The sequence below is a fragment of the Acinonyx jubatus genome, chromosome B1, assembly GCF_027475565.1.
Source record: "Acinonyx jubatus isolate Ajub_Pintada_27869175 chromosome B1, VMU_Ajub_asm_v1.0, whole genome shotgun sequence".
Lineage (NCBI taxonomy): Eukaryota > Metazoa > Chordata > Mammalia > Carnivora > Felidae > Acinonyx > Acinonyx jubatus.
The window spans coordinates 100,876,485-101,016,408 of record NC_069382.1 but is presented as its reverse complement, the minus strand read 5'-3'; the positions used below and the strand labels follow the sequence as shown (position 1 = coordinate 101,016,408).

The following is a 139,924-nucleotide window of genomic DNA, read 5'->3' as shown; positions in this document are numbered from 1 at the left end:
ACCTCCTACTCGCTCTTCCTCTATATTTTGAGGCAAGTCCAGTAAGACACATGTAGGAGAAGAAACACAATAAGACGAAGAATAAAGACAATGGGAAATAGGGAGATAGAGGACAGGAGAGGGAAAAGAAGAAGAGATAGTGGTTAAGAGTTTAAAATAGCCAGGAGAAAGTAAAGACTGGTAGTAAACTGGTTAAGGGGAACGACAGTGGTAAAGACATGGAGGCAGAAGATTTAAGAAGTGAAGAAGGCAGGAAAATAAAGAGCAAATGCATCAGAGAGGTGGAGAAATCCAAGAAAAAAAAGGGGGGATATATGACTTAGCACCAAATCTAGAGGTACATCATAAAGCCGATGATTATACAATGGAAAACAAAATGGAGTAGGGACAATGCCATTTACAGGTGGGGGGGAGGAGAAGGGCAGCATGTTTTAAGAATTTCCATCTCACTATCAGTTGGGAAAGCTTCAAAGAAGAGCTTGATTTTCATCTGAGTGAAAGGAAAAATGATAGAAAGCTGGAGCAGGGAGGATCTTGAAGATAGAGGAGTCCTCTTGGTAAAAGGAGAGAAAGTAAATTGGATTGTATATTTGCACCAAGTGGGATTTGAGCCAATATGCCTTAAAGCAGAACTTCCCAAAAGTTTTCCATATTTAAACATAGCTTCTACTATTACTTGATTTGTTTAAAAATTTTTTACATTTTTATTTATTTTTGAGATAGAGAGAGACAGAGCATGAGCGGGGGAGGGGCAGAGAGAGAGGGAGACACAGAATCCAAAGCAGGCTCTGGGCTCTAAGCTGTCAGCACAGAGCCTGACACAGGGCTCAAACTCGTGGAGTGTGAGATCATGACCTGAGCTGAAGTCGGATGCTTAACTGACTGAGCCACCCAGGCACCCCTTACTTGATTTGTTTAAACTGGAGACCTTCTGTTTTACTAAATAGCTTATTTAAAAGGGAAATTAACAACCTAACAAGTAATATCTGTTTCATATACTGGTTATGTTCTTCTTTTCTCATACACATTAAATAAATAAAATATTTGCTATGGAACCAATCTAAAGTGATATCTCATGCCATTTCTGCTTTGCATGCAAGGGAAGTGAGATAGCCCGAGGTTGAGAAGAAGCCAGAAGGGATCTCCTCTAATCCACAGTATTGGGAAGCTCCTGAAAGATCTAAGAAGACAGGAAATACAAGAGAGCAATGGGTAGTTCACCCCAAGGCTTGGAAGAAAGAGTACAGAGATGAGAAAATGACCCCTTGACATCTGGTATTAAGGTCATTTCTGTCTCATTTTACTGATCAAAGCAATTCAGATTCAAGAGGTGAGGAAGTAGACTCCACTCCTTGATGGGATGAACTGTAAAGAATTTGTGGCACCACAACTCATATAATCACAAGTTCAAAAACTCAACAGAGTCATCAATAATTCAAAAGAGGTGATATTAGTTTGGAAAGTCATTTTCATGTTCTTTTGACAATATAATATGTTTGGGGCTGACTTTTACAGAATTAGGTCAGGTAGAAGAGGACTATATTGACCGTTTTATTCTAACTCTTACTTTGGGGTGCCAATTCTCGTAGATCCTATTTGACATAAGTACACATGTTTTACGGACACACACACCCCTCTAGTCTATTGTAGGTTTTTTGAACTATCTTTGTTCCAGTGAACCAGAAAATCTTTTTTATTATATGAGAGGGAAGAACCAAATTAAAGGCCAACTTCATTTATGTTAACCTAAACGCAAAATATCTTCTTTCTACATGACATCTTTCTGTGGGTGAAACACCTAATTCAAGCATCTAAAGAAACAAATGTTCATTTAAGAAGGAAAAGTAGTTCTACTTTAGAATGGAGATGGAGAAAGGATTTATATTCCACTAATTCTTAACTAAGAGTAATACCGTAGTGTTTTATTGAACACTTCCAGAATATTATTGTTACCTCAAAAGTATAGAAGAGATTCATTTATACACTCTATTGACCAATGTTTAAGAGGCAGTGGAAAGTTCACAAGTCTTCCTAAAACAATGAAAGGAGTTTCATTTATTACCTCATTGCTAGGGCTTGGAAATGATGCTTTTCCTGAAGTCTAAACATATATGAGGCTCCCTTTTGAATACAAAAATGTGCATGTTGCATATCTATATATCTATATATCTATATCTATATATCTATATCTATATCTATATCTATATCTATATCATCATCTATCTATATAATTTTGTGCCTGGTGTTTAGTTCTTTTCACTCCATTTTGTACCCACCTTCCTCTGCCTCCCCTGCTTTGTGGTGTTGAGGCTGGGACCCTGAATAACCCACTTCTGCTTCCCCAGCTGCTCCTGGTCAGGTTCTGCTGTTGGGGGGTTGGGGGGAGAAAGGGAGGAGAGTGCAAGGCTGAAGTGAAGGGGGGGCGGAGCACATTCCTTCTGTGCTTCCTGTCTCAGCTATTTTCCTTCCTGTGCCTCCCTGCCTCACCCAGCGCCACTTCTAGCCTTGGCAGTGGAGGTATTTTGCAGTAGCAACAGTTGGTCCCAGTTCACTGTGTTCCTGGCCTGTAGAGCAGTCTGGTACACTCCCTCAGGGACACCAGGCCACCAGTCCTCAAGTGGTTTGGGTTGTGGGCGAGGGGGGCTCTCTCCCACATCTCAGAGACAGTGGTCTGAGCCTGACTGTAACTCCTCCTTGGAGCGGGCATCTCAGCTGCATCAAACCCCTCCATGCTTCTTCTACTCCAGGTTCTTGGCTTCAATTCCCCCTCTTCTCTTTGTGCCCAAGGGAACCCACTGATTTCTCACTTGCTACCTCTGTGAGACCTCAGTGTCCCTTTTACATCCTTTTGCCCAGTGTGCCCTTTCTGGTTCTTTAATACCTGTTTATATTAAATTCTGTCTTTTAAAAACATATCTGATTTGTGTTTTCTGATGGACCCTGACCGGTACACGTTATTTCTTGTATGGAAAGAAATTTGAATTTTTACATTGGCTCCATTCTTTTTAAAGTTTATTTATTTTTGAGAGAGAGAGAGAGTGTGAGAGAGTGTGAGCTGAGGAGGGGCAGAGAGAGAGGGAGACACAGAATCCGAACCAGGCTCCAGGCTCTAAGCTGTCAGCACAGAGCCTAATGCAGGGCTCAAACTCATGAACTGCGACATCATGACCTGAGCCACCCAGGCGCTCTCATCGGCTTCATTCTTATTGAAGAAACTTTGTTAGTAAAGTGACTGAAGGGAAGCATAAATAAAATAATGACATAACGTGAATCTTGATCATTTCAGGCATGATTTCTGAAATTCAGGATGTCCCTCCTAGAGGGGTTTAAAGAAAGAACACAGTCTTCAAGAAGTTTCAAGGTTTACCACATTCACTTGGAGTGTAAGATTAGGGAGACTCCCTGATACGAAAACTACATACTTGACATAATGCAGACCTCTCGTCTAAAGATTTGGAAGAGCTTTGTAATGTGGATACTTAAATTAATCTGCACAATAATCTCGTGCATATGGCAGGATGTAAATATCACATATGTGTCAGCCAAAGATTAAGATTGTTTCAGGGACTCCTGGGTGGCTCAGTCTGTTAAGAGGCTGATCACTCAGGTCATGATCTTGAGGTTCAGGAATTGGAGCCCCGCGAATTCCAGCCCCACATCGGGCTCTGTGCTGACATCTCAGAGCCTGGAGCCTGATTCAGATTCTGTGTCTCCCTTTCCTTCTGCTTCTCCCCTGCTCAAGCTCTGTCTCTCTCTCTCTCAAAAATAAATAAACATTAAAAATTAAAAAAAAAAAACAGGAAAAAGAAGATTAAGATTGTTCCAAGTATACTTGTTTCAAGCAAATGTAAGGGAAAATCCAGATACATCCAAGTTAAGCAAGGGCATGCAGAAGAAAAAAAATAAAACAATTGATTTCCAATGGATTGCAGCTGCAGTTAGAATGTGTGAGGATAGGGACCATTTAGTTGTTATGGTTCTGAGCAGAAGATGTAGCAACTTTGGGCTTCACTGGGCCCTGTGCTCCCTGTGGGGATCGTGTGCCAGGAATGATGGCCTTTTCAGACTTGTGACAGAATTGTTCTCAGTGACTAAGAGACTCTTAGTAGTAAATAGAGTTAACAGTGTGAGTAGGCCAACTGTGGGTGTCAGCCCTGGGTGTTGCTGGTGTCAGCGGTGGTAAGTGGAACCTTGGGCTGGAGGAAGGTGTGGGGGGAAGTTGAAGAGTTTATTAATAGGTACATAATCAATTTCATATAAATATAATATCTATGGAAGTATGAATTTAAAACATGATGACGTCTGTTGTCCTAAATGAGAGATCTGAGTGGCTGCAAACAAGACTGGGAGAGGACTTACCTTTTACTGGGCATTTGTAGTTTTTGAATTTTATGCATAGTTTATTTATTAATTTATTTTATTTTTTTTAATGTTTATTTTTGAGAGACAGAGAGAGACAGAGTGCAAGTGGGGGAGGGGCAGAGAGAGAGAGGAAGACACAGAATCTGAGGCAGGCTCCAGGCTCTGAGCTGTCAGCACAGAGCCAGACGCGGGGCTCGAACTCACGAACTGCGAGATCATGCATGACCTGAGCCGAAGTCAGGTGCTTAACTGACTGAGCCACCCAGGCGCCCGTATGCAAAGTTTATATATTGCCTAGTCAATATAAAAAAAACCACCACCAAATGTTTAATTCATACTTGTATTGCTCTCTTCAGTTTCCAAATGGCTCCAACTTACATAATTCTCTCTGCTCCTTTTAAAAAGTCTGTGAGGAAAACATCACAGGATTTCTCATTTTCAGCATGTAGTAACTGACAGTGCAAATGTCTGACTTCTTTCAGTATCATGCAGTCAGTTAAAGTGTAGGCTAAAAAAAGGTTTTCTTGCTCCAAATTGTTCTTTCCATTATCTTGCACTCCCTTAGGTGTGCTGAGGATTATAAAACAGATTGGGTAGAAAAAAAAAATCTGTCTTTACAAAACAGAGTTTACAGGCCAGTGTCTGGGCCACGTATCCCTGGATGCCTGGTGGAAACACAGTTACTGAAGCCAGAGTGACCTTCAGATCAGAAAACCATGCTATGTGAATTAAACTAATAATGTATTAAGTAATTATATCCCTCCTTTACTGGTCCAAGGCTGAGGACCTTATATACATTATTTGCAGTCTTAACCAACGTATTACAGATAGCTCTTCTCCCCATTTTGCAGTTGGGGAAATTGAGATACAGAGAAGTTAGATCACCAACACATTAAGTTAAAAAAAAATTGTAAGGCTAGGATTTGTCTTCAGTTTGTCTTTCCCAAAGCCCATTCTTATTTTTCAAAGTGCTGGGCTGGTTGCTCTGGTGGATTCACAGGTAAGTAACAGAACAACTGCCTTAAAGATAGAAGTGTACATTATAGAGAGGAGTGGATGACAGAGCAGAGAGAAGACAAGTACTGCGAAAACTGTATGATGAACCCGAATATAATAAAAAGAGTTTGAGCAAATGCCATAAGGGTTTAAGGGAAGAAACAATCTCAGCCTCCTTTAGATGAGCTGGATCTGGCTTCAAGAGAGAGCTAGGAGGGGCACCTGGGTGGCTGAGTCGGTTAACCTTCTGACTTCTGCTCAGGTCATGATCTCATGGTTCATGAGTTTGAGCCCTGTGTCGGGCTCTGTGCTGACAGCTCATAGCCTGGAGCCTGCTTCAGATTCTGTGTCTCCCTCTCTCTCTGCCCCTCCCCTGCTCACTCTCTCTCTCTCAATAATAAATAAATATAAAAAAAAAATTAAAAGAAAGAGAGAGCTAGGATGTGAAATAAACATTGAAGAACTACTGAGAAATTGAAATATGGAGTAGACCTGGAGTCATGAATAGGAGGAAAGTGACACATTGCAGATGAAATGTGTGGATGCTTTTATGGCTGGCCAGTGCCTGAAACATAAAGTATGCTAATAAAAATAAAATTTTGCCTGTTGGCCCCCACGGTCAGGCCTCTAAGCTGTGGGAGTAAGAGCTGAGATGCTGGTGAACAAAGACCCAAATAGTACAAAAATCAATCAATAAATAATAAAAAAGATGTTGAATGAATGCATGTAAGGTGACAAAGAAGGAAGAAAACATGAAAGCCCCTCTCCCCCAATTTTTTATCATTTTGTCTTAGATGAACTCTGAGTTACATTAGGATCTTATTGTGGTAATTATTTAGTGCTTGATTATGATAAAAACAAAAGAAAACAAACCTTAACACGATGAAGGCACATGAGCGTGCCAAAGTCATGCTTTGTTATGTTGGCCAGCTCTCTTCAAGCTCAAGGAGAATGGCAGAATCCAGAACTCCTGTTGCCAAAGTTCCACTTCCCTCAGGCTAGAGTAGTATTCCAGCTCTGCTCTCTAGATATATGGGACCTTTGAAAAGACTTTGGGGATTCCACAATGAAGAGTTAAATTGCCTGGAAAACTCATCCATTGATTGTTATCTGTTTTTTGTTTGCATGTTTGTTTGGTTTTGTTTTGCTTACCGTGGTTCCCGATAAGATTTTATTCCTTTTTTTTTTTTTTATTTGAGACAGAGAGACAGACAGACAGAATGAGGGTGGGGGAGGGGCAGAGAGAGAGGCAGACAAAGAATCCGAAGCAGGCTCCAGGTTCTGAGCTGTCAGCACAGAGCCCTTTGCGGGGCTTGAACTCACGAACCGTGAGATCATGACAGGAGCTGAAGTCAGATGCTCAATCGACTGAGCCACCCAGGAACCCCAAGGTCTTATTCTTAGTAGTAGTGATATTTCTTTACAAACCTAGCTAGACAAAATATGTCTGTCATTGAAATATATTCTCAATGTTGCAAGACTTAGAAATTCTGAGCCAGGTGGAGGGCATTCACACAAGGTGCAAATGATGGGAAATGAGGGTGGTAAACCACAACACGATGTAATGAAAAGCGTCCTGGGTAGGAAGGTATGGCAGTGGTTTCCACTATGATCCCACTAACGAGATGGGAGATTTGCTTCTATGTGGTAGGGTGACCTGAACAATGAAATCTGACCTCTTGGGACTCCTTTTTCCTCATCTGTACAATGAAAACTCGAGAAAGTTGACCCTCTTTTGTCCAGCTATTGGCAATTAGGTACTGAACACTTTCTAGGATTAAAGCACACTGCTACTAATTTATTTCTTTTATGCAGTTAGCTATTTTAGGCACTTAAAAATGTTACATTTGATGTGAAGCTATAAACTGAGTTGAAGAACTCACTTTAATTTGTGAATGACTAGAATTGTATACAACAAAGTAAAGTGATTTCTCTAGTAATTCAGTATAACTTATGATAAATTGCTTCTTCAATATAAATGTTACAATGTGTAAACACATACACAGTCTGGGTTTAAATTTATTGCACATACAGACTGTCCCCCAGCCAGTTCATTTATTCTGATCCTCTTAAAGGTGTGTTGACTACAGTAGGCTGACCCAAATGTTATGATGTGGCAACCTGTGCAGACTTGCCCATCTGTGTATTTGTGAAAATATAGTTTGATAGAATTGCCCTACTATTCCATGATATGGCTTATGTGTATGACCATGTAATTGACTCCTTAGATGAAATCACTTCTATTGTCTTCTAGTCACATTGCAAAACAAAACAAAACAAAAAACCATGAACCAACCACAGATGGCCTTTTTCTCCAGTGTGGTAGGTTTTATTACTTTTCAAAATTCACCATATATTACATGTATATATATATGTATACACACACACACACACACACACACACACACATATATGTTTATAATCTCTGCAATACATATTGTTCACTGCTATGTGCCAGGCACTGAATTTGGTACTGTGGTTATGGCTGTGCAAAAAATAGACACAGTCCCTGTATACCAATTCCTGGGCCTACTGGTGTTTGTAAATAGGCAAGAACAATTCAGTATAATCTATAAAGTGTAAGATGTCATTGGAGATACGTGGGGGGATAATCGGATCTGTATTTGTCAAGTTTACTCAACCTTCAGTGTGGAAAATGCATTGCCAGAAACCAAGACTAGAGGTGGAGTATCTGGAAGTGGAGTTAGAAGACATGGTAGAAATATAGGTGAGAAATTATGGTGGTCCTACCCAAGATAATGGGAAAGAGATTAGAAAAAAAGGGGCATATTCAAAAGCTTTGTAGTTGGTAGAATTGAATTTTGGAATTAAAGAGAAGAACAATCCAGGGAAAATACTCTGGTTTCTGGCTTGGGAAGCTTGATGACTGCTACTGCCTTTCAGTGTGATGAGGAACTAAAAAATAAGCAACAGGAGGGTGAAAATGAGTTTGTCTTGGAACATGTTGCACTTTGGGTTCTGGTGGGCCATTCAAGCAGAAAAGTCTAGTAAGCTTTATGTGGGTATAAAGCACAGAAGAAAAGTCTAGGATGGAGATCAGACAAAGATATTCAAGTCCCCAATCTAGTAACATCTGCAGTTGTAGATAAGACGACCATTCAGGGAAAGTGTGTAGGCTTAGAACAGAAGGCCAATACCAGAACACTGATTGAAGTCCACATTTTAACAGACAGGTTAAGACACAAGAGGAAATCCAGAAACATAAAAATGTCACAGAATTTCAAGGTAAGAGGGCACTTGAAAGAGGAAAAAATGGCCAAGTGTCACTTGGTATAGAGAGGCCAAATAAGGAAAGGTTTAAGAAGTACCCACTGGATTCAGCAACCAGAAAGTCATTGGTGTCTTCTGTGGGAACAGTTGCACTTGAGTGATGAGGATAGAAGCCAGATCACATAGGCTTCAGAAGTATGTGAAGGCTGTAGACATAGTGACAACATGTGTAAAAAACCCTCTCGAGAAGTTCAATTGCTAAAGAAAGAAAAGAGATAGAGTGCTAAAGTGTGTATCAGATTGAAAAGAAGGCCTTAGGAGAGACTTAAGCATCATTATATGCCCATTTGAAGGAGCCAATAAGGAAGGAGAAGAAAACAGCCAGTGGCAGGGGATCCCTAAGTGGATCGAGGGTATGAGATATTGGTAGAAGCATTAGCCTTTACCAGGAAGCAACAATTCCTCCAAGTAACAGGAGGAATGAGTGATGAAGGTTCAGATGGTTGGGTAACAGGAGTTAGTGTGATAAGAGCTTTCAAGACACAAAGATGAATATGCCAGGATTCTAGTCCTCTCTTGGTTTGGAGGAGGGAGATAAAATATATGCATATAAATCTGTTATTAAGTAGAAAGTGAGACATCACACAAATGACTTAGAAATAAAAGGCAATGCATGTCAGCCTAGAGAATGAAAAGGTTGTTTCTGAATTGGGATGGAGTGGAATCTCATAGAGGAGGTAAAATCTAAGACGTCTTGAAGTACGCCAGAAACTCAGAGGTGTAGACAATTATATAGCAAGAGAACAGTTTAAGCAAAGGGCAAATATCAATAAAATGAAGGTGGTGTTTAGAGAATAGTGAGTATATAATATACATGTATATACAGTATAAGATACATGGAATAGGTGATAAGTCTCAAAATGTAAGTGGGAGTTATGTTGAAGAAAGCCACTCACGTCAGACCAAAGAGTTTGGAGTTGGACTTGTTTTCAGTGACAGGTGGGAAGCTGTAGAAGAATTTTTTTTAATGTTTAGAAAGTTAAATATTTGGGAATCATATTAGACAGGTATGACAGCATATTAAAAACAAAGACATGGAAAACATGGAATACAAAAATAGGTATATTAGGAATTTGATAAATATTGATTGATGAGTGAAGGGGTAATTGGATGGGTAAAAAAATAAAGAAACACAATTATTTTAACACTGGAATCAAGGGCTTGTGCTGTTTTGCATTTACTACTAGAATCATGTGAGGGGGCTGACTTCTGTTCTACATCTACCATATACACCAAACACCAACAGTGTGCGGTCATTTCTGTAACCAACTGTAACAACTGGCCCACAATCCCCTCGTAGGCTAATTTAGTTGTCTACCCTTAGGAAAATAAGCTTCTAGATGTTTCAAAGTAAAGTTTACAAAGTATGAACTGCTTTTGTATTTGTACATATAATATAGTAAGTCAAAAACTAATATTTCAAACTTCATTTTGACAAATGATTTAAATGAAAAGTATAAAAATACTATGTTAGTTTTTGAAGACCTTAATATATTTGCTAAATTTTACTGTTAGGTAAATTATGCAAGGAAGAATATTTACTCTTAAAATTTTTTAAATATTTTTCAGTGGTGAAGGTTTTGAAAAACACTTTAAGAAAGCATTGTAACTATTTCAACTTAATTAAAAAAAATTTCGCTCAGCTTCTATAAAGAAAAAAAAACACAGTATTTTTCATGACATCATGGTGACTCAGATTGCTTTATGAAATACCTACTCTTTGATATTTCCTATTATAAGGAGTTTGCCAAAGGGCTGATTGATTTCTCTTTATCAATGATCAAAACTATTACACTTGTGGGATGACATGTAGAGGAAGCTTGTCATTAAGTTGGAGGTTTGAGGGCGCCTGGGTAGCTCAGTCGGTTAAGTGTCCGACTCTTGGTTTCGGCTCAGGTCATGATCTTGCGGTTTTGTGAGTTCCAGCCCTGCATCAGACTCTGCATTGACAGTGTGGAACCTGCATAGTATTCTCTCTCTTTCCCTCTCTCTGCCCCTCCCCTATTGACGCTTTCTGTGTATAAAATAAACTTAAAAAAAAAAAAAGTTGGAGTTTTGAAGCCTTCAAGTAAAATGCTTTTATACTGCATCATAACTTGGTTTCCTCAGAATTGTACTTCTTAAAGATAAGTTAGTAATTAATTCTAAAGCTATGTTTAATTATAAAACATAAGATATTAAGTATATGCTTGAAAAATATTAGTCATAAGTATTATAGTATGAAAACAAAAAAAAATGCTTTAGAAGCTGCCTTAAGTTTACTAAACTAAGGGCAAACCATGACAAATATCAGTTAATAAGGAGAATTTTTATATTCATGTCAGCCACTGCAAACAGGAGCAGAATGTGACTTGCAACTCCACTGTGCCATTTGCATTAGCCAGTAGTCAAATAAGCCCTTTAAATACAGTTGTGTTGGGGCACCTGGGTGGCTCAGGGTCTGACTTCGGCTCAGGTCAGGATCTCATGGTTTGTGGGTTTGAGCCCCACATTGGGCTCTGTGCTGACAGCCTGGAGCCTGCTTCAGATTCTGTGTCTCCCTCTCTCTTTACCCCCCACCCCCACCCCAGCTCACATTCTGTCTCTCTCTCTCAAAAGAAAATAAACATTAAAAACATTTTTTAAATAAAAAAACAAAAATAAATAAATACACTTGAGTTCACTGGATAAGAATATGTGAGTGGACAACAATACTGTGTTTTTGAGGATTTAACAGATATACCTAATAGACACTCATATTTAGTCTCTATGTGTGTGTTTCCACACTTGAGAGTTTTTTATTTTTTATTTTATTTTGTTTTTGTTTTTGTTTTTGCTAAGCCTTTCAGCTTTAAGATTTTTATTTAAGCTCTATGAGTTATTTTTGACTCATTAAACAAGTTCCTAGGATTCTCATTTTAAAGCAGGTTTTATAGGTAAGATATTTTCCTTTGTTTTCATTAAGCCTGTGAAGTATACAGGAAAAAAAAAATTAAAATAGAACTCAGCATGGAGGCATCTTTGCTAAAAAAGTCAGAGATGCAAAAGTTTTCAGAAGATAAGCTGTCAAATGGCATTCGTTTTTAAGTGTTAATGTCATTTTTATAAAAAAGTTAGTTAAAAAAAAAGTAAAGAAAAGATATTATCTGTCAGTTTTTATGGTGTAACTTACAGTGGGAAAGTTTTAGAAATGAGCTCTTGCCAAGGCATCACTCTCATTCTTTTGAGACAATAGTTCCATCTAGTGGACATTTTACTTAGAAACAAACCTTTGATTTCAAATTTTTCTTTTTCTTTTAACTAAGTCAACATTAGAAGAAACTAACTGAAATAATAGCAGAGATAATTTGTTGAACGAGAAACTAAATGATTAAGTTGGAAAACAAACAAAAATACCTACTTTTACATAAAACCCTTTCCTAAAAAAATTGGCTAATTTAATCAATCTAGATAGTGCTGGGGTGACTGAGGTGAGAAATAATTACAACTTGGTTAAAAAAAAAAGTCTGGTACAAGTGTTAACAAAAATACAAAGCAATAGAGATATTTTATTTATTTATTCATTCAGCAATAGCATTTTATTGGATGCCCACTTCAACTACACGCTCCTCACTTTCTAGCAAGTGGGATACTGACAGACAGTTGCTTTAGTCATATGGCAGGGGAGGGGCCACCTACTAATATCCCTGGCGGTCCAAAGTGAACCACTGGGCATATCAAAACTTGACCTCTCATTAATGGCTTAATTTGCAACACAATAGCAAAATAGCCAACCTATTTAGATGGTTCATTCAAATATTAATCATCTGGACATATTCCAAAATATTAACATGGTTGGATTTTTAAAATTGATTTGGCAAAGTGTTACTTCTAATTACATTATCTTTAAAAGCAGATTGAAGGCCTACAAAGTAAATGTCTGAACACTCGGAAAAAAAAGTAAGCCTGAAGTCATAGCTCTTGTTATGGTTATCCTCATGAACTTAAATGATTCTTTCTATGAATGGCTCTCTGTTAAGCAGATCTATCACTAATTTCACTTCAAAAGACCCAAATGGTTGATTGAATCTTTATTTACTTTTAATTTGGTTTAAAATTAAAATGATTAAAGTTTGAATAAATCTTTCAAAATACACAGATAGTGTTTTGGGTGCAAGGGTGTTTGGATCTTAAGGCAGAGCATTTCTGGCTTTCTTTTATCCCTTTTATAACTTGACTATGACTGGCTCAACCCAGAGCAGACAAACTGACTACCAGGGGTAGTCTTAGGTTAAGTAGCATTTCTGTACCTCTTTTGCATACATTGGGACCAATTCTAGAGCCTCCCCATGCTGATCTTCCATTTAGATATATCCGATATCCGTCCTGGGATTCTCATATATTTGTATGGTGACAAAATGCCACTTTGCAATTGCAAGACAGTGGCTCAGTGATAACGGGCCTTAGAAGTCTTCTATCTAGGTGTCAGAAGTTAACTATCCTCACCCTTTCACCAGGACAGGAGGAGTCTTACCAACTGTCTTTGATGCCATTTAAGTACTGGAAAGTACATTACGATGTCAAAGTAATTCAGACAGATGTGGATAGGAGAGTCTTGAATCTCTAAAAATGTCTTCTCTAGTGATCTTTCTCTGTAGTAGAAGTGATAGCCTAGACCTGAAGGTAAACTTGCTGAATAGAGCTTTTAATAAAGTGTCAAACCGGTTAGAAACTTAAGCAGTGTTATTGTGATCTATGCAAGCGATTAAAATCAAACTCTCATGAGCCACCAGAGGAAACAGTGAGAACAAAGCCCAGACCTGTGACAAGGGGTGTGAAGGAGGCAGCGTGGTTGAATTAAAAGTGTAGGGGCTGGAGTATGTGGCCATTTGAAGATAATACTAATGGCTGTCAGTCACTAGCATCTTACTTGGCACCAAAGATTTGACTAGGTGCTTTCAGATGTTGTCTTATTCGTTCTCACAAAATTTTGTGCAACGGATATTATTACATTGATCCATTTAACAGATAAAAAACTTGAGGGCTATAGAAATTAAATTACTTGCACAAGTTCACACAGAAAATAAGAGGCAAAAATGACATTTTCTGTCTGACTCCAAATCCTTAGTTTGCTCTGCTCTACCAGTGAAACTATTATTTTCAACCTCAAATGAATATATATATATATATATATATATATATTTATATATATATAACTAATGGAACTTTATGGAAAGTAGTTGAAACCGCTACAGTATTCTATACAGAAAAAGCTTTACTACTCACAACAGCATTATTCACAACAGCCAAAAGATGAAAACAATCCAAGTGTCCATCAATAGGTGAATGGATACACAAATGTGGTACGTACATACAATGGAATCTGATTCAGCCTTTAAAAGGAATGAGGCTTTTTTTGTTGTTGTTAAGGTGTGAAGTTCTGGCACATGCTACAACAGGGATGAACCTTGGAAACATGATGTGAAATAAGCCAGACACAATAGGATAAATACTTTGTGATTCTACTTACGTGAGAATAGGCAAATTCACAAATACTGAAAGTAGAATAGAGGTCAGCAGAGGTTGGGAGATGGGGAGAGATAGGAAGCTATTGTTAATGAGTACAGCATGGGATGATAAAAAAAAATTCTGGAAATGGATAGTGATGATGATTATGTAACATTGTGAATGTACTTAATGATACTGAACACTGAAAAATGGTTAAAACGGTACGTTTTATGTTGTATGTATTTTACCACAATTAAAAACAAAAAGAAAAAAGAACGCTTTGTTGAGGATGAAAGAGATTTGAGGAATGTTGAAAGATAAAATCAGGAGCAGTGGAGGGGAGTAAACTGCACTTGTACATCCAGAAAAGTCAGAGGTTAGAACTTGGAAGTTTCTGGTACGGAGTTGGGATCCACAAATTCAGCCAAGTCTGAGTACAGATAATCAAAGGGAAAAGGATAGACAAACAGGCATCAACCTACCTAAGAAAGTGCATTGATTGGCCTGTTAAGATGCAAATTAATTGCTGAACCTGCTCCCAACTCAGTCCAGGAAGAGGAAACACGTTACTTTGTTTTGCACACATTATGGCCTCAGTTATGTCTCCCCTCCCATTCACATGGGGGACCCTGACCTCCAGTACCTCAGAATATGACTGTATTTGGAGATCCTTTTTTAAAATTTAAAAAGAATGTTTACTTATTTGTTTTGAGAGAGGGAGAGAAAGGGAGTGCATGAGCGGGGAGGAGCAGAGAGAGAGGGAGGGAAAGAGAGAAAGAGAGAGAATCCCAAGCAGGCTCTGCACTTTCAGCACAGAGCCTGACACAGGGCTCAAACTCAATCTGTGAGATCATGACCTGAGCTGAAATCAAGAGTCAGATGCTTTACTAACTAAACCACCCAGGCACCCCTGGAGATAAGATCTTTAAAGACGTGGTTAATTTAAAATGAGGCCCTTATAATGGGCCCTAATCCAATCTGGTATCGTTATAAGAAGAGAAAATTTGGAACAAAAGAGACACCAGGGATGCTCACATGCCACAGGAAAGACCATGTGAGGCCACAGAGAGAAGGTGGATTTCTGCAAGTCAAGAAGAAACCAAACCTACTGACACATTGATCTTGGACTTCCAGCCTCCAGAACTATGAGAAAATAGAATTTCTAATGTTTAAGTCAACCAGTCTGTGGTGTTTTGCTGTGATAGCCCCAGCATACTAAAACACTAAAGCAAGTATAAAACCTGTTTCTTGAGGTATTCTTGGTCTATGGTAGAGTAGTTTTATTGATGTAGGAGCTAATCCTTCATAATGCTATGCTGAAGAGAGACATCAGAAGGCAAAGGAAAGGTATAACTCTAATAAAAATGACCTTTGGGTAACTTAAAAAGCAGTTGTCTAGACAGGGAGGTGCTGGGACCATTTTCTACAGTTGACACACATTCCCTCCTCTGGAGTTTGACCCATATAAGGTGAACTTCCCGGCATCCTTAGACTCTTGCGGCTGACTGGATCAGTATCTCAAGGATCCAGGCATGTTCATTCCCTTACCCCGTTCCTATGTAGACCTAGAAGTGGAAGCAAATGCCACCCTTGACAAATCACAAGTGGCTTGAATATTTTAATAAACAAATATTTAAACAAATTTGTTTAATAAACAGTTATTATTTAAGTAGGAGTAAGCAAAACAATTGAATGAGAGGAAATGGCACTTTACTTCAGGCACAATAAGAAAATATCTTTTTGAACATGAGTTTTTGAACTGATTAGAATTTTATACAAAGAAAACTGCTAGCCCAGGACCCTTTGGGGAGGGACCAATTCCTGCCTGGTGACTACCTTATTCTTTGCCTGGTTACTTGCTTGTGTCTTCCTTTGCTTCCTTCCATAAGAACTGAGTTCCTATTGTGCACTAAACACTGTGCTGAGGAGTACAGAAATGAAGTCTAGAAGCACAGTTCCTACCCTCAAGGAGTGCCAGTTGAAGTCATGGGAAGAGCCAAGTAAGCCAGTGATTTCTTGCAGGCCATTGCATCCCATCACACAGTGATACAGAGTCTTGTGAGAACACAGAGGGGGCACAGCCAGATAAGATGGAGGCTGGGGGAGGCTATTCTTAAGGCAGGGAGGGGGGATGCTTGAGCTTAATTTTCATGGAGAAATTCATTTAGTCATCCAACCCACAAACATTTACCAAATACCTATCATATACCAGGCATCTTCTAGTGTTTCCGAACTTGGGAGAGCATCAGAATCATCTGGAAGGGTTGTGTAAACACAGATTGCTGCTTGCTGAGGCAGAAGGTCTGCAGCCAGGTTTGAGAATTTGCATTTCTAACCCATTTCTAGGTGATAGTGCCACTGGTCCAAATATTAGACTTTGGGAACCACTGCTTTAGACAGAGCAGTAAGTAATGGGGGAAAAGACAAGCAGCACCATGGGTAGGGTTGTGCAGTTTCAAGCATGAAACAAAGCTTCAGGATGGGCTTTGGTGGCAATGAGCCTTGAAAGCCCCTAATGCACTTGTTAAGTCCTGAAAGCTACCTCAACCTGAGGAAAGAAACACTTGTTCATTTAGTCCATTCAGCAGGGGCCCTTTGCAAAATATCTATCCTGTGTGTGAGTTTTAATCATTGGTCTGCTAAAGGGACCACTTCTTTTGTAACTGGCACAAAGGCTTGGGGTATGCCAAGGCTGGAAACGATGTGCAAAGCAGGGCATGGGAGATGGAATTAGAGATCCGAGATCCTTCAGAATGTTCAGAGCACATAAACGATGGTGTAGCTAGGGCTCCACACTGGCCAATCTGACTTCCATCTGTTGTCTATTACACTTAGCAACCTGGATCCCCTTCCACACACAGATGTTGTGTTAAAATGTTTCACACACACACGGAACTGCCTCATCTCATCCTGCTTGGATCCATCCTGTCACTGTGGACAGTTCTTCAGCTTACCTGTTTACAGGCCACGTGATGCTGCTAGATATTAAATAGATGTCAGAAAAAGGCAAAGGTATGGGACGCAAAGGACCAATTGAAGGACACTAATAAAATAATGGCTTAGGTGGAAGATAGTCAATAAACAACGAAGACCACACAGGACCAAAATGCCTGAAGAGGACCGCAAGGACATGTGGGCCCAAGGTCTGAACTTGGGAATTTGTGTGAAAAGATTAAGGGGAATGACTGGCATGTCAAATCAATAAACAACAACAGAACAGGTGATTAGAGTGGCTGTATTTAGAGTTGACCTGAGAAGATTAAAGAAACTTTGCTTGAGAAGAAAGCCTATTAGGAGAAGACTAGAGTCCTTGGGCAAAAACCATTCTGAATAAGAGATTTAGCTTCAGTAACGAAGAGAGAAAAAATCCTGCACATGGAGATTTGTACGTTTAAAATATTTAAAAGAGGCACACAGCCTGCGGGTCATTTTGTGGGAACCATACTTGCTGTTCATCTCTCTGGTGTTTCCACTGCCTACAATTGTTCACCCCCATATTTTCAACAGGACTTGCAATGTCAAAGAATATGATTGTTAAAATGGATTTGGGTGAGAACAAGAAAATATTGAAATTTCAACATTTCTGTAGTGAAGGCAAAAGGCTTGAAAAAGATCATTTAATGTCTTCTCTGCATTCCTTTATTAAGACTTCCAGCAACACAAGACTGTTTGTGTTAATGTGCAGGTAAAATCTGCTGTCTGCTAAGTATATCACACATGAGAGCTCAGCCTGCATCAGCTCCCTGGGGGATTGTTCAAACAGATCAGTAGACTCCCACTCCTGGAATTTCTGATTCAACTTCTGGGGTGTGACCTGAGAATTTGTGTTTCTAACAAACAAGCTCCCAGCAGATGCTGATGCAGCTGGCTTGGGGACGACACTTTGAGAACCATTGTTTGTAAACATTAATAATGTCATTTCTTCCAATGAGAAAATCAGTGTTTAAATGGCAAAAGTCACAGCTTGTGGACAGTTTGTGAAGCATTGAGGTAAAGGCACTGAGTTCAGACAACGCTGGAGCAAATGTGAGCACCTCTCACCCTGCAGGGAAGAGATCTTGCCAATTTTGCCCAGCCTGCTTACCAAAGATTTCATGCACAAGACGACAGGTGCAATATGGAAGCGTTTCATAAATTGTACCTCAATGGAAGAGAGTTGATTACAATCTTAGGCAAGGCTGATTGGGTCATGCCAAGTAAATGGAAGACGTGAAAAATATAAGCATTTGTTGTGAATTTTCCATTAAATGGTAAAAAAAGATTCCTTACAGGTAAATTTGAGAGCATATATTTGCTCCAATCACCAATCAGAGCAAACTTTGTACTACATATATCTTTGAACATGCAACTCTTTGAAGAACGCTGTCAGTTGGAAACAAGCACAAAGAGACTAGCACAGAATAGACTTCCTGGTGATGTCCACAAGCAGGTCTGGGAACCCATACAGATCTTAAATCAAAAGAGCCACCACTGAGATTCAGCAAGCTAGGCCTCACACGTGCATTACTTAAGCATTCCTAGATTAAGTGGCTTATTTGGCCCCAAAGAAATCACTGAAATAATTGGAAACTGAAATAGCTGTTACACACTGTCCTTCTTTCTCTGACTGCTGAACGCATCTCCTCAGTATCAGGTTTAACCCGATGAAATGATAAGTAGATCAGAACTACTATGGAATAAGCTCAAACCGGTGAAGGGGTTTCCAATATTCATCTGTGAGTGAGTGACCAACCTTTCCTTAGTATATATCAGTTAGATAAACTGGTCTATTAATAGGTCACTTTCAATCTACAAGCTCATTTGGGAAAGCAGTAGGTAATGGAGGCCTCATTCAAATGGGAGAAGCATAACATAACACTTACTCTGAAAAATAGCACTGTTGGTTCTGAAAAAGAAAATGTGTAGGCACTGAATAAGTATCATAGGAAACATGACACAGTCTTATTAGGAATGCCGTTGGAAGTAGCTGTGGTGGAGGGTGGGGCTCAGTCCCTTTAAGAGGAAGGTTGGGACTATTGAGTTCCAGCGGCTCCTCTCATTAAAAGGGACTTAAGTGAGGACTCCTGACTGCGAAGGGGAGGACAGCCAGGCTGGGTGAAGGAGGAGGCTTCTGCTAACAAGCCTGGTATGGGGCCTTACACAGAAAAACCACACAATTGACTTCCTTTGTTGTTTCTACATGGACTGATGTATGGGAGAGAAGGCCCTGATGGGTTAGTTAGGGATATCCCTTTTGAGGAGCCCTAGAAAAGGAGCCAGATGGTAAAATAAAGCCTAGCCAAGATCAATGTGACACAGCCTCCCCAGCACCCTTTAGTTGTGGCTCTGTCGTTCTGGAAAAAAACGTGTTTGTTCCCCTTCGAGCCACATACTCTGCGTGTGTGGTGTGAGTGTCTTGAATGTGCCCATATAAATGCAAAATGCTAAGGCCAATGTAGAGCGCTATTTAACTGTACACACAAAGGCACCTCGATTAGCCCTCTTCCCATGACGTATTTTCAAGGTTGCCATTCCTCACTCTGCATATGGGCTAGAGCCAGGTAGCCACAAATCTCAGATGGACTGATCAGGAAAGACTCACTCCGAGCCCACTTCAGTCAAGCAGCTTGTGTTCTGTTAAGCACTTACGGTGTGCTCAGCACCCGTATGTTGTCAGCTCGTGTGAGTATTTGGGCTTCTCCACCATGGAGGATGATCTGGTCCTTACAGTTTAGTCCCTTCTGCTTTGCTTTCAGAAGATGTGCTCATCCTAAGTGAGTCCAAGGAAAAGAACAGATTCAAAGCTGGATAGTCATTATTGCAGTATTATTTTCATCAGGAAAGTCTGAAGATGTCATGCATAAATTTGTTTGTCTCTTTTAAACCGAATAATGTTTTGGAAGGTGTGTGAAATCAATGGGTATAACCTGAAGAAAAAGTGGCCAGATGAGGGTCCTGGAGGCTGGAAATAACACGATGATGGTGATTGTCATTTTTATGGCTTCATTTTCATTGCTTTGAAGGGATTCCCTAGAGAAGTTTGCTTATTTTATCCAAGCAAGACAGCTGACTTTGTTTCAGAGTATCTATTGCCGACACTAACACTAGCTCTCCAATTTGCCAAATAAGAATTCTTGCCATATGTTTGGCATCTTTAAAGTAGCTTTTCTCCTTATCTTCAATCAGTGCCAGAAGTTCAGGGATCTGATACAATTTGCTACAAGGCTCTAGCTGTGGTGGTCTTGATCTTGCTGGATAGTATTGTGTCGGGCCATTCAACATGTTTCCCCTCTGCTTTCACTTCAACTATATTGCAATTTAAAAAAAACTTGTTGATGTTGCTTTTTTAAATTGTTAAAAAAAATCCTTAACTTTGGGGGTCAGTCAGAAATTTTATGTATGATTCCATTTTGTGAAGAATCACATGTAATCAAGGTAGTTATGACATTGTTTATTGCCAGGTAGACTGCTTCTCAAGACTTAGGCATCATTATTAATTTTGTTCATGACAAACCTAACGTGAGCATCCACAAAGGAAAACCACCATTGTTACCACTACCAACAGCAAAATACTAGCTAGGGGATGGGGAGGTTACCACATAATAAGCTAAAAATAAACAAGGTATTCCAATAAGAAGATTCTGGAATGACTGAAAACAAAATATTGGGGGGGGGGGGAGGCAAACTTGTTCTACGAGACCTTCTGTGACCAAAAGCCCTGCACAGGCATGTATATGACTTTGTTTTCATACTTGAAAATCTCACTTTAAGCGTGGAGATCTTAACTATTTGTTAAAGCATTTCTAAGGACATCTGAAAAGACTTTTGGAATGAGCTTTAGAAATGGAGCTCACAAAATTCAATATGTCAGGATTGCGTTGTCTTGCCAGCTAGTCCTCAAAATATTTTTTTCAACGTGGTTTTGGTCAACTGTCCAATAAGGGTTGGACTAGCCAGTGCCTGAGCTATCACCCTAAGAGTACACTCTGCCCCCAACCTTTGTTCATCACTATCTGATTGACCTTTTCCACTGGCAGGACTTTTGCCGAGGGAAAGTCAATCCCAGGTGGAGGCCTGCTTCAAAACTCTGTTTTCTGTGGAGTTCACTAGGTGTCTCAGTAACATTCCACAGATCGGGTGCCTCATAAACAAGAGAAATTTATTTTTCACAGTTGGAGTCTGAAATCCAAGATCAGGGTGCCAGCATGGTTGTATTCTGGCAAGACCCTTATTCTGGATTATGGAACTTCTGCCTGCTTCTCTCTGTGTCCTCAAATGGTGGAAGGGTGAGCTACCTCTCCAGAGCCTCTGTTGTGAGGGCACTAATCCCATTTATGAGGACTCTTCTCTCATCACCTAATTACCTCCCAAAGGCCCTAATACCATCACCTTGGGTATTAGGTTTTCAACATAGGAATTTCGTGGTGGGCAAGGGGCACAAACATTCAGACCATAGCACCAGGGTATTTTTAAGATGGAAAGGGACACTGTTATGGGTTGAATTGTATCTCTTCAAATTTTGTATATAAAAATCCTAACCCTAGCACCTCACAATATACTTTTATTCAAAAATAGGGTCATTACAGATATGCTTAGTTAAAGTTGGAATGAACACATACTGGAGTTGGATGAGCCACTGATCTAATGTGACTAATGTCCTTAAAAAAAGAGGAATTTGTGGGGCACCTGGGTGGCTCAGTGGGTTAAGTGTCCAAGTCTTGATTTGGGCTCAGGTCATGATCTCACAATTCGTGTGCTGACAGTGTGAAGCCTGCTTGGGATTTCCTCTCTCTCTCTCTCTCTCTCAAAATAAATAAACTTGAAAAACAAAAAATAGAAATTTGAGCACAGACATGCCCACAGGGAGCACCATGTGCAGATGAAGAAAGAGACGGAGTGATGTTTCTAAAAGCCAAAGAATACCAAGAAAATGGCCAATTAGCCACCCTAAACTAGGGAAGAGGCACAGAACAGATCCTTGCTCATATCCCTCAGAACTAACAACCCTGCTGGCACCTTGATTTCAGATTCCTGGCCTTCAGAACTGTGAGACAATACATTTCTGTTGTTAAAGCCACCCATTCTGTGGCACTTTCTTATGGCACCCCTGGCAACGTAACACAGATGCCATTGTCTTCATTCCTGCTGATGCTACACACTTCGGATGATCAGCCACTTGTCAGGATTTCTCTGCAGATGGTACTGGTGCCATATAGCATATTGGGAAAGATCCTTCGTAGCAGTGGGCCGAGTTCTTCCTATTCGTCTTGCTCAGGTCTAAGCCCGCTGAGAGTTTCTGAGATAGTTTTACCTCAGAACTCACCTCAGATGTCACCTCAGATGTCACCTCTGAAGGCCTTTTTGCTTTCTGGTTTCTCTACGCCTGAACAAAATTCTGTGAGGAACTCTAGGCTGAAGTTGTTTACCGAATCGGGGGGTGGGGGTAGAGAAGGGGATATTCTTTTTGTTCCTCTGAGCTCTGACCCCCAGTGATACCAAAAGGCCTATCTTGGAGGATCCTGGAAGCAGCAGCAGAAGTACATGCAGAGGGCTGTGGGAACCCATTGCTTTAAATAGTTTTGCTTCAGACATTTGGAATTAGTCTTTTTTCTTACCTCAAGGTTTGTCACCAGATTAGTTAATCTAAGTACATTTTCAGTTTCCAATGAAAGAACAGTTAAATGGAATTTGATTTGATATGGAAATATATTTACCACTTAAATGTTAGATACATAGTGCACTGGAACATATTAAAATTAATATTACAGGTGTTAATAATACTGTTCAACCCCACCATATTTATGCCATGGTGATAATGTAGTTTCTGAGGCTTTGCTGAAACATGACTACTGCTAATAACTACTGCCTTTTGAATGACTACTATGTGTCAGGTGATTTATATGCATTATTAATCTTCCAAAAACTCTGTCAGAGGTGGAAGCCTTGCAATTAAGATATACAAATTCTATGATTTAAAAAAAAAAAAAGTCAAGTAAATTGTTTAAGATTGTTGAAGTAGTCAGTGGAAGAGCTGGGATCAAATGTAAGTCTGTCTGACTCCAAATCCCATGTGTTTTCCACCACGACACTTTGCTGTTATTATTTCTTTACTTCTTTAAGAAGAGAGAATGATTTTCATATATTTGGAAACAATCAGATCTTTTCGTTAAAAAAAAAGTTCAAGGTTGAATACGGTATAATCTATCATAATAGAAAGTTTGGTATCCCAAACTAGGAAAATAATGGATGCTTTCCAAAAATGCATTCATTATCCTTCATTGATTTCATTAAATTTCACAAAGCCTTTTTTACAGCATTTATCCAGACAACTTAACTTCTAGATTCCTTATGGAAAATGCCCTTATTTTAAATAAAGCTACATTATGCATCTTCACATTTATGATGCTTTTTTAAAAATGTACTAATTAACTTATGGACATTGAACTAAAGAATTGTCACATTCTAGTAAATTCTATTAAGTGGTGGCACCTATTGACGATCTATGATATTGCAGTCTAACATCATTAGACACAAATTCTTAAGATTTTATAAGAGAAAGAAACTATTTTGTCAAGTTTTAAAACTACAGAATGTATATTCCTTGAGAAATATGGTATATCTGGAGTAGAAGTAGAGTGTGGTCACAGAATATGTATGGCACATCTTTCTGACATCTCAATTTTATTCAATATTTATATATGAAAACAACTTATATAATGATTTAGATGGCAACATTGGCCTGAATGTTCTATCTATGATGGAAATCTTTCACAAAGTGTCTATATTGCAAAGGTATTCATTGTTGCTTTGTCATTAGAGGTTCTTCAGTGGGAAACTTTTAGAAACATTGGGTCAAGTTCATTTTACTTGCGTGAAAGGTGAGAAAATGATGTTCAGTGCTGGGTGTAGGCTCAGACACAAGTGCGAGGAAGACAGAGTTCCAAAATCTTATTCAACATTCTTTCCTATTGAATTCACCACAGGATCCTCATTTATATAGTATAAACCCAATTAAAAGTAGAAGAAGTGTTAAATTTAGAGAATCACAAACGTGTGGTCAAAAAAATTTGGGAAAATGTGAGAAGTTCCATAACTTTGGAGTTACTGAAATTGGTAGCAATGCTAGAATAAAATATCCCATCTGAGAAATCTTTACAAGTTCTCAAATGACTGTGAAGGATATTAACAAGCACGTTTTTGAACCTGACAGTTTCTTTTTCCTGGAAATTTTAAAATTCAGTTCTCCTTGGAGGAGTTTTTGGTTGGGAATATGCCTTTAATTTTATCATGCCAAACAACAAATAAATCACCAGCATTAGTTTCATAACACAGTCATCATTCTGAAACACATCTATTCCATATGATGAAGAATATTCAGGGGCACCTGGGTGGCCCAGTCGGTTAAGCGCCCAACTTTGGCTCAGGTCATGATCTTGCGGTTCATGAGTTTGAGCCCCGGGTCCAGCTCTGTGCTGACAGCTCAGAGCCTGGAGCCTGAATCAGATTCTGTGTTTCCTTCTCTCTCTGCCCCTCCCTTATTCACGCTCTCTCTGTCTCTCTCTCAAAAAATAAATAAACATTAAAAAGTTAAAAAAGAGAATACTCAAATTTAGGCCAAATTTTAAGTTCAAAGAATAGCTTTGAAATAAGACTGTGGGTGAGTCTATTATTTGATTTGTAGCTAGTTAGATCTTCAGGTTTTTTTTCTCATATATGCCTTTTGTAGTCTACTTTTTTTTTTTTTTCAAAAAGCAAAGGGACTTAGGTAATAGACCACTTCAAAAATTCCAAGTGATTGCTCAAAATGAAATCAGACCGAGGTTGGCAAAGATAAGAACTGAAAACTTACAAGGATGCATTATTATTGCAAATAGCCAACCTGTCTCAAAAAAATTGCAAATTAGCTTGCTACCATATTGCTGAAGAGGCATGCCTTTAGCTTTTACTCAAAGTGGCTGGGTTAACACGGAAACTTTATTGTTGCACTTTACTAGTGTTTCAGATGTAGAGAGACTCCAGGGTTTGGTAATTCAGCAATTTAAGAACGCCATTAAATAAATACTCAGAGTCTTTCCTTTTGTTCTACCAACCTTGGTATCTCTGATAGGCCTCTAATGTTTGCAAAATGATTCTATCTGCAAACGATACATCCTCACAGATCAATGTCCAGGTGCAAAACAAGCACAAGAGCTCTCTCTCTCTCAGGTCCCCTTTTTAAGAGCATAGAATCTTTCCCTACAAGGTACTCCAGCAGATTTCCATTCTTGTCTTATTACTTAGAATTGGGTTAGGTACCTCCTTCTGACTCAGTTTCAAAATGGCAAGGGAAATAGAACTACTGTATTATGGTTGGTTGAAGGTAATCAAGATTTGCCCTCTGGGGCTGAGACTGGACAGGACTAATATTCCCTGAGACTGAATACCGGTGCCAAATATGGGTTTTACAATAAGTAAAAGGGCTCAGTAAAAAAAGCAAGTGTCTGCTACACAGCACAGCATAGAGCAACAGAACTTTTAGCATGGCAGGTACCATGCTAAAATAGAATGTATAAGTGAAAGATATACTTAGAGGAACAAAAGAAAAGGAAAAAAAAATCAATGTTTTCCTCTATCTCTTCTGCTATTTGGGAATTTAATCTCTGACTTTATTTTTTTTTAATGTATTTATTTTTGAGAAAGAGAGAGAGAGACAGAGAGAGAGAAAGGGAACAAGCGGGTGAGGGGCAGAGAGAGAGGAGACAGAGAATCCCAAGCAGAGCCTGATGCGGGGCTCAAAACCCACAAGCCACGACCTGAGCCAAAGTTCAAAGATCCTGAGATCACGACCTGAGCCAAAGTCAAGAGTCGGATGCTTAATCGACTGAGTGACCCAGGTGCCCCTTAATCTCTGACTTCAGGTTGTCAAAAGCAAAAGCAGCCTAAGATCTTATGTCCACTTTCACAGCTAGTGCATACAAAAGTATCAGAAGGATTATGGATTGCCCTGAAGAATGCTGGGAGAGCAATCGTGTTTGGCTCAGCTGCCTCTTTCCCCTGCACAACTCCATGTGTTCTTTGTGTTTACACATACACAAATTCATGAAGGCTACATTTAGCGTTACTGTGTGCCTGATCCTAGGATTGAGGTACCCTGTGGGAGAAAAGGCACAGGTAGATGAGAAGGAAGCCATTTTTTCTCAGGAAGAATCATAAGCTCTTTAGGTTCTATGAATTCAATTTAAAAGTACTGTCAAATGAAGTAGATTATGAAGGTAACACAGTGGAAACTAATGTAGATAATTTTGTTCATATTGCATATTCTTATTATGCTCTACATTACCCTTGAAAACTAGATGATAGGATTTTTTTTTCTCAGACAAGATTAAAAGGGTCAAAGGGATATATTTTAATAAATCACCAAGCCAGAATTACATGATAGTATCACTAGAAGAGTTCTTAATCTTCTCTTTGGAAACTTGAAAAACATTAAAGAAAAGGAAACCTCAAGAAAATTTTCTACTAGAAACTGGTTATAAACATTTCTTAGCATAAAATAAATAATGTACTTGGATAGCCTATCTAATAGTGAGTAATGTCCTAAAACCATGTTCAGCTAAGCCATATTTATACTAAAGAGAGCTCAGGCTTCCTTCAGATAATATGATTCTGATAATTATGCGATTCTATGAATTACTGAATGTGTGTTGTTCTCTTTGTTATTGAGTATATCAGAATTATATATATTTGTTAATTCAGCAAATATGCACTGAGTGCCTAATATGTTCCAGGCACTGTTCTGGGTACTTGAGATACGTTTGTGAACAAAATCAACAAAAGATCTAAACCCTGATGAGTTAACATTCTAGCAGGGATGATAAACATAATAAATTAATAAATGTACTATGATAGAAGGCGGTAAGTGCAATGGGGGAGAGAAAAGACGTGATAGAAAATGTAAATTTGTGATAACTCATACACTAAATTGGTTAAATATTTTATCTCTGTGTTTTCCATGAAGAGCTTCTAATGTAAAATAACTCCAAAATAATATTTTTGTAATGTTTTTGCTTTTTCTTGGTTCTAATATCTTGCTTATTTCAGAACATTCAAAACATTAAAGAGAAAGAAAATAAAACCATCCATAATCCTACTGCTTATAGATAACTACTAATATTTTAGAAAAATTCCTTGCTTTCCTATGCCTGTACTCTTTCCTTTTCCCTTCCTCCCTCCCTCCTTTCCTTCCATCTATCCATCTAGATAGAATTAAAAATAAATATACAGATGAATAAATTTTTTTCAATGTTTATTTATTTTTGAGAGACAGAGTGTGAGTAGGGAAGGGGCAGAAAGAGAGAGAGACACAGAACTCAAAGCAGGCTCCAGGCTCTGAGCTGTCAGCACAGAGCCTGACGTGGGGCTCGAACCCACAAACCGTGATATCATGACCTGGGCTGAAGTCGGACGCCCAACCAACTGAGTCACCCAGGCACCCCGGATATGTGTGTGTGTGTGTATGTATATGTGTGTGTATATATATATATATATATATATATACACACATTTATATATATAAATATTTATATATTATAAATAAAATATAATATATATTATAATAATATTATATATAATATATATACATATTTATATATATATATATATATATAAAGGCTGTAGCATAGGTCTTCTATCCCTTACCTGAATTTTTGGAGCCAAAGTATGCTTGGGAATTGAGAATTGATTGGCTATAAAAAGATAATGAGGTATAAACTGTGTATTACATAATAGCCCTAGTGTGGTCTGGGGAAGGACCCTGCAATCAAATACGTTAATACTGAAATTTTGATTTTTACAATAAATAAGATGAATAAAGACTATAAATAGCCTCATATAAATTCAGGTTATATTTTGCTATTAAATGCCTTACAAAATAGTTTTTGCTATTTGGAAATTCTTAGATTTCAGAATTGAAGATGAATTGTGAACCTAAGTAGTTTTTTTTTAAGTGGTGATTTTTCTTTACTTACATAGTTAAGTTAAATTAACATTCTACTATGTTAAATTTTTGTAGATGATTTTAATAATGACAAAATGGCTCGTGATGTGTTTCTTAACTTTTTAACAATTCTCATATAGATCTTTGATCATATCACTAACTCTTTAGATTCTTAGAAGAGGACTTTACTGGATCAAAGAGTAAGAGCATTATTAAAACACATGGTACATGGCAGCAACTGCTTTCCAGAAAAGGTAAACTAATTTACATTCTCACTAGTAGTATATGAAGGCTCCAGGCTTATTTTAGATGGAATAGAATATAAGTGCTTAATCAATATTTGTTAAATAAATGTGCTTTTAAAAATTTATTTATTTTTTATTTATTAAAAAAAAATTTATGTTTTTATTTATTTTTGAGACAGAGAGGGACAGAGCATGAGCAGCGGAGGGGCAGAGAGAGAAGGAGACACAGAATCTGAAGCAGGCTCCAGGCTCTGAGGTGTCAGCACAGAGCCCGACGCGGGGCTTGAACTCACAAGCCGTGAGATCACGACGTCACTGAGCCGAGGTTGGACACCCAACTGACTGAGCCACCCAGGCGCCCCTAAAAATTTATTAAAACTATTTATACATTAGGATGTTAGCCAACTGTCCATCATATGAGATGTACATATATATTTCTGGTTTATGTTTACACATTTATGTTGTTTATAAGATATTCACCTATATGTTACATGTAAATACCACATATGCTATTTATGGTGTTTGCCTACACGTTTTCCTAGTTTATAGTTACATATTTATGCTAGCATTTTATAAATCAAATATATTGGTTTCAGTTGTTGTTTCTTCCATTATGCTAAATATTGCTTGTAGGGTTTTATGTATATATATATATACATTTTTTTACTGTTTAATCCTTCTAGAATGTGTTCTTTAGCTACAATGTATGTTTAAAATATTTTTATTTAGACATTCACATGGGTGATGTGTTTTCTGAGCTCCTGTATATGGGAGCTCGTGGTACAAGATTTTGTCAAGTAATCGGGTCACAGTATTTTCTTTTCGCTATTTTATGAGGATCATCTCTGACTTTTGAGGGCTGGTGTCAGCCATGTAGAAGGCGAGGGAATATAGTCCTGACCCTCTGAGGGAAGGACCACATGGTTTAGCATTGCTGGTGTTGGGTCAATATGAGGAGGTCCTCAATCAAGTACCATCTTCAAAAAACCAAAGACAGTAATTGTGAGTAGATGAAAAAGTGAAGGGGGGGGGGGGGAGAAAAGCAGCTTTTTTCTTAAGAAAGTTTGTGGAGAATAAAAGAAGAAAATCCAGTGATTTTGGTAAATGCCAGTATAGCAGAGCAAAGACAGCCACTTTCTGTTGTGGGCTCTCAGAGCTGACCTGATGTTAGCAAAGAACAGAGAAACTTCTTAGGCTGTGAACAGTGTGCTCAGGTTCAAAAACTCCAGAAAAGAACATGATGACTTTTGTTTCATAAAGAGCCATACAGATGGCATTTCACAGAAAAGTTTCCTGGTGGCTGGCCTGGTTGATGGTCACAATGTAGCTTGTAGTGGATGCTAATTTACCAGAGGACCTCAGTGCTTCAAAGACATTGACACTTAAGTTGACTTCAGGCTGTAACGTTCCCAGGGTTTGCAATTAAGTGAAGCTGTTTTGTTTTGCTCATAGATGCATCAGATGATGGGTGTTCTTTGATGTTACCTTTCTTCCACCTCATCAATCAACCCTTCATCTCTTTGTCTGCCAACTCCTTACCCCTTACTTTACAAGCCTAGTAAAATCAGAAGGTTGTAAAGGGGGCAGATTAGATGAAAATGGGAGAATTTCCTTTAAGCTTACTACACTCTGAGTTCTGCTTCTGATTCTAACAATCTTGTGTCCATGAACATGCAAATGCCCCACCAGCATGACTGTTTCTAACTTTTACGAGCTGCATACAACATCCTTAGCAATCAGTTTGGATATCTCTTATAAAGATTCTTAAAGGGGCGCTTGGGTGGCTCAGTCGGTTGAGCATCCGACTCTTGGCTCAGGTCATGATCTCACGGTTCATGAGATTGAGCCCTGCGTGGGGCTCTGTGCTGACAGCATAAAGTCTGCTTGGGATTCTTTCTCTCCCTCTCTCTGTTCATCCCCCTCACAAAACAAATAAATAAACTTTTTGAAAATAAGTTCCTTCTCTCAAAATAAATAAATAAACTTTTTTCAAAAATCTGAAATGAAATGCACCAGGTGGCATGTTTATTGGTACAAAAGAACTTTTGGAAAGCTATCAAAAGAAAGAAAAATATTTTTATCAGAAGCTTAGTTCTTCTTTCATTATTACATTTCTGTTAGAATATTTTAATTGTCTATTTTGTGTTACACTTAAGAAATATATGCATTATTTAATATATATAAATTGTATATAAGTTGTTTTGACAGATTAATTATAAAGGAAAAATATTTGGATGTTATGCTTTTTACCACTGATTTCCTCTTACTTAAACAAATAGCTTCAGGTGTATCTTTGGAGTACTTATGCTTCTAATTTTTGAAATAACCTAATTAAGAACTTGGATACATATTCTGTTGAAACTAATCAACGATCTAATTGTCTTTTGGAATTGGAGGTGTCTTGCAGACATTACTATCATGAATGTGCCCGAAGCTGCTTTACCCTGGAATATTGTCAGATCTCCAAAATTCCTCTATGTAAGGTGGCATATGTAAGTTTGGCTTCATTGAGGGTGGCTACAAACTAGAAAATTATATAAAAAGCTGTAGTTCTGCTAGATTGGTAACTCTATATCCGCATCTGTGATTTAGTTTCTCCTTCCATGAGATGATTTGTTTTTCTAAGGGATATAAACACGAAAACCTGAAATCTGAGTTTTACTTGAATTTCTTCTGAACTGCAAGATAGAATAAAAAATTATAAAAAAGGATTTTGTGCAATGGCCAAAATGTAAAATGCTGTTAGGTTTCAAAAATAAAACATTTCTTAATCAAGTAATCTTTGGCTTGAACTTTGACCTATATATTAGAACAGTAATAAAACCTTCAGATTTTCATAACTGGGACATAAACTCTCAGGGAGGCAGGCTCCTTGCATTGTATCATTGCCACACTCTAACTAACCCTAGATATGATAAAACTTACATGTATTTTTAAAAGTACAAATATATATTACTAAGAAATAAGGTATTCATAAGTGCCTTATAATAAGTTATTAGGAATTACAGAGTAATTTATATACAATTTAATATCATTCCAGTGTATTATTTATATACATTCAGCATGTTATTTACATTGATACCTGAAAGGTGAGTGAAAAAGTAAATGAAAAATAAAAGTATCATGCAAAGAAAAAATGGCAAGTGCTACTCCATCAATGTTTTCCTGTATGTCGTGTTGTCCAGAATTGGTTGGTATCCCTCCATTGTTCCTTTGTAAACCAATTGATTTTTTTAGCTTGAAAACTTGTATCAGAATTATTTTTAAATTCATGATTATTATATTATCTTTGCAATACAGTTTTTTTTTTTTTTTTCTTCAGAATGTGTCCAGATATTCGGCTTCATTCTTTCTGGATCAGGATGAGCCCTTTTGATTTGCATGCTTTGATCTATTTTCAGTCACGTTCAGCTTGAACAAAATTCAAAATTGTTACTCCTTGTTGGAATACATATTCCCTTGTCTCTGTGTCCTTCTATTTGGCATATCACACCCATTCACCCATATATAATATCATAACCCTTCCTGGGTGTGGTCTTATCTTTTAATAAACATAAAATATCTAAATTTAGTAAAGAATTTAGAATTTTATGCCTCTTTCTTGCAGAGATCAATCTTGACTGGTATCTGATTTTTGTGTGAATTCTATGTATGTTCTCCTTACCAACACAACTTAAAATCTTTACATGTTGGGAGAAATTCACAACACAAAAATTGTAAGTTTTGCAATTTGCAATTTCACATGAAGAGATATGAGAGGTGTCCTACAGTAAAGGCTGAGTTGGATGAAACACATCTTACACTCATGGGGATGGAATCCTTTCCTCTACAGCTCCTATTTCCCTTCCAACAAGCACATTTTAGGAATGTTATTCGAGAGAGATCTCTTTAACCATCACAATAAGCAGAAGGAAGTTAATGTATACTGAATACCACCCAGGGCCAAACATTATATATTTGATATGAATTAATTTTTATAAAAATCGTCTGAGATTGTTTTCTTACTGTCCTTTTTCAGTTACAGAAACTGAGGTTCACTGACTTACACACACTTGTTCGTGTTCACACCTGGTACAACCAGGAGTAGAATCTGTACCTGACTCCAAATCCATGCTCTTTCTACAAAATTTTGCTATACCCATTCATTATACTTTTTTTTTGCTAAAAGTGGATCTCCTGAAGGATTTACAATAAAATCTCTTAAACTACCTTGGCTACTTCTATCGGCAAAAAACAAAAAAACAAATGAAAAAAAAATCACAAAACTTATTTTTACCTGATTATTTTTTTCATCTTACTGGAAATCAACTTAACACATGCTGTCTCCCCAGTTGGTAGAGGAGTGAAGGAGATAGATCCTAAATTATCTGGTGATGAAGCAAGAAAGAATGTCCAAAGGAAAATTAAAAGTTTGCCAAATAGTATTAGTAATAATTTTCTTTAGGGAAACATGATAAAACTGGAAAAAAAAAATAAATTAATTTATGCCAGAACATTGGCTCTCCACTTCATTGAATCTAAAAAAGAATCCATTTTAACTTATAAATTTTCTTAATAATTAATCTACATTTTGGGATTAACTTTTAATGTTTTATGAGAAAGGTGGATTTCTGTCATACTGCTAGAGCCGTATCGAACTAATAATACTATAAAAATAAATCAAAGGCTAGTTGTCCTTTTGGAGAAAATTATTCTAGATTTTGCCAATTATTAAAATAATACATTTTTGTAAGAAAATTTAAAAAATTTGCTAGAGCACTTGAATATTATAATATTTTGCTTAATATAAATTGCTAAATTCTGACTATCTTTCTTCTGTGCTTTCTATAAAAGGATGATACTTCCAAAGATGTTGAAAGGCCGAAATATATGTGGAAAATTAAAAGGAGCTTCACTCTCCCTGGCTTCAGTCCATCCTCCCTACAACTGCTAGAATAATTTTCCTTAGACAATAGAAAGAATAGAAAGTGCCTCTATTTCTTTTACATCACCCATCACTGCACACGCATTTTTATGCAAACAAAACATGTTTCTAGTGAGGGACACTGACAAATAATAACATTCAAAATAGATATTCGATCAAGATGAGAGTTAGGATATGTGTAGAATTGAATGTACTAACTCAGATGATTTTGAAGCCATCAGCAATTTTACCTTAACTTCTCATTGAGGAGCTACCCTGTATCTCAATTAACATTCTGTTACAGAACAATCCGAAGTTTATAATGTTAGAGTTTAACTTTGCTGGGGGAAAACAAAACAAAACATCATCCCACTGAGATGTTAAAGCAGAATTCATTTGGTATAGTTCCTACACAAAGGAATTCTATTTCCTATAATTTATTTCTTAATACCTATGAAAATGTAAATTAACAGTTATATGCAAGTTAGTACTTCATAAAAAGAAATAGGAAAGTTAGACATGGGCTTTGGTGGTTTTACTTCATTGGAACTTCTCCCAAGTTTGCCTCATTAAAATATCTTCTTGAAGGGCTTTTCGGATTTCGGAGAAAATTCAAATGAAGAGGTATATTTTATTTTTCACTGTGGTATTTCCACTTTAAAAGATATTAAAATGTATTGCACCATGATCCAAGATAATATTTTGTAAGACTGGCAAGCATGACATTTAAATTAACCCATCTGATTATATTATTACAAGGTTGACTTTCCATTTTTAAAGATATAAAAAATGTGTGTGCATAGCGTATATTTATTTCTCACAATATACTTGACGGTTACTTTCTGACCTTTAACTCTCACACTTGCAATTAATTAAGATTCTTTTCTTTCAAACTCAAGAAACTCTGACTTAACAAATTGATTGGAGAGACACTGGGTTACTCACATCAAAGTGAGTAGAACATGATCTACAATGTGTTGTAAAACATGACCAATTCTAAGGTGCCAGGTAATGACCACAGCCGCCCCAGGACTATGCTGGCTTAAAGTTCAAATTCCAGCAATGGAGTGTCCACATAGCCTGGTTCGGATCACATGGTTGCCTCTTACCTAGGAGAGGGCAGGGCACTTTATGTCAAACCGGTTCCGGTGGGGGAAAGATAACTCTCCTAAAGGATACTGAGGTGCTATTCCAACAAACAAACAAACAAACAAACAAACAAAGATGGAATGGGCATTTGGAAACCAAGAAACAAGTCTCCCAAGTTCATTTTTCTTTTACTTCAGCATTGCGAGATCTGCCTGCAAAGAAGTCTCTGAATAGAGGGGGTCTTGTTCTTATTCTTGCCCTCTGTGTGTGTGTCTGTGGTTGACTAATGTGGGTCATCATCCTTTGGCTGTAGATATGAGACAGGGAAGCCATGAGGTTCCCCCATGGATGTGCAAATGAAATCACCAGTCCATCTAAGCACACCCCTGCCAGTCAAGAGCAGACTCAGGAAAATCAGTTAATAAGATGGATTCTCCCAGCAAATTAATTCTCAGTAATAAGCACATGAGGAAGCCCTAAGGGTTGGGTTTAGTTTACCAAACAGTATTTCCTGAGTCTCATAAATTGTGCTCTTCCTTCTGATGTTGGAATGGAATAAAGTCAAAGGAGAGTAGAGAGGAATTATTTTAACTTTCCGTGCAGTACACAAATTAGTGAGACTCACATGCTCCCGTGAACATTAAAAGTCCCCTCGTATTACTCAGCAGTTACTGGCAAATTATTTGGTTCTAGATCTCAACATTATCACTTCCTGCAGGAGTTTAGGATAGAGTTTGTCAGTATTCTTGGCACTATATTATGCACACAGGGATTTGAGGCAAAATGGAAAAAAAATTAGCTTTATTATGCAAAATTTCCCATTGAATAAATCTACCCAGACATAAATGGAGAAACTAGAGGCCTAAACTGTTGCCTGCAAGGTAGAGAGGTAGAGGCAGGGTGTGTGTGTGTGTGTGTGTGTGTGTGTGTGTGTGTGTGTGTTATATGTGGGTGTGTGCATAGTGCGTGCTAGTAGAAGTCTCCTTTTCTATAGAATCACAAATGGAGTCCCCCAGAACACCTTTCTTCCTTGGACCAAAGACTGATGAGCACGAAGAGGTAGATAGGTAAAATGGTGATGAAGCAAGAGAAAATATTTCTAAAATTATTAAAAGTAGGGATTATAGAAAATATTTTCCTTTCTTTCAAGCTGTATAATTGGAGATTAAGCAATTTTGAGGCAGGGAAGGAAGACCATAGTGTAGCTGCAACAGCAACGCAAATGATTCTATATCACCTTCGGATCTAATATTATTGGGGTCCCTGGGAAGATGGGTAGAAAAATGGCAAAAAGGAAAAGGGGGCAAGGAGCTCTCAAATTGAGGAGAATAAAAGCTGCTAAATGACTCTGCCTCTCCCCACCCCCAAATACGTATTCAACCAAAAATAGTGCACAGAGGCAAAAGCAGTGTGAGATGTTTTGTGCTGCCTAGACATTTTTGAAAATAAGCCTGTATTCATATAATAATTGTTGTACTCACTTAAGCAGTATATATACTAAGATTAGAATGATACAGAGAAGGACAGCCTGGGTGGCTCAGTCAATTGAGCATCTGATTTCAGATCAGGTCATGATTTTGCAGTTCTTGGGTTCCAGCCCCACATTAGGCTCTGTACTAACAGCTCAGAGCCTGCAGCCTGCTTCAGATTCTGTGTCTCCCTCTCTCTCCCCTTCCCCGCTTGCTCTGTCTCTTTCTGTCTCTCAAAAAAAGGAATAAACATTGAAAAAATTAATTCAAAAATACTGTTAAATTGAATTATTGAGTTGGGAGGTCATAGGTCTTTTAGATTTGATTTCACTAGTGACTGAGCTATGTTATGGGGCACATGGATAGCTCAGTTGGTTAAGCGTCTGACTTTTGATTTCAGCTCAGGTCATAATCTCACAGTTTGTGAGACTGAGCCCTGGGTTGGGCTCTGCACTGACAATGTGGAACCTGCCTGGGATTCTCTTTCTCCCTCTTTTGCTGCCCTTCTCTGCTCTCAAAATAAACAAACATTTAAAAATGTATTGATACATGAAAGCAACCATTCAGGCCCATACTTGTACCATGTAATGCACTTTATTTTATTTTAATGTTTATTTATTTTTGACAGAGAGAGACTGGGAGAGACAGAGTGTGATCAGAGGAGGGGTACACAGAGAAAGAGGGAGACACAGAATCTGAAGCAGGCTCCAGACTCTGAGCTGTCAGCACAGAGTCCAGCATGGGGCTCAAACCCATGAACTGTGAGAGCGTGACCTGAGCCAAAGTCAGATACTTACCTTATTGAGCCCCCAGGTGCCCCTCATGTCACCTTAACATTAAGTGTATATTTTTCTTTTCCCATGTAGTTGCCTAAATGAGATACTTCTCGTATTTATTTATTTATTTATTTATTTATTTATTTATTTATTTATTTTTGAGAGAGAGAGAGAGAGAGAGAGAGAGAGCAAGCAGGAAAGGGGCCGAGACAGAGGGAGACAGAATCCCAAGCAGGCTCCACAGTCAGCACATAGCCCGAAAGGGGTTTGAACCCACGAACCGTGAGATCATGACCTGAGCCAAAACCAAGAGTTGGATGCTCAACCAACTGAGCCACCCAGGCGCCCCAAAATGAGATATTTCTCTTCACTCCAGGGGTAACTTACTAAATTCTATACAATATACAGTATTTTCCTTATTAAAATACTTTCTCCTTACAAGTATGTTCTTGTAATGCAATTTTGTGAAAACCCGAAAGAACTATAAAAACAAGGAGAACTTGCTGGGGTAACCTAGAAAACAGAATTACAGCGTGCACAGAACTGGGTGGCCCTGGCCCACAATTTTGAATCCTGGCTCGGCCATTTCCTTGCCTTGAGACTTTGCAGAAATGACTGAATCTCTCTGTGCCCTAGATTAATTATCTGTAACAAGGCAGTAATTATACCTCTCTTGCTGGGTGATGGAGCTCAGTAAATAAACTAAAGAAAATCATGTGGAACTCTGTCCATAATTAATAATATTAGCAAGTTAGTCTGAAATGTCCTTTTTGTTGAAAAGAAAATGAGGTAAAACTCTATGCTAGTAGCAACAGAGGCTGGCCTAACTCCCAGACCTAACCAGACCCCAAGGAAGGTTTTCTTTTGACTTCACATCACAATCAGGACAAAGTGAATGTGATACCTTCAAGATCAAATTCTCCACGATCATCAAAAACTTAAAATGTGCCCTAGTTGTACATTTCCTAGATAAAAGAGACTGTGTGGTAGGACTTCTTCCCCTCAGCTATTCCTCACACAATTTCCACAAATTGTGTTGTGATAATGAAGCAAATGCCACAGCTGAGGATGACCGTTATTATGGGCTGAGACAGAAGTCCCCAAACAAACGATTTGGGGAGAAGGACCCAGGAGGGACTGGCTGGCTCTCGGGCCATGGCCAAGGCTGTAGACATCTGTCTTCTTGGAAGCGCAGGTGTATTCAGAGCAAGGGGTCCCCTTCTCACATTTGCAGTCACCCACTGGGAATTCAAATTAAATTAGGTCTCACTTAAATTGGAGTTTTTCCCATTACATTAGCATTGGTGCCATCTTGCCAATGTTTGCCAATTTGCTAATTAATAATAGGAAGACTTCAGTAATAGTAATGGGATGGTTAAGTCTTGTTTTATTGCTGTTGGATTGACTTAGAATGAGTCCATCAAAGGGTACTTCTTGTATGTGTGTTCCGTTCTTATTCTGACAGGCACATCTCAGTTGGTAAACTTAATCCACCACTCAAAGTTGTTACTGCAATGACTTTTCCACTAATCCAAGGAAACAGAAATTAAAAAAAAAATGTGTTTCCATGAAACTGACTTATAAACTCTATTGTTTTCCTGATTCACTTATGCTGAAGTATTGCTCAAGAATGGTTTGTCTCTTTAATAAGGAGCAGCGAAAACAAAAACAAAGCTTCAGAGAATTAACGTAAGAGAAGGATAGTTCTTTCTCAGGAATTGTGGTTTGAGTAGCTGGACTCAGGCTGAAAGTAGTTAACTTTCTAAAGCTCTTTCACTTCTCCATTACACGAAGTTTCAAGTATATTCAGAAACTGAAAAAGAAAAGCATCTGAGCTGGAATTAAGTAGTATAACTTCGGGAAGTCGGAGCTAGATAGTTTCAGCAGTATCTTGGATTGTTTTATGTGACTTCAGGTTCAGCAGATGCTCCCGGTTTTCTTTAGGTACGTCTAGGATCACAGATACCTGTGGATCTCACGCTCCTGTTATACATCTCACAAAGAGGATCTCCGGTTGGTCGTAGCAAAACCCTTATTAAATGGATGAACGGAATACTTTTAAATCTGCTTAGTCTTTAGACATCTGTCATGCCACTGTACAATTTAATTGCCACACAATTCGGATACATTCATTTTCCATTTTAATAGGTTCGAGAAGTCAGACATGTTTTTCATCAATAACTACTCAAATCCACAGGAAGAAAAAACAGATTTAACTACAAATCCACGTATCTCCGAACTACTACTGGACTTGTATATGAACACAGCCAATACCATCATCATCACAGTAGGGTTTTCTTTCATAATCTAGTCCACCTAGAAATGAAGTAGGCTCACAATTTCCCATCATCTTAAAGGAATGATCTGTTTAAAGAACAGTTTCAAGTTTATATGTTATTCAGATTGAACCATTCATTGAGTTTCAGGAAGTATATACACCTCTTCAGTCCTATTGACAAGTTCACTGAGGCCAACAAGGATGAACACAGTATCTAATCACACAGGGTAAAGAACCAAGCCCCTATACAACTAACGGGAGCAATGTTACAAATTTACCCCTGCAGATGCTTTTCCCCAAGGGAATACATATTTCAATCAACATATAACACCACTGCACCAAAAGTGGAGTCGCTGAAATTGGGAAATCACCTCTGTAAAATCTGACAGCGATATGCTGAAGAGAGTTTCAAAGAATGGCGCATAATCTGTCTGCTCAATCTCATGCCGAGGAAACTGGAAGTTGTGTTTGGTTGTGTCACACTGGCTTCTCAGACTTGATCAGGATCTTAGCCGTCACAAGTCTTTTCCTCTATCCATGCCACAGGGGGACACTGCCGGGCACAAATAATGGAGTAGATGGTACGCAGTTGTGCAGACGCAAGCCACGGGAAAAAGAGAAATGAGGGCCCTCGGCCAAGCTCTCCCTCCGCCCGTACGCTCTGCACGTGTGTGTGCTTCTACTGATTGACTTTCTTTTCTGAGGAGAAGCCTATGAAAAACAGCAGGAAAATGTTTCAGATTAAAAACTGAAAATTCATTTCTTTTCTTCTGGCTTAACGCTAACATAAACATTGAGGCTGGCCGGAAAAAAAAAAAAAAAAAAGAGATTTTATTCATGAGTTCCCATCAGTTTACACTGAGAAATCAAGGGGTGGGAAATGGAGGGCTATTATTTTAAGCACTGACATATGCTTACCACTTTGTGAACTCAGCTGTGGCCCCGTTCTACTCACGCCTGAAGAGGAATAGTCGGTACTACTTCGTACCCTTGCTGGCATTTTGGTGGCTCAGGCATTTGCTTGTGAAAGTAAGTCATATATGATACTATGGGGTTCACTACGCAGCCCACAGAATGACAGCTGTCACCTAAACTACTTTAAGTGTGGTAAAGGGTATGTTATTGTCAAAACAATAGAAAAGATCACAGTTCTTAAGATGTGTTAATGGCCCATGAAGACCAATATGAAAAACACGGTATATTTTAGTAGGACTACAGGAAAGCACTATAGGGAAGACAAAATCAAAGATCTCATGGCAACAGAAAAAATATATGTAACTTTTAAAATATAAGAAAATAAATAAAATATATACAATTATATAAATTTCAAGAAATAAGGTATTTTCCTATTCATGATAACAGTTTTGAATATATTGAATGTTTTTTTTTGCTGGCCTGCATTTGGTATTTCAAATAAACAAACGTTTAAATGGACTCACTAACAGTTTCCTTTCCAGGTTTAAAAAATATTCTTCTAAGCATGGCGTCCATTACATTAAAAAGGTATCCAATATGTTAAGAACATAAATTTGGACCCAGAAGCATAGTCCACAGGTCTAAAACAATCTAAAGTTTAGATTTAATACATTAATGATATCTTAAAACATTAAAAAAAATTAATTCTTCTGTAGTTTTTACAGCACTCTTGTGAAATAGGTACAGAGGCAAAGGTCATTATCTCCATGTTTTAGATGGAAAGAGGTTGTGACCCATGAGATAATCCATGGCAGAATGGAAATCTGAACAAAAGCAAAAACAGGTCTTCAGTTCCTTGAAGAGAAGGCAGAGTGTCCCCATATAGTGACTGTGGAAGAGACTTCTGTCATCAGACTTGGCTCCACAGTTCTGATGGCAGGGCAAGAGAAATACCACAAGGGAATCATGGGTTCTCACAGTGCTAGACACAGTCTGCTTTGCCTTATTGGTTGGTAAAGAATTCTACTCACTAATGTGTGGCTTATTATCTATTAATGGTATGTGTTACACTCCATGCTTTTATGTTCACAAGAGTGCATGTTAAATAGCATGATGCTGAAGTGATCTGAATAGAACCCAGAGATCTTGGTGGCAGAGGCCATATCTGACTCTACATCAAGGATTAGCTGAATCTGAAGTCCCCTGAGAGGAGAGAGTGCACCAGTGCAGCAGAAAGGTTAAAAGGATTGAGGGGACTTTGCTTTCTCTTTCTCTCTTTCTCTCTCTTTTGAAGACACAAAACTTAATTTAGTAGAAATTTTGTAGCTCTTACATTCTCAGTGCGAACTGAGCTGTAACCCACTGCCCCATGCAGAAGTGGGCCAGTCTTGGGAGCAGGGAGGAAGGGAGATGGTGGGTAGTGGTCAGAGCTCGGGCCCTAGGAGCCCTGTTCTTCCTCACTGCTGAGGGTTAGGGATGCCACCCTCTTCCCCTGTCCCCCTCTGGGATCCAGGAAGGAGAGCAGATGGAATCTTGGGCCTGGGACCTCTCCCCCACACTCCCCTGTCCCCTCAGGTTGGAGGGGAACTAAGGAATCTGGGGAGAGAAGGGGACAGAGAAGGCAAAGATATCAATCAAGAAAGAGGAGGATCATGCCCACTCACCTCTTAGAATGTGGGAGCTTACGCATCAACAGTAAGGAAACCTAGGGAAGTAAACATTCTTCCCAGTTGAGACGCAATATGAAATATAAACCTCGCTTCCCTACAGAATTTTATCTTCCATTTAGGAGGTATATTGCAATACCTAGTGGAATTGTGACTAGTCTAGCCTTATTGTGTGCATTTTTCTCATCTAGGTTCTATCTACCTACCTATATCTATATATAATGTTAACTAGAATGTTTAGTCTTTGCTTATAAATCAGTGTCTGCATAGGAATATATTTACCACCTGCATTTTCATATATTCCTGTACATATAAATATACATTTACACTTTATTTAATATTCCCTTAGCAAAATCACTTAGTTTACCAATAAGCTGAACTTTATAGCATTATAAGGTGAGGACACCTTATAATTTCTCCTGCAATTCTTCTCTGAAACTCCAGAAATGAAATAGGCATAAAACTATCTGTCTCTAATTGATTAATACTCTTTATTAACTCCTGGTAAGATAATTATGAAAGTAATATATTTAAAAATTTTTTTCACATTTATTCGTTTTTGAGAGAGAGAGAGAGAGAGAGAGAGAGCGAGCATGGGTGGGGGAGGGGCAGAGAGAGAGAGGGAGACACAGAATCTGAAGCAGGCTCCAGGCTCTGAGCTGTCAGCCCAGAGCCCGACGTGGGGCTCGAACTCACCAGCCATGAGATCACGACCTGAGCTGAAGTCAGACACTTAACTGACTGAGCCACCCAGGTGCCCCAAGTAAGTAATGTATTTTATAAAAGAAATATATTCTTAATATTTTACCCATCTGTAGTGAAAACCACCCAATGTAGCCTCTAAGTTTCTTCTGTTTCTTACATCTCTTAAGTAGCTTTTACTGTTTACATTGGTTCCTGTATCTCCTCATATCACCAGGTACTAAAAAAAGTCCAACTAATCCAGCTGTCTTACCAATGTAAAATTACCAGTAATGGTTAGATATAAAGACAGTTATAAAAAGACACAAAATGAGAAAGATTCTGGCTTTCAGGACAGGGCCTCAGAATTTATTTAAATAGGGGTGCCTGGGTAGCTCAGTCGGTTAAGCTTAGGTCTTGATCTCAGGTTCATGAGTTCAAGTGCTGTGTTGGGCTCCCTGATGATAGCACGAAGCCTGCTTGGGATTCTCTCTCTCTCCCTCTTTCTCTGACTCTACTCTGCTTGCCTGTGCATGCGTGTCTGCTCTATTTCTCAATAAATAAATAAATATTTAAAAAATGAATTTATTTAAATAAAATATATGAAAACGACAACACTACTATATTTTATTGTATAGCCAGGGGTTGTCCATATTGCTCAGTGGTTACAATGTGGGCTTTGGAGCTAGACTGCTCGGGCTTGTCTATGTTGTAGGCAATAACCAGCTATGTGGATTTGGACAAGTGACATTACGTCTCTGGTCCTCAGTTTCCACAATTATAAAACAGGAGCAACAGTGGTACTCATTTCATGGGGTTGCTATAAGGTTTTGAGCAATCCTGTGCCAGACACAGGATTAGTGATATGGGTTGAATTGTGTCCCCCCAAAAGATATGTGTAAGTCTTAACCCCTGGTACCTGTGAGTGTGACCTTTTTTGGAAACTGGATTTTTCATACAGAATCAGGTTAATATGAGATTATACTGGATTAGCCTAATCCAACAGGACTGGAGTCCTTACAAGAAGATGAAAATTTGGACACAGACACAGATAAGAGGGAAGACAGCCATGTGAAGAGCAAGGCAGAGATTGGTGTTCTGCTACCACGAGCCAAGTACATTCTGGGGCTACTAGAAGCAAGAAAAGGCAAGAAAAGAGCCTGCCCTAGAGGATCTGGAGGGGGCATGACCCCAACACCGGGATTTCAGACTTCTAGCCTCCAGAGTGTGAGAGTATAAATTTCTGCCATTTTTAAGCCACCTAGTTTTTGCTCCTTGGTTATGGTAGCCCTAGGAAACGAATTCAGTAAGTGTTCAGTTAATGAGTTACTATTAGACGTTAGTAAAGGCCAATTATAATAGTTGGACTTTGATCTTCTGTATTGTAAAGAAATAATTATGTTTTCTCACAACACAATCTCACATGCCTACATTTCATGTCTTTCCAAATATGTAAGAATTGAGCTCTAGCTCATTAGGCAAAGTTCAACTCTGCACCATATGAAAAATTTGGAAGGTACAGAAGTGACTGGCAGGCAAAATAGTTAGAAAACATAGCCTTTTTGACATTTCACAAGGAAGAAACAAAACATGTTTTCAAAGCTATACTAACTCAACTATGTCATAATTGTTCTAGAAACATGGAAGTCATTTTGCATCCCATTCTGATAACAGATGAAATGAAATTAAAATGTTCTCTGTAAAATCACATTTTTAAAAAATTTTTTTTAATATTTATTTATTTTTGAGAGACAGAGAGAGACAGAGCATGAGCAGGGGAGGGGCAGAGAGAGAAGGAGACACAGAATATGAAGCAGGCTCCAGGCTCCAAGCTGTCGGCACAGAGCCTGATGAGGGGCTTGAACTCACAAACTGCGAGATCATGACCTGAGCCAAAGTCGGACGCTTAACCGACTGAGCCACCCAGGCGCCCCCGTAAAATCATGTTTCTAAACAGAAACTGTAACCCCTTAACATCTGTGTACTTCAATATATTAAAATGCTATATTAAAATCTAGTGCTATGAAGAGAGAAAGCCAAGCAAGTCTTAAATGTCTTGAAAACCTTTATTTAAATCTTTAGTTTTTGAAAAAAGAATTTTCTTTTTGTGTGTGTGCATTCTGTTTTTTTTTTTTTTTAGAGAGAGAGAGTGTGCATGTGCAAGTTGGAGAGAGGGGCAGAAGGAGGGAGAGAGAATCTTAAGCAGGCTCCACACTCAGCACAGAGCCTGATGCAGGGCTCAATCCCATGACCCTGGAATCATGACCTGAAATCAAGAGTCGGGTGTTCAACTGACTGAGCCACCCAGGCACCCCAGAAGACTTAATTTTCAATGCGTCCCCAAAGCATTCTAAAATAACTAGAGACAGTAAGTGAGAGCAAAGATGGAAATTAGTTTACTCAAAGACTGTTCAATAGACTAATCCTTGGCCAGGGAGTCCTTCATTAGGTCTACACTTATAGAGGGCCCTGCTGTGGTCCTCCTCTAGCCATCTCTCTCCCCTGCCTGAGTCTGCTTTCTTCTAGAACAAGCTGTTGGTACCCACATGCAGATCCCCAAATTTCCTGCCCAACCGACCCTATTTCTGCTTCTAGGCCTCATGTGGTCCTCTTTCCCAAGCCTGAAGTCAAGGGGTGATGTTGTAGCATAATGAGGGGTATATGGATGAAGCTGGGATGTGCAAATGGGCTGTACTCAAATTCACACTCAAGACCCCTCCCACTGGAAAGGTGGGAAGAGAAGGGGATGGGCCATGGCTCAGGTGCTCCTGTGGCACTGTTTCCTGGAACAGAACTGGTTGGAATATGAGCATTTTAAACTTCACTCTGCCATTCCAGGTATATTTATCAGTAGGAGGATAGACTATAATAGCTTCTACGCTTGATTCATGACACTTAAATATTTAACATGAAGTATGCAGCTCTCCATGTATTCTTGCCTCAGGCCCTGGGAATGTTAAAGGAGGATCTAGTGGTGTCAGAGCAATTTAATCACTCATTACCCACTGTACCTTTGAAAAATCACAAGGCTACTGCTCTACAAACACTTCATGCATAGACATCAGAGCCGCTATTTCAGGTTAGATGATCTTAAGAGGAATAATTATAAGGATCAAAATATAATGTGCTATATATATTGCGGTAAAAAAGTAAATTTGTCAGGAGTCACAGGAAATTAATAAAAAACTGAGAACTAGGGCAATGTACAAAGCACACATACAAATTAGTATTAATTTAAATACCATATTTCTGAAAGGATCATTTTCATTTAAATACAGGTAAATTACTTACATAGTTACTATATGAATAGAATTTATATGAGTTTTAAAAATACTTTCTGGGGTGCCTGGGTGGCTCAGTCGGGTTCAGTGTCCGACTTCGGCTCAGGTCATGATCTCACAGTTTGTGAGTTTGAGGCCCGCATCAGGCTCTGTGCTGACAGCTCGGAGCCTGGAGCCTGCAGCCTGCTTCTGATTCTGTGTCTCCCTCTCTCTCTGCCCTTGCCCCGCTCTGTCTCTCTCCCTCTCAAAAATAAATAAACATTAAAAAAATACTTTCTGTTTATAATTTATCAGAAACAGAACCTGATTTTCCACTCATTTCTCCTTCCATTGTTTGATTGTTGGTATTTATAGCCCAAAGAATAGGGTATATTGGCTAGCAGTATATTCCTGAATAGTGAAAGATAAACATATTAGCCATATAGTAAGACAATGAGTACTATTATTTAAAAAATCTGTATAATAAAAAGATTTCTAAACTCATATTTAATAATACCACAAAGCTACTTTTAAGGATTTTGAGCAACTGGGAGCACCTGGGTGGCTCAGCTGGTTGAGTGTCTGACTCTTGATTTCGGCTCAGGCCACAATCTCATGGTTCGTGGGATCAAGCCCCTCATTGGGCTCTGCGCCGAAAACTTGGGATTCTCTTTCTCCCTCTTTCTGCTGCCCCTCCCCAACTTGTGTGCACATGCTCTCCCTTTCTCTCTCTCTCTCTCTCTCAAAATAAATACATAAACATTTGAAAAAAGGAATCCTAGGGGCACCCTGGTGTCTTAATTGGTTAAGCATACAACTCTTGGTTTTGGCTCAGGTCATGATCTCACGGTTTGTGAGTCTGAGTCCTTGCATCAGGCTCTGCAATGACAGTGCAGATCCTGCTTGGGATTTTCTCTCTCTCTCTTTCTCTCTCTCTCTGCCCCTCCCCTCCTTGTGCTCTCTCTCTCTCTCTCTCTCAAAATAAATAAATAATATTTTAAAAAAAGGAATTCTGAGAAATTGGGTTGGACTTACAAATCAAAAGGAGCTTTCCAATTAAATGAAAGAAAAAATAAGAAGAATCACCACTGAAATTAAATAATGGCACATGAGATGTTTTTGTTCTTGTTTTTGTTTTTTGACAAGAGTGATTCCAGAGCTTTTGCCAATTTTTATGACCTGGCTTGAACTTTAAAATAGCATCAGCTTTGGAAGCTAGAAGAGGAGCAACAGAAATCAAAAACAGGTAGATTTCTGAGTAGGGAATTTCTTTCTATGGCCTGGCCCATGATCAGCCCTCTTCTCTGCTACAGAGAAGCCACAGTTAGCTGCAGAGCTGTGTTGGTATGGAGAAAGAAAGGTTTCAAATGGCAACACATCCCATCAGTTTCTACCAGGGCTGCCCAAGCATGAACTCGTTGATAGCATTTATTATGTATTTAACCTTGCATTGTTCTGTGTCTTTTATCTATGATATGCAAAATACCAAATGAGTAGCACAAATAATGTATGTTACAAGTTCATAGGAAGAAAAGACTATTCATGGGTAGATTCTGGTCATATAATTATCCAAGTTAAAGCCCCCATTCTCACTTTATATCAATCATTTTAGAAAATTTTAATATAGTGAGAGGGGGGTTTTCAAGAGAACGATAGGATGTGATTCAAAGATAGGTTTTAAAGTTCTATACATTTGGGATCTCATCTCAGGGCTAATTTTTACGAACTGCGTGATTTACGCATGCTACTTAAATTCTCTAAGCCTCAGTTTCCTAATCTGTAAAATGGCATAATAACAAAACCTATTTTATGGCATATTGTGAAGATTTAAACAACGTTTTAAAAATACTCAGGTTGCTACATAACAGAGGTTTTTTTTCTTATTATAGTTTTAAATCTGTAGACTGTCACACAACATATTACATACCACAAATTTCATTATGTTTCTTCCCAAGTAGACAAAAATCTGTGGGTCTTGCACACTGACTATAATATTCTATTTTTGCATGATTTTATTTAGTTTCTGAAGGTCATGACAATTCATTTCTATTTTACATAATTATTAGGTTCTATTATATTAGTCCAAGAAGAATCTAGTAGTGATATATAAATGGCTTTATGATGTTACTGAATTCTCTATGCATAATTGTATTTTCTAGTGATTAAACTCCACCTCATAGAGAAGATATCTTTAATATTCATTCTGGACCAATATAATATGAAGTGGAAAATTATAATTGGGTGGTAGTTCAGCTATTATACAACAACGGATTTCAAAAACACAGACATTATACAACAATCATTATGGTTAATAGTATGCCATTCTAATAAAAGCTCTCTGTTATGGCTGGAACCCAAGAACTTCATTAAAGCCAAGGGCTATATTCATAGTAAAAAGAAAAGAAAAACAAAGACCCACAGTTTTCTGATAAATAACTAGACATTTTATTATACAGCTCTCACTTTTTACCTTTTTTTTTTCTATAAGCCTTCTGTAAGCTATGGCATTTGCCATTCCTAGTGCTGCTGGGTACAGATGTCCAGGTTGTATAAAGCACAACTCTTTGTTGTAGGGGGCTACATTTGCATAGACTACCATGAAGAACTCTTTGGACTGTGAAGTATACAACCTGGAAGACTACATGTTATCCCTAGCTTTCTATTTCCACTCCATAATGGGCTCCTTATACTAAAAACCAGAATTCTATGATCTCAGATCTGAACTAAATGAGATCAAGTTTCAAGTATGACCTGAAATTGGAATATGGCTCATCTTCAGCTTTTGTGGATAGATTAAAATCTCTGGAAATTAACAACATAGAGTCACAAGTGTGTGTCACAGGAGATTTTTAAGCATGTAGCAGGCATGGCTGACTTTTGACGATATGTGATGAAAACAGAGGTAAGATTATGGTTATAGCACAGTTTATACAGCCCATTCCTAGATGGCCTCCTGAGACCATAGAAATAAGTAGTAGAAAGTATGGCAGATTCTGGAAAGAAGAGGAGAATGGTAAACCAAAGAAAAGTAAGATAAAAGAGTAGTTAGTTGTGAGTACTTTCTAGGTGCCTTTTTAGGTTTTTTCCAGTGTACTTAGAGGTGGGTGTTGTGGGCTACCTTGGCCTAAACTTGGAGTCTGACATTTAGTCACTAGGGAACACAGTTCTGAGTCTTTGTTTCCTCTGTCTGTCTGCCAGTGACATTTAAAACATCTGTCTAGCAAACTCAACCTGGAAGAGTGGATGTGCATCTGCCCTTTGTAGTGGAATCACAGAGCTTTGTTGTTGTTGTTACAGTATAGCTCTACTTGAAGTTTTCATTTCCAACCCCAGATGGGATACTGACTCTGAGACTGGAATGGGAACAGAAGCCAGGACTGAGATTCATGCATTTCTGCATTTGAACATTTTCTTTTTCTGAAGGAGTTCAATTTAACCCCAGGTGCATCAAATTAGAGTTGTGTATGCAACACAACTTTAGAGAAGGCCCTCCCTGAGTACGAATGAATGTATGTTGAGTAAACATCCCGAAAAGACCCCATTAAAATGTAAACATGAAAGAATGCTCAATACAGCTGTGGTCTTACCATTTGCCTTGTGCTGCACATCTGGCGGAAACTGGTCAGGAGCATACCACTGATAGTCTGGCTGTGTGGAACAATACAACATTATAGCAATATGGACTTCAAACAAAACAGAGGCGCATTAAAAATATAATTATACTATGTGGCTTTTATTATGCAGGCAATACAAAAGTAATTTTTGTCCAAACCTGTTGCCAATCACGCTCATCTCTCTTACCTCCGTCATCACTATTACCATCTCCCAACCCCCCTCTAAATCCACACTGTGCACTGTGCTGGCCAGAATTTCTCGTACTTTGGGGTTGTGTCATGGTGTTTTTTGTTTTTTTGTTTTTTGTTTTTGTTTTTGTTTTTGAAGCAGATGTGTTTTGGATATCTGCAGAAGTATAAACACTTCTGTAAAACTTACTACAGCCCATAAACAAAACAAAGCAGTTTATCATCAATAAATACTATGTTTAAATCCCTCACACAGGAGGCAAAAGAAAGACCGAGAAAACAATTACAAGCTCAACGTTTTCTGATACAAGGAAGAAATCTAAGCCGTTAACTGCAGACATGGCTTGTAGAGGCTCAGGATGGTGAAGCAGGGCAGATCTTTCTCTTTGTAGTGTTCCTCCGCGGAAACTCTTCTCTAAATCACTCAGGTGGTTTAGACTAGAGAGGCAGTGAGAGAAAAGGGCAGACTTGGATTTGCCCTGTGGGATTTTCTTCTAGGTTTCACCAGTTAAGAACATCTAGATATTGAATATCAAGGAACATGTCAAACAAACTGCATTGAATAAATCATGAGCTATAGACCTGCATTTCAAGATTCAGTTCTAAGATGAGAGTCTCTGTGTTGAACCACTTGGAACACAGCAATCTCAGGTTCACCTGCCCCTGAGGATGGTCTGTCTTCCTGCTGCCAATGCTCACCCCTGCCCCCTTCCTCCCCCAAGACACGGAGAATACAGACCTTTTGTTCTATTATTCAATTACCTCCAGAAAATAACTCCGGGAAATTTTCTCTAACAATGAGCCAACAGGGAGCATTTACAGGGCTGCCAGACCACTGAAAGTAGCCTTAAAGTTCAATTATCTGACAAGACACTAAGAAATGCTGCATTTAGTACAGTCTGACCCCACTTTACCCCCACTCAGACACCTAGACTCTTGGCTCCTTTTGGTCCACGAAAAAGCTAAAAGAGGAAATGAGATCACCTCTGTTTTTTATCTCCTCGTTTATTTTTAGATGTCTCAAATAACACGTAGGATAAGTGACGTGAGCCTCAGTTTTATATTCCAGGAGAGTTGCCAAAAGAAGGCAAATATACTGTAATTTTACAAACACTATCGCTTGTGTTTTAATTCAGGCTTAGAAATAAGCATAGAACACTAAATATTCTTTTTAAATGAACCCTGGGAGTTAAATTCTATTGTTATAGCAAGATTGTGTTTAACTGAATACTGTTTAACTGAATACAAGCCATTATATACATGACTCAGAATCTTTTTTCAAATACAGACCTTTATTTCGTGATAATTTTACAAGGTCTGGACCACTCCTCTTATAACTGATCAGGAAAGTTTGATGAGCTTTTAGACTAGGTGAATTTCTGCCTTCTTTCCATAAATGAATATTTGAAGACAATAGTCATTTTTACTTCTAGATGAGCTTGCCTGACTCATTGGCTTTATAAGTTAACCTTTCACAAGAATAATTCTACAATTTCCCAACCTGTAGGAGATAACTCCAAAGTACATTTCTGTCTCTTTCTGTTTCCCCCAATATTAAGTTACTTCTACATTCTGAAAGCAAATTTAGGGAATTATACCTATGTTTGGGAATTCCAAGGAATGTTTCTGGTGAAGATTGAAAAGTAAGCAAGCAGGTAAAGAAAAAAGGATATGGGGGTGGGTCACAGAAGTGACATGGGGCAACAACACAAAATGAAGCAAATTCTCAGCAGTGTGCTGTGTCACACCGGGGTCAACTAAAGGATGCTCATTAAATTCTGACATCCTTCTGCCACCCGAAGAGTCATTACCTCCTCCCTTGGGAAAAGAGCTTTGAGTTACACTCAAATACAAAACTATGGCAATCAAAAGAATCATGCTCTCCATACATGTTCTGCTAGGAAAATCCCAGGTAAAGGGATTCTCAACATTCTTTGCATAATTAAAAACACAGCTAATAAAAACTAAGGAGGAGGGGAGTTGTCTGAACATTTCCAAAATGCAAAAAAATGTATGTTTTTTCCGGTATAAAGATTCTGTCTATGTAGCCAAAACACAAATTAGAGACGCATCCAGACCATGGGGGAGGGTGGGTGGAATACCGCTATGGGGAAAGGAAAGAAGGGTGCTTTGGTTCTGACTTATTCAGGTTGACTGTCCAAATCAATTCCACTCACAAATAATTGCTCCACTATTCGTTTCATTTTGCCTGGGTAGACACAGTCACAGAAAGCAACTTAAGTGGGTCACTTTTTCTTGGATGCTTTAGGAATATCCTTTTAATTGGAAAATGTCAAAAACTCTGTGGCACAAATGTAGCAATGTCCACAGTAGTTCAACATAAGTTTATAACTGAAAAAGGCATCTCTCAGACTTGCTATATTCACTTTGCTTTTCTTTATAGACAAAAATGTCCTCTTGGAAGAGTTAGGCATTTCATTTAAAAGGACCTGTATAAAATGTTATATGTTCCTTCAAAGAATTACAGCTTAACTTGATACATTTCAGTTAATTCATTCATATCTATGTGTGGTCTGTGGGTCCAGTGTCCCCAAAAGATGATTATAGTGTAATTGACCACTGTAACTGTAACATAGAGGCTGGGATTAAAAGAGGCTCTTTCTGTGGAGAATATTACATGCTCAGATTACAGAGACAGACATGATTTCTTTTTTTTTTTTAATGTTTATTTATTTTTGAGAGAGACAGGGCATGAGCGGGGGAGGGCAGAGAGAGAGAGAGGGAGACACAGAATCCAAAACAGGCTCCAGGCTCTGAGCTGTCAGCACAGAGCCTGATGTGGGGCTCGAACTCACAAACCGTGAGATCATGACCTGAGCTGAAGTCGGACACTCAATCGACTGAGCCACCCAGGCGCCCCTGAGACAGACATAATTTTTACCAAAAAAAAAAAAAAAAAAAAAAAAAAACCAGCACTTATTAGATAATATAAGCACTTATATGTTGAAATGCAAGCTGTTACTTACTGGGTGCTTATGTAGATCTTGTGCAGTCCCAGGGTCTGCCAGTGTGCATGGATCCCGCAGATGGAAATTCAAGCCACAGTTACAGATTGGGAAATACATCTGAGGAGGATAATATTGTCCGTTCACTGGAAGTGGGTAGAACTGGGGAGCCACATTGACACTTCACTGATACTTGCTTCATACAACCACAGGTTTGGCTTAAATCTTAAGGTTTAGTCTAACTCTTGCATAATCCTAACTCGACAGAGTAGATGTATCAATGTAGACTCTGGACTGATATAGATAAGGCTCGTGGGTCAAATTTCACTTAGGGTGAAACTCTAATTAGCTTTTCATTTTGAAGAAGTTGGAAACACTTGAAAAGAATCGAGTTAACATGATGTTTTTGAGTTATCTTCAGAGAGGATCCTTGCTTAAGAAGAATCAGCCAGTAAGCCATAAAACAAGTGTTCTTAAATTGTAGCCAGAGATTCCTACAGCATAACTAAAGTCCAGAGAGGAAATCAAGAATTAAGAGAAGAAATATTCATTCCTGAAGGCTACTAGAGAACCAATGGGACAGAATGCTTCAGTGCCCAAGAAGATACTGTATTTTCTCAAAAAAAGGCACAAATAATTGATTTAATTTTTGAAATGTAAATTGTGTAAGCACTTGCAAAAAATACCAAGGAAATATATTTCCCAGGTGTTCGTGGGTCTGTGACGAGATCTCCTTAGTGTGAACACACACTAAGGCTTGTGCTACTGCTAACATGTTCTGAAAAGCATGTGTTTTTCATGCACATTAGGGTTGAGAAACTTTGGATGTGCCTAAGCATTATGTGTCCACTGACATTTTAGTTGATAAGGAAAAGCAGGGGTGTTCTGGGCCATCTTTAGCAGAGCTTGAATATGTCTTTAATTGGAACCACGAAGAACTACTGTGCTTGGAAATACGTGCGGGGGTGGAACATAAGGTTGCCATTTCAACTATGACAAGAAGATTGTTGAATTCAGGTCAGGAGCAACATACCTGTTTTAACTGCTTTTCGAGTTTTTCTTTCTCCATCTGACAAGCTTTTATCTATGGACAAAACAAAGACATCTGTTTGTGAAAGAGTTCACATGGTTTGTTCTAAAGTTACTCTTTACCATCTTTTTTAACGTTTACTTATTTACTTTGAAAGAGAGAGAGAAAGAGCGCATGCAAGAGAGAGGCAGAGAGAGAGAGAGAGAGAGAGAGAGAGAGAGAGAGAGAGAGGCGGGGGAGGGGGGGTGCGTAGAGAAAATTCCAAGCATGCTCCATACTCAGCATGAAACCCGACGCAGGGCTTGATCCCATGCACCGTGAGATCATGACCTGAGATGAAATCAAGAGTCAGACACTTAACAGACTGAGCCACCAAGGTGCCCCCTAAAGTTACTCTTGCCTGACCCAGCCGTCAATGACCTGCTCAGATGCTCAAGGGGTGAAGCACTGATAGCAGCAATGCCAACGGTGAAAACAGTCAAGTTTTGGAGTTTCTAGAAGTGTACTGGGTCTATCTTGAAATTCCCAAATGAAGTTTTGGAAAGTTGAATACAGTTTTAAACTCTTCTCCCTATTTGTTGAAAGTATTGTAAGTCTAAGTTTTAGGCTGATATACTGGGATATAGATATAAATATCTAGAGACATAGGAATAGATACAGATACAGAAACAGCTTCCACTGCCAATTGAATGTACTGGAACTGGTCAGCTGTACACTCAAAAGCGTCCATCATAAATGTTAGAAGTTGTACACGTACTTAATCCATGCCAGGCACTGATCTAAGTGCTTTCCATATAGTAACTCACCATATCTTCCCAGTGCCTCTGTGTGATACTTAAATATTATTATCACTACTTTGCAGATGAGGACGCTGAGACATGAGATGTTGAGTAACTTGTTCAGAGTCACACTACTGTACTTTCTGGCTTCTCACTGTTTAAGACCCAACCTCTTCAGTCAGAGTCACCCACTCTGGATTCCTTCAACCTCTGACACAACGACAGAAAGCTGTTTTTTCTTGGACTCATTAGTCATGCTATCGTCACCCCTCCACAGCATGGTCCACAACCCTGTGAGGCATATATCCCCACTGAATGATACCATTCCAAGTCTCACCTATCAGAATTATTCTCTACTTCCTTCGTCCTCCCATTTAACATTATACATTTTCCGTGTGACTTTTTATAGTCCGATGTGTATTGTGCACAGTCGACTTTCATTATCTGCGGTAGTTATGTTCTAATAAAGTCACCATGAACACTAAAGTGGCTAACTGAACCAGTGTTCCTAGAGAAATGCAGGGTTAGGTTCCTATGAGCCTCTGGTCATACCATTTTTGTTAACCGATCAATATATAATTTTGTTTTATGCATGATTCTGTTAAAGACATCTCACATATACCGTTGATGCATTAACATTGAACTCTTGGCCTACAGCACTATGTTAATCCCTAACCAAAGCTTATCTAGCATGTGTCTTTTCTCTGTAAGGCACAGCACAGCCTTCCTGTGCCAAGGAACACTAGGTAGTACTTCAGCACTACGTTCGAGGGCCATGTTAAGCAATGAAAGAACCAACAAAAAGAACAAGAATGAGAAAATGTGACACAAAATAAACCATAAAAAGGACATTTTTTATAGTCTGAGAGCCAAATCGAGGAGGCAAGGACTTATTGGACCTCAACTGGGAACAAGCATATAAGGTGACTCAAGTTTTTCACTGCATGTTCACAAATGACTTTAGGTGGCACTAGTATTGATTTTGGTGTGACAAATACACCTTCGTGAGTAGGCAAATTCACAAACATGGAGTCCACAAATGATAAGGATAGACTATATAGGTCCCCCTCATTGTACTGTGAGTCTTTAATAGTAGCAAGGATCATTTTTTTATTTCCTCATAGTATATAACAAAGCGCCTTGCAGAAAGAAAGTGAGCATCAAAATTAAATTACAAGGAACTAAAGGTGTCATGTTAATTGTACAACTAAACTCTATTTAAAAACGTCCCCTTCCAATAGACAAAAATCATTTGTGAAATACCTGTGATCCATGACCGAAGCTAGATGTTTTTGTATAGATTGTTTTCATTTAACCCTGAAAACAACATTGCGATGTCTATGAGGTAGGAACCATCATCCATATTTTACAGGTGAGTATAATGAGAATTAGTAACTCACTTTTAGAGACAGAGCTTTTAGAGTTATAAGAAATATTTTAGAGGTCATCTGGTTCAACTTTGTCATTTTACAGATGAAGGAAGAAAAAGGAAGCACAGAAAAGTTGGAGAACTTGCTCAATGTCATTCCTGATTGTCAAAGCAGACACAAACACAAAGCTTTTACCCCTAAATTTCTCCTACTCCTAAGTATCTCTAAGTATCTTGCCCTTCACCACACTTTTATTTTATCAGTCATTGACTTAAAATATCCTTAGTGATAGAATGAATAACCTCTGGTATGTAAGCAACTAGTGCCAGAATGATTTGACCTAAAAATTCCTTTTTGGTCAAATGGCCCATTTGGACCACAGATAATATGCTATTCAAATAACATCATGCCAATTCTATTATATCATGGCATTTAATCTGCTGTTAATACATTTAACATAGATTGTTAAGCCATCTACCAGTTCCCTTTGTGAACTCTACCATCCTTTTACCAGAGTGAGTGAGACTTTTGAAAAATAAATGTTTGGACTATCATTATTTAAAGAAAAATGTTGGTAGTTTTAAGATATCATTAAGATTATCCCGGGGCGCCTGGGTGGCGCAGTCGGTTAAGCGTCCGACTTCAGCTCAGGTCATGATCTCACGGATCGTGAGTTCGAGCCCCGCGTCAGGCTCTGGGCTGATGGCTCAGAGCCTGGAGCCTGTTTCCGATTCTGTGTCTCCCCCTCTCTCTGCCCCTCCCCCGTTCATGCTCTGTCTCTCTCTGTCCCAAAAAAAATAAATAAACGTTGAAAAAAAAAAATTAAAAAAAAAAAAGATTATCCCTTAGTTTATTAACAGAGTTATCCCATACTGTATGTAGACAAGGCATTATTTTGTTAATATCAACAGAAAGTTAGTTTGCAGATGACACAGAAATGAAAATTACTTGTGGATTATAGTCTATAGTATAATTAGATGGTTATGTGTTCCTGGATGCACTAGACCTTCTACAATGACAAGGACATTGCCAATTTCAGATATAAACTTATCATCAGTCTGAACTTAATACAGTAGAATGAATCAAGTTAAAATATGGCTGGAGGTAAGATAACTTGTGCAGTGACAACTTAGAACAAATTAAGGGAGCTCTGCATATAAAGGATACAAATTCAGAGTGATTTCCTCACCGAGAGTAATCAGAACTGAACTATTTTCACTATTTTCATTTTATTATATTTTTACCACGATTTTATTCCTTTCCATTTCTTGGAAAATAGTTCTGCCAAATGATTTTTGCATGCAAAATTAGGAATTTCAAGTGAATCCTTGAAAAACATCGGAAAAGAAATTAAATTTAATTCACAGTATACTTTCTATCAGGAAGAAGGGGATGACAAATAGTTAAAAATTTCTTTGGAGACTAAGAATCTTGCAGCTCCTGTCACACCATGTCCCGCAACAATTTCCTATTTACTTAGAAGTATTGGATGATTTTGCAAATCAAAAATTCTGTGGTTCATTTTCTTTTCTTAAGCCAAAATTGTGTTAGCTACATCTTCCTCATTAACATCAATATTTACCCATTGTGGCAACTTGCTGAGTCTACTCTTAATATATCCCATTGCATTTAATTGTAATGTGCTTATATTTAATATATTTTATTTCAATAAACTGGCAAATGCTATGTGGCTTCCTTGAGAGTGTGCCAGTCACATTTAGCTGGGGAACCCAGCGAACAAAATTCTCAGTATTTTATATATATAAATGACATTCAGAGATATGTATGTTTTTGGAAGACAGGAACATTCCACCATAGACCTTCAAAGAAAATGACAAGAGTTTAGAAACAACTTCAATGTGCTGGCGCATTTTGGATTTGAATTTTGAGTACTAGGTAGTTCAATTCCCATTCCACCAAGATAAATATTATGAGAAAAAGATCAGAAGAACTGGATTTTATACACGACTTTGGAATCCAAATTCTTAGGTTACTCCTTAATATACTTAAGTTAAAAGAAATCTCCAGTCATTTTCATCTCTTTATGAGATTGTTTAAGAGTGATTTCATCCCAGGTGCTTACCTCTCAGAGAAAATCAATGTCAATTAACAGAAGCCCAAAGTCTTGAAAATTTTTAATGAAAAAAATTAAAAACAATACGCATGAGCTGGTAAAGATTATTTTTGTTTTGACTGATACCTGAGAATTCAGCCTATTCAACTCGGATTGAGAAGTTTGAATAATTTGCTGTAGAGTCTCTTTCTCTTGATTAAGTCTTTCACGGTCTGATCGTTCCTTTTTGAAGTCTTCTTCATATATTTGCACCTAGGAAATATTGATTTACTGTTACTGTGAGCATCCTTTTATCCTAAGTCATTGTAAATGAATTTCAGAAGAGGTACTATCTGGGTTTGTCCTATCTGAATAATCCCTATCCTCTTCATGAATATTTTTTCATGGTGAGACTCTATTCTAATGAATATAGCCAAAATTTCATCTCTTGCTTTGTTTAGAATGGTAGTTCTCAACTTTTTCCTCCTTGAGTATGTGTCAGGAATTCAGAACTAAGGTAACAGCACAGATATTTTGGAAAAACAATTCCCCTCACCCATTATCCTCACCCATTGTCCTCACCCATTATTCTGCTGCACATTTCCTTATTGTGATGAGCCCCGCCCCCCAGGGTTAAGTGTCACTATCCTGGAGCAAGTCACCCATCCCTAACACAAGGCTTTGATGTATCAAGGGTGCTTGAAGTTCTAAAAGACAGTTTACTGACAATAGCTGTTAAGTGAAGCCAGTAAATATTGGCATGCTAGGTTCCAAATATAACAATAAGTTGAACACAAGATAGAAACGAAAGGCTCATGGATGTGGAAAAACAAAATGATTGTTAAAAGGTATTCACAATTTGCCCCAGTAATTTTGGGGGTATATCATTAAAAACAAACAAACAAGCATAGTAATATTTTAGTGGAGTGCCTCTCATGAAATACTCCAAATATTCCAGAAAAGCAATCAAACCAAAAGAAAAACAGATTTAATCATTATTGTTTTTAATTGGCATAGTGTCGACTGATGGCTTGGAGGCTAGTATATGGAACTATGAAAATAAATGAAGCTTAGGGAATGAGTTCCTTTAAGACAAGAATTTAAAGTACAACTTACATGGGAACTTAGTAGCTAGATTTCTGTCTATTAGTACTAATGCACACTGCACCTTCACCCCCAATAATGCAGCACATTTTAACTAGAAGCTGATTAAAGTCAATAATAATAGAACAGAATATAATAGGCAAGAGAGGATGAAATCAAACATTGTATATATATCTAGATGAAGATATACACATTTAATTTTGAAGGTTTTATTCACCAGAAGCATTGCAAGGGAACTACACCCAGCTAAGCTGACATTTTGTTTTGGTTTTGGTTTTAGTTAAGGGCTGAGGCTCATTTCCAGACAGAGTCAAACCAATGCTCTGTAAACAATTACCAGAGGCATTTGAAATGGGAGAAGCTCATCTGATCAAAACTGAACACTCTTTATCAAATACAATATGATAGCGTTGTCATCACGTCAGTCAGGTGGCCAAGATTCCAACTCAGTTTCTTTGTGAATTTAACTCCTTTAGTGTATCATGTGACATTCAGTGAAACAGTGATTGTGGCTGAGCATTTAGAAATATGCACAGTTAAAATGTGTATGCATAAAGTTAGCAAAAGAGCCACAGAAAAACTAAGAAGATGGATTCTGGACCTCTTGAGGATAGTGAAAAAAAGGATACCTGCCACTGTCTGCATCCAACATGAGCTAAACCCTTGCTGTAAACTCCATGCATGTGTAAGAGTGACTCACTTGCATGTGGGATACATTATATGAGAGCATCCAAGATGATTCAAGTGTCCGAACATAAGAAGTAGTTTTTTTTCAGAGGAATCCTGGCTAGTGCCAATGGTACTTTAGGAGTTGAGAATTTGGCAGAGTTTTAATACTCTTACTCTCTTCATAGGCTTATTTTAAACTATGCGTTTGAAGCTAAATGTAATGAGGCAGATTATTCAAATGGGGTTGACAGGAGAAAAAATTCAACTTTAACATCAGCTTCTCTGAATTTTTTACATTTACAGATAGGTTACTTCCAATGAAGTAATAACAATACACAGCAACAACAATAATACAATTGCTTAATTCTTTGGTGTATTGCATCAAAAGTCCTTGTAAATGGCCTTGCTCAGAGCAAAACAGTCCACAAATCAGTTCCAGGGACATACTTCCCAGCCCTTTGTTCCATAACATCCTCTCCCCCATTGCTAATATATTACTGACCATGCATGCTTCAGAGATTAGAATTCCTGCATGTATCCTATATTTATTGACATCGCCATGAACTGTCCCAGCTCTTTACCTTCATTAGTTTATTTAACCTTCTACAGGAAAAGAGATGTGTTATGCATGGGTGGCCCCTCGGCTAAGCTAGCGCCAGCTGGCTGAACTAAATTTAGACCCAGATAGGTTAGGCAGTGCCCACAGCCCTATGTTGCTGATATATATAGAAGCTTAGAGAAAGCCTCCTTTACTCTTCTGTCTACTTGGTGACATGGAGTGAGGTTGGGTGAGTGGGGAAGAGGACGGAGAAGTGCATCAATAAATTGCTAGGCGGTGCCATCCATACGTGGCGGTAGATGAGCAGATCTGGCTCTTCAGAGATTATGATCACTGCACAGTATTTCCCTTTAAAACTGTCCTCATTGTTCAAAGGCCTGGAAACCAGCGGCTACGGAGTAACAGCGTGGCTGCTACCATTTGCTGAAAAGGTCCAGGGTTTGGGTTAATAGTGTTTTCAAAATAAATCATGTCTCCATGAAGTTCTCTGGACCAGTGCTAATTAAATCTCACCAAAAAGGTTAATTAGTAAGTCCTTCTTTTAACCGTACGATCTTGGACAAGCCATTCAACCCATTTGAAATTTAATTTCCTCTTTCATAAAGTGGAAGTTGGGCTAGCCGATGTATATTCTCTTATTAAGCTTTAAAATTACATAATTCTAATGAAAATAAATGCAATAATTTTGGACACATTTTGAATAGGAAGACTTCCAAAACCATCCAAAGGAGCATGAACAATGGGCCCTGTGTTCTCCACATGATCATGTCACTTTCCACTTCTCACCTGCTGTTTGAGAACTTCCATTTCTGTTCTCATCTCCTTATGTCTGCACTCCAGTTCAGATTTTCCCAAACAATCCTCCGGAAATGAAGAACACTCGATTTTCAAGGCATCTTGAAGAGCCTAGGTTATAAGATAAGCACACCGTTGAACTGAGAGTTACCACATCTTATGAATTCTTCTATGATTATTAGAATTATCTCAAATGCCCCCCCCAAGAAAGAACTCCATTTTGATGCCCCTTTTATGACTGAATTACTTTTCTTCCTTCTCATTTTCTAGCATATTTTTTTTTTTTCAGAATCTGTCTTTTCTCCATGATGATGCTTATGTTATTCAACTGTCATTGTTATTAAGAAGGGCTTCCGATACTGATGTCAGGGATGTCCTGCTCCACCAAGGCAACCATGAAAAGAAAACATATCAATAGCCCTTTTTCAGATTTCCTGCTTCAATCAAAAGCAGACTCTATCAATAATGTTCAAACATTAGAGTATCAGAATCAGCTGGAGAGGTAGCAAATCCTTGGGCACCTTCTCCAGAGATCCTGAAACAGTTGATCTAAGGAGATGGTCTAAGAATCTGCAATCCTCAAAAGCTGACGCTGCTGGTTCAGGATGACATTTTGAGTGATACTATGTTCTACAGCCCTGCTCCCAATGGGAGAGAAGAAAACCCACAGAAATGTGAACCTGTGCAGATCACTATTCCTTAGATCTATTGTACTGTCCTCCTCAGTATACCATGCCCTGGCTTAGCCACAGTCATATTTATTCTCCAATAAAACATGCATGAACTCACTACAGGGTGTAGAGAAGCTCTGCTTTCTTGACATTCAGTACAACTTATTGGTTTACTGTGGGGTGAGGAGATGAAGGAAACAAGAGTCTCTTAGACAACCATCATTATTCACTAGACCATAATACCTTACATATCCTATACTTTGTCAGATCATATAGAATACATTCTCTCTATCCTGAAGACCTTGGTTCATGATCGAGTTCAATAAAACGGCCGCCAAAATTAAGACACAACACACCTCATCCTGGTGTGGTCTCAGCGCCCACATACGATATGACTACTTGCTCATTATCAAATGATCCCTTTATACAAACAGAAAAGTTTCGCTTTCAGAACTCCAAGACTTCATTTCCTCTGAATTTCTTTAGTAGCTTCAGTGACGTTCATTCAGTGGTACTATTTGTAACTTACTTTCCTGCATTACTGTACAATATGATCATAAAAGTAGGAAAAACAAAACAAAGTTATGGTCTTAAATATTGTAGGCAGGCTAGGAATTTCCTAATAGAATGTGTTTATAGTCTATGGATACTGTCTAGCCTAATGTAAATATCATTTTTCATGAAGTTACAAGAGAAACAAGAACTTTTTTCTTCCTCCAAGAATTTAAAGAAACAATAAAAGTTGTTTCATAATTCATGTTTTGTTAGAACTTGTTGTTAAGCTACATGGTTTTAAGAAGTAGTATATTAGTTACAATTTTTAAAAGTGGAGAAAATCTAGGATGGGGTGAGCCAAATGAGTTAAAGACGATCAACTATGCCGATTTCATATTCTACACCTATGAACAGACTATTTTTGTGGGTGTTGTTATATTTGAATTTCCTGGTCTACCTTTCATGCTATTCAGGTTTCTAGAAAATTTTCAAATGAGTCATAACTGAAAGGTGAGTTTAATAGACATTTATTCCATCTTGGGGTTTTTTAACTTCCTTGAACAAATACCTGTAACCTATTCCAGAATAGTAATTTACTATCAGCACAGGCATACTAAACAGATCTACCCATCTTACAATGGTGAGATGTTGGACAAATCAATTTTGCCCATGGGTGGCATTGGCTGACGAGCCTCAGGTAATTTCTCTCACTTTGGTTAAACATCTGGCTTCTCTTTAAGAACTCAATGAAAACAATGCCCTGGGGTATTTCCTTCAAAGCAAATAAGCCTAATTGAGTACACAGAGTTGTGTGAACTTCTGAAAACCATATGTTAATTACTAAGCTGATATGCTACAAATTTCTGCTGTGGTGAATGGGTCAGCAGGGGGTCTGCTAGTGCAAGCAGGGTGGGCCCTGAATTCCAGCTGTGATGGAGGGTGTGCAAAATCAACTACCCAAATGAACGTTTTAAGTAACTTTTATTTATTCCTGTGCTAAGAGAAGAAACAATCCACAGTGTATGTATGAATAGTAATTGCTTACGTTTCATTAGATACTAATACATTCACTAAATGAGAAAAAAACCTTTCATAGCTCATCACTTTCTATCTCTGCTTTTTAAATGATATTTTAAGGTATAGATGTAGTGGAAGTACAGCTGGCTTAAAGTATCCTTTTATTACTTTTTTTTCACTACTCATAAGTAATGTGTTATGCCTGCTAAAGCATGAATCTTGGGGGGCGCCTGGGTGGCTCAGTCGGTTAAGCATCCGACTTCAGCTCAGGTCATGATCTCACGGATCGTGAGTTCGAGCCCCGCGTTGGGCTCTGTGCTGACAGCTCAGAGCCTGGAGCCTGTTTCCGATTCTGTGTCTCCCTCTCTCTCTCTGACCCTCCCCAGTTCATGCTCTGTCTCTCTCTGTCTCAAAAGTAAGTAAACGTTAAAAAAAAAAAATTAAAAAAAAAAAAAAAAAAGCATGAATATTGGGGCCAGAATTGGCTACTGAACATATTATGTGCCAGCTAAATTATTTAATTAATTTATCCTTTCAATAAATATTTAAGAACATACTGTGAGCAATGCCCTATTGTTGGCATCCAGAACACAGGAATGAAAAAATTAGAAAAACTTAGGCTACATTATGTTGTATTTGTGAGTCCATTCCTCCAAATAAATGCATATTAAAATTATGTTTCCTACCTGCATTCTTACAAAGATGAATATATTTCATATTAATATGAAAATGTTTTTTTGACTTAAAGGTCCATTTTTTTTCAGATTTTGAGAGAAATTAAACATATTAATAGGCCACTAAAAGTATTATGAGCCCTCAATACTGTGCCTACTATGCCAAACAGAGAAGTCGATTGTGCAGTCCTCCCCTCATGGAGCTTACAATCAAGATTGGGAGACAGGAAACAAATAGGGTAATTAATATGAGACATTAAATATATCTTAGATAGCAATAAATTCCAATGAAACATTAAAATAGGAATATCAGAGACAGAATATGTAATTTTAATTAGGGTAGCCAGAAAAATCCTCTTTGAGAAGGTGACATTTGCATAAAGGCCTGAATTTTACTCAAATTAATTTCTCTCATTTTCTCAATTTTATTATAATCACAAGAGTTAAAAATATTTTACTAACTTTGAAAATATTAGATTATAAATACAGAGACACAAAAATTAAGGGTACACATAGGAGCAAAAAACAGAGTTCATGGCTGTTCTAATTTCTATAGGGTGTATATTCTTGTGTCAACATTTACAGAAATGAATTAGAGAGCAGAAGAAAACTTATCAAATGAAATATCACAGATGGGAAAGATTTCAAGCATAATCCCAACATTAGTTCCTCTAATTCATCTGTGGAGGATTTCCAACAGAGGATAAAAGGGAAAATTTATTTGCTCTAAATTTGTATCTCTGAACACTGTTTCCTATCATAGAGGATAGAGAAGTGCATTGTTTATGATGTTAGTCTCTACTTTCCCATTTTCTCCTGACCAGTAACTTGCCCCACAAACAGATCAAATGCAGCATCACATTTGTAAAGCATTCTGTCAACCATACAGGCACATACTCAACCCTTTGGGGATCTTTAAATGATCCTCTGAACACTAAAAAGATACACAGTCCACACTAAAATATACACAGTCCGAAAAGCACAGGCACTGACCACTTTTTCAAGGCCAATCACCCACTCTTGTTTTGGAAGTCAATTTCTATTACTTAGGTCAAGAGATATCTAACTTGAGAGATGAATATCTTGACTCAAACATGTACTACCAGTGCTCCTATGGTCCACATCTGATGTGGCCCTTTGAAAAATCAACAGCAAAGGATTTAATTGCTAACTTGAATAAGTGAGCAATCCCTTCCCCAGGGAAATTAAGCTATCCGTCCATAAAACTCTCTCTCTCTCTCTCTCTCACACACACACACACACACACACACACACACACACACACAAATGCACAAATTCTCTAGAGTCATCCTTTGGCAGCACTCCACAGGTAGCCCCTTCGAATAGTTAAGTTGAAGCCAAGGCACTTAACCACTTGTGTTTTTCTAACACACCTACCTCCATTCCTCCCCCCCATCCCCCAGACCCCACACCCTAATTAAAAATGAGTTTTAGGCTTCTTCTCTGGAAGGCCACCATATCAGCCTTGGGGCTGGCCTTTAGCATGATTCCATACAGTCTGCATCATACCCAGCTCCATAGTGATGATTTTAAAGAGCAGCCTGTTTCCTCAGGAAACTTTTGTGGTTGACCAAGAGATATGCTATTGTTCCCAAACACCCACTTGCTTTACGTGGTTCTTTGAACTAAAAAAAAAAAAAAAAAAAAAAAAAAAAAAGTTCTTACTGTCTTCTGAAGTTACTCCTCATTTCTCTTTTTCATGATGATTTTTTGCAGGGACATGTATTCCTTAAAGCCTTGGCTGAAAGATGCAGCTACGAGTGACTTATAAAATTACAGAGAAACTCCTGTGCAGGTTCCCAAGACCAGGAGCTGTACTGCTGCACAGATTGTGTTGTGACTCTCAGTTAGGAATGTGCTCTTTCTACAGGGACCTTTCCTTCCAGCTCCCCAGATTGACCTGGACTGGTACCTTATTGAGGCGCTTTATTTCACATTCATACTGTTCCTTCTTCTTGCTCGCAAGAGTGTTTTTTTCCTTCAAAAGCTTATTTTCTTTCTTCAATTCATGTAATTCTTCACTTAGGCTCTCCTTTTCCTTCTGAAATAAACAGCAAGAAAACAAAACCTAAATCAATAAAATTCAGATGAGATAATGTTGTAGGAATACTTCTGAAATACAATAAAAACAGAACCTGCTAGATTTTCACTTAACGTTCCTTAAAAATTTTTTTTTTATATTTATGTACTTTTGAGCGAGAGAGAGAGAGACAGAGCATAAGAAGGGGACGGACAGAGAGAGAGGGAGACACAGAATCTGAAGCAGGCTCCAGGCTCTGAGCTGTCAGCACAGAGCTCAAGGAGGGGCTCGAACTCATGAACCAAACTGTGAGAGCATAACCTGAGCAGAAGTTGGATGTTTAACCAATTGAGCCACCCAGGCACCCCTTGACATTCCATTTAAGCAATATTCTTTGGTTGGAGGACAATGTTCAGATAGAAAAAAATTTTTCTCTACTTCTTAGTGCTACTAAGTAAGTTTCATGACCCCAGAAAAAGCTCAAAATCCTCAGTCCTCACTTTCAAGGGTCAAATGGGTTCAGAGAATAAGCAAGTTCCCATGTACTGTTACAGAGTGATGGGTAAGCAATTTAGTAAAAGTAAGTAAAGTTCTACAAAGAAAAAAAAAGTATGATTGCAATAAAAAATATGAAATATCTCAAAGACCAATCCTGCCTGCATCATTCTGAACTGGAGGGAGAAGAGGATAAAACTTCAGGCAAATAAGACCCTTCACTACAGATAATTACTCAGAGCACTGTATTGTTGTGTTCACTGCTTTGAAAAGGGAGAGATCAACAAGTCCAAGTGCCATCACTCCTCCATGTTTCCGATTACCTTCAAGAAGTCCTCTGTTTTACATAACTGAAGCAAGGTTAGTTGACAATATCTATCTTTTAATTCTTAATTTTATATTTTAGATAGTAAATTTTTTGTGGAGTGAATTGCATTTTTTTTTAAGTTTTATTTATTTTTAAAGAAGGAGGGGCGCCTGGGTAGCTCAGTCAGTTAAGCGTCCGACTTCGGCTCAGGTCATGATCTCACGGTCTGTGAGTTCCATCCCCTCTTCGGGCTCTGTGCTGACAGCTCAGAGCCTGGAGCCTGTTTCCGATTCTGTGTCTCCCTCTCTCTCTGCCCCTCCCCCATTCATGCTCTGTCTCTCTCTGTCCCAAAAATAAATAAACGTTGAAAAAAAAAAGTTTTTAAAAAAAAGATATCTACGTGATTTTTTTTTTAAATGAAAACATTCCTATTTGCTTTCACTTAAATAGAGTGGGCTTATATACACTTAGAAAATGAGCCAATCATTTTCTAATTTGACATAATCTAAAAGTGACTTCAAATTGTAAATGGTTCCAACTTCATGAGGGAACAATTGTCATGATTCCTGGTCAGGAAAAGGAAGGGACTGCAACAAGGTCAGAAGGGAGTTGCTAAACCTTGTTTGTTTTCCTCTGACTCACTGGGACAGGGAGAACCTTACCGAGGTAAGAAAAATCTACACCAATGGCTGTCTGCATTGATTTCAGCTATTGCCTTAAGATTGGTGCACGTGTTAAAATACAGCCAACGCTTCATGATATCTGTCACAAGGCTACACCTGAGACTATTTACACTTCTTATTTTTTCTTAACATACATAAAAAAAAATGTGCATCCATTAGAGCTTAAGATTTTCCTCCCATTTTCTATAATATCCATTAAGCCCCATAACTAAGAGTAAAACCAAGAGTATTTTAGAAGAAGACTGTCACCTTAATGGCCACCATCTTGTTCTCAGTGGGGATTAATGGAGATTTCAAATTTGGAGGCTGGGTTCAAATCCCATTTTCCCAGGTACTAGGTTGGCAAGCTTGGCAAGTCCTGTAACCTCTTCACATCTCAGCTTTAAAATGGCAAAAATAGGGGGCACCTGGGTGGCTCAGACAATTTAGGGTGGGGCTCCTGATCTCAGCTCAGGTCATGATCTCCAGATTCCTGGGATTGAGACCCACATCAGGCTTTGTATTGACAGTGCGGAGCCTGCTTGGGATTCTCTTTCTCTCTCTCTGTCTCTCTCTCCCTCCCCCCCCCACTCTGCCCACTCACACTGTCTCTGTCTCTCTCAAAATAAATAAGCTAAAAAAAAAATTGCAGAAATACCATTTCCCTCACAGATGGGCTGAGAATGTTAAATGAGATCGTGAAGGTGAGGCAGTTTTTTAAATGTTTTATTTTTTATGATTACAAACGCAATACCTATTTGTAAAACTATGTAAGCTCAAAAGCAGCTGTACAAACACAAGGTAGTGTCCCATTATTATTAACACTCGAAATAAAAACTGTATCTGAGTAAAAGCAAAAGGGTAAATTTAATCTCCTAGGCTGAAATGCTCTAGAAAGATGGCACCAAATCTATGGATCAGCACTCTCTGCGGGTAGAGCCTGGCACGCAAAGGCCTGCTCATTTGGACAACAAACGAGGACGCAAGCTGGGCATCTCCTTCCTTCAGTTCGCAGAGAATCGGCCCGGGGACTTGCGTAACCCATCCGCTCCTACGCACACCAGTCTCCGCCCACCAGTCTCTGCCCACCACTCTCCGCCGAGCGTGCTCAGGCCCCGGGGCCAGGAAGGTCTTCTCCCTGAGCCCCGCCCACCTCCTCGAGCTGCAGCCGCTGGCGGGTCTGGTCGTGCAGCCGGTCGCTCTCTCTCTGACTTTGAAGCCGCTCCTGCTCCCGCGAGCTGAGGAACCTTTCTGCGGCGTCCAGTTTCATTTTCAGCTCTGCGACCTGAGGAAGTCGTATACACAGTGTGGCAGACACCACTTCTGAAATTCACGTCCCCTCCCACCTCCGGATTTATTCCCCCACCCCGTGCACGCAGGGACGGACACGCCCCCACTCCTGGGCGGCCTCTAAGAGAGGTTCTATTTCCCACCAGCCATAGCAAAGGTCAGGACCTGTGCACTTAAGGAAGAGCTTCCCCTACCGGAAAAAGTAAACACCGAAACAGCCTTAAGCCCCTTCCCTCCTTTCTCCAAACCACACTACTTCTGAGAGAATAAAGATTTAGATCTTAGACGGGGACGCTTCTGAGCCTGTCATTCTATTCCTAACTCTCAAAATGTGCCTTGCCTGACCTGAAAAGGGCAGCATGGGGTTAGGGGGTGAGTGAATTTGCCTGGGCCAGAGAAAAACAGACATGGATTTTTAACTCCTCAGTAATCTGCAATGCTTGACGCCCTACGAAATGCCAAGTTAGTTCTCAGAGCGATGACGGTCCAGTAAGAGAGGCCTTAGAAAAGGGTGTTTTATCAAAGATGGGAATTATGCCCACTGTTAACCAAGGGTCTTCACACACCTGCAGGCCGTTCTTCCTGAGCAGCTTACACATTTTTCTCTGGGACCATGTTCTTTAAAATTTGGAGACCCCAAAGCTGCCCCAGACTGAATATAACAGGCCTGCTGTAGTGGGAGCATTATCCTGCACTTACTAAATTTAATGCTTCAGTGTATCAAAATGGGGAAGAAGAGAGCAATACTGCTCTGTTACTCACTTGTGGTCAGGTTTCTTAATTCTGAATTATTTAGGGGAATTTACTTTCTCCTTTTCTCTATTTTTGAACGTGGAATAATTTAAATTACAAATTGACTTTGACCTATTAAAAGATATTCTCTCCAAAAAGTTCTTTCTCATCAAAGCAAAAGATTCTTGACAGAGAATATGCTGTAGGGGGAAGAGGGAATGCCCCACTTCTCCTCACACTGTCACTGTTACCTTGTTCATTTCTTTATCTGTGGAAATAGCTTATGCCAACTAATTAAAGAATTAGAGAAGTGGCCTTGTATAAAACAGTATGAACTTTAAGCCATATCCTACCTCACATATAACTTTGTGTATTTATGGCTGCTAGTAACAAATCCAAAACAGGTTATTCCATGAGCTATGATGAATGTGCATAAGAACTCTAGAGACATCGCCAGAGGCTAAAGGCTATTTTTAGTACCTTTTTTTTTTTGTCATGCTCAAGATAATTCACTGATATCCTTCACTAATCTTCAGTACCAAGAGACCAATAATGCACTCAGCACCTTCTCCCTACCCACCCCCCATCATTTTTTCAACAGTTGGCTAGCCACATGTCTCCTTCAGCTGAAACCAGTGAGAATCTTCACAGACTTGGTCCCCCAGCTTACTGATCTAAAGCAAATACTAAACAGAGAGGTGTTTACCTTTCGTTCATATAACTCTTTCATACTTCTAAATTGCTGATCCCATTGCTGGTTAACTTCCAGGAGCTGAAATTATTAAAATTTGGTGAATCAATATGGATTTCTGCCCATTTGGAAATTTGGCCAAAATGAAATCACTTTTGGGGGGCTAGTAAGATTTGCAAGCCACGGTTGAACACAATATTCCTTCCACCAAGTTCTTGTAGGGCTGGGACGATTGAATTGAGCACACTCCGTCTTTTCATAACTGGCTAACATATGAAAAACCATTTAGCCTTACGTACATCTTGACTAGTCAGCTGAACTGTTATTAGAACTTTCAACTTTGCTTGTTATTTGAAGTTTTCATCTTTGTTTAATACAATCAAAATCCAGTAAAACTTTGGGAGTATTGATGGTTTTCTGTAAGATTTATTAATATATGAGGGTCTTTTTCAAACCTTTCATATTTTTCTGTGTGCTTACACTGATTATTATAATTAAATATTTCTTCTAGCTTTTCTAAAGCAGAATTTATATTAACAAATCCAAATCCCGATAACTTACCATCATGTGCTTGCAATATTGTGCTTTTTAAAATCAACACATGACTTGTAATGTATATGTAATGAATGGATAATATCACCATTTTGAAATTATAGATTTTCAAGGAATAATAGTTTTGTCATAAGAATATTTAGAAATAATTTAGGCTGCAATTTAGAAGCTTTAAAATTATGTGCTAAATAAAAGGAAGAAAAAAAACTATGTCCTGTGTTTTAGTTTTCTTGTAAGGGAAGCCTGTAACTTCCTACATCAAGAGAAATTCCAACACTTTCAATATGGGACAGAGATTGAGAAGATAGTTACAATGACTAAAAGGAAGCAACATATTCTCCTAATTATAAAACAAAATATCTAATCCAGACACCCAGTCCCTAGGTAAATCTTATGCTGGAAATAGCTATGGGTATTTAGTAGAGACTATATTATATTATTATATAAAGATATCTGTTGGCATTTTAAGGATTAACATTTCTATGCCATGGTAACATTACCCTGTTATAGTTCAATAATTTTCCAGAAGGATACAATATTTTATGTAATATCAAAGAGGAGTAGAAGGCACCATACAGAAGAACATGAAGGATAAAACATATACAATCGTTTAGGAAACTAATTTAAAATTTGACAACATACACAGTGTTAACATTGTTACACTTTTCACTTCTTCATCTTCAAGAAGAATAAAGAGGTTCTAACATTCATTAAACTCAGAAAAACAGAACTCATAATAATATCCATCGCATTCCTAATGGCATTTTATAAACAACAAAAAAATTTTTTTTCAATAATGCTCCTTAACCCCTATGTGGCTGGATACCCAGTTCATGAAATCATAGCGCCTAAGTCAATTACACCTAAAGCCTTTGACAGTTTGAGTTTCAAGGTATGTCAAGTTGCAAGGCATAAGGCACAGGTGATAAGCTCACATAGTCCATGTGGAGGAAACATCTAAGTTTTGAGAAAAATTAAGATAATTATTAGATTTATGACTTTGTCATTTTTCACTCATTTACACAAACACTGAAAGACTGGGTAAGAGAAATGTAGGTGAATAAGAAAAAAGTACTTCCTCTCAAAATAATGCAGTCCAAAATCCTAGAAATAAATACTGTGACCCAATAACAAAAATAAAAGACTCTAGACTCTATTTTATTCTCAGCATTAACTCATGATACATGTTGCTTCAGCTAATATTTGTAAATTACCTCTTTTCTCTGTTTTTCCAAGCACCTTATCTTTTGTTCAAGAGAACTTGTCAAGTTCTTTCTGCTTGATGATTGATCATGCTTAAAACAAACAAAAACAAAAAAAAAAAAAAAAAGAAAGAGAAATTGTGAAACAAAATCTTCTATAAAATTAGCAGGAAAAATGTTGTCCTTCACAAACTCTATGCATTTGGCTAACTCTTCTATGGTGATTTATAAAAATATCTTATTCTAGGGGTAACAATCCTCACACCATTATTCCTTCATAGAGACCTGTTGATGAAGAAGCATTATATTATATTTCAAATTCCTTTATATGAATTAATTAACAAAATAATTCTCTAATAAATTATAAATGTATATATTAGTCAAACAAGAAATTAGGATTTTATGAGTTTGGATTTCAATCCTTTTCCCAAAAAATGGAAATTCAGAGTATAATGCTTATGGAAATCAGGTAAGTTTCATGGATACATTTTGGGTATTTACATAGTAATAAACATTTCTAAAATGTCATTTCTGTAGACATGTCCATATCTGAAGAGTGGCCCTGACAAAAGTCAGAGGAATGACAGAATCATCAAGAAAAACAGACAAAGACATAAAATTAAAAGGCAGCAAATCCATTCTAAGACTGTAATGAACTAGCTACCTCAGTGTCCTTCATACAATTATGTTATACAGAGATTGACATAGATTATCTGGTATTGTGCAATTTTAACCAGCCCTTTGAATAAAGCCAGTAGGTTATAAGTTTAAATAATAAATCATTGGCACAACGAAAAAGTTAACCACCTTTCTTTTCAGTTTTTTTTCCCCCCTCAGTGTTGGGGGTATTTATTTAAAGAAAGCACAAATGCTCTGGAAACTGTGGGCCATCTGTCTAAATGGACCACCAACAAAGCTCACTTAAGTGCTGTTTTCTCTATAGTAACTCAATAGTCTTGTTACCATCTCATCTCTGAGTCATATAAACAGTACAACAAATCTGGTGATGAGGGTAGTCCTAAATCTGCTACTTAGTTTCAAGCTCAATAGTTATGGAAATTAATTAAAGATATTCATGAACAATTAAATATTTTCAAAACATGTTGGCTTTTGCCAAAAGCACTTACAGGGAGTGTTCTTTTATAATCATCATGGGGTTTCAAGGGCTTTTTTCATTAGAAATGATTTATAAAACTATTTTTCTATCTTTGCTAACCTATGTCTCACTCAATATTTTAGGGCTGGATCATATGTTACATCTTTATAGAAGCTGCCCTTAGTTTTCTTAGCTTCTTCCTAGACCCATGTACAGTTAAGACCTTATTTTATTTTAATTTTTAATTTTTTTTAATGTTTACTTATTTTTGAGACAGAGAGATAGAGCGTGAGTGGGGGAGGGGCAGAAAGAGAGGGAGACAGAATCTGAAGCAGGCTCCAAGCTCTGAGCTGTTGGCACAGAGCCTGATGTGGGGTTTGAACTCAGGAGCTGTGAGATAATGACCTGAGTTGAAGTCGGACACTCAACTGATTGAGCCACCCAGGCGCCCCTAAGACCTCATTTTAAAAGATATTCTTCCATGTGTCTATAAATTCAGAATTATTCTATTTGCTTCTGACCTCAAGAAGCTGGTTTGTCTGAGTTCCAGAAGTAACATCAAAATCCAGGTGACAAATATGTTGGGTCTTAAAATTGGGCTTTCCCTTTTTTAGGAAGTCTAGACTCATTCTGGATCAGAACAGATTGAATATTAGGTACCTTTGATATGGAAAATGCTGTGAGCCAACTGTATGTTGTGTAACCTGAGCTCAGCAAAGCAGAGATACAGTGAGACCAGATTCCAGATCAGTGGTTCTTACTATAAGAACGCATAGAAGTCACTATGGAAGCGTGCAAAATGTAGGGCACCACGAACACTGAAAAAGAATTTCTGAAAAGGGAATCGTAGCGCCTCCATTTTTTTTTAATAGACTATTTTTTTAGAGCAGTTTTAGGTTCACAAGCAAATCCAGCGGAAGGTGACAGAGTTTTCCCATATGCCTTCTACCCCCACACCTACACCTTTATCAACATCTCCCACCAGAGTGTTACATTTGTTACAATTGATGAATAGTTACTGACACATCACCCAAATCCATAGTTTACTTTAGGGTTCATTCTTAGTGTTGTACATTCTGTGAGTTTGAACAAATGTTTAATGACATTATAGTATCATATAGGATAGTTTCACTGCCCTAAAAATCCTCTGTGCTCAGCGTATTTATCCCTTCTCTACTTTAAATAAATTTCAGAGGTTATAGTGATTCACACTAAAGTTCAAGGTTCTCCTATTTCAGACCTTTCTTGGGAACACAGATTTGGGGTCCTTAAAAAGTTCCCTTGCTATTTGTGATAGAGACAAAAAAAAATCTGTGTCTAGCAAACATTTGTATGATTTAGCCTTCGGGGAATCCAGATTAAGATTAATTATACACTGTGCTTTTTTTTTTTTTTTTTTTTTTTTGCCATATATAACTTTCTCTGGAAAGAAATAGTAAAACTTTTGGACTTTGATTTTTTTTTTTAATTTTTTTTCCAACGTTTATTTATTTTTGGGACAGAGAGCGACAGAGCATGAACGGGGGAGGGGCAGAGAGAGAGGGAGACACAGAATCGGAAACAGGCTCCAGGCTCTGAGCCATCAGCCCAGAGCCTGACGCGGGGCTCGAACTCACGGACCGCGAGATCGTGACCTGGCTGAAGTCGGACGCTTAACCGACTGCACCACCCAGGCGCCCCTGGACTTTGATTTTTTATTTGTAAATAAGAGTTACTGAAAAGCTAGATACTAAATCTGCAAGTGAGAGAGAGAAAGCACAGTAATAAGAATTGTTTAAAAGCCATAAATGTATCACCAGGAGTTTCTCTGGAGATTAATCAACATTTATTTTACTATGGTTCATATGTCTCAGGTATGTATTAAAATGGAACAAAGTCAATCAAACACAAAATTTGGGGAAATTTTTCATTTGTATTTGCTTTGCTTTCCAGTTGCTAATGAAAGTATCTGATGTTTCAATAAACACAAAGATTTTTAGTCATTAGTTCTACTAAGGGCCCCACTTACAGAACAATTATTCCTTATATGGTGCAATGTGTGTTTAAAGTGTCTGGGCATTTCTTTCTCATTTACCATAACACCTGGACCAACTTCTAAGATATCCAAATCCTGACACGCTAAATTAAGTATCTAAAGAACAAAAGAGTTCCCTTAATTTGCTATTATATCTTGGCTTATCTCTAAATAGAACTTTAAGAAAGAACATTCATTCATTCATTCATTCATTCAGTTGGGTAAGTGTTGCAGTAACCAGTAACCAAACAAAAACTATGGTATTCATTGTACATCCATAAATATTTTACTAGGGATACTTTATTGCTATATTGTATTCTATTTCCAACTGTACAAATATTCTTTTTGAAATTTATATTGAACCAAATTTCTTTAAATCAAGAGCAAAATATGGAGCCCACAGAACTGGAGAGCTGTAGGGCCTTTGCACAGGATTTAATCTCACTTTGTAAAAGAAGAAATGGAGCTCAGAGGGATCAAAGAAAATGCAACAGTCACCCAGATACTTTTTCCTCCTTAAATAACATTGATTAAATACAAAGCAAAGGGGTGCCTGGATGGCTCAGTCCGTTGAGCATCCGATTTCAGCTTAGGTCATGATCCCCCTGTTAGTGAGCTTGAGCCCCAGGTTGGGCTCTGTGCCGACAGCTCTGAGCCTGGAGCCTACTTCAGATTTTATTTCTCCCTCTCCCCCTCTCTCTCTCTCTCTACCCCTCCCAGGCTTGTGTTCTCTCTCTCTCTCTCTCTCTCTCTCTCTCTCAAAAATAAACATTAAAAAAAGTTTAAAAAAATACAGAGCAGCTATTATCTAAAGAAAGCAAAGTAGCCGTTTCTACTCTTATCCATCATTGCATAATTAACCATTAAAAATGCAATTGATGCTATATATGGTCAATTCATCCCCTAAAGATGTATTCTTACCTCTCCGAGCTCCGAAGAACTTTCTGCAGCACTCATTCTAGTTGTGCCCTGTACGCAATATGCCATGGAAGCTGTTTTTCCTGGAGTCTTGGAAGACAGAAGGAAAAAGAGAAAGAAAATGTCTCTTGTGGTATCTTTTAAAGTGAAACCAAATATACAAAATTTTTAAAAGACCGCACTGTTAACTCATGGTGGAAAAAAACAGCAATTGTTTTTCATTAAAAGTGAACAGAAGTGACTCTGTATATGAATTACACAGAATAAGGTTATAAGCACAGCATCTGTGATTTTAACTTTTCTTCTCTTCCAAATAGGGATTTCCCAGGATGTCTCAAGTAGGCAGGCTGTGACTAAGGGAGAGGCCGATTAGCCTCACTATGGTATGTAAATTGTCATTCTTCGTTTACTGGCAGTTTCTCCCACTGGAGGAGGAAGTTACCACAGAAAGCCTGGGCAAACCAAGTCTTTCCTCAGTAGCCAGACTGCCATAACTTCATTGTATTTCCCAGAGAGTTAGGTAACTATTGACTTTTTGACAACTAGGTTACTTGCTTCCCTGAAGGCAAGATTTTCTGGCAATGCCTTCTAACTGTGAGCTTAGCTGTGTGGAACTTAATGAGTCATACGTAATTCTGTACGTGCTACTAATTCCTATGGAACTAAAAGAGAAAATTCATTAGAGCAAAAATGGGCATTGTTTGGAAAGCTAATGTTTTATATTGGCAGAAAGTTTAAACTTGGTTCTCAAGTTTAAGACTGTCTTGATGATAGTTTGTTAAGTCCAGATTTCTCGATGATCCATTTGCGGTTCAATCTTTTGTTTTTTTGGCGCTAATATTTTAGTGTTCATGAGTTGACTCCTACGGTATTGAGGTAATGAAATACTGTGCAATGCAGATAAAAGCGTGCAAAGATGATGCTTGGAGCTACACAAATGAGTCATGGTAGAACAGAAGACCTCATTCCAGACTTGGAGGAGAGGGACCACAGAAGAGCCAGGAATACAGAAAGAAAAGAATGTGTTGCTGAAGGAAGAAAACAAAGAATTTACAGTCAATTACTTAATTTACATTTTTGTTTACACCTTCCTATGAGATAGCCACTTGTATGCAGGATAAATCCTATAATTCCTGAAATTCAAATTCTTTAAAAGAGAATGATGAGTATCTAAGATGTGGCTGTTGTCTTTTTTTTTTTCCTACTTCACATCTAGCACCACTTTCTAACTCTGCCTGTGATCCAGCCATCCTGAACCCCCTTCATTTCCTGAAACAAGCCATGTACCTACCACCTGCTGCTTTCTCTGGCTGGAACATTCCCCTGTCTGGGCCTCCTCCAACCAGTTGACCTGGGAAATCTGCCTAATGCTTCTCTTACCCCATAACCTTATTTGATCTCCTTTTACCAACCAGAGCCTTTACTTAGCATTTACATAGTGTATTTACACGTTTGTAAGTTCACCTCCGTATCTACAGTACTGTGACACACAGCACATATTCAACACATTCTGCTGAGTGAATAAATTGATGAATATCTACATGCCACATTTACAGACTTTTTGCTGTGTGTGTCTATGTATACATGGTTTTGTTTTTTGCTAGTTTCTTGGTCTGGTTTGGGGGTACACTTGTGAAATGGAGTGATATTTCCTTAAGGCAATATCCAAAAATGCAGGTGGGAATCAAATTGTTCTGATTTCTAAAAGTAAGAGTTATGACTCACATATGATCTGATTTTAGGGGACATAAGCAGAGATTTCCTGGAGACTGACACTTCATTAACACTAAAACCTGCTCATCCAAAAAGAAAAAGAAAACTCTAACATGAAAATCGTTTCTTCCAGGGGTGCCTGGGTGGCTCAGTTGGTTGGGCGGCTGACTTTGGGTCAGGTCATGATTTCTCAGTCTGTGGGTTCGAGCCCCACGTTGGGCTCTGTGCTGACAGCTCGAAGCCTGGAGCCTGCTTCAGATTCTGTGTCTCCCTCTCTCTCTTTGCCCCTCCCCGCTCCCACTCGGTCTCTCTCTCTCCCTCAAAAATAAATGAATATTAAAAAAAATAAAATATTTTCTTCCAAACGCTATCCCCCACAACATAGTTATATATAGATAGAGATAAAGATAGAGACAGAGATAGAGATAGAGCTACAGAGATAGAGATAGAGATAGAGATATATAGATGTAGTTCAAGGTTCCTTTCAGCCTTATCTGTGTATTTGGTAGTAATAACCCAGTGGATATGGTAACATTGACCTAGAAAAGTAGTTGGAAAGATCATTTCTTGACAAAAAGTACAGTGCTTGGCCTTGGTGCCTTTTGGGTCTCCTCTGTACAGTATCCTGATGCATACTCAACTGTTTCAGCACAGCGTGGTGTGATGGCTTCCATTGAATGGAAATCCTATACCATTACATTTTTCATTACAATTCCTTTGTGTCTTCTGCTATGCAGTTTAACAGCAAACAGATTTTCTATTAGCTTCAGAGAGACATGTGGTAATTTATGAATTAACAATAACTCTTCTGGAGAGCCCCAAGTTTGGATTGAGAAAATAGGAGCTTGCACTAGGCCAGTCTTAGAAATAAACTGGACATTTTCTGTTACATATACCCTTCTTACCTCACCTCCAGCCCGCTTACATGTACTATGTACTTAAGAGGATGATTCTTAGGGGTACCTGGGTGGCTCAGTTGGTTGAGCATCCAACTCTTGATTTTGGCTCAGGTCATGATCCCATGGTCAGAGGATCAAGCCTTGTGTTGGGCTCCACCCTGAGCGTAGGGTCTGCTTGAGATTCGCTCTCTCTCTCTCTTTCTCTCCCACTCCCCTATTCATGCTCTCTCTTTCTAAAAAAAAAAAAAAAAAAAGAGTCTGGCTTTCAGTCAAGCTTTGTTTTGTGAGAAGTCTTACTATCTGCAATAACTCTCAGAAAAAAAGACGTGTTTCCAAGGGGATTCTGAAGAGCCTTCATTTTGCAAGTCACTAAAATATTACACAGAGAAAAATAATTAACAAAGAGAGATATGGTGAAGAAAAAGGACCAAAGAACTACCAGCCACTAGTTAGTTTGTAACTCTCATCTGAGTTGATGATAATTCTCTCAGAACTAGTCTAAGACAGATCATCACAGTTCTACAAATGCTAGGAGGCATTCTTTATCAGGTAAAATAAACATACCCCCCACTTTTTTTATTATCCTTTTAGAATGAGGGTTGAAAACCTCTTTTGCTTCCTGAATCTATTTGCATGAATTTTTAGGTGAGTGTGTTATCCAGGCAGGACTGAGAACCTTGGCTGGTGACAAAAAAGTCTGACTCTTGACTCAGGTCATCTAGATTCATATGTTGGCTCTCCCATTCACTACCTGTGACATTGGGCATGATGCTTAAGGCCTCTAAGGTGCAACTTCCACATTTGTAAAATGAGAATAGTAATAGTGTCCTTCTCCTAGGGGCCTAATAGTGTCGCCTTGCTACTTGTGAGAACACATATAAAAACTTAGATACTACTGCTAATAATATGATCTTAAAGATAGGGGGACATTGATCAAATTATTTGTGCAATAAATAATATGAAAAAAGGAAAGGACCATTGATCATTTATGTTTCACTTGGCACTGAATGGATGCCAAAGGAAAATAAGCAAAGGTCCCTGCTTCCAATTAAATTAATATGTATACACATAATATATATCCGCTTGCCTGCAAGAATTCAGAGAGAGAGCTCACTCCCAGCCTTAATCCTTATGGAAGAAGCTGTACTTTCTGCTGGGCCTTGAAGGGTGGATTGGATTTTGATAGATGGTAAAAGCTGAGGTATATTGCTATAATGTGAACAACATAAATGGAATGGAAGTGGACAAACCTAAGTATGAAGAATTGTAACAAGCCCACTGTAACTAGAGTAGAGCTCATCTAAAGTTGATTAGGATCAAATTGTGAAAGACTTTAAATTTCACATTAAGAAATTTTGAGATTATTGCATAGGCCAGGGGGAGCCACTGAAGATCCCTGAGAAAAGGAATTTTACATGATCTAAGTAGCATTTTCATAAAAATAGACCTCGATATATGCATTATGTAACAAATGAGTGCGATTGAGAACTGCAATACCACTTCGTAGATATTATCAAAAACAATATTTGAAATATTTAACAGCGTGTGGTATTCCAGATATTTAACAATCAGTTCATCTAGGGCACTCAGAATGAATCAGTAAGATTCCTATATTCATTGTCTTCTTGTCATCTCTATCTGGATTTACCTCTTTCTCTGCTTGCGTAAAACCTATTTCCTGATCTTCCCCATAAAACTTGTCTTCCCCATTACAGTCAATGGTGACTTTCATGCTCTATATTACAAATCTTGGAGTTTATATATTTGATTCCTCTTTCTCACACAACCTGCATCCAATTTATCTGAACATTTTGCAGGCACTTCAAAAGTATACCAGAAAGGAGAGCAACACATTGGCACAAGACCCAATTTAATGAGAGAGTGGCAAGGTGGAATAAACATGCCTTTTAATAACTTTTTCAAAATGAGAACTTTAGGGTTTGTGTCCTGATTTTATTCACATGAAAATTTTTAGAGAGCATCCAATAGGGGCTGAAATCTGACTTCGTGTCACATCCTACCTCTATGTTTACTAGTTATGTGACCTTGGGAAGACGCTTAGCATCTTTGGACTGATCAAGCCACCTGCATCCCTTACATGGATTATTGCAATAACCTAATAGCCTCTGTGCTTCCACTCTTGCTCCCTTCCTCCATCTATTATCAATATAGTAGCTATTGTGAGTCTTTAAGAACATGTCATTTCATGTCACTTCTCTGCACAAAACCTTTCAGTGACTTCTCATCTCACTCAGAGATGAAAGCAGAACTCTGTAGAGTGTCCCACAAGACCAAATACACTGTAGCCTGTGCTTCTCTGGCCTCTTAGTATTCTTCCTTTTGCTCACTCTGCTCTGTGTCCTGTACACACTGCTGCCCCATGAGCCTGTTATGCACACTCCTTGTTCTTTCTGCTTAGAACTTCTTTTTCCTAAGTATCCACATGGTTCATCCCTTCACCTTCAATAGGTGATTGCTTAAATGTCACCTGTTTCTTGAGTTCTTACCTGACCTCCCAATATAAAATTGCTCTCCAACCCAGCATTTTCTATCTACCTTTCCTTCTGTGTTTTTCCATAGTACTATATATAAGATACTATATATTTTTCTTCTTTGTTGCTCTCCACCATTAGAATGTAAACTTCATTGATAATAATTTTTGTCTCTTGTATTCATTCCATATTTCTCAAATCTGAAATAATGCCAATTATTTTAGTACCTACTCACATGCACATAATGTTCAGACACACATAATGGCCCCTCCCTACCCAAAAACTAAATCAAGAATATTCCTGAATCAGCTATCTTCTTAAGAGACTATGAAAGATATAAAGATCAGAATTTCAGCTTCTTAGCCTCAAAACTAGTAAATCACCTCTCTTTCAGACCCCAAGCCTGGGCTTGGACTAAGAGAGTTGGGTGAGAGAGGAGTCCCAAATCCTATAACTTCATGGGGGCTAAATGCTTGTGTGTCTCCAGCTTGTAACTCTGAAGCAATTTTTTCATGCAGTTTACAAGTGTTGCTTGAAGTCTGTTTCCACTATATACTTTTAGATTTTAGTGCATCTCAGATATATCTTAGGGCAAATTGGCTTTTGCCAACTAGTCTGTAGTCTTTACAAAATTGCAGACTTTATGCAGCTTCCATGTCTGAAGATTTCTCAGCACTGCACAAAGTATTAAAGGATCTGAGCCAGTTTGACCATCAGTCCCCCTCTGAAGTCTCCCTTGGCTCTCCAAAGTAGTGTTAGTTACTTCCTTCTTTGTGATCCCAGGGTGCTCTGTGAAGTATCACTTCCAGTATTTACAGTAAAACAGTCATGAATTTTATGTACCTTTCTTTTTGTGAGGCTGTAAGCTTCTTGAAGGTAGTAGACTCAATTTTTATCACTTGAACATTGGGAACTAACATAGTACCTTCAGAGTTCAGAGTAGTGATACTGTTCATTTTTATTGAATGAATCAGTTTATGCATGAATTTTCAGTAGGAAATCATAACACACCTCTGCTTCTCGTAATACAGTTCAGAGGATAACGACCACAGTGATATACAAAGTTATACACTTTGCCTCAAAATCAAAAAAGTTCAAGTAGGAATATCAATGTATTTTTTTTAAACTGTTCTATTTCATTCACTTTTTATTCACTTTATTCTCTTTATGTATAAATATTTTACCCTTTCCTATTTTGGTTATATGATCTATCTCTCTATCATTTATCTATATCTTTCTACCTATCCATATCTATGTATCTATATCTATATCTATATCTATATCTATATCTATATCTATATCTATATCTATATCTGTATCATCTATATCTATCTCCATAAAAATCCCCCTTTAATTTTCTCTTACTCTTGATTACTATGTAATAAATAATCAATATAAATAATTGTACAAGCTATGGGGGAACTTTTGTTATTTTTTTAATGTTTATTTATTTATTTATTTTGAGAGAGAAAGAGTGTAAGTGGGGGAGGGGCAGAGAGAGAGGGGAAGAGAGAATCCCAAGCAGGCTCCAAGCTCAGCATGGAGCCAGACCTGGGGCTTGATCTCACTACCATGAGATCACAACCTGAGCCAATATCAAGAGTCAGATACTAAGTGACTGAACCAGCTAGGTGTCCTACTATGCGGGAATTCTTAAAAGGCATAAATGTGATCTTCAGTAATATTTCCTAAATGTGCACAGTGCTTTTTACATCTTAGGAGACAAGTTAATATCTTGAAATATTAACTGATGATCCCTCCAAATGAACACTCCTCTTTGTTTTATGTAACCACTCCTTTGTTTACTTGGTTAATGGTATCTTTTGTCTCCAGCACTGATTAAATTTGCTGTAAATGCAAAGGGAGAAACAGCCCTGTTCAACCTGTCATTTTCAAAATAGACTCTCCAAACTCTGGAGACCAAAACCAACTTTGAAAACCAAAGCTTTGAATTGCAAAAGCTAGTATTTTTTTCCTGAAAATTATGTTAAAAAAATTTAAAGACTAATTCCTTTCGTTCAGTTTATTTTGAGATACCTCAGAAAATAATGTGGATTTTATTTGATTGATCCAAAATCAAATGTGGATTGATAGATGGAAAGAAGGGTGAGTAAGTGGATAGATGTGTGGTAAACAAGTAGAGAAAAACATTGGTGGCAACACTGAGGTTGTGGACATATAGATGTATGTCATAAAATCCTTTCAAGTGGCTATTTATTTGAAACTTTCAGGGCAAAATGTTTGAGAAAAAGTTGTAATCCAGGCATAAATGCCATTAACAATTGATAGAAAAAATGGTAGATGGTAAGTCAATATAACCTATTCTTTATCTCTTCCCCCCACCCCTCATTGAATAATAGGGAAAGGTTTCATGGCATGAGGGAAACGAGGAAGATCAGAGTAAAAGAGTATCTGGATGGTTTTGAGGGCTCATGAAGAAATGGAGCCCCATTCCCCTACTTCTAGGGACTCATCCATCATGTATCCAATTGCCCATATTGAAAGAGTAGAGACAGCTTTAGCCTCACCCTTGGGTGAAGCCTGGACAAAGGGCAAGTCTTGAAGAGAATTTCTCCATCCCATCATGGTACCTTGCTGAGATTTTGTGGCATGTCTAGGTAGAGAGGTCCTAAGACAGGTCAACCCTAATGTGCTGTGGAAGCAGAATCAGAAATTCGCTACCTTCTTGAGAAGAATGTAAAGGTGGTCAATTGAGGAAGATGGAATATTTACCATATGGCCCTGAGGATAGGAGATGAATTGAATTGTATGGAAGCTTGAGTGACTGCAGTGAGGATATAGGTCAATGAAAATACCATAAAGAGTACTTTAGATTAGTCCCAATGGCATCGTGAGATGGCGGATTATTGAAGCCTAAATGTTTTCACCCTAAAGTTGTCAAAAAAAAAAATGCAGGACTTCCAGATAAATATGGATTCCAGATATAGTTTTTGTTTATGTATAACTATGCCCCATCCAATATTTTGTTGTTTGTATGAAATTCAAAGTTAACTGGGTATCCTGTACTTTTATTTGCTACATCTGACAATGCTACTCCACTTGGATTACGTCACAAAATCTGCTTCACAGACCCTAGGTTCCATTATGGGGAGAAGGAGGGAGAGGAGAGAAGTTTTGCAATATAAAATTGCCTGAGAAAACAATAAAATGACTGACATTTCCTGTAGCCAACCAGATTAAATTATCTTCTATGAGATAGGATGGGGGTCCTAGACCAAAGGTAAATTCAGTTTAGAAAAAAAAATATGTATATATATATATATATATTATATATAATTTCACACACATGAGCTCTGTGGTTTGGAACATTTTATTTGCTCTAATTTGAACTTCATAACAGCCCTATAAGCTTGTCAGGAAAGGTATCTTTGATGGTAACAAAGATTAAGTTGAAATTTAGAGATGGTAACTGACTTGAATTTAATCTTTTCTCTTCTCTTCTCCCTTACCACTCCATATTAATGCAGATTGCTTTATTTTTATCCTACTTAGCTCATGCATTGACCTCAGTTTCATTCATGTATATATTCTTATAACAAATATTTATTGATTATGAACTATGGATTTGGGACTATGCTAAGTACTAAGATATAAAGATGCACAAAACAGACATGTCTTTCACATATTTTCTGTTTTTTGACTATAAATCTGAAGATCAGAGGGACCACTGCATTGATGATGACATTGTTTCTGTGTCATTTCATATTTACCAAGTAATTAGCTTGGACATTTTACATAGAAGAGACTACTTTCTTCTTGAGACAATACATTCCAACAACATATACATAGATTTAGGTACAATTCTTAAATAAAAATATAACTAAGTATAATTAAGAAAAAGCATGTGTATATAAAGGATGATGCTGGAATCAGAGGAGCCTGTGGTGATAACTCAGTGGAAACACAGGTGATGCAAAGAGTGTGTATTAGGAAGGTTTTGTCTGAAAATGAGCCTGACTCAAAAGAAAATATGCTAGTCTGAAAAATTGCAAATATTTTCTAATTGCTCTTTAGTGATGAAAAAAAAGGATTTTAAAAAGTAAAGCTTCCTCACTGAAAGGGAAAAAAAAAAAGAATTGATCTCAGTTTTTGCTACTTACCCCAGAATCCTGTAGGAAAATACATCTATAAACTTTATGGGTCAAGCCTTATTTTCCCCACAAGTACAATATAAAGTAAAACAAAGTCTTAATACATTTCATCTAGAAGGTAGCCATTATAATGATATGAGCATTCTTCAGTGAGAGCTGACAGTGCCCACTTGGCTAGTACTTTTCCCACACTTGTGAAAAGAAGTTGTGATCAACCAAACTAGAAGTGGGAAGTCTTGCTTGAGAAACAAGGCTTTTGAGACATTGGATTCCAAAATCCAGCCAGGCAGGGTTTAGAAGTCCTTATGAGTGATCTACAAACTGTCACAAAACTAAACAGATCACGAACATAAAGAACACATTTGCTTAACAGCTCTTACGAACATATGACTCACAATACCTCCGAAGCCAAATATTTCACTTCTTTAATACTATCACAAGTTTTCAAATTTCTTAACCCAGAGGCTTATGTTATTCTTCTTGCATAATAAAGAAGACATATCTAAAGTTTTTTTTTTCAGATTTGCTTGTTGAAATCATACAAGTGTGGGAGGAGACAATCAAAGGCAGAGTAATAATTCTAAAAGGAAGGATAACACCTTTAACCTGTTCAGTAGAAACCCTGAGATTCTGAATTCTCTTTCTTCTCTTTGCAGACTCCTGGATACCTTATATTCTTTTAATCAGTTGGAATTATAAAATCAATTATAATTTCCACCCAGTTATCACTCTTCACTCCAAGTCTTGGTGGCTTCCTCCAGCAGCCACCCCGCCTCCACCCCAACTCTTACCCCATCTTGTCATGCTGTTCTTCCAGACCCAAGTGATCAAAACTGGAGCTGCCAGAATTATTATTTTCACTGAGGCAGAAAGAATACTCTTCCACCTATTGCTTCCGTCTTTCAAAGGACAACCTGCATCTTCCAGTTTTCTGTAACTCCCTTTCTTGTGGAACTTGGGGCAAATCCTCCCAGCAATGGAATGAGCAACATTTGAGTAAGGAAAAGAGTGTCCTTCTCAAAAGTGTTTCAGTTTATTGCTTCACTTCTCTTACCCCAAACGGATGCCTCTCAAATGTTAGGGAGAGCTTTTGCCTTCCTTCTTTTGTAAGAGTTAATTCTTGCATCTTAGAGTGCAGTTTTAGCTTACAGACCCGTGTCTCTATTTTCTGTTGTGCCAGGTGATATACTTTACTATAAAATAGAGTTCAAGATGGGCATACACAGCAAGATCTCTGTATCTGGACATGTACCTGATAATCATGCATTGTGGAAGGCTTTAAAAATCCTTGTTATTAATGGAAGAAAGAGTAAGTCTTAGACTAGCCATGGAATCAATTTAACTCTGGAAATATTTTTGGGAAACATAACTTGGCTTCTTTACCCACTAACCTGTTTAGTTTTGAAGTTTGATTATACTTTGAGAATTAGAAGCCTCAAAACTAATAGCTGCACTTACAAATGGAGAAAGATACATGGCTCATGTAAGTGACTTCAGCCAGGTTGCCAACACTGAGCTTCAAGCACAAGGTGTGGCAGCTGAGCTAAGATAGGCCTTCTTGGTGCCTGGGAACATGCAGGCAGAGCTTAGCTAGCCAACTGTGCAGGCATTTCCTACTGAAGAGTTAACAAATACTCATGTAACAACACATATTTTTCTGTTAGGAAGAAAAAAAAGGATTAAAACATTCCAAAGCCATCACTACTGAAATTAGATAATGGGATTCAAAGAAGCTACTCATTATATGAGAAAAATGGAAAAAAAAATGGAGGGGGTTCAAGGTCACCCTACTACCATAAAAATAATGGTGATGGTGATGGCAATAATGCTATGCTTGTTTAGTTTAGCTCTTTATACTTATGAAATGCTTTTACTTTTTCACTCACTTTGTATTCTTATCAGAATCCAATTTACAAATGAGAAAACGAGATTTAGATCATCAAAATTGCATTTTGATAAAGAATACTAGCTTAGCTTTCAAAAAAAGGGAAATAAGGAAGAGGAAATTAGCTTTTTTTTTTTAACAATGTGGTTACAGAAAACGTGTGTCAGCTTACTGTATTTTGCAGGAAGTTTTTCCTTTATTGTCTTTCCAAGTGTCATAAGTTTATATTACTCTCTGAATCATCAAAAGAATTTTCCCAGGGCTTTTTACATTGGGAAGAATGTCTGGATCTAGAATTTGTTCTCAGTTACTGGGAAATCCTCCCTCAACTTGTGCAAAGTTACTAAAAGCCAATTTGGGGTACTGCCTCTCAGTTACAACAAAATAGAATCCAGAGACAAAACAAGGTTCTTAAGCAAATTCAATTCTAGTGAATCTTATTAAAATTTGGACAGTTTTCTTTCTCACTCCCAAGTTGCATCCTTGTTTCTAAGAATTACTGGAAATAGGGGTGCCTGCGTGGTTCAGTCAGTTAAGCATCTGACTCTTGATTGTAGCTCAGTCATGATCTCACGTTTCATGAGATACAGCCCCGTGTCAGGCTCCATGCTGATAGTGCAAAGCCTGCTTGGGGGTCTGTCTCTCCCTCTCTGTCTGCCCCTTCCCTCTCTCTCACTCTCTCAAAATAAATAAACTTAAAAAAAAAAGAATTACTGGAAATATATTTGTCCAAAAAATACACTTTAATTCTTTCATTTTCTTTTGTATTTAAAGACCTACAATTATAGGGTCCCAAATTAATATTCATATATTAATTTTCTCATAGCATTAGGACCGTGTCTTGGCTTAGTGTAACTCATACTCAACATGCATTTTGTAATTTGAATATTTTTCTTACTTAGGCAATTGTTTTTCTTTTGTTTACCAGACTTTTGATGCCCTTTGTTTGCCAACCGTCTACTTCACTGTCCCAGCATGCTCTCATACTGATGGAGTTTCTCATGGTCATCAATGTTTCTCTGTTTCCTCAAAGTACAGTCCCCTTTCCTCAAAGTACAGTCAGTCTGTTCATTTTCTCTTCTAGTAATCCTCCCTCTTATTCTTGGCAAAGGTAGTTGGACAAAAAGGGAACTTGACATATGTCTCAGGTTCTTTCACTGAAACATGTCCCCTTCATTCAGCAACACTTTTCCCATCTCATAAACTTATAAAGAAATTCATTTTCTGCTCCTGGAAAGGAAGTATACTGTACTATTATTCTTATTGTTATTTCATCCAGTGGAAAGCAAGAGACACCCCCAACTGTCACTCTGTCATTGGCTCACTCTTGTCTTACACCAAAAAGAAATTTTCTTATACTTTTTCCAGTTCTATCAATATCTCAGTGAGAATGTAAAAGTTTTCATTTTGTTTTGAATGTAGAAGTCCCCCTGTAGAGTGCTTTTGGGTAAATAGTAACTCAGCCAAGATTCCAGCTGGAAATTAAACTATGTTTACTCAAGGAGTCAAATATTGGAAGATACTTTCAGACGACAATTGAGAAAGATATGCCTGAAATCTATTGGGATGAAAAAGGACTCCCAGGGGTTGTTTTTGGCAAACTTTACCCATAGAGAGAGTAAAAGCACAAGTTTATTTGTTTGCTTGCTTTTGTCTTTGTGGAACATTTTATTAGGGAAGGGTCACACATTCTGACTCTGTCTTAGGCCAGAGGATGACAAGAAGGTGCCAGAAGCACTGGGACCCTGATGGAAGCCTCAGATGGAAGCTGTAAGAACCATATCCAAAGGGCTGCTCCTCAGTGCCTCAGTTTCCCCTTCATGATATGGGAGGGTTATGTTCCCTACTGGGTTTGAAACACTGTTTCATAAGATAAAAGTAGGTCAAAAGCTACAAAGAGTTTCTGCACTCCCAGGACCTGCTCTGAAGCTCCTACCTCATACTATGGAGCCAGAAAAAGGGAATTTTCCCAAGAAACCATGTTGCTCACTGCTCCCTGCTGCAGGGGTAGGGGGAGTGCAGCTGTCTCTGAATACCTGGATGCTGGGGCAAGGACAAATGGAGATTCTTGTCTGGACAACATCTTGGTTTTCCAGGAGGGAAAACTGACCTTCCTGAGCCCTCAGGGCAGAGGCAGGGAACCCCAGCCTTGTTCATTCGTCACAGTGGCTTGATCCAAGGATATGCTTCAAGTCCAGAGAGGAGGGGTTTCTCTGACAACAACATTACTCCTGATAATAGCTTGAGGTATGGCCCAGTTGCCAAATGATTTATGTGAGGGAGAGGGAATTAAGAGCAGGAAGTTCAATTCAGGATATACAGAACTGAGTTTAGGTCCAGAGTCCAATTTCCATTAGACCGTAGGAAAAATGATTTAGCCTCATTATTCCCATCTATAGATGGTAAGGATTGTATATAAATGCTTTTCAAAGTGCTGGCCCAAAGTAATCACTCAGTAGATGGTAGCTAAAACACCCAAAATAGAAAACCATATACATATCTCTGTGAAACACTGGATCTGTAAGGGAGCATTGGGAGCCTGTGTAGCTAAAATTGGGAAAGAAAAAGCCTTCCCACTGAGGTGGAGACAGGAATAGTGTTTAGCTGTATTTGGCACCCTGGAGGCCATATCCCATGCTGGGCATACTTAGTACAGTGAGTGGTGCCATAGCAGTCCCAAGGGTGGTACAGCTGACATCTAGAAGTAGCAGTGATAGGTAAGCACCTGACAACCATTGACAATAATTTAGGAGACCAGAATGGGCAAGAACAAATGGTACTTTCCACACAAAGGATAAGACTCTGGATCTATGAGTATACCTTTGAGATTCCCCCACAAACTTTGAGAATTACTTGTGGATGGACTCTAGAGGCTGAGTGAAAAGCTAGCTTTATCAAGGTTCATGAAATCAAACGTGTTGTTTCATACTGATACCTCCTAGAAAAACCTACTTCATGTGACATTTTATACCTCATTCTCAAGAAGTCTGACTGGTGGGGATGATATATCTATACATAAAGGATTAAACACCCAACATGACAAAGTCTATGAATGACCTATTAGGAAGGTAAATTGTTTAGGACAGAGCAGGAGGGGCTCGAGCCACTCTGTGGGACTAGAGAGAGAGGTTAACGGTACAATGAGAAGTTTGAATTGGCATAACAGACAGTTCATCAAATAGGTAGGGAGGCAAGGGTTTCCATAAAGAATAAACAGCACATGAAAAGGCATAGCATATGAAGCTGCATGGTCTCCTAAGGGATTATGGGGTGGCTAGAGCATAAGTTGCATTTTGGAGAGTGGCAGAATATGTAGAAGACAGCATGACACTGCAAGAAAAATATGCACAGGCTTGGCTTCCTATCTTGAGACTAGAACTTTGCAGCTTCATGAATTTAGGTAACATTTTAAAATTTCTATGAACCTTAGTTTTTTTTTTTTATCTGGAAAATGAGGATAGAGATAGCCATATTTAAGTGTTGTTATAGTTATCAAACATAATATAAAACATCTCCATATCTGTTATGGTCATTGACCCACAAATATTAGATTCTATTCCTACTGTTTTATTCTAAATATAGGCCAGGACTAGACCCTGGAGGATTTTATATATTAAGTCAAGGCATTTGGACTTTATGATGCAGGTAAGGAAGTCTATTTTTAAGTTCTAAGCACTTGAACAGTAGCAACATCTATATTGGTCAATATGAATTAGTGTGGAACAACGCTTAAGAAGGACAACCAGTTAGGCATCTTCTGGGGATAGTCTAGCAAGAAATAATGAATATCTGAACCATGATATGGTAGTAAGAATGAAGGAAAAGAAACAAAGTCCAAAGATTTTATGAAGGTAGAAGAGGCAAGAACTTGAGGGTCCAGGGTGAAGGCTGGCCATTATTCTAGGAATGCCTCCTGGAGTTGGGCAGCATGGTAGCCCTGGAGGAATACAGGATTATACTCAAATTTGGATTACTGGGTGAATAATGATCCATTAACTAATGTAGGAAATGTAAGGGGGAAGGAACAAGGAGTTTTAGCAGAAAGGATACTGAATTCACTTTGGAAAATACTGAGTGAAATAGATGTGCATGGAGAAAAGAGCTCCATGTTTAGGAAGTTATGTGTGTGTGGAGTCATCAGCACATATTTTGTAGTTTAATGACCCAAGGACTACATACAGATCCCTGGGTAACACTGATATAACATAAGCAGGTTATGGAAGTGAAAAAGTGAAGGTGAATGAGAAGGAAAGATCAGAGGAAATAAAAGTGTGTGTATAAGGGAGGGGAGATGATGAGAGATTGATTTTATAGTTGTTGATGGAGTAAGACATTTTTAAAAGATTCAATTAGTAAATAGCATCAAATGCATATGAGAAGACAAGTGAAAAATCAGATGCAAAATGACCATTGGATTTATCAAGATAGAGCTTATTGGTGGTGTGACAAGGGGCAGAACAGCCCTGGACACCCTGATCAATAAGCTTGGCTATAATGCCCAAGAATGAGATAGAACATTCCTCATAAAATAATGTGGGATCTCACATATGTTTAAAAGTGGAGAAGGTAGAAGAGGCAAGAACGTATTTTAAGCTGGTGAGAGGTGATGGAGATATGGAAGATATAGGAACTCAAATACCATGCAGTGACCGGACTTATCATAAAGTGGTGGCCGTGAAGCTTAACTCCATCCTCACTGCTATTCAGCAACTCATTGCAGTTTTATGTCTCTTTTCTGTCTCCCACTGCCTACTTCTTACCATCCCAATTTCCATATACACTGGATCTCACCTCTCATTTTCTCGCTTTCTCTAAATGTTTTTATCTCACACTTCACAGGGAAAAGGAAACAAAAACAAAAACAACAACATCAGCTAAGAATCTTCAATCCTTTGCCTGGATGTGTGGTATGTAGGAAACGAGCACATTTCATCAGGGAAGTGATGAGAGAAGCTGTATCTTAAAGAGAAGTACAAGTTTTAGTTAACTCTCCAAAATAGAGGAAACTAGTTACCAAGAGGATGGCAAAGAGGATGTAGAAGAGGCCTTTACCATATAAGGAGGAATCCAGAAGACAAAATGAACAGAGTTGAGAGGGAAGTCAGTCATGAGCAAATAAATCTCGGGGCTGATAATCAGAGCATATGAGGATTAGGGTACTGGAGGGGATTCAAAGTCTCACCATAAAATCTTATTTTCAGGAGTAGAGAAGAAGGCCACTTGAGAAAAGCATACATTTCTATGAAGAAAGAAAGTCCTAAGTGGGAGTTAGATGTGTATGTGTGAGGGTGGGAGGATGGGGTAAGATGAGAAGAAAGAAGTGGAGAACTAAACCTTCCTTGGCTCTTAACCATCAGCAGATACTCATTTCTAACTTTAAAAATAGATACTACTGGGGTGCCTGGGTGGCTCAGTTAAGCATCTGACTTTGGCTCAAGTCATGATCTCGTGGTCTGTGAGTTCAAGCCCCGTGTCGGGCTCTGTGCTGACATCTCAGAGCCTGGAGCCTGCTTTGGATTCTGTGTCTCCCTCTCTCTCTGCCCCTTCCCCACTCATGCTCTTTCTCTCTCTCTCTGTGTCAAAAATAAATAAACATTAAAAGAAAAATTTAAAAAAAATAGCTACTACCTTTTCAGGAAGAAGTGGATTTCTAAACAGGAGTACATAGATACCGAACAAACACACAATACATGTATAAATGCATATTTACACATATGCATTTATTAAATGCATGCAAAAGAGTTACGGGAGTGACCATAACATATTTTTAAAGTGAAAAAAGGTAAGTTCAACAAACCTCTGTGTGCCTCTGTGTGCGTGTGTGTGTCTGTGTGTGTGTGTGCCAAAAAGAGAGACACAGAGAGACCCCAAATGCTAAGAGATGCTCTCTGGGAGTGGTGGGCCAAAAGGAGATTTCAGAGACAGATATAAGTGTAGTGAGGCCAGAAGTTTATACCATATACAATTCTAGGGCCTCCTTTAAAAGAAAAAGATACAAATGTATGAATGTAAATTAAGTACCTAAGTAAATATTTGGCTATGGGGATTCAAGCTTCACTAGGTCCACCAGAAATCTGTTGCCACATGATTTTTATTGTTTTCTCTCTCTATGCTTAGGATAACTTTCTCACAATGAACATGAGTTACTTTAGAAATAAGGACTAAAGAAGTTATGTAAGTTGTTTTTGTTTATTTTTTAAATATTTATTTCTTTTTTTTATGTTTATTTATTTTTGAGAGAGAGAGATAGAGTGTGAGCAGGGGAGGGGCAGAGAGAGAGGGAAGGATACACAGATCTGAAACAGGCTCCAGGCTCTGAGCTGTCAGCACAGAGCCTGACGCCAGGCACAAACCCACGGACCATGATATCATGACCTGAGCAAAAGTCGTATGCTTAACCGACTGAGCCACGCAGGCACCCTTGTTTTTTTGTTTTTATTTTTTTGTCTTTTTTTTGTCAGCCATGCTTTCAAACTTATTTCTATTGGATTTTTTTAAAAGGTCATTAGAGATGGTTTCTAATCAGAACGGCTATGGGTTCGTATTGTCATTTATGATGCATTTCTAGGAAGTTATCCACAAAGTTCCTAGCTTGAGCTTACCCTGGAATTTTATTTGCTTCCATGAAGCACTGTAAACAAATATCCTGAAACAAGAGGAAACTCAAAGTCGGACCACTCCTTTTATCCAGAAAGCCTGTTTTTTCTTTAAAAAATGGACAATGGATTATGCTGATTTTAGTAACCCAAGGTAAGAGAGTTTACACAAATTGGGTTACTTCCTCTCCCCAAAAGAGATGTTGCTGTATTAAACATTATTTTTCATAGCACAAGTTTGTTCCTGCTTCCCTGTTGTCACAGTTGCCTGCCTGGTATCAAGCTTTAAATGGGAAAGTGTTTGTGCTGAAGGGTTTCCTTAGTAACAGGAAGTGACTGTGTAAGAGGGTTTTAGAGTGGGTTGGCTTTATAACCTCTCAGTCATCAAGGAAGCACATTACTGTAAATGATCTGGGGACTGTCCCAAACTCTTCTGAGTGAACACACTGTTGAAGGGTGTTTTGAGAAAAAGTAGAAAAAAGGTGGTTTCTTACCTTTAGAGAACATGAATTTCTGTGACCTGGTGTGGCTCCTGGGGTGGCCCCTTTAAGATCAGGAGAATCATTCCTCTCGATCAGATCTCTGATTTTATTGTCCAACTCCATGCTTTCACATCTGCTTGGGGACATGGGAAAGTCACATTTTACAAAGTTAACTACAAACTATTCAGGGGTACAATGAGTTTGTCAATGGCACGGAGGTCTTATCTGTGTACAGTACCTCTCTAGAATCTCCAGGTCTCTAATCTCATTTTTATTCATCAGTCCATGCCATTGGAACACTTTAAGGATTATTGGAGTTTAATTTTCACTTACTTGCACATTTATACAAAGTGATAGAGTAAGATGCAGACAAGCTTAGGCATTTTCACAGCCTGATAACAATGACCAGAATTGAGTGCTCACGGTGAACCCGGTGACCTACACTTTCTTATTCGGTGGCACAACAATCCACTGAGGTCACCCATACCTTCATTTGTAGAGAAGCAAACTTGGGTTTAGGAAATTAACTAATTTGCTAATTTATGCAAAGTCAAACACTGGCAGGGCCAAAAGCAAACTCAAATCTATAGGATTCTATAGCCTGTGTATATGTTTTGGTTTTTTTCCTCCGGTTTTATTGAGAAATAAATGACACACATCACTGTATAAGTTTAAGGCATACAGCATGATGGTTTGATTTACATATACTGTGAAATGATTACCACAGTAGGTTCAGCTAACGTCCATCTTCTCATACAGATACGATAAAAAGAAAAGAAAGAAACACTTCTCCTTGTGATGAGAACTCTTAGGATCTACACTCTTCACAACTTTCCCGTATATTCTACAGTGGTGTTAGCCCTAGTCATCACATGGTACATCACATCTTTAGTACTTAGTTATCTCATAACTGCAGGTTTGTACCTTTTAATCTCCTTCCTCCAATTTGCTCCCCCCACACCCCCTCTGGTAACCACAACCTGATCTCTTTTTCTAAGAGTTCTGTGGGGGTTTTCTCATTTCGTTTTGTTTTGCTTTGTTGTTACATTCCACATATAAGTGAGATCATATAGTACCTACAGTATTTGTCTTTCTCTGTCTGACTTATTTCACTTAGCATAATGCGTTTAAGGTCCATCCACGTTGTCACAAGTAGTTGAATTTCCTTGTCTTTGTGTGGCTGAAAATACTCCAGTGTGTGTGTGTGTGTGTGTGTGTGTGTGTGTGTGTGGTGTGTGTGTGTGTATACACACTTCTTCATATATTCATTACTGACAGTTAGGTAGTTTCCCTGTCTTAGTTATTGTAAACTATTCCCTATCTTAACCATTTTGCTGTATGTTTGCAATTAATCTGAGAACAAATTTATAAGCAATTATTTGCTACCAAATGGAAATATTATATTAGAGTCAAAGAATATTTGCCTTAAGGAGAATCTCGTCCAATTGTATCATTTATCTGAAAACCAGAATGAATTGCTTACATTCTCATGACCATTAATTAACAGTGCCAAGATTTAAACCAGATTTTCTGACTTAAGTCCATTTTCTTTCCTATTATGCCATCTTGCCATGATGGAGAAATTTTCTCACTAAAACCACAATTCAGAAGAAAAATGCATACATTATGTGATTTTTCTTCACATACATTTTTTTTTTTTGCCTGCCTTATCATTTCTCAGCCCCTAAAAATAACACCTAGGATTGGGGTAGGAGATCTTTTAGGAGGACTTTTCAAAGTTGTCTGCACATAAAATGAATGTGTAGGTGGATGACCTAATTGTATACCTATGTGGCTAAAGTTACTTGATTTGTCTGCCCAACCCACTACTTTCTTTGAGAGTAACTCCCAGGAGCTTGTTGCCAGGCTTGTTGACACTTCTTGACCTCATGTCTTTGGTTATAATTGATTGGACCAAAAGAAAACAACTGATCCCAGCCAAAGAGATTTTCTTCTGTGTGTGGAGGGAGCTAAGAATGAAGCATATGAGTAGGAAAATGCAGGGCTGTGAGATGGAGAGAGTCCTGACAATTTTCTAGTTCTGAAAAAGCCCTTTCTAAGGCATAACTGCCTTCCCACCCTTGTATTCTGGGAACCACTCCATGTCCTTATAATAAATTGTCTTCATTTGTTAAAACTATCTAGTTTTGCTTGATTTCTGTTATTTGTGATGTGAAATCCCTAAATAATATACCTTGACCTTCATATTTATACTCTTTCTTTCAGGCTGTGAAATGTCTGTACCTCAAGCCCTCCATATGATGTCACTGTATTTTATAAGTCACTGGGTCTACAGTAAAATCCTTCACAGCCCACATCATTGCATATTCATGGCATTGGGGCTTCAAAGTTTCCCACAACCCTCTGAGAAGTGTCACAAAATTCCTTTGCCTCAAATCCTGCAGATTATCTAGATTCCCAAATAGCACTGGAATTGGACTAGACTGAATAAGTTCCTGAGGTGGCTTTCAGACCTATTCTAAACCAGACTTGCCCACCATAAGCTCACAATACTTTCTGGTACTATATTCCTCTGTGGCAAACTTGTTAATGAGCCATTTCAAACCCCAGACAGGATCACCACTTTGATATGACCATTATGACCTACCCCCAAGTCCCATGATGTTCTGGCTCCCTTGCTATGTTTCTGAGCTCATCTTCTATTCTTCCTCCTGCTTTTTCCTTCCAGGAACACTTGCCCCATCACAGTGTACAGAACATGCTATGCAAGACTTCCACTTTAGGGCCTTGATATTTGCTATTCCCTCCACATGACTTGCTCCCCCATTCAGGTCCTGTCTCAAGTGTCACTTCATCAAGAAAGCCTCTGCTGAGTAAAGCATCTGAAATAGTTTTTCACACCCATCACTACTCCCCCTTAATTCTGTTTTATGTTCTTCTTAGAATTTTCTATTTTCTATTATTTTGATTTCCTATCTGTTTACTGTTCTTCTCTCTGACACTCATCTAGGCCCTATACATGTCCCCTAAAAGAAGGGTCTTCATTTTTATTTACTGCTCTGTTTCCTTGGTGCATAGTATGAACTCAGTAAATACTTGTTATTAAATCAGTGTGATTCTATGATGAAATTTAACTCAAAATACCTGTCATTAACCCAAATCCAATCATTAGGTTCGATGCTTATTTAAAATGTATGCAAATAACTTCAAACTCATAAGACGGATAAAGTTGAGACATAAATCATTCAGCAAGGAAACACTAACAGCAGCTTTAGAATGCACACCCTAAGTCAGTTATTACTGTCTTCATGGCTGCCTTGTTCATTTATACTTCATTTATGTGAATTCTTCAATGTTCAACAATAATTCATTGAGTGTTCACTATTGCAGGGTTCATGTTTTGCAGAAATAATTATATGCGGTGATGATTCTCCAATTGTCATAATTTTAATAGGGAACATGCTTAGAGGCTTACAGCCACCCTTTCCTTTTTCATTCAGACAAGTGAGTAAAGGTTTTGCTTTGAAAGAGGACCCTGTTCCCTCTTTTGAGGGTGGGGTTCAGCATATGTTCCTCGGAACAATGGCCAAAGAAGGATGGTCTTATAGGGGTGATGGGCCCTGGACTTGGTACAGTGTGAGCCTCAGTGGGTACCTTTGACCACTACAGGAAGAGGAGAAGTGACAGCAAAGAGGAAGAGAATTGTGTGTTGGTGACCAGAAGTGAGGAGCTTCTGGTAAGATCTACGGAGATGGTGGGTCTCAGTATCGACCGCTGTGGCAGGGACAGGGTTTGGGCACTCAGGAATCCAGCTGGGAGCCGAAAGAACACAGGACGGGTGGGACTCCAGACAGTGTACCTCAGTTAGGATTTGAGTTTATTTCTCATTGCCATGGTTATAGCCACTGCTGTCGCTGTAATGAGTGTGCCTCAGAACTTAGATGCGAAGCCTCTGAAAGAAGCATTATGATGTAGTAGAAAGTAGAAAATAAGCTTTTAGAGTTGAACCTAGTGGTGGGACCTAGGGTAAGTCCCTTAACATCTATGAACCTTATTGGTGTGGTTTATAAAAAGAGAAATAATGTTACATTGGGAGACCATCAATAGGCTTAGTCATAACATATGTGCAAGGGCTAGCACAGTGCCAGACATGTGGTAGGCGCTCAATAATTGAGAGCATGGTTAGTATTCTGAGGGCCTGGCCCAGTTACCAAGCATTCTAACAAATGAGTTTGGAAAGTAGGAACCATACATTGTGCATATTGCTGAAGAGAAAAATAATTTTAAAAACACAGAAAAATTTCAATTTGGTTCAAAAGATAATCAAAAAGTTTAGTCACACCTTGGATAAAAAAAAGGTAACCATATTCCCTATTTGGGTTTTATGACATTCGTAGCAAATCTTTTTACAGTATTCTTTTAATATAAGAATTTGCTGGATAAAAATATTTTTTGTTGTTTTTAACTAGTGAAATGTATTATATATAGTTCATGAATTTCAATTGGCCTTAGATTTATTCTACAAAAGAAAACATATTTACTAAGGTTTATTTCTTGCTTATAAAGCTCAACGTTCTGACAAGTGAGAGGCAGAATGAATTATAGCTGATAAACTCTGCTTTTCCCTTTAGATCACTAAATGCATGAAACATAGTTATAATCTTAATATAACATTTTGACTTAAGATTTAGAGTAGAAAAAGAAAAACATTCTACCAAACTTTTACATACAAATAGAACAAATCCTACATGACCCTGCATTACTGGGTATGTATATCCTCAACTTTGGATCTGTTTCCTGATTCTACCCAGCAGATTAAACAAGGGTTATGGTTCCCATGAGCTGTGCTCTGGATTCTGCTCCTTAATCATTCAGATGAGTAACTTGAGCCTTAAGAAAGGAGTACATTCCATTTTAGGTTTATTTATTTATTTTTGAAAGAGAGAGAGAGAGAGAGAGAGAGAGAGCATGAGCATGAGAGCAGAGGAGGGACAGAAAAAGAGATGGAGACAGACAATCCCAAGCAGGCTCCAGGCTGTCAGCACAGAGCCCGACATGGGGCTTGATCTCATGAACCATGGGATCATGATCTGACCCAAAATCAAGAGTTGGATGCTTAACTGTCTGAGCCACCCATATGCCCAAAAGAAGTCTCTTTCTTAAAGTCATTTCACTTATAAAGGGCAGGACAAGGGTGCACTCTGAGGCCCATGACATTTCACTCTACGATTGGGTTGTTCACGATTTTAGGAATTGTCAATACAGCAGGACCGTAAGAGGGCTATGTTATCCCCAAATGATTGGGTTTAGGTTTTCCATTCGTTGGCTGTTGTTTGCTTCAGCTTCAAAGAAAACCTACTAGTGTCTACAACTGAAATGTAGCTGATTTATAAGGTCAGATGTTAACACAGGCTTGGGAGTCAAGCTATGAGGATCAGTGTCTCACCTGCCACATATCTTTTATGCAGCTCCTTATTATGCAGCTTATATATGCAGCTTAGGAAAGTAAGCTGTGAGTTCTTGACCAAGGTGCATGAATGGGATGAATCATCCCAGATAAAATGAAATATGAAATAATGTATGTGTTATATGCTCATTGTCTCTTTCTGAAGGAAGGGCTTATGGTTTTTATCAAGTTCTTGACTTCCCCTAAAAAGCTGAAAATCACTGATCCAACAAGTTATTGTCTTGAGTGACCACTTTAAAATCAAATTTCACTGCGGCTTTCTCTAAGAGGACACTTCATTTATTTGTTTATTTATTTACCATGAAGGAGCCACAGAAATTCATAAATGACTCTTTGACTCAAACACTATTACTAAAATGTTTATTTGAGGAGGCCTCCCTACTCAGTTGCAAGTGGACAGAGAATTACATAGACTATTGTTAAACCAACAGTTCTCTGAGGGGAGTGTGACAGAATTCAATGAAGTCTAGTAAATCCCTGTTAGACCTTGGCTTATTCATTGTTTATTTAGAATTAAGTGAATATAAACCTCCTGCATTATTACCCCTCATTCTTACCTTTCACTTACAAAAATAAACCAACATAGAAAGCAAACAGAAAAGGTATGTTTTTTAGAAATGGTATTAATATGAATTAGATTTTACCAGTAGGATAGTAGGTTAATCCAATATGACAATGAAGCTTTAAAAAAAAAAAGAAGCTTTTTAAAATGATGTAAATTGTGTAAATTATGTCTAAATTATCTAAATTATGTGAATTGTGTGAGCGGATTTCCCCTAGACTACCATCAGAAAATTATGATTCACTAGTGGCCCAACCAGAGAAAATAGGGAAAGAGATGAATGGATTTCAGGTGTATTTGGAGCCTTTGGACATCAATTACATATTCAAAAGTCTCCAGTACAGAAGCCTTCAAAAAATTATTGTTAAGGAAAGGATACAACATGTCTTTGAATGCCATGGTTTAATAGGCTCATCCAAGGATTATTTAATGATTTAAATTTTACTATTTGATTAGAACCTAGACATTGTCATTTGTAAAATCCTTTCTGGTAGAAAAGATAATATCAAAGGTTATGGTTTCCTGCCTTGTAGGGCATTAACTGTATCTAATCTAACCATCTTATTCTAACACTCCTCTATTAAATTGCCTGTACCTACCCAGCTCCTCGAATACTCTTTGAATGTGCCTTTTTATCTTTTTGGATATTATTAATTAATTAGTTGAATTAAACCACAAACAGAGGTGCCTGGGTGGCTCAGTCGGTTAAGTGTCCAACTTTGGCTCAGGTCATGATCTCGGGGTTTGTGGGTTTGAGCCCTGCGTCAGGCTCTGTGCTGAGGGCTTAGAGCCTGGAACCTGCTTCGAATTCTGTATCTCCCTCTCCCTCTGCCCCTTCCTCACATATGCTCTGTCTCTCAAAACTAAATAAACATTAAAAATATTAAAAAAACACAAACAGGTTCATTTTATACTGTATCATGGTCATGTTTTTAACATTTTGTGCATTGATGTTAACATCACTGGATATCTATACTTTAAAACCTCAAATTTATAGTTTCTGATACTGAGTCATGGTGAGCATGCAACCCAAATCCACCAGACTTGGTTTTTATGGTTACATGCTATGGTTGCATCATTGCTATTGGCAAGTAGTGTAAATTCCTGAAGAACAAACAAATAACTACAATCTTAGAAATAACCTGAAATTCATTTAATTCAAGTCCTGCATTTAAGACAGAAAAAGGAAGCTCAAGGGGAGTCAAATGACAGCAAAGCCAGGGCAAGAATGAAGGACACTAATGTTCTTCCTTCCTCCACACACTCGCCCACCTCTTATGTCCACATTTCCTCCCGGCCTGCTGCCAAGGTCACATTTTATGCTTTGATCTTACACCGTAAGCCAAGACTTTTTAGGAAAGATTCCGGAGAACAAAGCATATTTGCAAATATAAGACAAGGAAAAAATCGATAGTGGGTTCTTCTATAACGGAAATGCTTCCAGATGTCCAAAGCCCAGGAAGTGTAATCTTTGGTGATTCGGAATGAGAAGTGTTGTCTAAAAGACTATAGTGAAGGAGTAATTTTTAGGTTTTACTTTTTGTTATTATGATTAGTACTCTGAGCATATTCTTGGCCAATTTGGAGAGAAATAAATTACTCAATAAAGATTACTTTGTGAGGGTGCCTGGGTGGCTCAGTCGGTTAAGTGTCTGACTTGGGCTCAGGTCATGATCTTGTGGTTCATGAGTTCAAGCCCCATGTCCGGCTCTGTGCTGACAGTTCAGAGCCTGGAACCTGCTTCAGATTCTGTCTCTTCTTTCTGCCCCTCCCCCGCTCATGCTCTGTCTCTCTCTCTTTCTTAAAAAATGAATAAACATAAAAAAAAAAAGATTACTTTGTGTATATGTGTTTTCGATGAATAAAGTCATGGTGTCTTAATTACTTTAGTAATTAGGAACTTTAACACTTGTGGCTTAAGAAGGTAGTAGAAGAGAAAGGTTTGCTCGGAGAATTTAAAAAAAAATTTGTTTTAACATTTATTTATTATTGAGAGACAGAGAGACACAGAGCATGAGCAGAGGAGGGGCCGAGAGATGGAGAGACACAGAACCTGAAGCAGGCTCCAGGCACTGAGTAGTCAGCACAGAGCCCGACACGGGGCTCGAACCCACAACCCGCGAGATCATGACCTGAGCGGAAGTCGGATGCTCAACTGACTGAGCCACCCAGACGCCCCTCGGAGAATTTTTGAAGTTGCATTGGCCTCAGGCAAAAATGGATATTTCTAAAGTTTTACCTAAGCTATGTACTTTAATAATTTAAATAGTGTCTAAAAATGGTCTTTGCATGTCTAATACTCAAGCCCAGAGGATAGGGGTATTTGTTATAAACATGGCCTCTGTTGTAGCACTCAATTTGCATTCTTGTCTGTATCCCTATTCATTTCCTCTCAGCTTCTGTAACGTGCTAGGTTGCTGAACTGATGTGCCACGTGCCCAAGTAAGTCAAACCTCTTGTGGCTGCAGCCAGGACAAACATGCGGGCAGAGAAGCCAGGTTGGAGCAGAGATGTAGTGAACTGCAGGTGCTGTTCAGGCCATGAAAGGGCACCAGTGAGCAAAGTTCCATCGAAACCACATCCTCCCACAGTTATCCTACTGAGTTGGCCTCTTCGTTGGAACTGTTCCGCACAGGTGAAACACTCTCATTCACAAGGGCAGAGTGACAGATTGAGAGTAGCATATAGTTTCCATGAGTAAACACAGTTTTGTCAGAAGATACTCTAATAAGTGCATACATTGGCCTTTTTGCCTGGCTTAATGTTAGCCATCCTACGATTTTCACCTTAAATATGGGAGGGAAACTGAATCCTAGATTGCATGAGACAGTCCGACTATGTACTTCCATAGCAACCTCTATTTCTCCCGTTACAAAGCTTATTACACTTTATTGTAACTGTGTGTTTACTTGCATGTATTCTCCACTAGATTATTCACTTTTGGAAGCAGGACAGGTTTAGCTTGCTTATCCTTGCAGTTCAGATCCTTGCTGGGATTATTAAATATTGGATAAGAGGACAAAGAGTCAAGAACAACTAGATCTGAAGTCCATAAAGATAAAAGGTAGTACTGAAGAAGGAGAAGCTTATATTAAAAAGTCATGTGTAGGCTTTTCCTCTGTCTTTTTTAGATGCATTTCCCCCATGGTAGTTACGCTATTTCTTCCCTCCTCATTTCAATACATCTGCCTCTGAGCAAAGGAGCCAACAAAGACTTAAAGGCTATGAGCATTGTGACAGGGACACATCTTTCTGTTACAAAGTATAGTTTCGGGGATCAGTAAGCAGGGTTCAGGAGGTATTTCTGATTTGGGAAATCCTTTCCAATTCCCTGGAATCAAACTCACAGATCAATACTTGAGAAGAAATATAAATAGGGGTAAAACCTTATCCAAAGGCAAATATTAAGCATGATTCTCTCCTAACAGTACTTCCGAGATTTTATTAAGAGGAAAATGACACCATACTAGATCTCATGAACAGGCTGAGCCCGGAAGAGCACAGAATGTTAAGATGTGAGTTTCTCTACTTCCGGAAGCAGGGATGGTAGGAGAGGAAAAGGAGAAACATGAAGAGGTCATGCAAACATCATTACTCTGCTTACCATTTATTACAAAGTTAAAAATAACACAAAATGCACCCACTGACAGGGATACAGGAAGAGCATAGCTTGATAGCTTTATGGATCAATAGGGGGGTAGATTCTTTGGTATTTTTGTTATTTTTGTTTTAATATGGGATACTATCATCAAGGTTGGTTTTTATTTATTTAAAATTCCATTCTCTTGAAGAAGCAGACTATAAAAAGCGAATAATTTTAAAGATCGAAGCAATAGAAAACACAGTTCCTAACCAGCATTATGAACAAGTTAAGCTTTCATTTTTAAGTCAAGAAAACCTTGGCACTTACTCTAACATTTGCATCATCTAGTCAATGCTTTTGAACCATTGTTCTATAGTGTAAATATATTCGTATTGGCTTATTGATGAACACCTGGAAGAGAACAAAATTAAACTAGCTATACATGCACAGAAAAGTTATATATTTTATCATTAATTTTGAATGGTGGCTGACTATCCACTTCAAAATATGCCACTTCAGCATCAGAATTATTATTTAAAAAAAAAAAATTTTAACGTTTATTTATTTTTGAGACAGAGAGAGACAGAGCATGAACGGGGGAGGGGCAGAGAGAGAGGGAGACAGAATCGGAAGCAGGCTCCAGGCTCCGAGCCATCAGCCCAGAGCCCGACGCGGGGCTTGAACTCACAGACCGCGAGATCGTGACCTGAGCCGAAGTCGGAGGCTTAACCGACTGAGCCACCCAGGCGCCCCTAACATCAGGATTATTTTGAGGTTAAAGTCACTTGAAAAACAGATGTAAGAAAAGCATTCTGCTCTCCCCTTTTCTTCCTGAAAACAGGATAAGACCCCCCCGCCCCTTGTGAAAGATGTCCTCCCTGTACCAGGAGGAAAGGAACACTCTTATTATCAAGGACAGGAAGACTGAAAGAATTCTGCATAAACAGACCTTGTTAAATAATTCTTATCTTTCTTTAACCTTACTTATGTTTCCACAAAAGCTTCTCTTTGTTCATCCTAGTAGAAGAGCATTTAGGTTTTGCCATTTCTTTGGGTCTTCATTTCCATACAAGGGCTCCCATATCACATGAACATGTGTATGTTTTTCTCTCTTAAGCTGCCTTTTGTTACAAAGCCCAGCCAAGACCTAAAATGGGCAGAGGAAAGAATTTTCCTTCCCTGCAATGTTCTTAGAAATAAGAATTTCAACAGAAACATTAAATGATATATTTTACAGTTGAGTCTATGTCAAAAAAGCAAAGAAGGTAAGTTAGGTCTGGTATACTCATCTGAAGTAACTACATTCTTTTTTTTTTTTTTTTTTTTAGTATTTATTTTATTTTTGAGAGAGAGAGAAAGGAAGATAGACAGCAAGGGAGGGGCAGAAAGAGAGAGAGAGGGAGAGAGAGAGAGAGAGAGAGAGAATCCCAAACAGGATCTGCACCGTCAGCACAGAGCTCAACTCGGGGCTTGATCTCACAAATCCTAACATCATGACCAGAGTCGAAATCAAGAGTCGGAAACTTAGTGGACTGAGCCACTCAGGAGCCTATGTAACCACATTCTTATGTTGACTATAGTTTTCCTTTAATTTCATAAAATGTATCTGCCAAGTCTCTATACAATACCAAGGTGTGACTAGGAAGACTAGAAGATTAAATTTTGAATCATGTCTAATTATATTTTCTCTTGGATCATTGACCATGTATTTAGGTAACAGTTACCATCAACAGGAAAACAATATCATTTTAAAACTTTTCTCTTAAATCAGTATTGTTAAAGTTGAATTTCACTGGGACAAATATTTGAAAGGTCTTTTTTTTTTTTTTCAACACAACAGCTACTGGTAAAAGGATTTTATTCAAATTCCTCTAAATTATAGCAAAGACGGGGAGAAAGAGATGCTTTTAATAACTATATCTGAGACATTAAGTAATTTAGAGACTATATACTTTTTTTATTAAAAAAATTTTTTTTACATTTATTTATTTTTGAGAGACAGAGTGAGACAAAGTGAGAGCGGGGGAGGGGCAGAGAGAGAGGGACACACAGGATCGGAAGCAGGCTCCAGGCTCTGAGCTGTCAGCACAGAGCCTGACGCTGGGCTTGAACCCACAGACCATGAGATCATGACCTGAACCGAAGTCGGACGCTCAACCAACTGAGCCACCCAGGCGCCCTAGAGACTACATACTTGAGAGCAGTATAAAAATTTTATAGCAGAAATTGTTTACCTTTCTACTTAATTATTGATTAAATAATATTTAAACTATATCAGCTTAAATGTGATATTTTTCACATCTGTTTTGAAGTTTCATTTCAAGACCTGGTTGCCATTCTTGGTTTTAATTTATGACTAGTCTCTGGGTCTGCAGCAGCATAGAGTGAACCAATGAAGACTGGGGAGTGAGGCAGCTCTCCCATCAGAATCTACACCAGTTTGGCTATGGATATTGAGGAAATAGTGGAATCAGTTATGAAGACATTCCTTCTGTGATAAATTTTTGGAAGATTTCATAACAGCTTTACCAAAGTTACAAACTGACATGATTGATAATTTAATGTCTTCTCCTATCTCCTGATGGCATGTTTTCAATTCTTTTGTGTAGTTGATTAGGTACAAGCCTACTTTTCGTCAGATCCCTTACATTCGTTTTGTTACAGGCAGTCCCTCCTGTGCTGAATCAACTCAGGGTCACTTATTGTGTGTGGAGTAATGCTATGCATGTAATAAGAACTGTGTCTGAAACGTACAGAAATTTAAGTAGGTTCATCCGCTGTTGGAAATACTGCATTGATTGAATGAAGCCTCTAGAGGGCACTCTGCATTCAGTTCAGGTGAAAACCAGTTTCTGATGTTGCTCACATCTTCATTTTGAATTTTGAGGGAGAGAGAGAGAGAGAGAGGGAGAGAGAGAGAGAGAGATGTGTGGTGTACACATGTGTAATAACTGATGCCCATTTCTGTTTATTTTCTTTTTTAAAACTTAGAAAAATTGTATTTCTTTATAGGAATTTTTTTTAAGTTGCAGTCACTGTTTAACATTTATGCCCTAGACTTGTACCAAATAGATTTCCTCCTATTGTTGTAAATCGGTTTATTAAAAATTTCAATAGTCCATATTTCCTTTTTTTGTAACATTCATATGAATCTAAAATGGATGAACCTAGAATTTCTTTTTGTGCCAGAAATTAAGAAGTATTCAGAAGGCTGGTTAAAAAATGGGACAATTTTAGCATCAAAATAAATAATAAGAAGAATACATTATAACTCATTAATTACAATAGGAACTCATTAATTAATTTATACTTACAAGGATTTTAAAGCAAACCTAAATAGGACCAGGAGAAGTCTTTTCTTTACACTGGAGTGCCTACTAATAAATGTAGAAGAAATTATGGATTAGAAAATCAATATTTGGGAGACCTCACAGTAATAATTCAAATAAATATCAATGGATGCTGAAACTAGTGGCTAAAATTTTGATGAAGAATGGAATATTTACATAATTCATAGGATCTCCCTCCTGTCAATACTTAGTGAATACTGAAGGAAATACTAAAGAATAACTTTACATTGGAGAATCTTGGCAGGCACCACCTTAGTCAAATGATCAAGGTTAAAATCACCTGTAATGAAAAAAATCCAAACTCTGACCGTCTGATAAGATGCATTAAGAAAAAAATAGCTTCACATCTGTGGTATTTTTGCCCAAAATGCATAATCTGAATCTAATTATGAGGAAACATTAGACAAAAGCCAATTGAGAGACGCTCCACTGAATATCAGGCCATAATCTAAAGTGTCAGGTCATGAAAGTCAAGGAAAGATTGGGGAACTATCTCAGACTGAAAGAGACCTAAAATCATAAAATATAAATGCAATCTATGATCGTGAGTTGCATCCTTTTTTTTCTATAAAGAAGGGTATGAACAAAGTATTTGGCAAAAACTTGAATGGGTTTGAGGATTAGAGGGTAGTATTGTACCAATGTTCATTTTCTGAATTTATATCACTTTGACATAAGATTATTTTAAGCTGAAGGCAATTAAGAGTAGAAAAATACAGGAAGAATTCTCTGCCCTTCCCTGATCTCTCTAAAAGCAGAGCATAAACTTCCCTTTGTGAAGGTGGCATAAATTTCACTCCTTTTGTGTACCAGGATAAAAAGAGAAACTTTTATCCACAGAGATGGAGAGCCAGCACCGAAATGAATCTGCATAAATAAACCTTACTAAAATGGCCCTTATCATCCACTGGTTCCCCCATATACTTCCTACTCACTTCCCTATGATTTATCTTCCTTTGAAGCTCACACCTCTTTCCTTTGTTAAGAAGTATATATACGTTCCTGAATCTGCTTCTTTAAGCTTCACTTCTTTTCTGTGAACTCCTGTGCAAATAAAAATACTAATTAATGTATATTACTTTTCTCCTGTTAAGCAGCCTTTGTCAGTTAAATTAGCAGGCGCCTGACACTGAACTACCCTACAAGAGGGTAGAGGAAAAGTTTCTCCTCCCAGATAGGTGATTATCTTGTGGTTACACAGAAGAATTGTCCCTGGTGGTAGGAAATGCACACTAAATCATCCAGTGATAATTTATTTCAGAATGGCTCAGGAGTAAAAAGCTCTTTGTACATTTAGAAATTTTTGATAATTTTGAAATTATTTTAAAATTAAAAAAAACACTTAAAATATTAAACCTACACAATAAAATCTGGTTTGATGCTTTAATTATCTCATGCTCAATGTAGGAATCATTTTATGAAAATGAAATTAGCATTTCATTATGTAACAGACGCTAAGACACAGGCCAATAAATCTTCTTTGAGATTTGTGAGATTAATGCAGACCAAAACAAAGATGATTAAGTGCTTTGTTTTACTTTTCTGAAAGAATGTGGAGGAAGAGCATTTGTATGAATCAAATTACTTTGATGACCTGTTCTAGCCATTCCAGAAAAACAAATGAGCTATTTTCACCATAATATTTAAAGCCCAAGTAGGAAAAAGCACAAAATAAAAAAACAAAACCCCCACAATTTGAATGTCTTCACCTTTGCTCTGTAATGGCTGGCATTTCACCTTCCTGTGGACTTAGAATAAACACGTCAGCTCTTTTGAATTCTCATATTATAGAAGCCTACTTTTGGAAATGTGGGTTAGTGTTAAAATCCATGCTCATTAGGAAAACAAAAGTCTCATAGAGACTTTTTTCTTTTAATTCAATAAATATTTCTTTAAAACCTCTTTGTGTGAGACCTCTTAACCTTCGAAATTAACCAAGACTGTCCTCATCTTTTTGGATGAGTTGTGAAAAGAAAGAAAGGTGCATAAAAGGGGATTTTTTTTTCCTTTCATTAATTACTTTTTTTTTTTCCACACAAGGGTATGACCTTTGACACACAGGGGTTGAAATCAGTGTTTATCACTGTATTATTTTTAGTTGCAAAAGTTATAAAATAAAATTATATGCACCTTGTCTATTCATTTCTGAGTATAGAGAATGGGTTATTTATTTGTAGGTGAAATGGAAGAAACACTGGCTTCTTTATGTTTTTCCAAAATATCAAACCATCGAATTCAGATGGGAATTATCAAGGGTCATGAATTATGTAAGAAACCAGCAAAGAAAAATAATTTTATTGTTTGGTATAAAATTTGTTTTTGTTTTTCATATATCTTTACAGGCTTTATATTAAAGCAACCTCTAGTATTTGTATAAATGCAACTATACGAAGACTAGAAAAGGAATGACTAAAATTGGGTAGGTCAGAATACATGGCAGTGGGAGTGAATCTTACATATAACTGGTATTTCAGAGATCCAGTGGAAAAAGGAAAATCTTCAAAGGCCAAGTGGCATTCTGTAATAAAAATAGGGACCAAGAGGTGGATGAGGTGATAGTTTTTATGAGTAATGACAGGATGGATAGCAAACAGTAGCATTCTGCTAGAGACATGACATTCACCCTCACTCAGGGATGTTTGTTGAAATATGACAAACATAAAGTCATCCTGGCCAGGCTAGTCATAGAGATGGCAGCATTTATTGAGCATTTATTGAGCCCAGCATTGCACCCAACATTGTGTATGCCTTATCTCATTCAATCCATAGACGTCTCTCCTGAGGTTGGAACTGAATCCCTTGTCTTACAGTTGAAGAAACTGAAGTTCATGGAGGATGAAACAATTTGCCCAAGCTGAGCTCTTAACCAATGCATTCCATTGGTCAGGGACTATGTGTAGACTGCCAAAGGTAAAATCTTAGAATAGATCATAGTGACACTTGTAGAGGTAGATCTTTTTTAAAAGCAGTGTTTGTTTGTTTGCTTGTTTTCCTTCAACAAATTTAAAAAAAGAAAAAAAAAAAGACAGTAAGAAAGGAAAGAGCCAAATGTAAGATTTGGTCCTGAAGAGCTAAAAAAATTAGGAACTGGTACAGGAAATAATTGTGTGTGGTTGACCACATAATAGAGATCATAGCACAATTAGATTCAGAATTCCAATGAGATTTGGAAAGCCAAGAAATTGGTCAGATTATTTTTAGAAAAATGAAATTATAAATGTCCAGAGAAAAGAGTTTAGTTTTGTAGATGAAAAAAATTTAATTGCTTAAAAATACACATCCATACCAAATATAAGCATGAATATTTGGCACAGTAAAATCTCAACAATGCTGAATAAATAGGAAAAACAAGTATTTTAATACTTTGTAATAAATACTTTTATAATAACTATTAATAAGAATACAACTTTAATGTAGAAAATTTAGAATAAAATGATGGTAGACTTACCCTATTTTATTTATAAAGCCACATGCATTTTTTTTTTGCAAATTGGGATTAAGGGTATATAAACTTTTATATTTTACTTTTTCTGATTAATATATCGTCAGAGTATTAAAGGCCTTTCCTTCAGCAAAGAAATCTGTGAGTAGAAAAGGAATTCAATTCAAAGCATTCAAGAATAAACATGAACCATCGTGGCTCAAAGTAAGAGGCTTAATAAACATCAATAAAATACGATGTATTTAAGTACACCAAGACAGGCAAAAAACCAGTCAGAAGGCAGTGTGACTATCAGTACAATGTAAAAGCTGATTTATGGAATTGTTGAATCACTATATTGTACACCAGAAACTAACTATACATAGACTAACTGGAATTAAAGTAAAAACTTATGAAAAAAAAAATGAAAACAAGCAGATGGATGTTCGGAGTTAAGAAACTTGATTTTCAACTTTCCTGTTAAAGATTTTGTGTGTTCCTCAATACCTAAGTCCAAGCTTAAGCACACGTAGGATCTATTCTAAGTCTAGCTATAAAGCTACACATAAACAAAAAATTTGGATTCACCCAAAGATTCTGAAGGAATTTGAGGGAAAATTTAGGAATCCTTCTCAAAAAATGTTAGCCGTCAGGAAAGAGAAATGAGGATGGCTAATATTATTTTAATTAATAAGAAGAACCATATAAGAAAGGCAAAGACTATCTGTCAGCAATGTAATTTCATGATATAGATCTACTAATATGAAAGTAATTTAAGCTATAGAAAGAAATCTTTCTGTAAGGACAAATCTTGCTTCACTGAATATACACACATGTGAAAACTTCACTAAGATTGTAGGTAGGCAAAAGCAATTTTAAAAATGGAGTTGCATTAAAAATGTTTTGTCGTGTTTAAAAACAACAGATTCTAGAAAAGAACTAAAGGGTGTAGAAAATAGATATATTTTTGGGTCAGTATAAATATTTGGTTTCTCTCAGGAATCTGGGTTAGGAAAGATTTTGTTTTGTTTTGTTTTGTTTTGTTTTGTATGTAAATTACAAGAAAGAAAAGTAAACAATGGCAACAACATTTTTAAAGGCTTTTCAAACCAAAATGCTAAAGCAAAAGCAATAAACTACAGGAAAGTTACACAAGCTTATGGAAATAGACCGAGAAGTAGTACACGACTTTCATTACAAGGAATTACATTTAGAGAAAAAAACAACCCAAAACATATTATTTACTTATGAAATCATTCTCACAGCTCTATAGAGATTAAAAAAAAAGACTGGATTTTTATCATTCAGCTATTCAGCAGATAATTATTGAACACCTATTACGTGCCAGATGTTCTTCTTGATGGCTGGCACATTATATCAATGAACAAAACAGAAAAAGAAAATCCCTGCTCTTGTGGAGCTCACATCCTTAAAAACAACAATAATTATCCGGCCTCCAAACACACTTATCAGTGAATTTGCTGTCAGGTACATTAATAAACATGACTCAGAAGATGATCCAGTGAGGGCCAAGTACTGATCAAGAAGATTAATTACTTTAAAATAATTAAAATTTTAGTACATCTGTTTGGAAAATATGAATAGTTTCAAAGAGAATGTTAACAAAATCACGGAATGCGTTCTGAGAACAACGTGTCTCTTCAAAAGTGACTATGATCTGCATTATGGCCCTAGAGTTTATGTCATAAAACACATAGCTCTGAAGTATTTAAATCTTTTTAAATAAAAAGGAAGAATTAGGGAGGTTCCTCAGAAAGATACTATCTTTAACATGTAAAACTTCTAAAGAGCTCTTTTGAAAAGGGTACAGATCCTATGATGGCTGGAAATACAAAGTTGTAAAAAACTTAGGGGGTGATTTGGTGAAACTCAAACAAAATAAAAAACCCTGCCTGGGCATGGAGAGGGTCGTAATCGCAGGGACCCAGCAAGGGCAAGAGCTAGGAGAAGTTTAATAAAATGTAACAGTTACTGACAGCAGTTTTTATTTAAAAGTAAAAGAATTCGGGCATGAAGCCTGTAAGAAAAGAATGTTGCTCCTCTTATAGTTTGGCGATGCCCCTGCCTGGCAGAGGTAAATGGGCTGGTGAAACACAGACCCCACATGTCCTGGACGTGAGTCAGGGGTTAATGAATTAGGGAAGTGGCAACTAGCAACCATTGATTAAAAATTTCAGCCCGTGACAAGTTGAGAGGTGTGAGATTAAACTTATAACTGAACTGATTATTATCTCCCCAATTCTCCCACACTCAGCTGGAACTGATTGTGTGTGCCAAGCTGCAACGCCTAGAGAAGAATGTTCTAGAGAAGAGAAAACAGAGCACGTAAACCCAAATTCACAGTGCTCAGAGGTGAAGCATCCCTTTAATACTCTCAATAAGAAAGGAAGCTAAGGGAGCTTGATCTTTTTGGGGTGACTTCGGAGCAGATAACTTGTCAGGGGAACTGCCAGGGTGCAGTTCTGGGTGCTGCTGTGCTGTGTGACATAGGAGGCAGGGGAGGCTGGAATGTCACCATTCCCCACTTGCCACGCCAACAGCTCTGGGGAGGTCTGCATACACCCAGAAGAAGGGGGCCCCTGTTTCTCAATCACACGACGCACTCTATGCGCTAGTGGTGCCCTGGCAACTGTGTCCCCTCTCAAAAACTACAGTCAGAGGCAGAGCCCCTCCCTGGCACCACTGGGGTGGAAATTTGGCAGCTCTTCTGTTTGTGTGTCGAGGCACTGAGACCACTTTGAATCAGTTCCTTTACTGCCCCCACAGGGATACAGACATGCTAAAGGAACTTCCTCTGGCCGATTCTCACCCAAACAGGGGACACCATCCCCACCTGAGAGTACTAAGCAATGGCAGTGAGTTCCTAGGACCCCTGCAGAAGAATTTTTACAAAGAAGACATTTTACAAAAATGACAAATTCCCTTTGCATACTCTTTAAGAATAGGACTCTTAACAGTCCAAGATTTCTCAAAAACGATGTAGTAGGGCCCTCAGCAGTCTTTATTTAGACCCAATTTCTCAAAACCGTACCTAGTTAGAACTTGTCAGGCTGAGGGGATTTTCCACGCTTCTAAGCAACGTTTTTCATCTTTACACAGAGTTTTGGCCGTTGGCAGCTGCAGGGCCACTGGCAGTCTCTGGATGCATAAAGAGATCCCTGAGCGCACAAGCCCTGACCAGCAGGCTTCCAGTTCCTGTAGTGCTTTTGGTAACCACCAACGAACTGCTGATCAGAAAACATCCTTTTCCTATGACAGAACAATCTAATTCAAAAAGAACTCTGGCTGGCACTTACTGCATGATTGATTTATTGACCAGGGAATTACTGCGGGCAAACAGGCACGCTGGCTATCCTTTCTTAAGCAGATTTTTGGTGTGTTTGTTTGGTTTGGTTTTATTCCGTCAGAGAGCTTTTTGTTTCTTTTCATCCATCAGATTTCTGGAACTCCAGCCTAGCCTGGTTGGCCATTCCAAGTCCTCTGCTCAGACTCTATTAAGAGAAAAACCAGAACTGTACTGGAAAATAATGTATCTGAGGTAGAATTAACCGGGAGGAGATTATCACAAAGTGAAACTGTTCTTTGGATCTGCTAGGTGAGAGTGAAAGTAAAGGTCACTTTTTGGTAAGAGACTCTGAATATTAGTAAAAATGGAACTGTGTGTTGGGGAAGAGAGTGGGAGTTGAAGGTCAAGGGGGAAATTTGGTGGCTGCAGTAACTATAGTTAATTTATGAATGGACTCTAAGCTACGTCAGTGGATGCTTCTGATGAGCCTGAATGAGTAGAGGGCAAGTAGAGGAAGTTTTGGGGTGTGAGGAAAGTCCAGAAAAGGTGCTAATCAAATGTTCCACAAAAGGGAACAACTGGGTAGCCATGTTGATGCTTTATTTAGTGCTTGGAAAGGACCACAGGAGGACTCACGATAGAAACCATGCAAGACGGCATGTGGTCACTGGCCTGCTTCTGACAGAGCAGCAGGCTCCAGAATACAACATCTGGTTATTAGGTATTCTATTGGTATTGTGTCTCATATGTTTAAAATTAATTTCTAAGCATTATTTTGCATGCTTCAAGAAACAAAACAAAAAGCAAAAGAACCCAAAACAAACAAACAAAAAATAAGCTTTCTAAGAGGAAAACGTAACTAATGGTTCTTCACTATGATTTTTGCTGTAGGCAAATTTAGAGCTGGAATACTTGTAAGTTTTCTAGACAAGCCTATCACTGTTTCAGGCAACACGAACAACTTTCTCCCTGTTGGTCTTCCAAGCCTATGTGGTCATGGAAAGAGCCCTGGACCTGGAATTGGAAGATCTGGATTCTAGATGTGTCTTTGCCACTACCTACCTGTGATTTGGGCAAGTACTTAGCTCATTTTTTGCCTAAAAATTAATGCAGTTATTCATTCAGTCAATGGTCATAAACCAAGAAACTGCTAAGTGCATGTGGCTCTCATTTTCCTCATATGTAAGTTAAAGGAACAACCTTAGGTCAACCCAATATTGAAATCATATAATTGATTTAAAAATGTCACTTTTTTCTTTTTGAGAATGGAGATGAAAATCTAGGTTCTCTGGGGTTGCCTGGATGGCTCAATTTGTTGAGCATCCAACTTCAGCTCAGGTCATGATCTCATGGTTTGTGAGATCAAGCCCCACATGGGGCTCACTGCTGTCAGCACAGAGCCTGGAGCCTGCTTCAGATCCTCTGTCCTCCTCTCTCTCTCTCTCTGCCCCTCCCCTGCTGTGCTTTCTCTCTCCAAAATAAATTTTAAAAATCTTAAAAAAAATCTAGGTCCTCTGGTATGATACATAAACACTGCATATTTATCAAAATATTAGGCTATGTATTTTTAAAAAAATTTTTAATGTTTTTATTTATTTTTGAGACAGAGACAGACAGAGCATGAGCAGGGGAGGGGCAGAGAGAGGGGGAGACACAGAATCCGAAGCAGGCTCCAGGCTCCAAGCTGTCAGCACAGAGCTTGATGTGGGGCTTGAACTCACGGACTGTGAGATCATGACCTGAGCCAAAGTCAGATGCTCAACCGATTGAGCCACCCAAGCACCCCAAGGTTATGTATTTTTAATTAATAAACTTAAAAAAAAAATTTTACACCCTAAAAGTGCATCTATTTTAATAAGTATGCATTAGAGAAGATAAAAAGAAAACAATAATATTTGTATTCTTCCTTGAGTTCTACCTTACTGTGATAATTAGTATTAACATAAGTATTCCATATTTTTCCCTATGCTCATAACAAATATAGGTATATATATATATATATATATATATATATATACACACACACAATATTTCCTTTCTTTCTTTCTGTTTTAAAATAAAAATATATAAAAATAAATAAGTAAAAATATAGTCATATTATACATTACTCTGCTAATTATTTGGTTATTCTGTATTACTCTGAACATTTTTTTTAGGTTCATACATATAGCTCTAACCAGTTATTTTTAATGGCCAAATATTATTTGAAAATTATGAATGGACCAAATTCATCTAATCATTTCCCTATAATGGAATATCAAGCTGTTTCTAATTATTTTTTCCTTTTTAATCTCACTACAATCAATATGTAATAGAAATATTTATCTAAATATATTCTTACACAATGATACTTTATTTATATAGAATAGATTTACCAAAGCCAGATTGTTGGGTTAAAGGGTTTGAATGTTCAAACTTTTAATAATGCTTCCAGGTTACTTTCCAAATTGGTTATAACAATTTTCTTTCTATCATCTATGTGTAGGACTTATTTTGCTACGAGTTAGCTCTAGATGTATTAATATCTTTGCCAAAATGGGTATTCCATTGTTGTTTTAATTTGTGTTTTCCTAATTACCAATGATGTTGATCATATTTCAATATGGTTATTATTTATTTGCTTGTTCTATTCTATAATTGCTAGTCCTGGTTCTTCACTGACCTTCCCTATGAGCTCCTTTTTCTTTCCCATCTGCAGTAGTTCTTTGTCTAGCATTTTCACAGGTATAGGGGTCATAGAAAAAATAAAAAGCAAGTTAAATGGGATCAGGACTATGGGTGTTGGTTTGGGGAGGTAGGAGTTGTAATTTTATATAGGTGATCAAAGGCAGGGCTCATTGAGAAGGTGACATTTGAGCAAGACTTACAGTGAGTATAGGAGGGACCCATGTAGCGTACTGGGGAAGCAGTATTTCCGGTCAAGGTAGCCACTAGCCAAGACTCTAAGGCTTGAGCTTGCTTGGTATGTCCAACAAACAGCAAGGAAGAAGGTATGACTGGAGTAGAGGGAGCTAGAAGGGGGGCTGTAGCTGATAATACTAGAAGTAAAAGGGAGTCAACCCAAGGAAGGCTTATGGGTATTAAAAAAGATCTTGGTGTGCGTGTGTATGTGTGTGTGTGTGTGTGTGTGTGTGTGTGTGGTGAGCATAACATAATGTATAGAGTTGTTGAATCACTATGTTGTATACCTGAATGTGACATTGTGTATCAACTATACTTTAATTAAAGAAAAAAATCTTGGCTTTTATTCTAAGGAGATGAGGGTTTTGAGCAGAGAATTGGTATGATGTGACATATTTTGGAAAGATCACTCTGATTGTGTGTAAAGGGAGGTAAAGGAAAAAGGTATAGGCCTATTTGGAAAATAATTGCAATAATCCAGGCAGGGATACTAATGGTTTGGATAGAGTGGTAGTGGGGATGTGGAGAGAAAAGTATTGGATTTTAGGTGTAATTTAACCAGAAAGAGGAGGAAAGGAGGTGGGGGAGAGAGAGAAAGAGAGAGAGAGAGAGAGAGAGAGAGAGAGAGAGAGAGAGAGACAGGGAGGTAGAAAGAGAGAGAGAGAGAGAGAGAGAGAGAGAGAGAGAGAAGAGAGTTAGATAGTTAAAGGATGCCTCTAAAGTTCTTTTAGACTAAGCACCTGAAAAAAAAAAAATGGAGTTGTCCTTTATTGAGACAGAGAAGAATGAGGGAGGAGGAAATTTGAGATACTTAGAGAAATAGAGGTTTTTTTTTTTTTTTTGAACCTCTTATTTTGGATGTCTTTAAGAAATCCCCATGAAGACATACTTTTAGTTATGTTGATATATGATATATATCATATATTCAAATGATATGAATATAAGACTTGATCAAATTTAATCCTCACCTTAAAATAATAAAGAAGCCACAGTTATTTCCTGATTTGCAGTTAAGTTAAATATAATGATGATGAACTTCTTCCTTAAAGATAATCTACAAATTATTCGTTATTGTCAGAGGCATTTTATCACAGACACATTAGTGTTTTGATTTTTTAAATACAAATGTATTTAAAGGTGTTGAAATGTTAGATTTGGATCTATTCTGGGTTTTTCTTGTACTAAGCCCCTGAGGGTACAGAACTATCTAATTTTGTATTTATGGGGTTGCCTCTTGACATTTTGACTCACAATAGGAATAAACTTAAGTATTAACTCCAAAGGGCAAAGAGCTAAGAACAAAATGAGGTGGTCAGGTAAAGGAAAATCTTCTCATTGGAAAAGAACAGTCATGGAGGGTCACATTAGTGCGAATATCTTGTGTATGTGGTCTGGGTTTGTGGTTTTTTTTTTGTTTGTTTCTTGTGTTTTGTTTTGGTGTTTGTTTTTTTTCCCTGCTTTTAGCATTGTTAACTACTGGCAATTGAAAAGATGACCCTGAATGTTTAGAGATTTGTTCAAAAGTACAATGAAAACAAGCACAGGATGAGTAAAAAACAATGGTCAATGATCTATTTTAACCTAAAACATAAAGAAGACATTAAATTCTGACAATTATAGAAGGAACTTCTAAATCACAGCGAAAAATTAACAAGTCTCAGAAAAATCAGAGAAAATTTAATTAAGGTTAAGCCTATTCAAGCCTGGTAGAAACCAGGACAGACCAATACATGATTTATAATAGTTAAATGTCATTGACTTACTCTGTTATTGACTAATTCTATGTAGGTGCTATGTTTCTTTAGATCTTACTCTCCACATTACTTCATAATGATTTTTAAGTGTTTTATTTAACTGCTTCAGCACTGAGTTAAGATGTTAGTGAATGAAAACAAGGATAACAAACATGCAGATTTGAGGCATAGTTGACCAGACAGAGGAGCAGAGCAATTTACACACGAAGGCCAAAAACTGGGTGTGGCATAATAAAAGTGTACGTGGTCTTTGGCCTTTGTTCTTAGCAGACCTCCTCAAACCCTTGGAGTTTCCTGAGTGATAAGAGTGTCTTGTTATTCACAGGGAGCTCCTTTTGATCACACCTACATTTATCCTAGTGAGGTGACCCAAGGAGGGACTCCTAGAGATCTTTGGGCTGGCTTACTGAGAGGGCAAGGAAGCCCAGTCCGGGCTTCCCCCCACCCCCATACCTTACTTATGCATCTCTTCCTTTTGGCCTTTCCTGAGCTGTATGCTTTATAATAAACTGGTAAATGTAAAAATGTTTTCTTGTGTTCCGTGAGCCATTCTAATGAGTTATTGAACCTGAAGAGAGGTCTGTGGAACCTTCAAATGTATAGCTGGTCAGTCAGAAGTATAGGTGGCTGTTGGGGTTTGTGACTGGAGTTCAAAGTGGGGTCAGTCTTGCAGGACTCAACCCTTAAACTGTGGCACCTGTGCTAACTCCAGGGAGTTAGTGTCAGAATTGAATTGAATGAATTGAATTGAACACCCAGCTGGTGTTGGGAGAATTTGGTGTGCAAAAAATCACTCATTTGCTGTCAGAAAGAAAGATGTCCACAAAGGGTATAAGTGCTGTTTATATTAACCCAAATATCATCATATATAGAAGGAATAGTGAGCCCAGAGGAAATAACAAGCCTCCATATTAGCCTTATACATTCAGATCAGTAAAATTATGGCAAATCTCACACATATTTATTTGTACTTCTGAAGTTCCATAAAATAACTGTAGAAGAATCAAGATCCTCTATTCTTTGATCCCAAATGAGGTGAGATAAATATCAGTTACATCATTTTGTTATATGATTTTTTATTTACTCACTCAACAAATATTTATTAAAGTTTACTATAGGTCAAGAATTGTCTTAGATGTTCCTTATATTTGTTATTGTAAGAAACAAATCCGTGACACATTTTTGGGTATTACGTATAATTTACACCTAATCTCACATGACTGCTTCTAAGCGAAAATTACTGAAAGTTGAAAATACTTTTAAGGCAACTGTTTTCTATACCATAACCTAATTTGGTTGCTAATTGGTTGTTTTAAATAGATCTGCATGTTGATTGAATGCTTGCTATGTGTCAGAAGCTCTAAACGTATTATCTTATTTAATACTCACAACTATGATTATCCCCGTTGGGAAGATGAGACAATGAAGATTTTAGAGAGATTAAGGAACTTAAATAAAAAGTGTGATTTGAACTCAGGCAGTCTGACTCAAGAAACCACACTCTTAACCACAATACTGATTTTAAGTGGTGTCATTGAAATATTAGATGCCTTTTTCTTGTCAATAAATAAGACCTTCTGCTACCAGCTTTGCTCAGAAGGGTAGGTGTGCTGCCCTGAGCCATTGATGAGAAGGGGTTTCACCATCCTGTAATAAATTATGCCATATAATACTTTTTAAAAAGATCACCACTGTATAGAGATGAGGTAACTCCTTGTACACTCTAGAGCATTTCCAATAGTCTTCAGTCGAACTAAGGTTGATAATAACAGCACTTGTGCTTCTCTAAGGAATACTTACCAATACATTGCCTGAACTTCTAGATGCCTATTAGATATTAGCAGCTGCCTCATCCAAATTCCTCCACACATTCTCCCAAATCCTTACAGATCAACAAGGAGAGCAAATAAAATCAATAACAGGAATCTGCAGCATAAATAAGTATCTTAGGCTGCTCAGACTTCCATGACAAAATATTACAGATTGGGTTGCTTCAACAAGAGAAATGTATTTCTCAAAGTTCTGGAAGCTGGAAGCCCAAGATCTCTTAACAGTGGCAGCCCTGGGAAGGCACCACTGAACAGAGGGCATGAGATTTGGAAGAAAGAAGTGTCCTGTGGAATTTGGTGGTGAAAGGATATAAGCAAACAAGCGGTGGAACTGAACCCTAGGGAAATAAAAATCAGAATATACATCAACCTCAAATACATCAACTACCAAAGAAAAAGCAGTTATCTTTATCAACAGAAGAGGGTTCTCTTAGACTAAGAAACCTAGTAAGACACACTCACCATATCTACACAGAAACACCTGCTATACCCAGTCCAGAAAAATGATTACAGAATGACAGGCAACATCCATTAAAAACTGAAAGAAGAAAAAAGAAAATGACAATCAAAAGGTTTTAGCTGATGAAAATATTCTCCAAAACAACAAACACAGGGCACCTGGATGGCTTAGTCAGTTAAGTGACTGACTTTTGATTTTGGCTCAGGTCCATGATCCCATGATTTGTGGGTTGGAGCCCCACGTTGGGCTCTGTGCTGACAGTGTGGAGCCTGCTTCAGAGTCTCTCTCCCTCTCTCTGCCCCTTCCCTGCTCTGCCCTCTCCTTCTCAACAATAAGTAAACATTACAAAGTGTTTTTTAATTAAAAATAAAACAATAAACACAAAACAGAGGAAAAGTGCAATAAAACACCTCTCCTCCAACATTTCTAAATAAGTATTGTTAGATATAAAAGAGGACTTTAAATCATAAATTCAGAAAACTCAGGACAGAAGTGGACAAAAATTTTTTTTTTAATTTAAAATGAGATATGACCAAATTCAGGAAAGAAATTGAAGACGATGATGAAAATCATCTCATAGATGAAGCCCAAATTACAAAGTATCCAAGGGAGAATAGATCTGATGGCAAGTCTAATAAGATGTTTTGAGTAGAGGAAACAAAAATAAAATGAAAGGCTCAGAAAGAAAGTACTAAATATAGAACAGCAAAAAAGATCCTATATACAATGGATTTTCCTCAATTAAGAAAAATAAAATAATGGAGTAGAACTATTGTTAAAACTGTAATCAAAAGAAAAGTAAAACCTTAAAGTTGTTGTTGAAAGTGCCCATCATATACCTTGGAAATTACAAGTCAGAGTCTAGCAAAACTGTTTACTTTTAAAGAATCAGAAAAAAATATGTTCATCTGGGAAAAAAAAATACCAAGAAACTTACAAAGTTTCTTGACCGAAACATACAAAAACAAGACAAAAATGACACAGATTTTTTTTTTAACTTAGGAAAGTATGAGTAAAGAATTTTGCATCCAGTGAAGCTGTTTTATATGTATCACAACTAAAGGAAATTTTGGCAAAAGGACTGTTGATGAGTATTAAAATAGTAGACCTAGAATACATCCAGAACTAAAACAAAGGCGAGGACGAATATGAAAAAGTGTTATGTAAATTGTATGTGCTCTTACAAAGTGAAAGTAACTTAGAAAAAGAAAAAAAATTGGAGAAGGGAAAAAGTAGATATTAGAATAAGTTCATTGATTGCTGCATAAGTTATAGATAGAAGTCAACAAATGTCATTTAAATCTAACAAATAGTAGAAGACTAATTAAGGAAAAAAAGATCAAGGGAATTTTAAGAGTTATTAGCACAGAGTTAGTCAACTACTAAAACAAAAATACAAGCTTTCCTAAGTGCAAAAATAAGTACCAAATCTAAGCAAATAAGACAGATTAAGAGAAACAAAGTAAATCTGATATTAATGTTAACATCAAATAGTAACACAGAATCGAGAACAGATACACTGGTCTTATCAACAAATGGAAATGGGATTAACTCAGCTACTTAATAAACAGGATTTTCAATGTGGTTTACAAAGCAAAACCAATCTATGCTGAAGAAAAGACACTCCAAAACCAAGGGATTCAGAGAGGCTGAAAGTAAAGACTGGGCTAAGGCTGAGCAGACAAATGAAAGCACCAAGAATGTTGGGGTTGTGATCAGTAAGGTAAAATTCAGAGGCAAAGCATTAAATGAGACAAGTTAACACTCTGAAATTAATTGGAAGTAAATACACTTGATAATTCACCTATCTCTGGTCATTAATTTGAAAATGTCAGATAACATTAAACACCAAGTCTCACTTATGAAATAATTCTTACAATTGATCTTGACATACTTTGTTTCAGTAACGAGCAGATAAACATTATATCAATAAGGTATATAGCACATATGAATTTAACTCTTCTTTTCTTGAAACCCTGTTAGAATCCCAAGAAATGAATTCTTGAAACTATCATTAGCCCACAAGGACAAAGAGAACTGGAAAAGGAGACACCAGTAGCTGAGATTTTCTTAATCACTTTCTAGAAGAAGAAAAGAAGTTTCAATCGAATTATGGGGGCACAGGAAGTTAAAACCAGTCTGTTTAAAGAAAGATGCCAGCAAGAAGTGAGGACAATTTTCTCCAAAGAATTTCTGAGAGGCTAAGCACTTGAAAGGGCTGAAGAAAAAATGGGAAACAAGGGAAGTGATTCAGTGTCTGATTTTGGAGCACTTGAATCCCTCAGGTCTCTTCCCACAGGAACCATCTTTAACACTATATGCGTAGCCAGAGACTGATTCTTTTGGGAAGATAAAACCAAAAGCCTCTGGGCTTAGGGACAGAGGCTCAGAGGAGGACACAGAGGGGTGAGGGTGAGGGGTTGCATGAAAATCTACATAGAAAACTGTAGTAGAAGATCTCTTCCCACGTTTTTGCTCACAATACCTATAACCAGCCATATGTCTCAAGACTACACATTTGGAAAAGTCCTCGCTAGAAAAACTGAACAGCCAGAAAAGACCCAATGATCAGAAGTTCTGACGTGGTACAGAAAATTCTAGGAAGTAAAGGTGCACCATAGGCCAAAGAGTAACAGTCCAGATTGGAGAGCTGAACAAGGAGTTCAAGAAGGGAGGGTGTTAGAAAAAACAGCATCTGAAGGGATTGACTGTAGAGAAAATATCAGAGGTAGGGTGTCTCATTTACTGAGGAGGACTTCTCGAAAGTCAACCAACTAAAGCAGCAGAGCAACTTTTAACTCAGGTGAGGGAGAACATTCTTAGGAGGGAACTTTTGACCAGACTGAAGTAGTACTTGGTTCAACACTAAATAATATGTGGAGCAATACTAATAATGCAGAAAAATTACTCTCTGTATCCCTGCAGAGAAGATAAACTGGTGTTATTTTGCTTGAGAGCATTGTGAGTACATATAAAAAGTCTTGAGGTTTTCCAAACTTTTATTCAACACTCCCCTTTTAGGAATTTATCCAAACAAAACAAAACAAAAGTGAATGTGCACAAAAGTTTAAATACAAGTGGGCTCATTGTAGCATCGTTTGTAATAGAAAAAGATTGAATTCAACTCAAACATGCAACCAGTTAAATAAACGCTGAAATAGTTATATAACTGGATACTACTGAGAAATATTTACCTGGGAAAATATTTATAATATAACATTAAAAAAAAAAAATAAAGGAGGGGGGGCGCCTGGGTGGCTCAGTTGGTTAAGCATCCAACTGCAGCTCAGGTCATGATCTCGCAGTTTGTGGGTTCGAGCCCCACATCGGGCTCTTTGCTGACAGCTCAGAGCCTGGAGCCTGCTTCAGATTCTGTGTCTCCCCCTCTCTCTGCCCCTCCCATGCTAATGCTCTGTCTTTCTCTGCCTCTCAATAATAAATAAATATTAAAAAAAAAAGTTTCAGACAATCTTTTGCTATGGTCTTATTTAAAAAAAATTTTTTTTTAATGTTTATTTATTTTTTTGAGGGGGAGTGGGGCAGAGAGAGAGGGAGACACAGAATCTAGAGCAGGCTCCAGGCCCTGAGCTGTCAGCACAGAGCCTGACGCGGGCCGGAACTCAAGAACTCTGAGATCATGACCTGAGCCAAAGTCGAATGCTTAACTGACTGAGCCACTCAGTTTCCCCAACAATGGACCTATTTTTAAAGAAAAAAAAAAAAAATGGAAAGGTAGAGAGAGATCTGAAATATTCAGTAGTTATTTGGGAGAGTGGGTTTAAACCTGAGTTTTCTTTTCTTTCTTTTTTGTCTGTATTTTAAACATGTAAAGCCTTTTCAATAAATAAAGCAACTCTTAGAGTGGCCACACATGGAAAGAACTGACTTATAGCTCATGTTTTAGTATTATAATTAGAAAATAAAAACTACTTTCAAATAGAAAGAAAAAGACAAGGAGGATAAGAAGATGGCATGGTGGCAGGTTATTTTGTAATGACCAGAAAATGGTTCCCCTTGGCATAAAAATAGAGCCACCTTACAGGCTAAATTAATCCCCAGGTGTCCCCTTACTCAACAAACATTTTCAGGGCACTTACCATGCACGCTACTCACTGTGATCAGCTCTTTTCCTATTAGAAGCAACTAACTATTCAGCAGATAAGACTCGGAAGCAGTTGGAAATAAATAAGAATCATATACTTTTCCCTGTAGATTGTAACCTACTCTAAATTTAGCATGAATGTGTAAAGATGTTCTGAGCTGTGTAAAATAGTAAACAAGTGTAAGTACAATTATGAATAAAAGCACCCCAACAATGTCACATTCAAGTATTAATAATGACAGCATAGGGTGTGAAACTTAAGTTTTGCTGCTAATATTTATATTTCTTTTCTTGCTTGTGTTCTAAAATAAAGTGTGGTAAGGTATAGAGCAAAATGAAAACATTTTTTAAAAGGCAAGGAAACCAAATGGTTTCAATCTTAAAATAAGTTTTATTTTGTTTTTTAATGTGCTGGTATCTTCCACAATGATTGAAAACACCACTCGGGTAATATAAAGAGAATGAGGGATCTTACATGGTTAAAACAATGGAAGCAGTTGTGCTCGGAAAGCAGATGTCCCTGGCTTAAGAATATTTTCTAGACATGAAACGGAAAAATAAATCTCTAGTCCAGTTGCCTTGGAAAGTGAGGTGATGTGTGATGTAAGTAATTACAATCCTAACAGAGCAGTATATTCAGAATACAAAGTGGTAGGTAGAGTAATACATCAAAATACAAATTAGCAAATGATATAAATGTCTAAGAGTGGGGAGTAAAAATTTATAGCAAACAAATTCTGAACATAACATATCTACTCTCTAAAGTAAACCCATGTTTGAACAGACGTAGCTAGTTTTCGAAGCAGAAGCCTACCAGAGATGAAAAGAACCCAGTTTACTGAGGATATTAAATTTAAATTTTCAATTTATATTAAGGAATAAAAGAGAAAGATCTAAGCCGAAACCAAGCTGAACTTTCTAAACTCGAGTCCCTTCATTTTTTTTCTTCATTATTGTATCACGTAGTGTATTCACACAACTTCCTGTCTGAACAGCACGAAAGGAATTGTGAATTTGTTATTTCCAACTGCGCTGAAAATCAGAATTTTGCTAATGCGGTACCTTCCATCCTGTTATTGGGCTTTGAACTGTCAAGTTTGAGCCATGAAAACTGACTATACTGGCTTAGAAGATCTGTGTATTTAATTACCACGTTGGAGGAGATGCCTTTAGCTTAAATTCTGAAGCCTTCAGCACAAAACGGCAACTCTGAGAGCTGCCAATCAGAAAGAGTTGCCAAACGGAAAAACTTATACATAACTCATTCAGCTGGCTGTGTGTTGTCTGTGACCTGCCCAGGATCTGGTATAGACCTCTAAGCAAGCTATGTCTCTCCACAGTTAATATCAAAGACATTTCTATTAAGATAAAAGCTGGCAGATCCAGTTTCCAGATACACAGATTTCATGCTGAGAGGCAGAACTGGTCCTTCCCAGAGAACTGATAAGTAGATTCTTTGGAGGATTCTAATTTGGTATTCCTTCCAACAACATCTCCCCAGCACTTCCTAGCACATAGTAGGGATTTTACAAATGATTGTTGCATGGAATCAAACAAAGAATTTATGGAGGTATGAGGTATTAAAAACAGGCAGAACAGAAGATATGCTACAGACATCTTCTTAGGCATTCTATATAAGCTAGGCCTCAGAAAATGAAGTCTATGTTTATCCCATGGGTGTTGTTTACATGAAGAGCCTCTTCCAAAACAGTGCTTTATAGAGTCTCGCTGAAAACACAAGTTTTCCAAAAGTCCCTTGCTTAAATCTCTGTGAATTTATCCATCCAATAAACATTAATTTTACTTAATGTGTTACACATAAACACATAGTTGAGATAGCACTTTCTTTTCTCAGAAAGAGAAAAGACTTAGACTATTGTCCAGAAACCCAGTATGACTTTGGTTTTTTATTAGTTTGAATATCTATAATTCATGAAAAACTGACAAATTTGTTTTGTGAACTTTAATACTGAAACTGCTTAAAGCATGACTAAGAATTAGTAAAATTTATGAGAAAAAATGATGATGTGTGATGTTCTGTGAGTCATTAAAAATACTTACTCAGCACTTCAAGATCAATTTCTCTTCTACCCCATGAAACAATATGAATGGACAGAGAATAATCTCTGTTTGTCTGAGAAAGTAGATAGTCCCATTGACTTGTCTGTAATGTGGACAGCAACTGTATAAATGGCTCTTTATTCTACCGTTCCAAAATACTTTAATTTAAGGTCAGGTAAGAAGGCAGTTAAAAACAAAGAGGCCAAAGGAATTGTAAAAATGCTGATGATATCATAAAAGAGATCACTTTAGCTTTTGCTCACCACATACATAGTCTTGCTCCAACAAAAACATCTGCCTGTCACCCCATAAAAGTCCCTACACTTCTCTTCCCTTTATGAGCAAAAAATGGAGCTTCAAGGGACACTTAATAGCCAGCAGCTGTTTGACTGCCAAATACTGCATCTGGAGGGGAGTGTAGTATTCATATGGAAAAAAACCAAACCAAAACAAAACAAAAAACAAAAATCCCAGCAACTATCGCTTCTTTTTCTGTCCCTTCCCTCCCTCCCTCCTTCCTTCCTTCCTTCCTTCCTTCCTTCCTTCCTTCCTTCCTTCCTTCCTTCCTTCCTTTGAGAAGGACGGGGGGGAAGGGCAGAGAGAGAGGGAGAGAGAGAATCCTAAGCAGGCTCCACACCCAGCAAGGGAGCCCGACACAGGGCTTAAGCTCACGACTGTGAGATCACGACTTAAGCCGAAATCAAGAGTCAGAGCTCAACCAACTGAGCCAGCCAGGCATCCCTATTGGTTAATTTTCTTAAAGTACACCAGTTCTTTGAATAAAGAAATTTGAGCACTTTGAATATGTGGAAAGACACAGTGCATCTGAAACCAGTACATTGTTCCCAGAAAGCAACGAATAACTGAGATTGTATTCAATCGTGTTTAGTACATAGGTTGAATGAGTGCTAACGTGAATAAGTTTAAGGCCAGGTAAAAGACACTTCATGAGAATTTACCATTCACTTTATTTTTCTGAGATTACCTCTATTTGAGGCTATAATGAATCACAGTAGTTTTCCTTGCTAGGCTATAATTTTCTGAACACATAATTCATTTAAAAATATAATTCATAAAATAAAATGTGAAGACAAGGAAACATCTACCTTAGAAAAATTAAGATGAGGGCCCCTGGGTAGCTCAGTCGGTTAAGCATCCAACTTCAGCTCAGGTCATGATTTTGTGGTTTGTGGATTCAAGCCCCATGTCAGGCTCTGAGCTGACAGCACAGAGCCTGGAGCCTGCTTCGAGTTCTGTGTTTCTCTCTTTCTTTCCCTCCTCCACTCAGACTGTCTTTCTCTGTCTCTCAAAAATAAATAAAAGTTAAAAAAAATTAAAAAAAGAAAGAACAATTAAGATGAGGAGCTAGCAGGGGGTGCCTGGGCGTCCGACTTCGGCTCAGGTCATGATCTCCCAGTTCGTGAGTTCAAGCCCTGCTGCAGGCTCTGTGCTGACAGCTCAGAGCCTGAAGCCTGCTTCGGATTCTGTGTCTCCCTCTCTCTCTGTTCCTCCCTGACTCGTGCTCTGTCTTTGTCTCTCTCTCAAAAGTAAATAAAAACATTAAAAAAATTAAAAGACAATAAAGATGAGGAGTTGGCAGTATAAAAGTACTTTAAAACAAAGACCAATCCAGGATCATAATATGTTGAGTGGGATTGCTTTTAAAACAATATGCTTTGAGACCCTGTTAAAGGGTAATGTAAAAACTATAAAATATTGTATTTACTTTGATAATCCCCCACTGGGATCAGAGTTGTTTCCTCCACTCTTTACTTTCGCTTTGAAAAAGAAGCTTGGTATGACGTCCATAATATCAATATGTAGTACTTCAAAAGATGGAAAGTTATATCCCTGCAGAACTTATAATGGTTCAGTTAGAAAGGAGTCCATGCAGAAAAGCAAGAAGAAAAGATGACTCAGCACTCACTATTCTGTTGTTGCCCTCTTGCCTCTCATCTCCTTTTTTATCTTTCTTTTTCAACTTGCCTGAGACAAAAACAGACTACAATGTCTGCCTCATCTAGTCACCCTTCTTCTGGACCCTGAGTCATAGCCACCTTAAAATGTTAACTTGAAAACTATCTCTTGAGCATTTAAAATTACTTACTCTCTCTCTCTTTCTCTCAGAAATACAATTTTTTTTTCTTACCGTAGAAAAAAATATGTTAACTTCTAAATTCTGTGTAATTTTCATCATCGGTAAATAGAGAGAATCTCAGCATTAATGTGCACTGCAGGAGGAAGCAACAGAATAAGACTGAAAGAGGCTACTGAGTTCATACAATTCTCTGCCTGAAGAAAAGGTTAGTCCCTACCTCTTTATAGAGTGGATATACTGAAGACAAAGCTAAAGATATACATATCTTCAAAACACAGAAACAATGGATCTGTCTTCTTTCCTTCCTCTACTTCCTCCTTCCCTCCTTCCTTCTGTCCTTTCTTCGCTTTTCTTCGTTCTCTTAAACTGTAAAAGTTGGCAAATATGGGCCTTTCTACCAACGGAGAATGGGTATCATCTTTCCTAGAAATCATTCAGCATCATAGATTGTATTCTATGCTTCTATAATATCTGTAGTATCTTAGAGGTTGTCAATATAATCAGTTAATCCCCAGAGTACTCCTGTGATATAAATTTATATTTTACTTACATGTTGTAAAACTGTATGAAATGGATCAATGCTTGTTTGTAGACCTACTGTTAAAGCAGGTTATGCTGTTGTATGGCACGTTCTTTGTCTTGAAGTGGATAAAATGTTACAAGGACACGAGACTTACACGCCCAGCACCGTTGTAGAATAATAAAGAGTAGTACAAAATAAAATGCTAAATTTATACAATTATAGGATAAAATGCTTGTTGTAGATACTGATTGAGAGGGATAAGAGAAATCACCATTTCTATATTTGTTCAAGTTCCTACTCTTCCCCCTTGCCAGTTTTAAACACTGTAGCCAGATTCGCCTGATGTCAGTCCCCTGTTCAAAATTTGTAGTGGCTGCCCTTGTGTGTGGTCATGATTCTCATATTGGAAGTACATATGAACCCCTTTTTATGAATAGGTTTTCACAGATCCGGAACCCTGGACATATGCCTCAGACCGAGGGGCTTATGAGAACCCCAGTTTGAGAAACACTGACTTATTTCTTCAAATAAACTTTTACCTGAAAGAAGTTTTGTCTTTCTAGACAGAGAAACCTCAGCCTACAGAATAAGTTCTTGGCTATTTGGTGTCTCACTCAGGATGTGTTTTGTATTACATGCCAGATGTGGAAGCCGCAATTAACTGCTCCCTTGGTCCCTTCAAAAGTCCTCAACTTTCCTATGAGGACATTTACGTCTTCAACCTGGAACACCATTTCTTTCTCTTTCTCATCTTTTCTCCCATCTTATTTTTGCCAGAAGTTAGGCCAAACAACTCCTTCTTCACGCTTCTCTTTACGTCTGCAAAGAGGATTCTCACCTTCCTCTGATTGTTTAGAGCAACATATCTGTGCCTCACTTATGAGACAAACACTGAATATATATTATCCTGAGGTATGTGCCTGGCTTTTTACCTGCGAACAGCAAACAGCTAGAGGATAGAGTCTGTACCTGATTCATCTTTTGCATGTAGCTAGCAAATATCTTGCACACAAAAGGTGCCAAATAAAAAGTCGAAGAAATAACTATACAGGTCAACGAATAGGATGAGGCTTGAGACAAGCCATAAGGGGTTGATTGAATGTGGAAAGTGACTGACAACGGGATTTTTTGCTAAAGGATTTAGTAAATTTCTCACCCTATCCATGAGCTAAGGATTTTATAACTGAGGAGTGAAGATACAGCTACCTCTTCACCTTATGAATAAAATAGAGTTGTTTTCAAGGAGAACATTTCTGCTATTCAAGAGAAATTATCTTAAGGTCCAAACTTGCCAAGGGAAATTTACCAAATACTTAAAAAAAAAAAAAAAAGAAGAAGAAGAAGAAGAAGAAGAAGCAAAACCTCCATAAACTACCATAATTCTTGCCCATGAGATAGCAATGAAAGAAAATGTGTTCAAAACGTCCACACTGTTCTCCATCCTCTTTTTCTTATCTACTCTATATGGTTTGATCCAGATAGGTTCTCGTCTACTAATAATAGACTCATCATCTCTGACAGCATAAGTGCTCCAGTTAGAACATTCCTAGGAGAGGCACACACCCTCTAAATAAAATGTCATGGTTACCTTTCAGAATCCTCTTGCTGATTGGTGAACATTACCAGTCTCTCTTCGTGTTTCTCGTTTTTGTTTATGCGTTGTCCACACGGAATCTAAAAGGAAAAAATATGAAGGACATGAGACTTGGATGTGTCTCAAGGGAAGATAACCATGTCAGTGACTGGAGGAGAAAAACCACCCGCTAAATGCATTTTTCATCAAAAATGTTTTTATTCTCATGTCTTGTTTTCAGCACTGCCAATTATGAGAAAACAGACCACAAACTTGCCTTCTGCCTGGTTTCAAGCAAAGGTAAAACGCTGGGTATAAACATTAAAGACTCAGTCTTTCAGTTAAAGAAGAGTCTTGTGACAGGGAGAGATTGTCCAGGAGCAGGTAAAAGAAGGCTGGACATTTCAACATAGGTGCCATAAACTGTTAACATTGTTAGACTGACATGTTTGTAGTTCAATTAGCCACAGCCCAGGAATGAGTTTTCCAGGAGTGCCTCATGACCCATGGACACCAAGAACTTTCTTCTCCCAACACCATTCATTCCAGGTTTTTCTCCAAGGAGAGCTGATGGTTATTTCTGATTTTCAGATAACAAGGGGACTGGTAATGTGGCCATTAAAAGAGAAGAAGGAGGTAAAAAGAAAACTGTATGTAAGACACAGAATCCCGCCCCTTTTTTTTTCCTTATTAATTGCAACTTAAGCACCAAACTCCGGTCTAACATTACATAGACGTCATAGTACCTCATGGGGCTTATAGTAGATTCTTGAGAGTGAAGCATTTGAAGACTGTGTATGCTTTAAAAGCCAATCCCTGCAGGCACTTGACACATTTTAAATGCATCTGGAAACCACTAATTGCTGTGATCCCATTAGAAAATTCAGGCGGTTCAGGTCTGTGGGAAACACGAAGCCAGCTTGTCTGAGTTTTATGAGTGTCTATTTAATTATAACAATAACCAAAAAAAAAAAAAAAGTTTGTTTGTTAAAACGATCTTAGAAGGATTTGTTTTAGCTATTGGCAAGCTGTCTGTTCATAGTGTGGGAGGGTGGCTTTTTTATTTTGTTTTGTTTTCAGCTTGTGACAGCTGTTTAAAAGTCATCTGTTACCACCATGGTAGCCAGTTACTAGATGAAAGCAAATGCCTTTCAGGACTGTTGTAGGAATTGGACCACCAACTAGTCCAGCTATCTCTTAACTATGCAATATTGCAAGAGTGCCCAGTTGTTTTATATGGCACTCTGGAAATATTACACAATTTTGCAAATGCATCGAACAGACAGACAGAGGAGGTGCTACTTGACAAAGAGTGACTTGCAGAAAGTGCCTGTACTGTAATTTCTGGAATTTTTTTTTAAATTAAATTAATTAATTAAAATAAATTTGCAAAAAAAGTTGTTTAAAGTGTCTTCAATGCTTTCGTTATTTTTAAAATTACTTTTTAAAAAGTACTAATGTCACAGAAGACTGGAAATGATACAGGAAGTCTTGGAGTATCAGAGAGTCCTAGAATTTGAAACCTTAGAGAATACTCTGAGAATTATGATGCCATCACTTTACAAACCTGAAGAGGACAAATGATTTGGTTAATTAATGGCTAATCTAGGATTAGATGTCAAGCCGTTTGAACTCATAGTCTATGATTTTCTACTGTGGTTATAAATGAACATTATACAGATTAAATTTCAAGTTTGAAATAAAGAGAGATCTCATTTTAATACTAAAATATTTTGAAAGTAACATACAAAAATTTCACATTATGAACAAACCCAATAAAAATATATTTCTCAGGCAAGGATACTGTATTAACTGAACTAACTCTGGTGGTAAACAACCCCCAAAACAGCATATGGAGGGGTAAATTTCCAGATTTAGATTTTTTTTTAGTTTAAGATTCACAGATAATACCTCTGAGGCAGTGCAAACACACAAGACTGGTATTATCGCAAAGGTATTAGTTTACCGAACATTGCATTTCCTTTCTAAAGAAACTTTTCATCTGCTGAGATTTTACACTTGTAATTATTCTGTTTAGGAAGTCAAAATATCAAGTAGTGATAATCAAGAAAGCTAATAGCCCAACCATATTATAACTTCCAATAGTTTATCTGTTTCCACAGACAGAGATACTTTTCCAATGGAACAGACAGAGAAGACAATCAGAAAAAGATAGCAATTAAAGGACTTCTCTTTCAAGTGGAAGCAAATAAAATCAAGCCAAGGACACAGTGCCTTTCTTAACTCCAGCACCTCATTTGTTTTAATCATAGAGAAAATGAACCATTTCTGAAGTCTCATAAGACTTAGCAAATATTTGTGTGCCTCTGAACTTCATCTCCACTAATTACAAGTCAGGGTGACATGAAACTGTAAGATAAGGAGTTCTACTGAAGTTCTCTCTTCTATGGTTTTTCACTGAGCAGAAGCACAAAACTGATCTAAAAGGGAGGGAATGGATTTCCTGAATTTTTATTGGCCAGTGTGGAGACATGGAAAGGGGCCAGAGCAAAGCCATTACAACAAACCAGAAGACACGGCAGTCAGAAGTGCCAAGTCCAGCAGCACACTGCAGTTACCTTTGATTGTTGTTCATTGATTTCTTATAAAATGTGTAATTTAGGGGCACCTGGGTGGCTCAGCTCGTTAAGCGTCTGACTTGGGCTCACGTCATGATCTCATATTTCCTGAGTTAGAGTCTTGCATCGTGATCTCTGCTCTCAGCATGAAGCCTGCTTTGGATCCTCTGTCCCCCTCTTTCTCTGTCCTTCCTTCACTCACACTCTCTCTCTCTCAAAAATAAATAAACATTAAAAAGAATTTTTACAAATTAAAAAAAATAAATAAAATGTGTAATTAAAATATTTTTACTATTTATGTATGTATTTCCTATTTTCATATATTTTTTACTATTTGCTAAACATTTTAAGTATTTGAAACACATTCTAAATGGGACAACCAAGTTAGACATAGAACATGGTGGACTCTCATTACACCAAATTGTATCTGAAAACCAAACAGTAGAAAGATAAAGGAAAGATAGGGTACCTCAACCCTCTTAACCTTAAGATTTAGGGTTTAAATCTTAACCAAAAGATTTGCAGTTAAAGACCATAGAAAATAACTGGCTGACAGTATCCTCTAAGCTAACGGCAAATACATTTCTTTGTTTCCCTCATTTGTTTACTTTCCACTGCCTCTTCCTTTCCCCCTCTCTTACTCCTCTTTATAAGGAGTTTTTTTTTTTTTTTTTCACCTGCTCAAAAAGCATCTGTTGCTCTCTGTTTAACATAACCAAAAGGTGTCCTGGATTTTTGGATGGATTTCAGCAAATCAGTGAAGATCATAAGTTGTTTGATTGTTTAAGCAGAAGTTTACACAATCCGCAGTTCCAAAATAACCCAACTTTAGAGGATAAACTTACTTTTGGAAGTAAACCAAGTTTTATGAGATTTTCGCCATTTGTGGTGACAGCTTTTAATACACTTGGATTTCTAAAGTCAAATTCAAGGACTAGAATGTGACTAATACCAGTAATAGTCAACTCTGCAAAAATAGGTTTCACAGACCTTGAAAATGTCACCTTAAAAATTGCCAAAGAATTCTTTTACCATTGTAGAAGTTTTTGTACTGGTCAAGCCTGTGCTATAGCATTGGAATGTATGAAAATACATGTGTAATCAAAGGCATGAAAGCTTTACTTAAGACAGAAAAAAATTTAAGCTGACAAGGAATTTTTATCTATATAATGTGCTCTTTCCTCTGGGGTATAGAATTTAGAACTCATAATTCTTAACTAGAAACTCTGTTTCATTCCAGTATCCACCTATACTAAATTCAAAATCAAGTGTTAACCAGAGTCAATACGTTTAGGATGAAGTGTTTTAGGCAAGTACTAAACCATCATGAAAATTACCATTCTTATACCTACATATATGATAAATAATAAATATTTTATATGAAAATATGCTTCCATACATACTTATACTTACATATAAAAGAAATAATATTGATTTTTTTTTTAGAAATGAAATTTTGGTGTCTAATACATAAAAAAGCTTTCTTATCAATCACATAAGAGATCTACAGGTAGTCAGTTGACCAAAAAACTAGTTAAAGCTGGGACTCATGAAGATTAATGTATTGACACCATATTAATTTAGTGTAACTTAAAATACCCAGGTGCACTTCAATTGCCAACCTCTCATTTCCAAGTAGGAGTCTACTGATAGTATTTCACATTGACTTTCTGGCCCACAACAAATCTGTGAATTCTAGTTTTAGTTTCTTTACAAGGGAATTGGATTTTCAAGTTGTTTACAAAGCTATGTGAAAACAATGCTTTTAGATTTTTATGATATATGTCTAAACTTTTATGTTTCTTTCACCCACATCCAATTTAAATTTGGCAACTCACCTTTACTGGATGTTTCAGTTAGCTTGCTTAGGAACAGCGTTTATTGTATCTTTTTTTGTACTCTTGTGTCATTGGATTACATAAATTTTACAGTATGTAGTTGGAAGAAAGTAAGACTGTCATAAATACTTAGGGGAACAAAGAAGGCTGGCTCTTGGTATAACATACCACTCAACTTTCGAGGCAGAAATAAGTGAATAGCTTTCAGCAGCCTTGAGTTCCAGGCTGTAGGTTTTACACAGAGAATGGACAGCGTGGTTAAGCCATGCTGAGCTGGTTAAGCGGAGGTAAGAAAAAGAGCAATACTTTCAGTCAGGAGTGGGAAAATCGTGCAGAGTCAGGAAGCTAACATAAATTGGTGACACTTGGTGGTAGGACCTGTGAAGAATAAGTAAATGAATGTCCCATCTAAAGGCTTTAAAATCCATTTTTTTAAAGAAAAAGTAAAATAAACAAAACACAATTCTCTTTAAAAATGTTCCATTTTCTTTCATCAATTATTGAGTGTTTTTTCATTACCTTTTGTAACTTCTAAAGTATGAGCTTATTGGATGCCAATATGCAGATAGTAATGTGTAACACTTCCAAGTTCCTTGTTATTATTAGTAAGAAAGAAATATGGGGCGGGGGGAAGCACCAAATGAGATTTTTTTTTTTTACTTTTTTTTTTCTCGTCCCAATTCCTAAATTACCTAGGTGTGAAATCTTAAGCATAATAATTTTCTCTAGGTCTCAGTTGTCTCCTGTAGAATCAAGGCCTGATTGGGTGAGATCTAATATTCCTTGAATTCTAAAATTCTATGACCATGACTATCACTGCCAAATATCTACTGTCAGCATGGGATGGTGACCAGGATCACTACTAGATTAATGCTAAAGGGAGGAGTGCTATTGCCTCTGTGTTTGGCTCTCCTTAAAGTAGAATTAAGTGACTTATACAAAGCTCAAGAATAAATTTTGGAGCTAAAGGGCCAAAGGAAGTTTTCCTTATGCTTAATGTTTTATTATATTAGCTGATAAGAAATAACTTCAAGAATTTTATAGGTTTTTTTTTTTTTTCCAATGCTGCAAACCACTGGTAAAAGCATTCCTTCTTACCTGGACCACTAGAGTATCATTTTAACTGGTCTGCCTCTTCCCTTAGCTCCCTCTATCTGCTCTCCACATTGTAGGCATAGTTTTTGGTTTTGTTTTCTTTTGTTTGTTTTTCTTTTTTTTTTTTTTTTAATTTTTTTTCAACGTTTTTTATTTATTTTTGGGACAGAGAGAGACAGAGCATGAACGGGGGAGGGACAGAGAGAGAGGGAGACACAGAATCGGAAACAGGCTCCAGGCTCTGAGCCATCAGCCCAGAGCCTGACGCGGGGCTCGAACTCACGGACCGCGAGATCGTGACCTGGCTGAAGTCGGACGCTTAACCGACTGCGCCACCCAGGCGCCCCTGTTTGTTTGTTTTTCAACATATGCATCTGACCTTATCATCTCCCCTTTCTCCACCCCCACAATAAACACACCATCATGGTTTTCCATTACACTGACCAAAGTCCTTGTCATAGCTAAAGGGCTCTGCATGTCTTAAATGGGTTACATACTGGATATAGAAAGTGATGGTTCTTTGTTGTGTGGGAACAGTTCTGGTCTTGCAAAATGCTTAACATCACTGACCCCCCGTCATTATGATAACCGTTCTCTTCCCCCCCCAGCATCACCTTCCAGCATCTTCTCTATCACCCATAAGATAATTTTGTCAGTTTCTTGAAGGTGCCAAGCTCCCATCTGCTATAATCTTTGAAGCAACTGTTCCTTCTTAGATTGTTCTTCTCCTTAAAGTTAATCTTTCTTGACTTCCCATATTATACAAATTCCTTTAACATATACGCTTACAACTCTATGCACCTTCCTTTCGCAGCATTTATCGTAATTGTAATTTCCCTAGTTTGGTGTGTGAGCAATTATTTGCTTAAGGCCATTCTTCTCCACTAGACTGTAAATTTTGTGATTTTACACCTTTCTTGTTCAAAACTGAATCTGTAGTACCTAATCCAGTGCCTGTAATATGCTAAATGTTCCACCAACATTCAGTGAATGAATTGAAGAATATTAATTATGTCAGCAGTTAGTTGTACATGGAAGTTTAACATTTTTCATACAGAATCTTGAATATGGTTTCCTAATAATACCTTAGCTTTGTCTAAGTTACTCGTTATACCAGTTTCTATGTTCAAGAAGCTTTAGCCCCACAGCTCCCTATCAAAGTAATTGTGTCTCCAAATTTTTAAAAAATTAAAAAAAGAAAATGGAATCCACTTAGCCGGGAAACAGGAACTATGAAACATATCAGGTGATTATAAAACAAACCTAAATTTATAAGAATAAACCTAATGTTCTATTAAAATATTTCAGAAAATTTCTATCCCAAATTAGACAAATGCTCAAGGTTTTTAATATGATAATGTCATAAAAATTTAAGCATATGTTCTAGATTTTCCTTCATTTATATCCTCTAACAGCAAGATTCCTATATCTAACAGATACTTAAGACTGATTGCAGCATAGAAGAAATTGGACGAGAGGAAAATTACACACCACTCTCATTTACAGTAATGGCTCAAGGGAAATTAAGAATAAGAAAGGTTTATGGCTACACATCGTTTGGCTAAACCAAAAGAAAGAAATACCCAAAAGAACTGCTGTTTTTTTTTTTTTTTTTCCATTTCATGTTTCTGAGAAAGGTGTCAAATCAGGGGACTTTTATCATCTATTTCCTTCTAAGAAGTCTTTTTGTTTTATAGCATTAAAGTAAAATTCTTTGCCATCACAGATTCTCTATTGCTCAGTCATATCAGGCCACCTGCACTACTTATATATGAAAAACTTAACATCTGGACACTGAAACTGGAAAAGTTCCTGAAACAATTGGTTCCAGAATCAGGAGACCAAGATTCTGTCACCAGGGTTGTCACTAAACATGCTTGTTCCTGGATAAGGTGTTTATCACCATTTCTGAAATGAGAAGAGATTATGACTAGAGTGGCTAAGAGCCCTTCTAGTACTTAGGTGTTCTGGAACTGGTCATCCTAGGATTATATACATTGCAATATCACTCATGAAGCACGTGTCTTAATGATTCACCAAAATATAACCAATACCCAATTATTACCCTATAGAGAGGATTTTTTTATCCAAATAATAGTTCCTCATTCTGCAGCAAGATAAGTATATGCTTACTCTGGGTCTTTTTCCTGCTTAGTTTTAGGAACTATTCTTGGACTGTAGATTTCTACTGAAGAACTTCACTGAGGACCTAAGTGATAAATTCACCTTTTTAAACACGTGTATTGTAAAGAGGATCGGATTAAAAGTCAAAAGATGTGTGTTCCAATCTATCTCTTACAGTTAATAAGACTTGTGACTTGGGGCAAATTATTTAAACTCTCTGAGCCTTAATAGCCTCATTTGTGAAGGATAATACTTCCTGTCTTCAAAGGGAAGAACATAAATATTAAACAAGTGATTGGATTTGAAAGTCTTTCCAATTCACCTGCACTACAAGGACATCTGCCTAGAGTCACCTGTTCAGTACTATTAGAGTGCCTATTTAGTACCAGAGTAACTATCAGAGTGACTATTCAGTAAGTCCCAAATAAATATGGTGGAATTTAATTCTTGTTTAATATCTACAACTCACTGGAAAGCCTATAGAGAAAGTAATTTTTATGGAACATGAATGTTATTACATATGTTATTGTTTGTGAAAATTGATGCTTTTGCTGATAACCATAAAATGGGAGATTACGGATGTGTTATTTGTTTTATGGGGATTGGCTTCAGGTGAATGTGTTCTGACCTGCACCAAATTTTTAGCAATATAAGCCATATCAGAGACTATACTTGCAAAATATTATTGTTATTGTTGTTATTGTTATTATTATTAAAAGCAAGCAATTGTGAGATATAGGGAATTAAGAGTGCGCTTATAGTGGAGATCACAGAGCAATGTATAGAAATGTTGAATCATTATAGTGTATGTTTGAATCTAGTATAAGACATTAATTATACTTCAATTAAAAAAATAAAATATAGGGGCACCTGGGTGGCTTGGTCTATTAAGCGTTCAACTCTTGATTTTGGCTCAGATCATGATCTCACGGTTTCATGAGTTTGAGCCCCTCCTCGGGCTCCATGTACTGACCTCACTGAGCCTGCTTGGGATTCTCCCTCTCTCCCTCTCTCTCTGCCCCTCCTCCCCTCTCTCTCTCAAAAGAATAAATAAACACTGAATGGTAAGCTTTGGAGGCCTGTCTGAGTTATAAACTATATATGTATATGATTTCAATAAAAATAAATTCAAAAATATATTTAAAATCAAGCAATTGCCATAACTCTAAATACCCCTGACTACATAAAAGATCACCTTGGAATTTTAGCAGGTGATTATCTCCAGTTTAGTAAATGTTATGTAAAGAACTATGCTATCTCAGTATGACTAAAATAGAAATAAATGAAAGACTTTAAGTATAATAAAAATTAATGATGACTGAGCTCAGCCCTGGAATTATGATAAATGCTTTCTGTTAGTAATGAAACATTGAGATGAGGCTTGACTCCTGAACCTTGGATTCTAGCCACAGAATCCAAGCTTTGGTTTTTACATATGACACTTAAGATCCTCTCAGACGAATTACCTTAGTCTTAATGTTAATGTTTACAGTTATATTTTTTGATATTTTCTTCTTGTTTTTAAACAAGCAACAGAACAATCTCTAATTAGAAATTCGTCTTATTTTTTGACACATATCTAAGTAGGATAAAATCTGTCTACATTAACACTTTAAAGTTGAAAATCTTTCTACTCATTTTTTTTCAATTATAACTCAAACTTGATTCTTTTGATGCTATCCCAACATTTTATGTTTGTCTCTTCAAGGAAAATTCAAAAGGAAAGCACATTTTCCTTTGGGTTAGGCTGGATAATTTTTTTTGCTTAATTTAGTATCCTTGGCTGTTTTTCCTTTTGTAATTCAAATTCAAAGATGAAA

At 37.7% G+C, this 139,924-nt stretch overlaps 1 protein-coding gene and 1 long non-coding RNA gene across 4 annotated transcripts; one reads left to right on the top strand and one right to left on the bottom strand.

The window, feature by feature from the left end:
* Nucleotides 1-38,681: 38,681 nt before the first annotated feature.
* On the bottom strand, nucleotides 38,682-85,473 carry TNIP3 (TNFAIP3 interacting protein 3). 3 transcript variants are annotated; one of them, XM_053217003.1, is made up of 12 exons: nucleotides 85,345-85,473; nucleotides 75,341-75,427; nucleotides 71,322-71,402; nucleotides 69,571-69,636; nucleotides 67,996-68,127; nucleotides 65,271-65,399; nucleotides 60,472-60,591; nucleotides 57,501-57,626; nucleotides 53,155-53,205; nucleotides 52,143-52,241; nucleotides 48,940-49,000; nucleotides 38,682-39,540 (listed from the first exon to the last, which is right to left on the bottom strand). In XM_053217003.1, exons 2-12 carry the CDS (start codon nucleotides 75,404-75,406, stop codon nucleotides 39,509-39,511), a joined length of 963 nt encoding a protein of 320 aa, XP_053072978.1. In that variant the 5' UTR covers nucleotides 75,407-75,427; nucleotides 85,345-85,473; the 3' UTR covers nucleotides 38,682-39,508. The 3 variants fall into 3 exon arrangements, with proteins under 3 accessions (XP_053072978.1, XP_053072977.1, XP_053072979.1); XM_053217002.1 differs by lacking the exon at nucleotides 85,345-85,473 and having other exon boundaries at nucleotides 75,341-75,819; XM_053217004.1 differs by lacking the exons at nucleotides 38,682-39,540; nucleotides 48,940-49,000; nucleotides 85,345-85,473 and adding an exon at nucleotides 49,009-52,035 and having other exon boundaries at nucleotides 75,341-75,829.
* On the top strand, nucleotides 68,123-109,333 carry LOC128314474 (uncharacterized). Its single transcript, XR_008296161.1, has 3 exons — nucleotides 68,123-68,334; nucleotides 75,655-75,720; nucleotides 109,209-109,333. It is a non-coding gene; the product is annotated as an uncharacterized LOC128314474 (long non-coding RNA).
* Nucleotides 109,334-139,924: the final 30,591 nt, after the last annotated feature.

Coding starts and splice junctions, on each gene's coding strand:
- TNIP3 (XM_053217003.1), bottom strand. CDS start 75,406: ATGGCATATTGCGTACAGGGCACAACTAGAATGAGTGCTGCAGAAAGT. Junction 65,400..67,995: donor AGCGGCTGCAGCTCGAGGAG/GTGGGCGGGGCT, acceptor TGTTTATTTCAG/AAGGAAAAGGAGAGCCTAAG. Junction 53,206..57,500: donor TGAATAGGCTGAATTCTCAG/GTATCAGTCAAA, acceptor TTTTGTCCATAG/ATAAAAGCTTGTCAGATGGA.